This window comes from Tachypleus tridentatus, chromosome 9, assembly GCF_004210375.1.
Source record: "Tachypleus tridentatus isolate NWPU-2018 chromosome 9, ASM421037v1, whole genome shotgun sequence".
NCBI lineage: Eukaryota > Metazoa > Arthropoda > Merostomata > Xiphosura > Limulidae > Tachypleus > Tachypleus tridentatus.
This window is the reverse complement of record NC_134833.1, coordinates 10,114,698-10,236,593: the sequence shown is the minus strand read 5'-3', so window position 1 is coordinate 10,236,593 and position 121,896 is coordinate 10,114,698. Positions and strand designations below refer to the sequence as shown.

General features: G+C 34.0%; 1 protein-coding gene across 1 annotated transcript; it reads right to left on the bottom strand.

Moving 5' to 3' along the window:
* Window positions 1–7,231: 7,231 nt before the first annotated feature.
* LOC143226990 (uncharacterized) lies at window positions 7,232–58,096 on the bottom strand. Its single transcript, XM_076458538.1, has 3 exons — window positions 57,690–58,096; window positions 20,250–20,770; window positions 7,232–8,221 (listed from the first exon to the last, which is right to left on the bottom strand). Exons 2-3 carry the CDS (start codon window positions 20,694–20,696, stop codon window positions 7,232–7,234), a joined length of 1,437 nt encoding a protein of 478 aa, XP_076314653.1. The 5' UTR covers window positions 20,697–20,770; window positions 57,690–58,096.
* Window positions 58,097–121,896: the final 63,800 nt, after the last annotated feature.

Here is a 121,896-nt window from a genome sequence, read left to right as displayed (position 1 = left end):
TGTACTAATAACTACTACTGCTGAAACACAGTTACTAGGTGTACTAATAACTACTACTGCTAAAACACAGTTACTAGGTGTACTAATAACTACTACTGCTGAAACACAGTTAGTAGGTGTACTAATAACTACTACTGCTGAAACACAGTTAGTAGGTGTACTAATAACTACTACTGCTGAAACACAGTTACTAGGTGTACTAATAACTACTACTGCTGAAACACAGTTACTAGGTGTACTAATAACTACTACTGCTGAAACACAGTTAGTAAGTGTACTAATAACTACTACTGCTGAAACACAGTTACTAGGTGTACTAATAACTACTACTGCTGAAACACAGTTAGTAGGTGTACTAATAACTACTACTGCTGAAACACAGTTAGTAGGTGTACTAATAACTACTACTGCTGAAACACAGTTACTAGGTGTACTAATAACTACTACTGCTGAAACACAGTTACTAGGTGTACTAATAACTACTACTGCTGAAACACAGTTACTGGGTGTACTAATAACTACTACTGCTGAAACACAGTTACTGGGTGTACTAATAACTACTACTGCTGAAACACAGTTACTAGGTGTACTAATAACTACTACTGCTGAAACACAGTTACTAGGTGTACTAATAACTACTACTGCTGAAACACAGTTACAAGGTGTACTAATAACTACTACTGCTGAAACACAGTTACTAGGTGTACTAATAACTACTACTGCTGAAACACAGTTACTAGGTGTACTAATAACTACTACTGCTGAAACACAGTTACTAGGTGTACTAATAACTACTACTGCTGAAACCCAGTTACTAGGTGTACTAATAACTACTACTGCTGAAACACAGTTACTAGGTGTACTAATAACTACTACTGCTGAAACACAGTTACTAGGTGTACTAATAACTGCTACTGCTGAAACACAGTTACTAGGTGTACTAATAACTACTACTGCTAAAACACAGTTACTAGGTGTACTAATAACTACTACTGCTGAAACACAGTTAGTAGGTGTACTAATAACTACTACTGCTGAAACACAGTTAGTAGGTGTACTAATAACTACTACTGCTGAAACACAGTTACTAGGTGTACTAATAACTACTACTGCTGAAACACAGTTAGTAAGTGTACTAATAACTACTACTGCTGAAACACAGTTACTAGGTGTACTAATAACTACTCTTGCTGAAACACAGTTACTAGGTGTACTAATAACTACTACTGCTGAAACACAGTTACTAGGTGTACTAATAACTACTACTGCTGAAACACAGTTACTAGGTGTACTAATAACTACTACTGCTGAAACACAGTTAGTAGGTGTACTAATAACTACTACTGCTGAAACACAGTTACTAGGTGTACTAATAACTACTACTGCTGAAACACAGTTACTAGGTGTACTAATAACTACTACTGCTGAAACACAGTTAGTAGGTGTACTAATAACTACTACTGCTGAAACACAGTTAGTAGGTGTACTAATAACTACTACTGCTGAAACACAGTTAGTAGGTGTACTAATAACTACTACTGCTGAAACACAGTTACTAGGTGTACTAATAACTACTACTGCTGAAACACAGTTAGTAGGTGTACTAATTGACAGTTATATTAATAACCACTACTGTGTTTGTTGGTTACACAATAAATCACTTAAGAGAAACTAGAGTTTTTAGGAACTTTATTTGAAGTGTACAATATCCACCAAACACTGACGTTTGAACAAGGAAGTAATAGTTTTATAGCTTGTACAGAATACAACATATTGTTAGGAAGTAAAATAGATCTCGTTGAAGGTTTCAGAAAGCGAGAATCATACGATCAAAACACATATATATATACACTTCTCTACCATCTCTTTTATACGTTATATACCAAGCTTTAAAAGTAGTGTGGATAAGAAATGTGATATTTGCATGTGTTACATAAAAATTCTTGAAACAGTTGACCTAAAATCAAGTCTGAAATAAAGATCGTTTTTGCGTTTTACGTGACAATATAACACTACGAGTGTAATAAGTACACACATGACACTTGTACCATGTGATTCCTGTTCTGTCGCCACCTTTTGGAGAATTTCAGCGACACACTTTACTTAGGCACATTACGCTGACACACAGAAATATATCTATTGTTTGGTTTTGAATTTTGCACAAAGCTACTCGAGGGCTATCTGGGCTAGCCGTCCCTAATTTAGCAGTGTAAGACTATAGGGAAGGCAGCTAGTCATCACCACCCACCGCCAACTCTTGGGCTACTCTTTTACCAACGAAAAGTGGGATTGACCGTCACATTATAACGCCCCCCACGGCTGGGAGGGCGAGCATGTTTAGCGCGACGCGGGCGCGAACCCGCGACCCTCGGATTACGAGTCGCGCGCCTTACGCGCTTGGCCATGCGAAATATATCTTTTATAAAGTGAAATGTTCAGTTCCTTACGTACCTGAGTTAACGTTACAAGTACAACATCATACAGAAAACGTGGACCGAAACAAACAAGCAAAAAAATGCATGTTATAAATATTGTCGTTTTACGTATACATAATCTGGTTATTATATGGTCGTCGTTTTACGCATTTACATACGATGGTTTTTATATGGGCTGTTGTTTTAAGAATATATAGCATGATAATTATATGGACTCGTATATAAGCTGGTTACTATATGGAATTCTGTTTTATGCATATATATAACCTAGTTACTATACGGTCCATCATTGTTCTAATATATAATATGGTTATTATTTGTACTATTTTTTAGAAATATAATATTGTTACTATTTATACTGATTGACAATTTATCCATTTAAACTGGTTGTTATAAACATGGTATTGAAAGAAACGTTTTAAACAATGAATTATAATATCAGGATACAGGTAGACAAAATGAAGGTATAACTGTAGTTACCTTCCAAGTAATATCACCCTCAGATATCAATAACCTTCCATATAATATCACTCTTAGATATAATAACCTTCCATATAATAACACTCTAAGATATCAATTACTTTCCAAGTAATATCACTCTCAGAAATACGAAGAACAACTCCATAAAGTGAGCCGCCATGTTGAGAAAGATGGAACTGTAGAAGAAACCTAAATTGCTTCTGTGTTACTTTAATATGCGCTTCTATCTTTTTACACATACATATCTGTGTTTTGATAACAATTAACGCCGTTATTTACAATAGAACACGGTATAAATATTAAAACATTGACTTGACAAATAGCATTACAAGCGTAACATTGTTGCTGCGTGGATGGATAGTTAAAATCACAAAGACTGTAACACATTCTTACATTTTTAATGAAAATTTCCTTCTGATGATAGAGCTACCTACAACACGTTATGTTAAACTATAACATTAGGTTTGGACGGTTTTTATATTGGTATAAATAAAACATCGTTGTTAAAATAATCGTTTACAGCATCTGATTCTAGATAATACCAACACCATCGTGGTAACAAAAGAATCTGATTCTAGATAATACCAACAACATCGTGGTAACAAAAGTTAAAGAACAGCTTTTTTTTCTCAATATCCATTATTGTGTAAACAGTTTACTAATGTCACAAAACAAATTCTTATTCCGAACAACACTATTTATTTCTTTGTTAGTAGAGTATTCTGATAGATATTTAAAGATGGTTTCGTTGTTCAACAACTAATTTAACGAATCCTGCTAAGTATTATTTCATTGTTTTTTTCTAAACTTTGTTAAAATATTGTTGTTTTTTAACCCTTTGTTCAAATGTTGCCAGCTTTTTTCCAGCGAAAGGAATTGGGGTGTTCAGCTTCAGAGAAATGTTATTATGCTCACTAGGACTAAACGACCTCTACAGTTCAGGTGTAACTGTTCCTTATTTTGTGCTACCAATCAGAGGGAAGGCAAATAGCCAGCTACCACTTAGCTCTATGAACCACACACAAACATTAACTACCATTTGAAATGTATATCTATTCAGTAGCATAACGTTTTAGGCTTCGGACCTAATACGCTAACCACTTGACCACACCAGTCTCTCGTCAAGAGGAACAGTTTCTGATGACGAAAGAGTCATCTTCAAGTGAGACTCGAACACTCTGGCACCTGAGACCTTCACTGTTTACAGTTTCAACATGTCTCGCCCTGTTCTAGCGTTATATAACAAAACATGCCAGTCTGTTACAAAACTCTTTAGAATGTCAAATTAGGAGGTTTGTGGTTTTGTTATTGTTCATCTTCATTTTTTTTGGCGCAAAGATAAACAATGGAACATCTATGTTCTATCAATCGCGGAGAATCAAGCCCTGAATTTTAGCATCGTAAATCTTACCACCGACCCACAGGGGGAACCTTCGGCTTTCCTTAGTAGTATGCTATTAAATAAAAACAAAACAAAACAAACAAATAAATAAACTAAGTACTATAAGTCTTTAGTTAATGAAATTTAATAAAAGTGAATACGTGAATAAAACTAGTGTTACTATGCTCTAGATGGAAAATATATTTGCAATACAAATTTAAGGTAATCAATCAGTGTTCAATCCAAGAAGTCTCAAGGGCAAGACATTAATGTTTTTATTTTGAGCAGGTATTAATAAGTCTGAAAGACAGCAACGATGGGTCTTATCTTAGGGTTAATATCACGACATCTGGACGGTAAAATTTTAAGGCCCGATTTTAGAATCGCTATTTTCACACAGATATCACAAAATCTGGATGAATAGGTTTTAACATTTAATTTTAAATCAGATATACAAAGTCTGGACGGAAAAAATGTAAGATATTCAAGTCAAAATCTACACATTTTGGTCTTGAATTTTATAACAAATATATGAAATATTTTTCAACACTTAGATATAAGCACTGTTCATACACTTGTATATAACGGTCGAATTGATTATTAATCTTTATAACAACGCCCAAATATATCACCAACAAACTGTATATATGTATACGTTAATTACTACAGGTGATTCTGTTCATAGTACACGTTGTTAATTACTACAGGCGACTCTGTTCATAGTACATGTTGTTAATTACTACAGGTGACTTTGTTGATAGTACACGTTGTTAATTACTACAGGTGACTTTGTTGATAGTACACGTTGTTAATTACTACAGGTGACTCTGTTCATAGTACACGTTGTTAATTACTACAGGCGACTCTGTTCATAGTACATGTTGTTAATTACTACAGGTGACTTTGTTGATAGTACACGTTGTTAATTACTACAGGTGACTCTGTTCATAGAACACGTTGTTAATTATTACAGGTGATTCTGTTCATAGTACACGTTGTTAATTACTACAGGTGACTCTGTTCATAGTACACGTTGTTAATTACTACAGGCGATTCTGTTCATAGTACACGTTGTTAATTACTACAGGTGACTCTGTTCATAGTACACGTTGTTAATTACTACAGGTGACTCTGTTCATAGTACACGTTGTTAATTACTACAGGTGACTGTGTTCATAGCACACGTTGTTAGTTACTACAGGTGATTCTGTTCATAGTACACGTTGTTAATTACTACAGGTGACTCTGTTCATAGTACACGTTGTTAATTACTACAGGTGACTGTGTTCATAGTACACGTTGTTAATTACTACAGGTGATTCTGTTCATAGTACACGTTGTTAATTACTACAGGTGACTGTTCATAGTACACGTTGTTAATTACTACAGGTGATTCTGTTCATAGTACACGTTGTTAATTACTACAGGTGATTCTGTTCATAGTACACGTTGTTAATTACTACAGGTGATTCTGTTCATAGTACATGTTGTTAATTACTACAGGTGACTGTTCAAAGTACACGTTGTTAATTACTACAGGTGACTCTGTTCATAGTACACGTTGTTAATTACTACAGGTGACTCTGTTCATAGTACACGTTGTTAATTACTACAGGTGACTGTTCATAGTACACGTTGTTAATTACTACAGGTGATTCTGTTCATAGTACACGTTGTTAATTACTACAGGTGACTGTTCATAGTACACGTTGTTAATTACTACAGGTGATTCTGTTCATAGTACACGTTGTTAGTTACTACAGGTGACTGTGTTCATAGTACACGTTGTTAACAACAAAAGCTGCAATTGTGATGTCAAATTTTTTGTAGTGACAGTCAGAACCATAAGATGGGAGTTAGAAACGTAATAATCCGGTGGGGGCAGTAGTTAAGTGTGAAATGTCAAAGGTTTAGCCATGACCTTTTTTAACTTCGTAGAACACTTCGAAATTCTAACGTATTGAGTATATAGAGTCATTTATAATGGACAGAAAGAACAACGGAAAGTCACTGTGAGTTAAGCCGTTGAAGAGGCTTAAACATCTGCAGTGAGATTTCTCTAAATCAGCCAATAATGAGTTAAAAAACACCAACACCATTACCACATACTTATACATATACTTAAGTATTCTACGTTACCGTCTCGAAAATGTGAGTTCATATACTTTCAAAGTACAGTGTCAAATTACGTGCCGACTTCACACTTTAAATTTATTAAAAGAAAGAAGTAATAGTTAGTTCTGATCTTCGCGTAAAGCTACACGGGGGCTACTGCGCTGGCCGTCTCTAATTTAGCAGAAAAAGACTGGAGGGAAGGCATCTAGTTCTCACCACCCACCGCCAACTCTTGTACCAACGAATTGTGGGATTAATCTTTAATTATAACGCCCCACGGCTGAAAAGACGAACTTATTTGGTGATACGGGCATTCGAACCCGCGACCCTCTGTTTAAGATTCACGAAAGGAACCATAAAGAGGTCACAGTTGTTTAATTATAAACCAACAGTTCATTGGGGAGTAGCATTTACCTGAAGTGATATGTCAGAAAGATATATTTGTCTCTATAGCTTTAATGTGTGTGAATTCTTGAAGGGTTTTTGAATCCCACTACATAAGTTACGGATTTCTAACTTTACGCACATTATGAGCCCCAAGGGTCTCAACGGCCAGGTAAGAGGCTCCTAATGTTCAGGCATAGCCATTTTTAGAAAACGACACCTATCGGTTAGTTTAAATCGAATAGTGGTCCAAACTTGCCACAGTTAAACGCACTCGTAGCTGAAAGAGTGGAGTGTGTTTAGTGACATATCGCTGTTCGAACCTTTGACCTTGAGATTCTCTGCTGAGTACAAGTTCGTTGTTCAAGACAAACTTTGCTCAGTCAGATAAAAAAAACGTACATAGAATGTTCTAGAATAGCCTCAATAGAATACGTTAAAAAACACAACTGGTATCATAGTCATTGAAACTCTCGAAGTCGAGGGCAGCTGCTTCTATAGCAGCTTTACATTCAGCCCACGGTTGATTACTCGTTTCTGGTGCTGCCATCTGCGGGTCAAAATTGGCACACCTGGGACTTGCTGGTAGACACAACCCAGGTGAGTATAGGATATTCGAGGCTTCACCGAGATGGTTTGAATTGGACGAAGAAAAGTTGAACAGAGAGGGCTTTGTGTGTAGATCGTTCTGACCTTGCTGGAAGCTTGACCAACAATCAGAAGAGAAGAGACTCGTAACCTGGTCAGTAAACTGAAAAGCATCTGCTGTGGAAGCAGGTAAGAGATCTAAATCACAAGGAAAAGGGGAATCGTTCGTGTCAGAAGTGAAGTAATCGTCGTTTAAGATCAGAGGCTGAGGAAACAGATGAGATTTGCAGTCGCTCACTGGGTTTGCAGACGAGTGGAACATCTCTAACTCAGTGTGTGAATAACTTAACAGAACGTTCAGGTCATGTTGTATACTATCGTCTATGTCACTCATTCCTTCTTTGTTCTGATTAGGTGAGCAAGTTACCATTGTTTCAGCTGCAACTTGGCCGCTAGGAGTCACTTTGTTACAGTCGATAGTCTCCACGTTCATTATCGGGGAAAGGCCACGTGGAGACGCTGTTGTTAAACTCCTCACAGTGTGGGCCAGATGATCAGTTTCTCCACTTGATCCTGGTGGCCAGTCCTGGACGACATCTGGTACGCGTTGTTTCCATTTCTCAGTTAAATGCCTAGTACGTTTATCTCTCCGGGATTTCTTAATAAACCCAATATTTACCTGTCTCTGTATAGGACGACGCTTCTTGAAGACGCCATCTACCAGCGATTTTGCGTAGTTAGGGTCCAATTTCCAGAAACCCCCTTTACCGGGTTCGTCCTTACTGCGAGGGACTTTGACGAAACTTTTGTTCAAAGACAGGTTATGTCTGATGGAATTCTAAAGAAGAAAAACAGAACACAAAACTAAGAAATGTTTAGATTTTCCCAAAGATAAAGGGAAAACAAATTAAATAACAGACAATAAGACTTGACTTACAATGTTTTTAATAAATCAGTTTCTAATCCTAAATATATCCTTATAGACCTAATAGTAACTACATTAAAATCCTATAATATTCATGCAAAGTTTGAATTACAAGAATTAGCAAAGTGTTTTTTTAGAAATTTCATGTGAAACTTTATTTTTCTGCGTTCATGAAAATCATATTGAGTATATTCAGGGTACTTCTCAATACATGATTATTAGGGGTTATTAAAAATATTTTATTAATATTATCAATAGTTTTGTAGTACTTGATTTCTTATATGTTATTGATTTAAGTGAGTATATTACGTACATGTTATTGATTTAAATGAGTATATTACGTACATGTTATTGACTTACTTGAGTATATTACGTACATGTTATTGATTTAACTGAGTATATTACAACATGTCATTGATTTAACTGAGTATATTACTACATGTTATTGATTTAACTGAGTATATTACAACATGTTATTGATTTAACTGAGTATATTACAACATGTTATTGATTTAACTGAGTATATTATGTACATGTTATTGATTTAACTGAGTATATTACATACATGTTATTGATTTATTTGAGTATATTACTACATGTTATTGATTTAACTGAGTATATTACGTACATGTTATTGATTTAACTGAGTATATTATGTACATGTTATTGATTTAACTGAGTATATTACTACATGTTATTGATTTATTTGAGTATATTACTACATGTTATTGATTTAACTCAGTATATTACGTACATGTTATTGATTTATTTGAGTATATTACTACATGTTATTGATTTATTTGAGTATATTACTACATGTTATTGATTTAACTCAGTATATTACTACATGTTATTGATTTAACTGAGTATATTATGTACATGTTATTGATTTAACTGAGTATATTATGTACATGTTATTGAGTTAACTGAGTATATTACATACATGTTATTGATTTAACTAAGTATATTACTACATGTTATTGATTTAACTGAGTATATTACAACATGTTATTGATTTAACTGAGTATATTACTACATGTTATTGATTTATTTGAGTATATTACTACATGTTATTGATTTAACTGAGTATATTACTACATGTTATTGATTTAACTGAGTATATTACTAGATGTTATTGATTTACTTGAGTGTATTACTACATGTTATTGATTTAATTCAGTGTATTACTACAGGTTATTGATTTACTTGAGTATATTACTACATATTATTGATTTAACTGAGTATATTACATACATGTTATTGATTTAACTAAGTATATTACTACATGTTATTGATTTACTTGAGTATATTACGTACATTTATTAAGGTTTCTACAATTATAAATTAAACAACTTTCAAAATACATTAAGAACGCTATTATAATAACCTTCAAAATACATTAACATTGCTATAAAAATAACCTTCGAAATACATTAAAACTACTATAATAATAATACATTGTGCTAGTATTATGTATCTAAACACCCACCAATAGTGCTAGTATTATGTATCTAAACACCCACCAATAGTGCTAGTATTATGTATCTAAACACCCACCAATAGTGCTAGTATTATGTATCTAAACACCCACCAATAGTGCTAGTATTATATATCTAAACACCCACCAAGAGTGATAGTATTATATATCTAAACACCCACCAAGAGTGATAGTATTATATATCTAAACACCCACCAAGAGTGCAAGCATTATATATCTAAACACCCACCAAGAGTGATAGTATTATATATCTAAACACCCACCAAGAGTGATAGTATTATATATCTAAACACCCACCAAGAGTGATAGTATTATATATCTAAACACCCACCAAGAGTGCAAGCATTATATATCTAAACACCCACCAAGAGTGATAGTATTATATATCTAAACACCGACCAAGAGTGCCAGTGTTATATATCTAAACACCTTTGGAAATTTCATTTCGATTAACGTTTCTTACAAAGTTTAGTTTTACCTTGATCCAAGATGGCGTGGAGACACAAATCGTTAAATGTTAAAATTACAGATATTAATTATAAAACATTTTGATAATTCTGTTTTACATTCTATCGGTTTTAGTGTGTTTTACTACTCATGAAGGAACACAGACAATTACCCAACATGTAAAGTTCCACGATTTAATAAAGTTTCACTAAAGATTTCCAGGTTTGGTTGACCAGACTGTGTTTGTATTTATGTAAAGCCATCGAAAATTATCTGTGGTTCCTGCTTATAATTTTCAACTGAGTAGATCAGTACTTTCCAAGATTTTTTTGTTTTGATGGTGACACACTATGTATGTATACTAACAATACTTCGACATGTAGAGACGAATATAAACTGGTATCAACTTTACCTGCAATTAGACAAGGCTTTGTTTGTGAACCTTTGTCTTAAAACGTGCCCCATAAATAAAGAAAAGAAAACAAAAAATGTCCATAATTTTTTTACGTGCCACAATGGCGAGCAAAGTAAAAATACTTTAGATTACTGAATTTTATAAATTAAAATACAAACTTGACGAGAGATTTGGTGTAATTCCCGAAAACTTGAGGGCTCACCTTCGCACACGACGCAGCACTCTAAGATGTCGCGACAGCTACTTTGGAAAGCACTGTGATAGACTATTCAACAACATTTACCATCAATTCTTGAGCTACTCTAATCCAACAATGGGATCTGACGTTACTCTTATAACGCACCTAAAAGTTTCAGCCGTATTTTTATTCCGTTTGCTACTGGTAGGTTTGATATAATGCTGAGTCACTTGTATGATTTTGTTACAACGTTCGAAACTTTTTAAGAACATTGGTAACTAGAAGGAGCCATTGTAATATTGACATTCAGACATGTACGAGTCTCAGGAGTTTTTAAGAGGTCCAATAAGCAGTTAAGTCTCATACTTGCAATCAGTTTGGTGCGTATTAAAATGTCTTTAAAAAATCCTCTTGTGTAGTTTTCCTTTTTTCCACCTGTTCAAAACAATACAGTATGTTGTGAACGAAGACGTGAACTACAGAACAGTTTTTTGAGTTGTTTGTTAATTTGTTTGCTTGTTGTTAAGCGAAAAAACTACAAGAGGGACTACCTGTGCTGTACCCACGATGGATATGAAAACCCGATTTAAAGCCTTTAGACGTATCACTGAGCCACTAGGGGAGGTATTGTTTGTAATGAAAATGGCAATAACTCATCAAGCGCAAGTGAAATCATTTGGGCCACCTTAGTTATAACTGTATTTTACATAAATAAATGTTTTTTAGCGCAAGGCTACACACGTTCATTGCGGGTAATCGAACTCTCAAATTTTATCGTTGTTATTCGGTAAACTTACTGTTGGCTCACCAGGGTTGGGGGACTGCATATATGATAAAAAAGTCGATGGATAATTTTTTCTTATGTCAATAATCTTAATGATTTTGAGAACAAAATAATTAGTGAAATATATTTTTTCTCCGAAAGAGGGCCATAGTGTGTTGTCTGTCAGTCAGTTACTAGATTCGAAAATGACGTCATATAAGAGACGCTTAAAGTTGCAATTTGTACTGTCGTGACGAGATAAAACGTTCGCATGCCATGAGCCACGAGAATAATCACGAGCTCTGTAGTGTACAACATAGCGTGATAAGTGGGCCATAATGTGTTGTTTGTCAGTCAGTCAGGAGATTCGAAAATGACGTCACGTAAAGAACGCTTAACATTATAGTTTGTACTGTCGTGACGTCAGTAAAACGTTCGCATGCCGTGAGCCACGAGAAGAATAATAGAACAGAGCAGCGTGACACTTGAACTTGAAAAGGAAGAAATACAAATATTTATTAATCTTAACATTGATTTTATTTTCTCTTGAAATGGAACACTTTTAGGAACCCTACGGAGGCACAACTAGTGTATTCCGAACGTAATGTGTTTCACATAACTACAATTGCACACTTGATTTTAAACGTCAAATATCAACGTAGAGTTTATGTGATTACGTACTTATGGTTAATTTGTTGCATACGGTCATTAATGAATATGATAATTTTATTTAATTTACGTTTTGATGTATTAGCTATTTTCCTTTTTACTTGTATTTATTTATGATCGCCTGAAAGTACGACTTGAAGGAACAAGCAGTTAATTTGAATTTTCCAAACAAACAAACCTACGTTGTCTTGAAAGAAACCAAATCAATTTATTTTATCAAAAAACAAACAAAGTGGGTAAAAATATGATGTCACCATGTCCAGTAAAATCAACTGAACGAATCGACAACTTCAAAGGATTTGCCCCTTGTATCCTACGCGATGCAACATTAGAAACCGGGTTTTGATACCCTTGGTGGGCAGAGTACAGACACAACATTGTGCAGTTTTGTGCTTAATTGCAAACAAAGGATTGAACCTACGATTCATGTACTGCGCTAAGAATGCATTTTTTGTTATCCTGTTCAGTTTCTACATGTCCATCAAGTGCAGTGTGAACATCTATAAACTTTCGTTACAGTCACTGATTTTTAACTTAAAACACAGTTAACAAAACTACGATTTGAACAACTCTAGGCTGTTGAAAAGTTCCACAATCTCTATTACAGTGTATGGATGTGGTAGTGAGGTGAAACAGATTGTGCGTCTCTACATATAATTAAAAGCAGGCAAGAGAAATGTTTAACCCGTATGGAGTGTGTTTATTTCAATGACTCTTTTCATGCAGATTTCTAGGTCGTAAAGGCTTGAATAAATATCATTTAGGAACAATGCTAGTTCAAAAAAACACACAACAGGACAGGAATATTATCTTGATGGATGTTGGATAGCACGTGCTGAAACTAATAGTAAAATATAGAACAGAGGACACACTGATGCACTGGAAGTACAGTAGTAGACCGAGCGTGAAACCAAATGTAAATTAAACTGAACTGAGAATTAATATTGAAAGAAACCTTGACTTGGTGGAAGGAATACTACACAGAAAAGAAACTGTATCAACCTCTTCAAGCTTCTAATAGTAGCAAAAGTTATAACATCTTATCCACACTAAGTACATCGTGTTTAGGTTAAAGAGACAAAACGGTTGCTGCCGGCCTGTCGGAAATCGGACTATGCAATGCCACATGGGTTTCGCACTGACAAGTGTGTCACAACGAGTCTTTATAGTTGGAGAGAAGAGGTTTCGTGCTTCATGGGTTCGGGTCCTCCATCGCGTAAATAAACAAAATAACACAAACAAGAGAAGGCCAGAAAGCAAAACATATTATACAAAGGAGTATAAAACAGGAGAAATGGAAGAGTTATTTTAGGAGAGGAATGGAGTTCCAGTTAGGCGAAAAATTGGACCACTTAAAAAACAATTGATAACAAACTAACACCAGGAGCACGAACCTTGTAGTTCTTGTTCGTTCGAACAATTCTTAGAATTTCCAGCTGTTCAGTATTTTTCAAATGTTATACAAGAAACGTATAAAATATCAAATTTTCTCAAAATGAACGAAACATATCTCCCGACATCTATTCCACATCAATCCATTATCTGTAACACACACTAGGAGCAGCTCTGCTGTCAGATTCGCTTTCATAATTGACGTTCATAAATGATTCCGTCTTCACCATATCATTCTGTTCCAACTTCGAAATACCAGTTAAACGTCTAGACATTCATTATGAAACTGGTAATAATCAGAGAGGTAAGCCTCGTAATTTATCTTTCTTAATGATTCTACAGAAAATTGATGGTATCGAACTAGGTAACTGCACGTGATATCTTACAAGATGAACAAGTGGAATTTTGTTTTCGATTAGAACGTATTTGTGAAATAATCGCTGTTCTTATTAATTTGGTATTTATAAAATAAAGTAAATGTAACAGAGAAGAACAACCAGGGATATGGAATAGGTCCCTTTAGTAATGACGTCTCAAGGAATACTCACGTGCTCTGAGCTTGTTAAATATCTAAGTTTCCTTGGGTATATACATTTTTATATGTAATTTAGAAAGCACATATTAGTTCTACAAAATATTATCTTCTCCTATAACATTTCTTTTAAAGTATATTCATGGTTTTTAAATGTTTGTTTGGTAGTAAGCGCAAATTTAACAATGGATTATCAACACTGTCCCCACCAAGGTTATCGAAACCTGGATTTTCCCGTTATAAGCCAACAGAATTAGAACTGGGCCATTGTAGTCCATTTCATTACACATCACAAGTGGAAATGAAAAATCTAGTTTCTCAGACTTTTCTGTGTTTACCTTATCTCTGTTTTTAAAATCACAAACTCTTCAGAAGCACTTCTATAATTACTATATGATTAAAAAAAAAACACGACCTTTTCAGAATCACTTCTGTATTTACTCTATCCATGTTTTAAAACACATGAGCTCTTTAGAAGCACTGTTATGTTTACTTAAATCGTTCCTAATTTAAACTGATGGACGAGACGGAAGGTAGTTAGCTCGTAAATAACACTCATGGGTTATTCTTTTTTAACTGATTAGCGGGTTTTGACTGTTACTTTTGTGAATTTTGTTACTCTTTCTTTTGTTGTTCTGTAAATTCTATGTGCTGTATATATTTATGGATACACAGATAAACAAATAAGTGTACAGCTAGCTTAATAAGTAAACACATAAACATACGTACTAATAAACAAACAAATATATCTACAGACAGGCAGATAATTAAGTAAGTAGACGTATAGATACACGGGTATGTAGATATGCAGAAAAATAAAAAAGATAGTTAAACAATAGAAACATGGACAGACAGGTAGATAGGCGGATACCTTGTGGTCTAAGAAAGGAAAAACACCCAAAAAAAAAACTACTGTCAGGTCTCAGAAAATGTCTGAAAAACAAGGTTTCGAATTTATGTGCGTCATTAACAAAAACAAAACAACTCAGTAATTTATAAATACATGGAACGTGAGCCCGACAAGACGGCGCTTGTGAGTACTTTAGTTTGAGATGAACGAAGGTGCCGACAGCAAACATATAAATATTGATCGACGATTCTGCTACTTGTAAAAACTTCTATTGCTGGAAAATTAAAAAGTTGGGTTTAACATAGATATTTGTCTTCTAATTTTATCTTCTTCCAAACAGCTAATGTGGGATAAAAATATTGCTGTATAAATTAATGTCTTGCGTTTGCAAGATCTCTAAGCCGTAACGTGGAAACAAAACAAAATATAACCAAATTATGAAAAGTAATTCAATAACGGGTCTTTACGTTACACTAGGATCGAACGTTTCAAGACGAATCCAATATACAATAATTTATTAGACAAAAGTACAGAATAATAAAGAATATATAAATGAAATTGTAGTAGTTATGACAGAGGTGTTAGTGTTAGAAAATATACACTAAAATTACAGCTATTGTCTCGCTATTAGGCTATTTAGAATTATACAGATAATAAGTGTATAGTTAAGGCAAAGCTTTTAGGCTTAACACTAACACACTATAACGAAGAAAACGTAAAAACAAATGGTCTCTAAACCTTTCGTCATGTGATAATCTAGCAAGGGCGTAGATCCTGGGGGGTATGGAGGATACATCCCCCCTTCATTTTAGGTGGATGGTGCATAAAATCATCCCCCCCCCCACAGTTTGGTCTATTGAATTGTTTTATCCATCACAGGGTTACAAATTGTGTGTTTGTTCTTGTGATTCTCGTGTTCTTACCAATCGAATTACATAATTAGGCCTAGATGTAGGCTTTTTCAGTAGCCGAAATGTACATCTTTGATATAGGCGTGCTTCTAAGCTTTTCGATCTAAGCGACAGTTCGTAAGTATCAGTCAGTAGGCCTAAGTATACGTGCAAGTATCGTGGCAACAAGATTACTCTGTGGCTGCATGTTTACAGCTTTCAGGTTCACGTAATCAGAAATTACCAATGTGCAAATTGAACAGTCCACATAAGATGTTGCAAAAATCATCCCCCTCCCATCGGGTGTACAAAAATTAACGCCCCTGTAAATCTAGCAATATATTCTAAGAAGACTGACACTGAATCGTGAGTTTAAATTAAACAGCAGAACAACTGATCGTTCTTTTGAAAGATTGATTATTTTAATAATGAAACGCACAGCAAATCTCTTCAGCTCTATATGCCGCAATACATAAACCATTCAACATACACTTTGTCGGCAGTTGGTTTTCGCTCATTGTTACAACGAAGCTATAGATACGGGCTGTCGTTGTATTGTTAGCGGATGTTTGTTTGGAATTTCGCGCAAAGTTACACGAGGCCTATCTGCGCTAGCGGATGAAATTGTACCGAATTCACATTAACTCAAACTTCTTACCTAGTTTTAATATGAATAAGATTATTGGCATAAGTTTAGGAACTATACAAGAAGTTTCGTCGGAGCTTATTGACAGAAACGATACTACAGCGAAACCATGACCACAAAGTGAAACTTAAGCAGAAATAATTTCATTACAAGCTATGTTTCACATCGATAGTGTTGTAACAATCTATTTCAAACAGGTCCTGTTACAACTGCTATTAATGCTATTCTTATATGGCGTTTATTTGATCGTATATTAACAATTATTGTTAACAATAGTACTAGGGATTTTCACTGATTCTCCATGACTGATAGCTCGACATGTGCGTTCAGATAATAATGGACGGAATGTATCTCAGAACAGCTAGTATGGGTACTAATACTTTTATTCATAAGCAGAGAAAAACGTTTCGACCTTTCTAAGCCATCTTCAGGTTTCTCGTCATCAAGTAATGGACAAAATGTCCCCAGTGCTCGTGGGAGCTATGACCGGTGGCAATTTACTTTATGACTTACGCTAATGATAAAGACAACCAATGGACAATTTTTGTTTCTTAAAGTTTCACTTTAACGTTTAGACTTATATATATATGTGTGTGTGTGTGTTCAAATACCTTTAGAAGAAGCTGTTTATTTGTTTCAGTGGAGTAATACACATTAGTTATCTGTGCTCTGTCCGCTGCAGGAGTACAACTTCCGAATTTCAACATTTTAGGTCTAAAATCTATCTTTGAGCCACCTAACTACTGACAAGGATAGAAAAGATAGAATATACGTATATACGAGGTCTGTTCAAAAAATACGCGCACTGTTTGAATTGCGCGGCTCCAGTTGGTTCCAAGGGAATCCGTTTGGTGTCGCTAGGTTCGCACAGATCAGCTGATTACGACGCCATTTCCCGATTGCAGATATCTTCATTTGTGTATTAGCTACGCGGTTTTAAGTGAAGTGCGATTTTTTCGTTTGGCGGATTTCAGAATGAATGACCTGAAGGAGCAACGATTTGTTGTGAAATTTTGTGTCAAACTTGGAAAATCTGCGACTGAAACTTTTGCTATGCTTAACACGGCTTACGGTGATGTTGCTATGAATCGTAAGGCATGTTTCAAGTGGCATGAACGTTTTAAGGATGGTCGACAGTCCATTGAAGATGATGAGCGTTCTGGACGTTCTTCCACGTCAACTGACGACCCACACGTCGACAAAATCAACGCCCTGGTGCGGGCAAATCAACGTCTGACTGTCAGGGAGCTTGCTGAAGAGTGTGGGATATCAGTTGGATCTTGTTACGAGATTTTGACCGAAAAATTGAAGATGCATCGCGTTGCTGCGAAATTTGTGCCTCAGAACTCGTGAGTTTTTGGCCAAACACTCGATCACTGTTCTTCCCCACCCACTCTACTCACCTGACCTTGCTCCTTGCGATTTTTTCTTGTTCCCCAAACTCAAAAGACCCTTGAAAGGAAAAAGATTTGAGACGATTCCCGAGATTAAGGCAAATGCGACGAAGGAGCTGGAGGACATTACAAAAGAAGCGTACCAGGACTGTTTCAACAAGTGGAAACACCGTTGGGATAAGTGTGTGCGTTGGGGAGGAGAGTACTTTGAAGGGGTCCCACACCTGTAACTTCTAAATAAAGTACATTTTGTTTTATGACGTCAGTCCGCGTATTTTTTGAGCAGACCTCGTAGTTTATTTGTTACTTTTGATAGATATCCCTGACTTTGTTCTAAGTTCTATATGACAATTAGACATGTTTCGTCTAATGTAATTTATATTACATTGATTTGTGTAATGCAATGTTACGTAATAGTTTGGTGAGAAGTTGAGAAATTTTATAATATTATGTGATGTTTATTTTTCAAAAAATATCTTTGGAATCATATTGCCATACGTTTATATATTTACATTATTCGTGAACCAATGTTTAACTACATTTGTTACGTATATTTTGGAATCTTAAAGAAGACACCCCGTAAATTGAATAAAAAATATTTCTATTATTTGTTGATTCGGCCCGGCATGGCCAAGCGCGTAAGGCGTGCGACTCGTAATCCGAGGGTCGCGGGTTCGCGCCCGCGTCGCACTAAACATGCTCGCCCTCCCAGCCGTGAGGGCGTATAATGTGACGGTCAATCCCACTATTCGTTGGTAAAAGAGTAGCCCAAGAGTTGGCGGTGGGTGGTGATGACTAGCTGCCTTCCCTCTAGTCTTACACTGCTAAATTATGGACGACTAGCACAGATAGCCCTCGAGTAGCTTTGTGCGAAATTCCAAAACAAACAAACAAAAAAGTAATTCACAGTCCATTTTGTATAATATTATTATAACACATAAAATGAAGAAACCGAGGAAGTGACTAGCCAATACAAAATGTATTATTACCTCAGCTTACGTGAGTGGAATAGTGACATTAGCTCGAAGATATCATAGGAACTGTTTTGAAATACCAATCCTCTTAAAATACGAAATAATGCGTTTTGATAAGAAAGTTAATTTTTGACACATGATCCTGCGAAGAAACCCTTAATGAAAACACATCACCATTTACGCCCTAGGTTCACTCACTCTTAGAACAACAATCAAATGTATCTAGCTAACTTTTAATTGGAAAAAATCTTATACATCACTAAGAATTGAAGCAATACATGTGAGCTTGGTTGTGTTTCTAAGAGCACGAGACCAACGAAACACACGTGCGGCAGCTGCTGGTTCACACATTCATAACAAATAGAACTCACTCCTCACTCATCAAAAAAGCACGCATACGCACAAATACTCGGCGCACCAGTTCAAATACACTCATGTATTAAAGTACATATAAAACTACATACTTGTTTTACAAATTTAGCATAAAATTACCGATTGTAACAGAGAAATGGTTATTTAAACTTCGCTGAAGGTTTAGTGTGATGGAGAGCAGGATTCATACTCACGGGCTAATATTTCTGTACTTCCCCTAACCCTACATGTGAACATGTACGTATTTATTTTATAACATGTTTGTTCAAATCTTACAGTAGCTTATAAAAATTATACATTTAAACAAATCAACAGAAATACAATATTATACAAAGCAAAACCAGAAATTAACTAAGAGTGCGGAAGAGCTCCGCCATGGCTGAGTTGTTAGGGCGATAGACTCGTAATCTTAGGGTCGCGGGTTCTAATTTTCATCCCGCAAAATTTGACTACTCTTTCAGCCGTGGTGGCATTATAATGCGACGTTTAATCGCACTGTTCGTTGGGAAAAAGAGTAGCCCGAGAGCTGGCGGTGGATGTTGTCAACTAGCTGCATTCTCAATAGTATTATACTCCCTAATTAGGGAAAGCTATCGCAGATAGCCCTTGTACATCTCTGCGCGAAATTCAAAACAAATCACGTCCTAAGGTAGCTTGGGGTCATTAAGATTTAAAAACAACTCTTGTTACGCCTATGTTTTATTAAAATTCGATGACTAAAGAATAGATTTGCATAACCGAAGGTAATTAGGTTTCATCAAAATTACAATAAAAAAAACACTTCTTAAAATGAAAAGAACAATGAGTATTTTTTACGTATAAACATTTTTCATCTCACCTCTGGCACTGACTTAACTAACAAATTAAACAAAACACGTTTGGTGTTTGGAAGGAATACCAAATATGGCCTTATCATTTTACCTGCCAGCTGGGGTCAGCCTTTTTGTAATACAAGAAATTTTCCCTTATCCATTTGTAAATCGAAGACAGCGTCATTTTGTTGTTATTAGCCTTCATTGCCATGCATATAAGAGTTGCATAGGAGAAAGGAGGTTTACAAGATCCATTTGTTTTGTAATCGATGTCCTCGCCAGGTCCGTCAGATTTCACACATTTTTTTTCATAATCGTATTTATCACCGTCCTGGAAGAAAAACTGAGACAGAGGACTAGCAGGAGGTGTAGGGGGAGTAGGCCCCCCTAGCTTGGTCATGATATTAATATTCTGTAACCAATTTAAGTTGGTCAGTCCATCATCCACGTAAAAACTTCCTTCGGTTACAGTGTCATCCGGGTTCTTAGCTCTCCAGTTTTCTTGGATTCGTGTGGCAACTTCGTCCTTGGACAACGTCGTTGTAGTTGGATCCATTGTGGTTAGTGAGCAGGCATTAAAACGTGGCAATTAGACGGACGGATGAAGTCATTTCAGGAACATATAGTGCACTGTAAGACATAAAATAACTAACGTTGTAAGGTTGATCATAAGAACCTGAACAGATGAAAATAAAAGGAATGACTTATCCGGTACAAAAATGTCGTTTGTTTTTATAAACATTTAAAGGTTTCACATATTTAAATAAATACTTGTACAAACTGTGCAAACCTGAGGATAAAAAATAAACATTTAGGGGGTATCTTTTCTCAGAATAAAAAAAAAGACAGATTTCTTTATCAACAGAGTGTGAAGGTTGTACATGTTGTCACTGGTATATCAACGTAGAGTGTGAAGGTTGTACATGTTGTCAGTGGTATATCAACGTAGAGTTTGAACGTTGTACATGTTGTCAGTGGTATATCAACGTAGAGTTTGAACGTTGTACATGTTGTCAGTGGTATATCAACGTAGAGTTTGAACGTTGTACATGTTTTCAGTGGTATATCAATGTAAAGTTTGAACGTTGTACATGTTTTCAGTGGTATATCAATGTAGAGTTTGAACGTTGTACATGTTTTCAGTGGTATATCAATGTAGAGTTTGAACGTTGTACATGTTGTCAGTGGTATATCAACGTAGAGTTTGAACGTTGTACATGTTTTCAGTGGTATATCAACGTAGAGTTTGAACGTTGTACATGTTGTCAGTGGTATATCAATGTAGAGTTTGAACGTTGTACATGTTTTCAGTGGTATATCAACGTAGAGTTTGAACGTTGTACATAATGCCAGTGGTATATCAACACACTAGCAGGAAAGAGCATTCAAGACACATGATCTGTTCAACATGGGCGGCGTACAAATTGACCAAATAGATACTTCTTTAGAGTTAAGATATAATCGTTCGTAATTGTGACGTATTGATCGAAGAAAAGGAAATAGGTTAACTGCATGAGCTGTTTGTCCGGATTTAAACCGAACATGAAATTAAACTTTCATTCTTATAGTGCAGTCATAATTGAAAGTGTTAAACGTGCTTGCCAAAATCGCAGGACAAACCTTCAACCTTGCGATACGCAGCCCGTCACATTAACCATTAGGCTACGAAGTGTTTGATCTCTAGAGGATTTAATAAATGAAAGTTTATAAAATTTACAAAAATTGTTGCTATTATTGAAATGATACCGAAACTAAGTAATAAAACAGGTCAGATGAAACACCAAGATGGCAATGACAAGGAGATCAAATGAGATATCAAGATGGAGATGGCAAGGAGGCTAGATGAGACACCAAGATGGCGATGACAAGGAGGTCAAATGAGATATCAAGATGGAGATGGCAAGGAGGTTAGATAAGACACCAAGATGGCGATGACAAGGAGGTCAAATGAGATATCAAGATGGAGATGGCAAGGAGGCTAGATGAGACACCAAGATGGCGATGACAAGGAGTTCAAATGCGATACCAAGATGACGATGACAAGGAGGTCAGATGAGACACCAAGATGGCGATGACAAGAAGGTTAGATGTGACACTAAGATGGCACGACAAGGAGGTCAAATGAGAGACCAAGATGGAGATGGCAAGGAGGCTAGATGAGACACCAAGATGGCGATGACAAGGAGTTCAAATGCGATACCAAGATGACGATGACAAGGAGGTCAGATCAAGATGGCGATGACAAGAAGGTTAGATGTGACACTAAGATGGCACGACAAGGAGGTCAGATGAGACACCAAGATGGCGATGACAAGGAGGTCAGATGAGACACCAAGATGGCGATGACAAGAAGGTTAGATGTGACACTAAGATGGCACGACAAGGAGGTCAAATGAGACACCAAGATGGCGATGACAAGGAGTTCAAATGCGATACCAAGATGACGATGACAAGGAGGTCAGATGAGACACCAAGATGGCGATGACAAGAAGGTTAGATGTGACACTAAGATGGCACGACAAGGAGGTCAAATGAGAGACCAAGATGGAGATGGCAAGGAGGCTAGATGAGACACCAAGATGGCGATGACAAGGAGTTCAAATGCGATACCAAGATGACGATGACAAGGAGGTCAGATGAGACACCAAGATGGCGATGACAAGAAGGTTAGATGTGACACTAAGATGGCACGACAAGGAGGTCAAATGAGAGACCAAGATGGAGATGACAAGGAGGTCAAATGAGATACCAATATGGCGATGACAAGGCGGTCAGATGAGATACCAAGATGGCGATGACAAGAAATGGCGAATGAGGAGAAGAGGACGAAGGGAATTCAGCAGAGGAAAAAAACTCCGAAGAAACAAATGCAATTGAACCAGGAAAACAGTTCTGACTTCAAAAGAATATCGATGTACAATAATCTGTTAAAATAAAATACGGCAGTGATTTCAATAATTAACATAAAATTAGCATGTTAAGAAATTTATATAGTTGTTGTACAGTTGTATTAAACAAGCAACAGTCTTAGTAAAACCAATAGGATCTAGATTCTGTAGTTTCTGTGACCTTTGATTTCGAGGATTTTTGACTGGCTACCCATTGCTTCAAAAAGCTACACATTTCTCATTAGAAATGTGATAATCTGTCACTGTTATTTAATTTGATAATAACAGCCCAAGAGTTGGCGGTAGGTGATATTTACTACTTGTCTTTTCTCTTATCTATACGTTCAAAATTAAAGACTGCGTTGGGTAAATAGCCATTTCTGAGCTTTGAGAGAAATTTCAAACTAACAAACAATAACTTGGATGTATCTATTATATATATATATGTGATATTTGTGAAACAGAACAATTTTGAACAGTCCGTTAAAAGATTAAGGTTTCTTTAACGGTATTTATTCGAAAATATTTTTGTCAAACCTACGAAAGTAAATAGTCATTCCATTAACTCTACGTTCGTGCAGACATTAGGCCTATGTTATTTGACTGAAATTTCGTTTGGGTCAGGGTAACGAGAGAAAATACTGTATACGCATGCGTGGACAGAATCGGAACAAACGCACTCAGAGACATAAGTGAACGTAACTCGAGGTCCGACATGGCCAGGTAGTTGAGTCACTCGACTCGTAATCCGAGGGTCGCGGGTTTGAATCCCCGTCACACCAAACATGCTCATCATTTCAGCCGTAGGGGCGTTATAATCCCACTATTCGTTGGTTAAAAAAAGCAACCTAAGAGTTATCGGTGAATGGTAATGATTAGCTGCCTTCCTTCTTGTCTTACATTTCTAAATTAGGGATGGCTAGCGCAGATAGCCCTCGCGTAGCTTTAGCGAAATTAAAACCAACCAAGAGTGAGTCGAAAATTTCGAGACACCGAAAGTTATTTGAAACAGATATGTTAAAAAGCTATATCTTGAGATTCAGTTTCTGTTAAGAGATATACATATCATTATACACATATCTTTAACTAAAACATGCACACAATATGAATACAAAATATAAATAAGGACAAAACATCCGATATGATTTTTTCTAACAAACCAAGGAAGTAGTTAATCTTAAGCTTAGTGCGCATGCACGTTCAGATTTCACACACACATCATCTCCGTCGCGCCAAACATGCTCGCCCTTTCGGCCGTGGGGGCGTTATAATGTGACGGACAATCCCACTATTCGTTGGTAAAAGAGTAGCTCAAGAGTTGGCGGTGGGTGGTGATGACTAGCTACCTTCCCTCTAATCTTACACTGCTAAATTAGGGACGGCTAGCACAGATAGCCCTCGAGTAGCTTTGTGCGAAATTCAAAAACAAACAAACAAGTCACACACACACACACATGTTGAGAGAAGTTTTATTAATTAACTGATGCTAGTGATTAATATACTTAATTTGTACAGTCACTACTTAAGATTTTTGTTCTCCGATAAGAATTGAAATAAATAAAAGTAGAGACAGAGTTCAAGTTTTTCGAGTACTAATTGCATTTTTTACACACCACATACTTAACTCTACTTACGTCACTACATATCTAACTCTGCTTACGTCACCACATATTTAACTCAACTTACGTCACCACATACTTTACTGTACATTTCTCACCAGATACTTAACTCTACTTACGTCACCACATACTTAACTTAACTTATGTCACCATATACTTACCTCTACTTACGTCACCACATACTTAACTCTACTTACGTCACCACACTTAACTCAACTTATGTCACCATATACTTACCTCTACTTACGTCTACAGATACTTATCTTTACTTAAGTCATCACATACTTTACTTACGTCACCAGATACTTATCTTTACTTAAGTCATCACATACTTTACTTACGTCACCAGATACTTATCTTTACTTAAGTCATCCCGTACTCTACTTACGTCACCAGATACTTATCTTTACTTAAGTCATCACATACTTTACTTACGTCACCAGATACTTATCTTTACTTACGTCACCAGATCCTTATCTTTACTTAAGTCATCACATACTTTACTTACGTCACCACGTACTTTACTTACGTCACCAGATACTTATCTTTACTTAAGTCATCACATACTTTACTTACGTCACCAGATACTTATCTTTACTTAAGTCATCACGTACTTTACTTACGTCACCAGATACTTATCTTTACTTGCGTCATCACATACTTAACTTACGTCACCACGTACTTTTCTTACGCCACCAGATACTTATCTTTACTTAAGTCACCACGTACTTATCTTTACTTACGTCACCACGTACTTAGGTTACTTGATTACAGGAAGTTTAAATGAGTTACCGACAGGTGTCTCTAAGTACCAATAGCAAATTATTAATCTTTTACAAAGAAAGTGTTGAAATGTATCTGAGAATGACTGGTATTAACATTCTTATTTGTTAACCTGAAGATGACCTAGGAAGGTCAAAATGTTCTCTCCTTATCAATATAAGTGTTAAAACTCATACCAGCCGTTCTGAGATACGTTTTTATTTCAAGTGGGTTTCTCGTCACCAATTATTTGTACAGATGTTCGAACACTAGGACAGAGATGATCGTAATCAACAGCCCAAGTATGGTTTATTTACGTTTCGTGCAAAAACCACTCAAGGGCTATCTACGTCAGCTGTTTCGAATTTGGCAGTGTTAGCCAACACCACCCACCGCCAACTCGTGGGCTATTCTTTCATCAACGAATAGTAGAACTGACAGTGTCAGAAGTATAGTCACTGTGTCTCTCTTGATCGTAACAGAAGTCTAGTCAATGTGTATGTCTTATGATTCTGTCACAAGTCTGATCAATGTGTGCCTCTACTCTAGACCGTGTCAGAAGTCTTGTCATTAGGTGTCTCATAATCATGTCAGAAGTGTTGTCACTAGGTGTCTCTTGACCGAGTGGCCCGGCATTGCTAAGTGGGTTAAGGCGTTCGACTCTTAATCTGAGGATCGCGGGTTCGAATCCAGGTCGCCCCAAACATGCTCGCCCTTTCAGCCGTATGGGAGTTATAACGTTACGGACAATCCCACTATTCGTTGGTAAAAGAGTAGCCCAAGAGTTGGCGGTGGGTGGTGATAACGAGCTGCCTTCTCTCTAGTCTTACACTGCAAAATTAGGGACGGCTAGGGCAGATAGCCCTCAGGTAGCTTTGCGCGAAATTCAAAAAACAAACTCTTGACTGTGTCAGAAGTATTGTCAATAGGTATCTTCTGACCGTGTCAGAAGTCTTGTCAGTAGGTGTTTCTTGACCTTGTCAGACGTTTTGTCACTAGGTGTCTCTTGACCACGTCAGTAGTCTTGTCAGTAAGTTTTCTTGACCGTGTCAGAAGTATTGTCACTAGGTGTTTCTTGACCATGTCAGAAGTATTGTCACTAGGTATCTCTTGGCTGTGCCAGAAGTCTTGTCAGTAAGTTTTCTTGACCGTGTCAGAAGTATTGTCACCAGGTGTTTCTTGACCGTGTCAGAAGTATTGTCACTAGGTGTTTCTTGACCATGTCAGAAGTATTGTCCCCAGGTGTCTCTTGGCTGTGCCAGAAGTCTTGTCAGTAGGTGTTTCTTGACCGTGTCAGAAGTATTGTCACCAGGTGTTTCTTGACCATGTCAGACGTTTTGTCACTAGGTGTCTCTTGACCACGTCAGTAGTCTTGTCAGTAAGTTTTCTTGACCGTGTCAGAAGTATTGTCACCAGGTGTTTCTTGACCGTGTCAGAAGTATTGTCACTAGGTGTTTCTTGACCATGTCAGAAGTATTGTCCCCAGGTGTCTCTTGGCTGTGCCAGAAGTCTTGTCAGTAGGTGTTTCTTGACCATGTCAGAAGTATTGTCACCAGGTGTCTCTTGGCTGTGCCAGAAGTCTTGTCAGTAGGTGTTTCTTGACCGTGTCAGAAGTATTGTCACCAGGTGTTTCTTGACCATGTCAGACGATTTGTCACTAGGTGTCTCTTGACCACGTCAGTAGTCTTGTCAGTAAGTTTTCTTGACCGTGTCAGAAGTATTGTCACTAGGTGTTTCTTGACCATGTCAGAAGTATTGTCACCAGGTATCTCTTGGCTGTGCCAGAAGTCTTGTCAGTAGGTGTTTCTTGACCACGTCAGAAGTATTGTCACTAGGTGTTTCTTGACCATGTCAGACGTTTTGTCACTAGGTGTCTCTTAACCACGTCAGTAGTCTTGTCAGTAAGTTTTCTTGACCGTGTCAGAAGTATTGTCACTAGGTGTTTCTTGACCACGTCAGAAGTATTGTCACCAGGTGTCTCTTGGCTGTGCCAGAAGTCTTGTCAGTAGGTGTTTCTTGACCACGTCAGAAGTATTGTCACTAGGTGTTTCTTGACCATGTCAGACGTTTTGTCACTAGGTGTTTCTTGACCACGTCAGAAGTATTGTCAACAGGTGTCTCTTGGCTGTGCCAGAAGTCTTGTCAGTAGGTGTTTCTTGACCACGTCAGAAGTATTGTCACCAGGTGTTTCTTGACCGCGTCAGAAGTATTGTCACTAGGTGTCTCTTGACCATGTCAGAAGTATTGTCACCAGGTATCTCTTGGCTGTGCCAGAAGTCTTGTCAGTAGGTGTTTCTTGACCGCGTCAGAAGTATTGTCACCAGGTATCTCTTGACCACGTCAGAAGTCTTGTCAGTAGGTGTTTTTAGGCCGTCTCAGAAATATTGCCAGTAGCTGTTTCTTGACCATGTCAGAAGTATTGTCACTAGGGGTCTCTTGACCACGTCATCAGTCTTGTGAATAGGTTTTCTTGACCGTCTCAGAAATATTGTCAGTAGGTGTGTCTTGACCGTGTCAGACGTTTTGTCACTAGGTGTCTCTTGACCACGTTAGAAGTTTTATCACTAGGTGTTTCTTGACCGCGTCAGAAGTATTGTCACCAGGTATCTCTTGGCTGTGCCAGAAGTCTTGTCGATAGGTGTTTCTTGACCACGTCAGAAGTATTGTCACCAGGTGTCTCTTGGCTGTGCCAGAAGTATTGTCACTAGGTGTTTCTTGACCGCGTCAGAAGTATTGTCACTAGGTGTTTCTTGACCACGTCAGAAGTATTGTCAACAGGTGTCTCTTGGCTGTGCCAGAAGTCTTGTCAGTAGGTGTTTCTTGACCACGTCAGAAGTATTGTCACCAGGTGTTTCTTGACCGCGTCAGAAGTATTGTCACTAGGTGTCTCTTGACCATGTCAGAAGTATTGTCACCAGGTATCTCTTGGCTGTGCCAGAAGTCTTGTCAGTAGGTGTTTCTTGACCGCGTCAGAAGTATTGTCACCAGGTATCTCTTGACCACGTCAGAAGTCTTGTCAGTAGGTGTTTTTAGGCCGTCTCAGAAATATTGCCAGTAGCTGTTTCTTGACCATGTCAGAAGTATTGTCACTAGGGGTCTCTTGACCACGTCATCAGTCTTGTGAATAGGTTTTCTTGACCGTCTCAGAAATATTGTCAGTAGGTGTGTCTTGACCGTGTCAGACGTTTTGTCACTAGGTGTCTCTTGACCACGTTAGAAGTTTTATCACTAGGTGTCTCTTGACCGTGTTAGAAGCCTTGTCACTAGATTTATCTCTAGTTTCTTAACCTATAACATGAATACTCTTATAAGTTTCTATCTTTGTCAGGAAATTGCAATATAAAAACTCGCTAGTTATGTATTTATCATTCTGTGTCTACAAATCCCCTATGCAAGGTCAGTATTATGCAGTAGGGTTTTACCTATCACCTAAATCTGAGGACACATTATTTTGTAAATGTGCGTGCGTGTGCATTTCACTGTTACTGACGTAAAGAAATGGCGAATGTTAATATATTTTTGTAGACATTTTGTGCAGCAGCATATTGAAAGCTTATGAAGTTTAAAAACAAAACAAAAACATCTAACGTTGAATAATATTATAATTTTCTTTACTGATAATACGAAGTACGATAAATGTTTAGTCCTAACTAAGCTAAAGCAAAAATAACATACCAGTTATGATGTTATCTTATGTCTTTATCAAACACGAGCCGTATTTAATAATCGCTTAGCTCAGCGTGGGCGGGTGGTTAAGGCACTCGACTCGTAATCTGAGGATCGCCGGTTCGAATCCCCATCATACTAAACATGCTTGTCCTTTTCAGCGGTGGGGACTTTATAATGTGACGGTTCAGTCCAACTATTTGTTGATAAAAGAGTAACTCGAGAATTGACGATGGGTGGTGGTGACTAGCTGCCTTCCATCTAGACTTACACTGCTAAATTAGGGATGGCTAGCGCAGATAGCCGTCCTGCAGTTTTGCGCGAAATTGAAAACAAACCAAACTAATAAGGTATGTGGAGTGGAAGATGTCCATGATCAGAATGATTTTGCATTTATTCTGGAAACTTTATATTTAAAGAAGTACTATTGTAATAAAGATATTAATTTGACCGCTTTAATAATAGAAATGCAGTTATTTCCTTTAAGTGACACATTATTACGTTCTTTGGTTTTTTCAACCACTGTAGTTCATTCGTTAAGATAAAAGATAATATAAATAGTTTGTTTGTTTCTCTGTTGTCTTACTTGATCGTCTCGAATTTAGAAGCAATAGACGAGAGAGAAAGGAGTTAGTGAGCATCACTCGCCGCCGGTTCTGGAGCTACTCTTTACTAACGAAAAGTGAGATTGAAAGTAGCTTTATAATATTCAACTGGCTGAAAGGATGAACATGTTCGGTGATGGGATACGAACAAGCAACCTGCAGATAAATGTTCCGTAAATACTCTTAAAAACAACAACCAACAAATCTGTTGACCAATAAGTCATTAAGTACTGATTGTTGATCGATGATACATTAAGTATTGATTGTGTTTATCTGGATATGAAAAATCTATAGAGGAGTTGACCATCTATAAAGGATTTACTAAGTTATAGGATGGGGGGTCCACAAAAAAAAAACTTCAAGTCAAAATGGTAAAGTTTTAGATTGGAATATAGAGAAAAAGCAGGTAATCCAAAGCACCCACCGCCAGTTCTTGAACTAATCCGATCTGACCGAATAGTGAGACCTGAGGTCACACTTACACCGTATTCACGGCCCTAAAGTGTAGAATTCGTTTTTCATAGCAAAGAAATATCTGCATTTGTAGCCCGTGAACACTAATTACTGGGCCACAGCTGATCCTTGCAGACAAATACGTGATGGTGAAGAAGATGCTGGAATGATACTACTACAAGATTATCACATCGAAATGTAGTTTGTAAGGAGTTAAACCGTGGAGTGAATATCTTAATGATTGTACTTAGATATTAAAATACTAGTTACTAGGGCAACAATTCGATTTCTGAGAAAAAACCCAACAAAAACCCCCAACAAAAACAGGTGAAGTGACAGTAAGAGATGAAAGGTTACGTGATTAGAGACTCTAATTTGATGAGCTGTTTCTGAAGCTATAGTTCATACAAAACTAAACACATATGAACATTTTCACACGGTTTGTGTGCTCTCTCTCTGTTTCACACGGAGGATGTCACGCGCTGAGTCCAAAGCTTTAACACGCAGTCTTTGTTTGTAAGGACCGTAGGACTCTCCGCATTCTAATAATATATATTGTAATTGAAAATAAATTAATAACAAATGATTGTAAAAAAAAAAAAATAGTTGGAAAACCACGTGAATAGTGTTGTGGTGTGAGAGACTTGTTAAACACGTGTTGTCAAATTAGTGTATTTGTTATAACACTACTTACTTAAACACATGATTTATATGGTTCCTTATGATGTGGTATGATTTGAAATATCAGGTCTCAAAACTTTTACATGACTGATGGCACTTTACACGTGTCTGTATTCACACAGTTTTACTATATCCAGACAGGTTACATTAACCAAAAGAAACGTTCAGACAAAGATACTTTAATCACAATTTTAGTGTTTTGAGATATATACGAATACTTAAGCAATACCTGTGTTGTTAAATTATCATTTTTACAGAAAATAAAATATTACAAGCTTACAATAGTTTAAACGATGTTGGAAGGTTTTCAGAAATATTGTCATTTATAAACGTGAGTCTTACTTTACGTACTGTAAGTCACGTTTACTGCTATAGTCCGAGAAGGTCACGCTGTTATATATATATTCATGGTTATTTATAGGCGTTAATAAAGCACACTTCTACCTTACTGAGTAGAACTTACAAGGGTGACCTTTTTTTTTAAACTGTGTATAAGAAAGCTAACTTTTAGTAAGTATACCTTATACAAGCTTATGAGACATGGTTCAGTTCTTTATGTTTAAGAATATCATGACAGCTCTTGTATATCTTTCAAATATTTGACATTGTAAGTTTATTGTATTGATGCAGTCATTAAGCTATTAATAATATTAGTATTACTTTATATGCAAAAACGGCTCGTTTGGGTTGAGAAAATATTTTACATAGAAGAGCGAACAATGTTTCGACCTTCTTCGGTCATCGTCAGGTTCACAAAGAAAGAGGTAACGACCGGAAGCTGACCACATGTTTGAAAGGGGTTGTGTAACTGAGTGTCGGAATGTAGAGGGCGGTGTTAGATGTTTGAATATATAATTTTATTTATTTTATTATATTAATATAGGTATAAAGGCGTTTCTTTGTATTGGTTTATTTTGGGTTTAAGTTGTTGTATAAGTAAGGCTTCTTTAATTTTGCGTTTGTTTATGTTTGTTTCTTTATTTAGTATTTGAGTGTTTTCTATGGTTATGTTGTGTTTATTTGATTTGCAGTGTTCGAAAACGTGTGAAGGTGACTTTTTATGTTCTTTGAATATGGTTTCCATTTTTCTAGTTGTTTCTCCAATATAGAAGTCGTGGCAGTTATCACATTGTATTTCATAAATAATGTTGGTGTGGTGTTTGTCAGTATAGTTTTTACATAGTATAGACCTCAGTTTTGTGCATGGTTTTTCAATAAATTTGGTATTAACTGGAATGTCATAATGTCATCAACTGGCATGCTGCATTAAACCAGATATTTACTGACTTATACAATGAAACATAAACCAAATCAACACCAGGAATGACAGAGACAAAAAGACCTTCCACAACAAAAAACTAGAAAAACTAAAATGCAAACAACCGAAAAGACACCAACAAGACAAACCGTTGACTAACCTCATAATTAACAGATCCGACCGACAATTAAACACAGACGAGATACATCCACTTAACAAAGGACTCAACTTCGCAATAGCACCTAGGTACATTCCAACCATAGAAATCAAAACATGTTTAGAAGACCCAGCCAGGAGACTTGTAATACTTTCTACAAAAAACAAAAACAAGGAAACAACCAAAAACAACCAACAGAAAGAAAACAACTTAGATAATTTTATTGACATCCAACAGCCAAACTTCCCAGGTAAAATTACAAATTTATATTTTCCAGAAACACCTAAAAACAACATCTTAAACGATTTTTCAAAGAATTTTCTCACAAAACCATCAACATAATTTCACAAAACAGAAAGTTAAAAAATAATCTTACAAAAAGAGACATTAATTCCATTAAAAACCTAAAACAAGACAAAAACATAAAAATTCTGAAAGCAGATAAAGGTAACGCTATAGTCATAATGAACACGAATGAATACATCCAAAAAATGAATAACATCCTATCAGACACGAACAAATTTAAACAAATAAACCCAAATCCAACAAAGACACACGAGACACAACTGAACAAATTACTACTACAAATTAAAAAAGCCAACACAATTTCACAAACACTTTATTTCTACCTACGTAAAACCGACTCACGCACACCACAAATATACGGCATCCTCAAACCTCATAAATCAGATTGTCCATTACGACCAATAATGTCCACATATGAATCGTTTAATTACAATCTTGGTAAATACATAGCATGGCCATTCTCCAAATATGTAACATCAGCCAGCTCATTCATCAAAGACTCTTTTAATTTCAAGTCTAATCTAAATCAACTTAATCATAAAGCCTTAATGGCCAGTTTCGATGTTATATTTCTCTTTACAGAAGTTCCAACCACTGAAGCCTGCAACATAGCCTTAGAACTCTATATCCGAGACCCTAACCCAACCATAGAAATTCCCAGTAACCAGTTAGCAACCCTAATAGAATTCACCACGATAAAGACAAACTTCATGTTCAACAACCACAACTATATACAAACAAATGGCCTAAGCATGGGCAACCCAGTATCACCAGTTCTAGCCAATATGTTTATGACACAAGTTGAAACACAAGCAATTAACACAGCATTACATCCACCACTATACTGGTACAGATATGTAGATGACACAGTTGCGGGATTCAAATCTACAGAACACATACTTAATTTTTTCAATCACATTAACTCTATACATCCCAACATTAACTTCACATGTGAACAGGAAGAAAGCAATCAAATATCATTTCTTAACCTCAAAATTACAAGAACCGACACACAATTCAAAACAGAAATCCACCGAAAAATCACCCATACTGGACAATACATTCCTTGGGACTCAGCACATGAAACAAAACAAAAAACTCAACATACTAAGAAACCAAATAAACACAGCCATAAAACTATGCTCACCAGATAAAATTAACGATGAATTAGACAAAATAAAACAATACTTCACCAACATCAATAAGTTTCCCCCCACAAACCGTAGAAAACATTATACGCACACACCTAGACAGAAAGCAAAATCAACCAACAAAAGTAAATATATCTCACGAATCAAAAAATCACGAAACCATATACTGCTGTATACCATATATTCCTGACATCAGCAAACAAATAACCAACATTTGGCAAAAACTAGTAATAAAAAATGACATTCCAGTTAATACCAAATTTATTCAAAAACCAGACACAAAACTGAATACTATGTAAAAACTACACTGACAAACACCACACCAACATTATTTATAAAATACAATGTGATAACTGCCACGACTTCTATTTTGGAGAAACAAGTAGAAAAATGGAAACCAGATTCAAAGAACATAAAAAGTCACCTTCACACGTTTTCGAACACTGCAAGTCAAATAAACACAACATAACCATAGAAAACACTCAAACACTAAATAAAGAAACAAACATAAACAAACGCAAAATTAAAGAAACCTTACTTATACAACAACTTACACCCAAAATAAACCAATATAAAGGAACACCTTTATACCTATATTAATATATATATATAAAAATAATAAATAAAATTATATATTCAAACATCTAATACCGCCCTCTACATTCCGACACTCAGTTACACAACCCCTTTCAAACATGTGGTCAGCTTCCGGTCAGTTACCTCTTTCTTTGTGAACCTGACGATGACCGAAGAAGGTCGAAACGTTGTTCGCTCTTCTATGTAAAATATTTTCTCAACCCAAATGAGCCGTTTTAACATATATATTTCTCAACAAGTGGGTTTCTCGACATCACTGAGTATTAACTTTACTACCGCAGGTTCATTGTTTTACTTATGTGAATAGAACTAATCATTGTGTTGAGAAAAGAGCACTTCAGTGAAGGACAAGGAACTAACAATTGAGTACAGAACGGGGGAAGAGCACTTGACTAAAGGATGAGGGAATAACACTTTACTAAAGAACGAGGAAATAACACTTTACCAAAGGACGAGGAAAGAACACTTTACTAAAGGACGAGGAAAGAACACTTTACTAAAGGACGAGGAAAGAACACTTGACTACAGGATGAGGGAAGAGCACTTGACTAAAGGACGAGGAAAGAACACTTTACTAAAGGACGAGGGAAGAGCACTTGACTAAAGGGTGAGGGAAGAACACTTTACTAAAGGACGAGGAAAGAACACTTTACTAAAGGACGAGGAAAGAACACTTGACTAAAGGATGAGGAAAGAACACTTTACTAAAGGACGAGGAAAGAACACTTTACTAAAGGACGAGAAAAGAACACTTGACTAAAGGATGAGGGAAGAACAGTTTACTAAAGGACGAGGAAAGAACACTTGACTAAAGGACGAGGGAAGAACACTTTAGTAAAGGACGAGGAAAGAACACTTGACTAAAGGATGAGGGAAGAGCACTTGACTAAAGGATGAAGGAAGAGCACTTGACTAAAGGATGAGGGAAGAGCATTTGACTAAAGGATGAAGGAAGAGCACTTGACTAAAGGATGAGGGAAGAACACTTTACTAAAGACGAGGAAAGAACACTTGACTAAAGGACGAGGGAAGAACACTTGACTAAAGGACGAGAAAAGAACACTTTACTAAAGGACGAGGAAAGAACACTTTACTAAAGGACGGGGAAAGAACACTTTACTAAAAGACGAGGAAAGAACTCTTTACTAAGGATGGGGAAAGAACACTTTACTAAAGGACGAGGGAAAAAACAGGGAAGACCAAAGGACGAGGAAAGAACACTTTACTACAGAATGAGGGAAGAGCACTTGACTAAAGGACGAGGAAAGAACACTTTACTAAAGGACAAGGGAAGAGCACTTGACTAAAGGATGAGGGAAGAACACTTGACTAAAGGACGAGGAAAGAACACTTTACTAAAGGACGAGGGAAGAGCACTTGACTAAAGGATGAGGGAAGAACACTTTACTAAAGGACAAGGAAAGAACACTTTACTAAAGGACGAGGAACACTAAAGAACACTTGACTAAAGGATGAGGAAAGAACACATTACTAAAGAACGAGGAAAGAACACTTGACTAAAGGATGAGGGAAGAACACTTGACTAAAGGATGAGGGAAGAGCACTTGACTAAAGGATGAAGGAAGAGCACTTGACTAAAGGATGAGGGAAGAACACTTGACTAAAGGACTGAAGGAAGAACACTTGACTAAAGGATGAGGGAAGAACACTTTATTAAAGAACGAGGAAAGAACACTTGACTAAAGGAAGGGAAGAACACTTGACTAAAGGACGAGAAAAGAACACTTTACTAAAGGACGAGGAAAGAACACTTTACTAAAGGACGGGGAAAGAACACTTTACTAAAAGACGAGGAAAGAACTCTTTACTAAATGACGGGGAAAGAACACTTTACTAAAGGACGAGGAAAAAACACTTTACCAAAGGACGAGGAAAGAACACTTTACTACAGGGAATGAGGGAAGAGCACTTGACTAAAGGACGAGGAAAGAACACTTTACTAAAGGACAAGGGAAGAGCACTTGACTAAAGGATGAGGGAAGAACACTTGACTAAAGGACGAGGAAAGAACACTTTACTAAAGGACGAGGGAAGAGCACTTGACTAAAGGATGAGGGAAGAACACTTTACTAAAGGACAAGGAAAGAACACTTTACTAAAGGACGAGGAAAGAACACTTGACTAAAGGATGAGGAAAGAACACATTACTAAAGAACGAGGAAAGAACACTTGACTAAAGGATGAGGGAAGAACACTTGACTAAAGGATGAGGGAAGAGCACTTGACTAAAGGATGAAGGAAGAGCACTTGACTAAAGGATGAGAGAAGAACACTTTATTAAAGGACTAGGAAAGAACACTTGACTAAAGGATGAGGGAAGAGCACTTGACTAAAGGATGAGGGAAGAGCATTTGACTAAAGGATGAAGGAAGAGCACTTGACTAAAGCATGAGGGAAAAACACTTTATTAAAGGACGAGGAAAGAACACTTGACTAAAGGACGAGGAAAGAACACTTTACTAAAGGACGAGGGAAGAGCACTTTACTAAAGGACGAGGAAAGAACTCTTTACTAAATGACGGGGAAAGAACACTTTACTAAAGGACGAGGAAAAAACACTTTACCAAAATGACGAGGAAAGAACATTTTACTAAAGGACGAGGAAAGAACACTTGACTAAAGGATGAGGGAAGAACACTTGACTAAAGGATGAGGGAAGAGCACTTGACTAAAGGATGAGGGAAGAGCACTTGACTAAAGGATGAGGGAAGAGTACAACAGTGACTCAGTGGAGGATGAGTACAACAGTAACTCAGTGGATGTGTTTGAGAACATTTGATTACCCTTCATATTTAGTACAACAGTAACTCAGTGGATGTGTTTGAGTTACAACATTTGATTACCCTTCATACTTAGTACAACAGTAACTCAGTGGATGTGTTTGAGTTAGAACATTTGATTACCCTTCATACTTAGTACAACAGTAACTCAGTGGATGAGTTTGAGTTACAACATTTGATTACCCTTCCTACTTAGTACAACAGTAACTTAGTGGATGTGTTTGAGTTACAACATTTGATTACTCTTCATACTTAGTACAACAGTAACTCAGTGGATCTGTTTGAGTTAGAACATTTGATTACCCTTCATACTTAGTACAACAGTAACTCAGTGGATGTGTTTGAGTTACAACATTTGATTACTCTTCATGCTTAGTATAACAGTATCTCAGTGGATGTGTTTGAGTTACAACAGTTGATTACCCTTCATACTTAGTACAACAGTAACTCAGTGGATGAGTTTGAGTTACAACATTTGATTACCCTTCATACTTAGTACAACAGTAACTCAGTGAATGTGTTTGAGTTACAACATTTGATTACCCTTCATACTTAGTACAACAGTAACTCAGTGGATGTGTTTGAGTTACAACATTTGATTACTCTTCATACTTAGTACAACAGTAACTCAGTGGATGTGTTTGAATCACAACATTTGATTACTCTTCATACTTAGTACAACAGTAACTCAGTGGATGTGTTTGAGTCACAACATTTGATTACTCTTCATACTTAGTACAACAGTAACTCAGTGGATGTGTTTGAGTCACAACATTTGATTACTCTTCATACTTAGTACAACAGTAACTCAGTGGATGTGTTTGAGTTACAACATTTGATTACCCTTCATACTTAGTACAACAGTAACTCAGTGGATGTGTTTGAGTCACAACATTTGATTACTCTTCATGCTTAGTACAACAGTAACTCAGTGGATGTGTTTGAGTCACAACATTTGATTACTCTTCATACTTAGTATAACAGTAACTCAGTGGATCTGTTTGAGTTACAACTTTTGATTACTTTTCATACTTAGTACAACAGTAACTCAGTGGATGTGTTTGAGTTACAACAGTTGATTACCCTTCATACTTAGTACAACAGTAACTCAGTGGATGTGTTTGAGTTCAGTAAACAGTTAATATATTGTGTCCTACTTTTGTTTTAATAATTGCAAACACTGCCTCTCTCACGCTTCATGGCAGGGTCTATGCATTGAGGTAAGTATCTTTCACCTTTCTTCCGTCGAACGTACAACCCGCGTTTTGGACCAAATATTTCAAACTTGGACTTATCCGTTCATAACATTCTTTTCCAATTATCAACAGTCCAGTTTTTATTACATTTTAACAAATTTCAGACCTTGGAGATCAAAGTAAAGTTTTTAACAGCTACATGACGAAATATTTCATTATCATTGAGTCTTCTTAATACTGTAGATGTGGACACTTTTCTATCATTTGGTACATGGTTGTTTATTTCATGTTTGAGATCAGAGACAGTCTTCCTTCTGTTCTGAAGTCTGTGTATACAAAGATACTTAACATCAGTATCGCTGAGTTCAGATGTTCCGTCTCTTCCTTTCTTATTTTCAAATTTATATCTCTCAGTCTCACGATCTGTTGTGAAGTTAACAATGGAGCATTTCAAGTCTGCAGCAATAGTCCAACTAGCATTACGTAAGTCTTTTATGTGAACTCTCTGCTCCACTGACAGCTCTCCACTCTTTATGGGTTGTGACATGACAACAACACTTCACATATACAGTGTTAAACACTGTCTTTGTCAGGGTTTATTCGTGGATTATTAATAAATTTATTTCTTTTATCATATACCCGGTACCATATGCTAGCTCCTTGCTAGCTTCCTTCTATATAATTAAGACAGTGCATAGTGTACCATGACAGTTATTTCAGACCCTAAATTTGATCAGTATGTTCATTCAACCAGAACCCTTATTACACGTCATTAGTATAAGGGAATTATAAAGAATGATAAGTGTTCTCACTCTGGTTCATTCAGTTGTTAACAGTGAAGCATTTCCATAGTGGTGAAACTTACATTCTGTAATAGAATGGAAATAATGACACATTATTGTCTTGTCCTAACACTGTACAGTACTGTAATTAAATATACTTGATAATTTATAACCTGATATATTCAGTAGGATATACCATGATATACTAAGTGCACTGTACCTTGATATATGCAAGAGGATATATTTTGATGTAGTCGGTAGGTTATAACTTCATATAATAATTGGATTCGTTTTCTGCTACAGGGGAAACATCTTTAGAATTCTTTTTATGTAATATATGCAAAACATATGCTTTACTGAACGCATATGCCTATGTGTCATAGGCCACTATTCGGTTTTTCACATTACATAGCCAAACACTAGAAAATATACTCTTCAAAAAAAGAAACGCAAAAGGCAAAATATGAGACAAATTGTTAACAAGTTTATTCCGAGTAGTTCTGTATCACATGTGTGCAACTTTGCACATTCACTGCTGAACATCCAAATACTGCAAAGGCGAAGTCCACGCTCACTAGGTGAAGTTTTACGTCACTCAACGTCAATAACGAGTATGCCCCCCGTGAGCATCAATAACTGCTTGGCATCTCCTGCCCATGGAAGCGATGAGATGACGAATCACATCCTGTGGAATGGCTGTCCTGCAAAGCTGCTGCAAGCTGAGGTAGAGTCTGCGGTTGAGGTTGTCGCCGTCGCAGACGTCGGTCCAACTCGTCCCAAAGATGTTCGATGGGGTTTAAATCTGGTGATCTGGAGGGCCAGAGAAAAACGTTGATGTTGTGGTGCCTCAAGAAGACAGTGGTGAGTCGGGCTGTGTGAGGACGGGCGTTGTCATGTTGAAAAATGTCGTTGATGTTCACCATGATGGGTTGCACATGGGGCCTAAGAATCTCGTAGACGGTTGCGTACGGTCTGATCGGAAATCTTACGCAGTCTTGGTATGGTTGAGGCAGTAGACGTTGTAGTGGTAGTCCTATCCCGAAGGTGACGTAACCGGATGTGCGGGCGTAATCACACGAGGTCTGCCAGATCGTGGACGGTCACGAGTTGATCCATGTTGTTGGTGACGATTCCATAGCCTTGTGATGGTGCTTGGGTGGACATTCATAGCTCTGGCAACATCTGATCGAGATTCGCCTGCTTCCAAACGACCAATGGCGTTGTTGCGTTGTGCTTCAGTCAGTCTTGGCGTAACTGTATTGCGTGTCGGTGGCTTAACACTGAGCTATGGAAACCGAGAACTCGTCACTTTTATAGGGATTTTGCACATGTTGCACTTGCAGAACATGCAGATCTCTCAAACAAATTTATTGGACACGAATGCGTTTTTGCGAAAAATCCAATGTTTACCTCCGTTTTCAAAGTGCACAACTTTTTTGTCATTTTGGTCTGACAATCAGTGCCTTAACACGTATAACATCACATACTCTGAGCTTGTCACGTTATTACATATATTTCTCTTTAAAATGACATAAAACATCCCTTTCGCGTTTCTTTTTTTGAAGAGTATATAATAAATATATTTAGTATTCCGAGAAATATTTAATATCGAAGTCTAAGTTTAAGGGAGATCTAGTTCAGGCTACACTTTGTTAAAATTGTGTTATTGGATAATTCCAATACTCATCAGTAACTCAAGTTAAGAAATAAGCTGAACTATATCACAATGAAAATCATCAAATGTATTGTTGGTGTGAAAGTGCTTTGTAGTCACTTTGTGGGTAAACCTATACACTGGATAGGTGAAAAATTCCTGATGAAAAGTAGAATAATCGGAAACTGGTATATCCTAATAACACACGTGGTCAAAGAGCAGATTGAATTTGACCTCACTTGAACTTGGACTTCGAAATTAAACAATTTCCGGAATACGAAGTTTATTTGTTATGATGTCGTTGTTTTTTTTTTTTTTGAATTAAGCCCAAAGCTACATAATGGGCTATCTGTGCTCTGCCCACCTCGGGTATCGAAACTCGGATTTTAGCGTTGTAAGTCCGCAGACATACCACTCAGCCACTGGGGGGGGGCATTATAATGTCATCGCAAGACTGTGTAGGCTATTTCCAAAAGGTCAAAACGATTTTCTGAATACAGCCTTGTGAGCAATAAAACTTGTAGTTTTTCTTTGAATAGGCCGACACCATCAGGTGGCTAGGGCACTCAAATCCAAATATGCGGGTCACGGGTTCGAATCCTTGTCACTAAAGATGTTCGTACTTTCAGATGTGAGGGTGTTATAATGTTAAGTAAGTCCCACTATTCGTTGATAAAGAAGTAGACCAATGGTTGACTGGTAATGATTGGCTATATTCTCTTCAGTCTATCACCGCTAAATTAGAGAGGACTTGGACAAATAGTCCCCGTGTAGCTTTGCGCGGAATTCAAAACAAACAAAACCATACGTACACCTGCCAACGTTTAAAGAGAAAATTCATCTTTTTATAAACAGGTTTTTACATATTTAATTCTATGCTGAATGATGACTGGCATTTTTATCATTATTTTTTAATCGTTGTATAAATGAGAGATCTTATCGACTAGTAAAATAGATTAACTTCAGCCCAAAACTATAAAAAACAAACCATGAACTAGACACAGTTAATTTGTTTCTCATCGAAGAGGGTTCCATTCAAAAGGTAAAAACGTATCAAGAACTAATACATCTCTCCATCTCCTGTCACTGGGTTTAAAGAGTCGATGTTCAGAGAGCTCTAGTATTTTTTTTCCAAAAGAGTAAAGTTAAAGCCAAGTGTCTGAAATATTCAGAGTTAACAGAGGAATTTCCTTTTCAGTTGAAACAAAATAGTTCATCCATCTATCTGTCTATCTGTGGAACCACCAATCCATCTAACTATATATCTGTTTTTGCAAAAACTTGATAATAAAAAGCGAAACTATCACATTTTACTTTTGACACCACGCTGTAGCACGTGCTAGAGAAGAACCAATAACATTGTTGCTATGTTTTGGACTATTTATTAGTTTCTCAACCCTATGTTTTCGAAACCTTTTGTGCATTCTACTAACAATAAAATCTTTACTTAATAATAAAAATAGTACATAAATAAACGTTTATTTGAATGGAGAAAATAAAACTGATTTTATAGTTTTTGTGGTTTTTCTTTTGTTTGTTTTGAATTTCGGGTAAAGCTACACGAAGGCTATCTGCGCTAGTCGTCCCTAATTTAGCAGTGTAAGACTAGAGGGAAGGTAGCTAGTCATCACCACCCACCGCCAACTCTTGGGCTAGTCTATTACCGACGAATAGTGGGATTGATCGTCTCATTATAACGCTCTCAGGACTGAAAGGGCATGTTTGGTGTGACGGGAATTCGAACCCGCAAGTCTCAGATTACGAGTCGAGTACCTTGACCACCTGGTCATGCCCGGGCTCTTTTGTTATGAAACCCAACTTCGTTCATTCTACGAATGTTTCTGTTTTCAGAATGTTTTTGAACACTTGTTTAATAAGTGTGTGTGTTTGCTTATAGCAAAGCCACCTCGGGCTATCTGCTGAGCCCACCAAGGAGAATCGAACACCTGATTTTAGCGTTGTAAATCCGGAGACATACCGCTTGTATGGCTTGTGTTTAATAAGTCATGAAGAACTAAAATACACAGATTCTCTCTGATATTCACTAACCTGTACAATGCCCTCGTTCGACGAAGTTAATAATGCGAGATGCAAGGCTCGTATTCTGCGCGTTCTCTGAGAGCGTCATTTCTAAGTGGCGAGCCGCGCGTGCCCATCCACGAGGTAGAAGTGCGTGAGTCAAAGAAATGTATCCCCCAACTGATCGTTAAAACTTGTGAGGTAATTTTAAATGCAGAGTTCAATATTTCGCTTATTTATATTTAACGTTAACACACCGCGTGTTACAGAGAGCGCCTGAGGTCTAAGTCCGAGTAACATGGGGTTTTGGTGAAGGGGGTGGTGGAAACACATCAAATATTCGAATGATTAAGCGTGTAATATGAAAATAATAAGCCTGGAAACACGGAACAGATAGCTCTGTGTTACTTATAATCTCTTGGCAATAAACTGTGGACGACGAGAGAGTTATGAAGCATCACTGACAAACAGATTCAGCTGAACGCTGGTAGAACGCATGATGAAACACTGGATAATTAAAATACGAAACTTGATTGATAAAATGACTGCTATATAGGAATCGCCTAATAATTTACTGCGTAAGGCCTAAACAACGTTACACATACAAGCACAAAGGTCGTTACAGTTAGTAAAAACGAAACAAGAGCTAACAGTTATAAAGTATAGAAAATAGTCCAAGCTATAATGAAGCTTAATTGTTATAACTGTATTTGTCACAACTGTATATTTTACATATATATAAAGAGTTAGGTTTCAGTTATTCATGTAATTAAAATATTCAAATGAATGTGTATTGAAAGTGTACACAAATATGATTTTTAATAACTTTACCACAAATTAACAGCTCACCAAACGTAGGGTTTCCACTCGTGTTTCAAACGATGAAAAGGTTCCTTTTATGGTTTGAACACGAGGACACAAAACGCATTTAAAATTTCATCTTTTCATCATGGCCAGGCGGTTAAGGCACTCGACTCGTAATTTGAGGGTCGTAGGTTCAAATCCCCGTCACACCAAACATACTCGCCCTTTCAGCCGTGGGGAAATGATAAAGAGCTGGTCAATCCCACTATTCGTTGGTAAAAAAGTAACCCAAAAGTTGGTGGTGGGCGGTGATGAGACTTACACTGCTAAGCCCCTGTGTAGCTTGGCGCGAAATTCTAAACAAACAAAATATTCTCTTTCCTGAGACTGTGTTCGAAAGTATGAACATCTGAACGTGAAATGGAGCTCATATTAAAATGGTTGTCTTTTACACCAACCTGGCGACTGTTTTACGTATCGATTTTCTAAACTTTCAGCAGTCTAGAGTTTCTCTTCTCGTGATATTTTGTTCATTTGCAATTTTTCTAACTTCAATAAGCCAGTGATATAACTTGTAATTTATTTGTCCAACTTTCTACAGCACTGGATCTAAAAGCAACTTCAAACAAACGCAACGAGTTTATTTCAGAACGTTTAGTTGGCCATTGACTTTAGTGAACACCTTAATATGATACAGTTGCTGTCTCTAAGTGACTGAGAGTAAGGTATATTAAATATTTAGGAATGATTGGTCACAACAGTTGTCGTTTCTAAGTAACTGAAAGTAAAATATATCAAACATATAGCAATGACTGGTCACAATAGTTATCTCTAAGTGACTGAAAGTAGAATATATTAAATATATAAGAATGATTGGTCACAATAGTTGTCGTCTCTAAGTGAATGAAGGTAGAATATTAAATATCTCATGTTACAATTCGAGTGTCCTAGCTACCTGGTCAAGCTGGGTCAGGTATCAGGACATGAGAGGCTGCTCTAAGTGTTTATACGTTTCGTATCTCGAACGTCTATAAGCTACTTTGATCTCTAGTTATACAGGCCTTAAAAACACAACTGGTATATACTTAATGAAGGAATACATACTTACTGGTATATACTTAATGAAGGAATACATACTTACTGGTATATACTTACTGAAGTACTACATACTTACTGGTATATACTTACTGAAGTACTACATACTTACTGGTATATACTTAATGAAGGAATATATACTTACTGGTATATACTTACTGAAGTACTACATACTTACTGGTATATACTTAATGAAGGAATATATACTTACTGGTATATACTTACTGAAGTACTACATACTTACTGGTATATACTTATTGAAGTACTATATACTTACTGGTATATACTTATTGAAGTACCACATACTTACTGGTATATACTTAATGAAGTACTACATACTTACTGGTATATACTTACTGAAGTACTACATACTTACTGGTATATACTTAATGAAGTACTACATACTTACTGGTATATACTTATTGAAGTACTACATACCTTACTGGTATATACTTATTGAAGCACCACATATGCTTACTGGTATATACTTAATGAAGCACTACATACTTACTGGTATATGCTTACTGAAGTACTACATACTTACTGGTATATACTTAATGAAGTACTACATACTTACTGGTATATACTTATTGAAGTACTACATATACTTACTGGTATATACTTAATGAAGTACTACATACTTACTGGTATATACTTACTGAAGTACTACATACTTACTGGTATATACTTAATGAAGTACTACATACTTACTGGTATATACTTAATGAAGTACTACATACTTACTGGTATATACTTAATGAAGTAATACATACTTACTGGTATATACTTACTGAAGTACTACATACCCTTACTGGTATATGCTTAATGAAGTGCTATATACTTACTGGTATATACTTAATGAAGCACTACATACTTACTGGTATATACCTTAATGAAGGAATACATACTTACTGGTATATACCTTAATGAAGGATATATACTTACTGGTATATACTTAATGAAGTACTACATACTTACTGGTATATACTTACTGAAGTACTACATACTTACTGGTATATACTTAATGAAGTACTATATACTTACTGGTATATACTTACTGAAGTACTACATACTTACTGGTATATACTTACTGAAGTACTACATACTTACTGGTATATACTTACTGAAGTACTACATACTTACTGGTATATACTTAATGAAGTACTACATACTTACTGGTATATACTTAATGAAGTACTACATACTTACTGGTATATACCTTACTGAAGTACTACATACCTTACTGGTATATACTTACTGAAGTACTACATACTTACTGGTATATACCCTTACTGAAGTGCTATATGCTTACTGGTATATGCTTAATGAAGCACTACATATACTTACTGGTATATGCTTAATGAAGTACTATATACTTACTGGTATATACTTACTGAAGTACTACATACTTACTGGTATATACTTACTGAAGTACTACATACTTACTGGTATATACTTAATGAAGTACTACATACTTACTGGTATATACTTAATGAAGGAATACATACTTACTGGTATATACTTAATGAAGGAATACATACTTACTGGTATATACCTTAATGAAGCTACATGCTTACTACTGGTATATACTTAATGAAGTACTACATACTTACTGGTATATATACTTACTGAAGCACTACATACCCTTACTGGTATATACTTACTGAAGCACTACATGCTTACTGGTATATACTTACTGAAGTTCTACATACTTACTGGTATATACTTAATGAAGTTCTACATACTTACTGGTATATACTTAATGAAGAGCTACATACTTACTGGTATATACTTACTGAAGTACTACATACTTACTGGTATATACTTAATGAAGTACTACATACTTACTGGTATATACTTACTGAAGTACTATATACTTACTGGTATATACTTACTGAAGTACTACATTCTAACTGGTATATACTTACTGAAGTACTATATACTTACTGGTATATACTTACTGAAGTACTACATACTTACTGGTATATACTTACTGAAGTACTATATACTTACTGGTATATACTTAATGAAGTTCTACATACTTACTGGTATATACTTAATGAAGAACTACATACTTACTGGTATATACTTACTGAAGTACTACATACTTACTGAAGTACTACATACTTACTGGTATATACTTAATGAAGTACTACATACTTACTGGTATATACTTACTGAAGTGCTATATGCTTACTGGTATATGTAATGAAGGAACTACATACTTACTGGTATATACTTACTGAAGTACTACATACTTACTGGTATATACTTACTGAAGTACTACATACTTACTGGTATATACTTACTGAAGTACTATATACTTACTGGTATATACTTAATGAAGTACTACATGCTTACTGAAGTTCTATATACTTACTGGTATATACTTACTGAAGTACTACATACTTACTGGTATATACTTAATGAAGTACTACATACTTACTGGTATATACTTACTGAAGTACTACATACTTACTGGTATAAACTTACTGAAGTACTACATACTTACTGGTATATACTTACTGAAGTACTACATACTTACTGGTATATACTTACTGAAGTTCTACATACTTACTGGTATATACTTAATGAAGTACTACATACTTACTGGTATATACTAACTGAAGTACTACATACTTACTGGTATATACTTACTGAAGTTCTACATACTTACTGGTATATACTTAATGAAGGAATACATACTTACTGGTATATACTTAATGAAGGAATACATACTTACTGGTATATACTTAATGAAGTACTACATACTTACTGGTATATACTTAATGAAGGAATACATACTTACTGGTATATATTTACTGAAGTACTACATACTTACTGGTATATACTTAATGAAGTACTATATACTTACTGGTATATACTTACTGAAGTTCTACATACTTACTGGTATTTACTTAATGAAGGAATACATACTTACTGGTATATACTTAGTGAAGGAATACATACTTACTGGTATATACTTAATGAAGGAATACATACTTACTGGTATATACTTAATGAAGGAATACATACTTACTGGTATATATTTACTGAAGTACTACATACTTACTGGTATATACTTAATGAAGTACTATATACTTACTGGTATATACTTACTGAAGTTCTACATACTTACTGGTATATACTTAATGAAGTACTACATACTTACTGGTATATACTTAATGAAGTACTATATACTTACTGGTATATACTTACTGAAGTTCTACATACTTACTGGTATATACTTAATGAAGTACTATATACTTACTGGTATATACTTAATGAAATACTATATACTTACTGGTATATACTTACTGAAGCTCTACATACTTACTGGTATATATTTACTGAAGTACTACATACTTACTGGTATATACTTACTGAAGTACTATATACTTACTGGTATATACTTAATGAAGTACTACATACTTACTGGTATATACTTACTGAAGTTCTACATACTTACTGGTATATATTTACTGAAGTACTACATACTTACTGGTATATACTTACTGAAGTACTATATACTTACTGAAGCACTATACACTTACTGGTATTTACTTATATACTTACTGGTATATACTTACTGAAGTTCTACATACTTACTGGTATATACTTACTGAAGTACCGTATACTTACTAACCGAATGATTCTTTATCGTAGTTAAACATTTAGTACCATGACTGAAACATAACAGCACTCCACCAGGGATACCAGAGTTACATCTGTATCACCATTCTATCAGAGATACAAGAGATATCTTTATAACAAAACCATATCTGTGTCAATATTTCACTAGAGATATAAGAAATATCTTGATAATACAATCTACCAGAGATACGAGGTATATTGTAAGAACAGCGCTCTACCAGTATTATAAGATTTATCTCTACAACAGTACCTGATAGGAGAATTGATAAACACGAATAGACGTAGCGAATTATACAATAAGACGTGAAGAAGCTCTAATTCAGTTGGTATGTTACGTACTGAACCTATGTAGTTCTCGATATTAATTATTACTACACGATGCTAATAAAATACATCATTAATGTAATGAACAAATACCCGTTCAACAAATTAGTTCGTGTAGGTTTATATATTCAAACGACATTCAATTTATGTGGTAATTGTGTATCTTAATACGTTATATCTTTGTATATAATACTAACTACTCAGTTGCGTGTAGAAGTTTACGATGACGTATGTAGCAACATCCTTTGTCCATCTATAAATGTACCTTTCTCTTTTTGTGTTGTGCTATTTCTTGTTTTAGTACGTAGTTCGATACTAGCTTTTATCCTTTTATATCTATTTTAATATTATTCCATTTATGAAATAAATGTTAAGCATATATCTCAGGACTGCTGGTATGGGTTTTAACACTTTTACTAAAGTACATCTTTTTAACCTGAAGATGACCTAGAAAGGTCTAAACATTGTTCTCTGCTTATCAGTAAAAGTGTTAATACCCATACCAGCCGTTCTGCTAGTAAAAGTGTTAATACCCATACCAGCCGTTCTGCTTATCAGTAAAAGTGTTAATACCCACACCAGCCGTTCTGTGATACATTTTTGCAGTGTTAATACCCATACCAGCAGTTCTGTGATACATTTTTGCTTCAAATAGGTTTCTCGTCATCATGAAAAATTAACATTTTTATCAGATGACGTATTTTCATATTTCACGTGTTTTTCATTCATTTTTTAGCTGCGACACAATGACTCACAGAACAACTCTGGGTGATTTAACTACAAACTTTCACAGAACGACTGTGAGTGGTTTAACTACAAACTTTCACAGAACGATTCTGAGTGGTTTAACTACAAACTTTTACCCATAGCTCCGTTGTCTTTTGACCGATTTTAGATCTAATTAGATTTTTGACTAGGAAGTCAAACTCTTCTGATTGATGTATTTGACCACGCCTAAGTTCAAGTAGGCTACCTTACTCTTATCCTGTCTAAAATAATTTCAATTTGACGGCAGGTTGTTAGAGATCCTGATAAATAATCAAACTGAATAAGGTATACATGTATCCCACATTTGATGTTCCTGAAACACAAACGTATAACTAATAAAACGAAATGAAAAAACCTCATAGATAAATTTACTGTAATCCTGTCTCCAGTTATTTCAAATTTCACGGCTACTGAAGATTTCCTGATGTTAAGTTTTCTGATAATTTTATTTGCCATTTTCTTCAGAGTTTCCTGAATGTGTAAAATTCTTATCATCCGCCACCTTCCACCAAGTTATCTCTTGGTGCTCTGACCACCCATTTTACTACTGAAACAATATATCAATGAATCACTTCAGTTTCCAGTTCCCTTATTCAACAACGTATCATCATGATACTTGTGTACAAAATTCAGTTCTTTAACAAAGGTTGTGACCGATCAGTTCTCGGTGTGATCGTTTAACAACTTATTAACAGTTTGGCTGTGTACTGAACTCAGTTTTTTATAAACATTTCTATATCATTGTCTGTTATTCTCAGTCGATCCTTGTCCAGTTTCAACTCAGATAATGCATTTTAAAAACTAAGTTATTTACATTTGAAATCTAAAAGTAAAGCGGGTTATAAAGAATTCTTTCTTTTAAAATTATATGGAGTGACGAGAAAGATTTGAATGAAATGTAAACTTCTTACAAGACTTACCTTTTTCTCTCACTGGTAAATTTACTAATGTTCTAAAATTCACTGTAGTTGTAGTAAATCAAACGTACAGACAATTATATTAAAGATTTTTTTTCATTGTAGCAAAGTTAACATTGAAAATCTAAACCGTGAGAAGTTTACCTTTGACGAGATGAAAATAAACCTGCGATTCAATCACTAAACAGTTCGCCCATTATATAACAGGGAATGATACATTAGGCATAATGCCACAAGGTTATCCACACACAAACACACAGACTGAAATTAGTTTAACTTACTGTACGGTGACGTAAAAGGGACTAGAAAATCATTGAAAGGTTTTAGACTGTTTAGGATGTCTGATATAAACACAATGTAAAGTACAAAACTCTGGATTATACAGTGTGGGCATGTAACATGTTATTATATAGATAGTCTCAATAAAAACGTTCCATTGTTGTCATGGAACGAGCGACTGTTTTCTAAAAACAGACTCGTACGGACGTAAAAATGTGTTTTCAAGACGGCTGGTATGGGTATTAAAACTTTAATAAGATACAGAACAACGTTTCGACCTTCATCTTCAGGTTAACAAAGGTCGTCTTCAAGTTAACCTAAAGATGACCTGAGAAGGTCAAAACGTTGTTTTCTGCTTTATTTTAATAAAAAGTGTTAATACCCATACAAGCCGTCTTGAAAATACATTTTTACTTCAAGTGGGTTTCTCGTCATCACGAAAGACTTGCACAGACATTTTGTTCTTTCTAAGCTTTATGATTGTCTAAAATTATACAGTACTATTAATATTGAGTTTAGTCTACACAACGTATACTTTCCAGACGCAACGTTAATAGAATGTTAAAATGAATAATTTGATATGGAACGTTTAGTAAATAGCAACACGTCTTATACAGATAGATAATACAGACCATTAACTACAGTAGAAGCTAAATCACCAGACCACCAACACAGTTACTGATGTCACAGAAATGTATATCAGTTATAACACTTAATCGTATTCTGAGTTTAATTATTACGTTTTAGTGAAGTATTATATCAAAAGAGAAGAACAGGTAAGTAGACAGAAGGATGAATGGAAGACAAAAATAACTGGTAGTCACGTGTAAAGTGTAAATCAGATAACTGGATGGATGAAAACATAATGATTCACGTGTAATTACAGTAGATGTCGCTTTTAAACTAACACAAGTTAACAATAACAGAGCTACAGTCAAATCGTCCAGAATATTGTTAGAATATATGTTAATTGAGTAAAAAGAAATCCACTGTTTACAGAAACTTTTATGTTGTCATTTGTTTTGATGATGCACTCGTATTTGGATTATATATCGGGAAGGCAATTCATTCAGAAATGTTCTTATTAAATGACGTATGACTGTCAACTCTAAACTAATAAACGTAGTTGTTATGACATGGGTAAATGAATACTATACGTTAAAATCGCGCCTGTTTAGAGTTTCTCCAGTGCCTAAAGAGATGTTATAGATCAAACAAACCGTTTAATTAGCGTTGACTGTCATTCTACGTTCAGGGCCCTGGTTTAGATAATAAACATGGAACCCAAGCTGTCCTGATTGGTGGAGCAGACGTATGAGACACTAAACAATATACACTACACGCATCACACCGACTAGAAATGTAGTTGCTCGCTGCGGGGTTTACTTACTCACAAAATAATAGTGAAAACAGCGATAAGTGTTTGCGTGACACTGCCCCATACCCAACACTTATACTTCCATTACGGCCATTCTCAATGGGTGTAAAAATATTCGACCTTGGATTCGGAGCGCGAAACCAAGGGAAGTCATTCCTGTATACAAAAATATATTAAGTTCCACGTGGTCCACCACAATGAAATGGTTAAAGAGACTCGTGCGTCTTCTGAAATATTTTTGTTCCGAGAACATAATACAAAAATTAGAATCAAGTACGAACAAAGTCTATAAATACATATGAACAATTATCAATAATTATTATCATGTGACTACAGTTATAGTTCTGATGATGTGACTACTAGAGATAATTATCATCATGTGACTACAGCGATAATTGTCAACATGTGACTACAGTAATAGTTATTATCATGTGACTACAGTGATAATAATGATGATGTAACAACTAGAGATAATTATCATCATGTGACTACAGCGATAGTTGTCATCATGTGACTACAGTAATAGTTATTATCATGTGACTCCAGTGATAGTTATCATCCAGTGACTACAGTAATAATTATCATCATGTGACTACAGTGATAGTTATCATCATGTGACTACTAGTGAGAGTTATCATTCTGTGACTCCAGTGATAGTTATCATCATGTGACTACAGTAATAATTATCATCATGTGACTACAGTGATAGTTATCATCATGTGACTACTAGTGAGAGTTATCATTCTGTGACTACAATTATAGTTATTATTATGTGACTACTAGTGAGAGTTATCATCATGTGACTACTATGATAGTTATTATTATGTGATTACTAGTGAGAGTTATAATGATGTGACTACAGTGATAGTTATTATCATGTGACTACTAGTGAGAGTTATCATTCTGTGACTACAATGATAGTTATCATCATGTGACTACAGTGATAGTTATTATTATGTGACTACAGTGAGGGTTATGATGATGTGACTACAGTGATAGTTATTATCATGTGACTACTAGTGAGAGTTATGATGATGTGACTACAGTGAGAGTTATTATTATGTGACTACAGTGAGAGTTATTATTATGTGACTACAGTGAGAGTTATTATCATGTGACTACTAGTGAGAGTTATGATGATGTGACTACAGTGAGAGTTACTATCATGTGACTACTATGATAGTTATTATTATGTGACTACTAGTGAGAGTTATCATCATGTGATTACTATGATAGTTATTATCATGTGACTACTAGTGAGAGTTATCATCATGTGACTACTATGATAGTTATTATTATGTGACTACTAGTGAGAGTTATCATCATGTGACTACTATGATAGTTATTATTATGTGACTACTAGTGAGAGTTATCATCATGTGATTACTATGATAGTTATTATTATGTGACTATTAGTGAGAGTTATCATCATGTGATTACTATGATAGTTATTATCATGTGACTACTAGTGAGAGTTATCATCATGTGACTACTATGATAGTTATTATTATGTGACTACTAGTGAGAGTTATCATCATGTGACTACTATGATAGTTATTATTATGTGACTACTAGTGAGAGTTATCATCATGTGACTACTATGAAAGTTATTATTATGTGACTACTAGTGAGAGTTATCATCATGTGACTACTATGATAGTTATTATTATGTGACTACTAGTGAGAGTTATCATCATGTGACTACTATGATAGTTATTATTATGTGACTACTAGTGAGAATTATCATCATGTGACTACTATGATAGTTATTATTATGTGACTACTAGTGAGAGTTATCATCATGTGACTACTATGATAGTTATTATTATGTGACTACTAGTGAGAGTTATCATCATGTGACTACTATGATAGTTATTATTATGTGACTACTAGTGAGAGTTATCATCATGTGACTACTATGTAATGAGGGTCGCGGGTTCGCATCCCAGTACATGCTTATTATGTGACTACTAGTGAAGGCGTGTTAAGGCGTGCGACTCGTAATCTGAGGGTCGCGGGTTCGCATCCCAGTCGCGCCAAACATGCTCGCTGAAAGTTATTTCAGCCGTGGGGGCGTTATAATGTGACAGTCAATCCCACTATTCGTTGGTAAAAGAGTAGCCCAAGAGTTGGCGGTGGGTGGTGATGACTAGCTGCCTTCCAGGCTGACAGCCATTTTTCAACGTTATTATAGATTATGAATACTGCTCTGTGAAATTCATTCTTGCCGCTAACTTTTTAAAAGGAAGTTATAAAACTTTTCCTGATTATTCTTCAAGTTTCGCATTTCTTAGTTTCTGGAACACACTTGAACATAACCAACAAGTTGAACTACTCAAAATACAGTAGAACGTTTGTCATTAACTAACAAGTTGAGGTTCTAGAAACTAGAACTTAGCAAGAATTTCAGATCCTCATAAGGTGGTGATAATAATTTCAAAAAGAGAATACAAAATTTTTTGAGTTACAAGCCGAAACTCTCAGTGATTTTCAAACATCGAACTATTTATGTCTAAACAACCGTACCCAGTTTTGCCTAAAACCTTTTATTTAATTCTGTGTAACGGTATAAAAAATTCTACATATGAAAAATATACCAGTAATATTTCTCTGAAAATTTTATAACTTAGGCAAAAAAGGTCAACATGTGGTACTTTTAAAAATGCACTCGTTACTCCACAAACCAGTAAATTTTATTCAAAGAAAAGAATGGAAGTCGTGAATAAGAAGACAAGTTACAACATGAGAAAAGTTTAGTTTTGGTAACATGTAAAAGTTTTTACTAAGATTGGATCGTGAACTAAAGTTTATATATTTGTTCAGAACAGAAGATCGTTCCTAGTGTGTGTGTGTCTTTTATAGCAAAGCCACATCGGGCTAACTGCTGTGTCCACCGAGGGCAATTGAACCCCTGATTTTAGCGTTGCAAATCCGTTGACTTACCGCTGTACCAGCGGGGGACCGTTTCTAGTGAAAAAGAGAAAACAAACTATTTAGTTAGTGTATGATGATTATTATATTTATTTACCAACTTCCCGGCATGTTCGAATGGCTAGGGCGCTCGACTCGCAATATGATAATTTCGGGTTCGAATTCCTGTCACACCAAAAATGCTCGCTGTTTCAGTCGTGGGGGCGTTATGATATTATGGCCAATCCCACTATTTGTTGGTTAAAGAATAGCCCAAGAGTTGGCGGTGGGTGGTGATGACTAAATGTCTTCCCCCCAAAATTAATCTGCTGAATGAAGGACGGCTAACGCAGATAACCCTCGTGTAGCTTTGCGTAAAATTCAAGACAAACAAACAATTTACTAACTGATTTTGTAGATGTAATTCATAAGTTAATTTTTCTTTGAGGAAACGTGTAATTTTCAAAAAGATTATAACAAAAATGTGTTGTTTGAAACGCATAAAAATGCTTGAAACTATGTAACAAAGACTCATTAAAGAGATTAATAGTGAGACAGACATCTATTAAAACACGACTTTCTTTTTACTGTCCCTGAGATGTTGAAGTAAGATAAAACGTTTGATGTCGAATAAAAGACAATAATGCAGTTGCTCGTTCAGAAATAGTTTCAAAATGCTTTTAAATATACTTTGTATTACATGAAAATACAACAATTACACTGCTTTAACGAAGGTTTTAAGCTTATGATCTTAACGTTTCTTTAACGCAGTAATAGAAATCAAAAGATATGAAACTGAGTGAAGTATTGTAATATACTAAAAGCGGTATATAAACTGTATTTGGAATCCACGACTATTTACAACAAGTTTCCTATAGACTGAAGAACAACTTGCCAATGAAAGTTAAATCCGATAGCTGATGAAAACTTTGTAAAATGGTTCCGTAACTCCTGGTTCTGAACGTTTCACATCAGTTTGAAGAAGTGAAGCGTACAGCGCTGTTATGTAGCGCGACATTCACAACGAAACCAGATAATCAGAAATGTTTTTATCGAAATAGGCGCAACGTTGTTTAGGGCCTTCTGCTTTGATTTTAGTTTGTTACGTTTAGGCTTACCCGTCGTTAGTATTGATTATTGTGAAGGACAGCGGGTACTTTGGATAAGCACTTGCTACACAATGGTGGTATAATTATGGGTTGTTATTCCGAATTATGCCTATAGTAATCTAATTCTCATTAATAAGATACGTTTACTAGCTTATTTTGTGTGATTTTAGTGTAGACAAGAAGAAACCAAAAGTGGTATACTAAACAGCAGAGAAAGGTTTGAGATCACCACTTAACAGGCTTAGGGTGTTATAGCAATATTAGAAGATTAGTGATGTAAAACATTTAATACATTATCATTAGCACTAAAATAGCTGCTTTGTTCAAGATGATTTTACAAAGCATAGGATATTACTTCATGAAGCACGCTCCACTGAACACGACTTCACAAAATATGGGATTTTCCGCTCAACATGACTTCACGAAAGATGAAATTAGCTGCTCAATATAATTTACTAAGGTTTTTAAAGCGTTATTACATGAGTAGTAATGTTCTGTTCAGTAGTAACTCCCTAGAACATAGCCTCTTTTGCTGTGATTCTGTCATTTAATAAAATGTCTGTTTGTCCGTGACTTCCTTTCGAGTCTGAAATAAACACATTAGTTAATTATTATTCGTATATTGTGTTAGCCATTGTAAAGGCATCAATAACATATTCTCTCCTTTTGTAAAAATATAATTTGTTATTTTAACTCAAAACAAGCCGAAACAAAAACAAGTTAAACAGTAAACATTGCATCAACCTCAAATATCCTAGAGTACAAGCTACAATGTGGGAATATATGGATGGTGGTTGGGAGCTATACTGGTTTGAACAGCTGGATGGGACACCTCATGCTGGTATAGTTTGTTTGCTGTGATGTCAATTAGTGTCTGTCTACCATATTGGTGACTGGAATGCTAACATCAGGAGGTGAGCTTTTATTTTATTGACCTCTAAATTGTTAGTACCTTATTTCTTCATTTTTATTTCAGTAAATTCTTTACTTGGAAAAGCAATCATCTTTTCACAACAGTCTGCAGGCGTAAAGGGTGATATAGGTGTGAGACGTTGCAGACTTGAGCACTCACATCTCGCTCTCCTAATTTCTATTTCTATATCTATTTCTAGTCTTTATTTCTTATGTAAGACTGGCAAATGGAGGTTAAGACTGATAGACGGTGTTTCTCCAGCCGCAATATGGGTCCTACTTTAGCAGTCACCTCCAGAACCTAGGGTACATTTTATATTCCCACATTGTAGTTTCTACCTTGGGATCTTTTCGGTTGATGCATCGCTTTTTGTTTAATTTGTTTTTGAGGTAAAATAACAAATTATATTATTAGTTTGGCTGTTTTTAACGCAGTCCTTCCTTATGGTTTTACTTATTTTACTTTATTACAATGTATATATATAGTTAGTTTGTGTTACTAACATATAATATTACAATGAAGATTTACAAATACTATCAAAACAGACTCGTAACCTCAGTTTTAAAGGAGTCCGTCATTGAGTCATGACAGGGCAGGTTTGTTTTCAACTACAGTATTATAAAGTATCCACATTTAGTGACATTAACTCAGGAACGGTCATACTTAGAAACATTAGATACTGACATTAACTTCGAAACGTCCATAATTAATCAATTATGCACTGACATTTTCTCAAGGAATACTGTATTCAGTTGGACATCAATATTAACTTCATATTTAGCGAAGTTACATTTTTGACTTACCTTCGTTTCAGTCACTATAGACTCACATACGTCGGTCTTCTTAACACTGGTTTATAATTAAGTTTCTAGTATAAGTTAAGATTACATTCCCTGTGTTAAGTATTTCATTTCACTTCCAATCTGAGTTACGCTATTATGATATTAAGTTCCACTCGTTAAACGTTTGAAAAGGCACGGCTTAGTCATAGGAGCTGTACCCGACGGCACGAATGTGTCGTCACGGCTGGTAGGCAGGTGGACCACCCATTCCTTTTCAACCACACCACAGCGATCGCGCAGCTTGTTCGGAAGTTTGGTATATACTGCAGAGAAGCCAGCACAGCAGGGATAGGGTAGCTACGTACAGCGTGGGATTTTATGATAGGCTGCATAAAGCAGTAGCGAACTGGTCCATGACGCTATATATCGACCTGAAACGTTCTACCTGGCAGCTCTGAATGCTTTATATTCCACTGGCGATGTTGTATTCTTGGCTATGAGTATACGCTTCTCTTACTGAAGCCAATCAAATTGGAGACTGGCTGGTGAATTGTGTGTTTCTGTATTTTTCTTATAGCAAAGCCACATCTGGCTATCTGCTGAGTCCACCGAGGGAAATCGAAAACCTGATTTTAGGAATGTAAATCCATAGACTTACTGCTGTTACAGGGAAGAATGGCTGGTGAGCTCCCTTTAGTGAAAAGTGGTTTTTGAAATAATAAAATTATTTTATTTTACAGTTAAATTTAATAAAAATCAAACCGTGTCTGTGATTTCAAGTTCCATTAATAAGTTCATTGGTAATACTGAATTAATTTGTCACTCAATTCAAATATAAAATTAAATAATTTTTATGTTTGTAATATTGTGACATTTAATTCCATCGTTTCTTTAAAGAAGTATAGATTATATTCGAGTTTGTCGAAGCAAAAACACTATGCACAAGTTCATTATTATAATTAATTATTTTTCGAAGTATTAACCTATGAATGTTTGTTTGTTTGTTTTTGAATTTCGCACAAAGCTACTCGAGGGCTATCTGTGCTAGACGTCCCTAACTTAGCAGTGTAAGATTAGAGGGTAGGCAGCTAGTCATCACCACCCACTGCCAATTCTTGGGCTACTCTTTTACCAACGAATAGTGGAATTGACCATCACATTATAACGCCCCCACGGCTGAAAGGGCGAGCATGTTTGGCGCGACGGGACCTATGAAAGACTTGTTAGGTAATTAAATGTACACTTTATCTTATAAATATTAGTTGTCCTCGCTGGCACAGCGGTAAGTCTGCCGATTTACAACGCTAAAATCAGGGATGCGATCCCTCTCGATGGACTCAGTAGATAGCCCGATGTGTCTTTGTTATAAGAAAACACACACATAAATATGAGTTAACTCCATTTTGCTACAAATACTTTATAATCACTACATCATTGAAGTAAAACAATACTGATAACCCGAAGAAAAAATTCAAACGTCTATGATGCTCATTTTCTATTAAAACAAATAGTAAACGCGCATGTGCAGTAATGGTCTACAATAAAAAGCTCCAATCAACGGTGCAAACATGTTTTTTTTTTTTTATAAATATTATACACGTTTCTGTTTACCACATTAGTTTACTGATGACAGGTTTTAAACTGGACAAGTTCACTATGTTCTGCTTTGGAAAAGAAACACAAAAATTTGGTATTTTATAAAAATGTATCACAATTAAATTATGTTTTTATTAAACAAAATATTTCTTATTTTACTTAATATTAGTGAGTTGGTGAAACGTCAAGCTATTGGGTTAAGTTTCAAATACTTTCGTGTTTTATTAAAATAGAAATATATTTATATTACGTGAAGAAGGGGATGGGAGAAAAGCCTTAGAAATTACAATTATTATATGGTTTTTGCCATTTTAATGTCACAAGTAGGCGTATCGAACTTCAAATACAAAACTCAAATAGCGCAGCTAAGTTAGGCGATGAAAACAAACAAACACGCCATGATGTGTCTGTAGAGCCGACTAGGAAAGCCTACTACAAGTAGCTAACATTCACCAACGTAAAGTTTAGATTGTTTGACATTTAAAATAAAAAAACAAAACAAAACAGTTAACTTACGTCTAAGTGACGTACATAAAATTATCAATCGACTTATAATATTACATTGAAGTAAAGAGAAGTGTATAATAATATGAAAAACACACTATATCTACTATCAAAGGTACCGAAGAGGTCTAACGTCTGATATTAGGGTTAGAATACGACAGCCACAATAACGGTAGAAACATTATCAATATTTCTAGTTTGCATGACAACAACTGTTAAGGTTTACGCTGAACTAATTGGATGAATTTTTTTTTTTTCAGAATTAGGGTATGGATGTTCGAAAGTTTATTATATGACAGATGAAATGCCGAAAGTTGTATAAACAACTGACGTACAAAAATTGCCTTAATCTTTATAAAACACCTGCTACTATCAGTCTGGTGAAGGATTTGAATAAACTTACAGCTTAAAGAGTCAAACCAAAGATCGACTGAAAACCTTCATGTAAACCAAGAATTTAATTAAAACTTTAAATTAAAATGTTAGGTCTTACTTTTACTGTAAACCTTCATCTTAAAACGCTAGGCCTAAAGTTTGCTTGAAACCCTCGTCTTGAAAAGTTAAGCCTAATGTCTGCTTGAAACCTTCATCTTAAAAGGTTACGGCTAAAATTTGCTTAAAAATTTAGGCCTAAAGTTTGTTTAAAACCTTCATCTTAAAACTTTAATCTAAAGTTTGCTTCATTCCACCTTCAGTTGAAAATTTGTCAAAATATTTTCCTATACAAAACAAATACTTCTGAAAAATAGAGCTATCCTTTTACCACCATTTTGTTTTAAAACTGTACTGTCGTTTACCGTTTTGAGTAAGACGACAGTAGCTTAGACAACTTGATTATATTTTCTTTTGTTGAGAGTGAGTAATGAGTGTTTTGCAACATAAAAACAGATAAAAATTCTGAAAATGTGATAGTCAGTTATAATTATTTTCATTTCATACACGAACAAGTTAAATTCATTAAAAGAAAACTAAATCACACATACACAGTAATATTAAAATAAAGCTATAAGTAAGAACGTAGGATAGGTATGAGGCTCTTTGTTTGTTTGTTACCTGATGAATATAATTATAAGTCTCTCTAAAGCTTGGTTTACACTACGTTTGTGGAACAGAGATTTCTTTTTACTATTTACATCTAACAATTATCCCTCATTCGCTACAGGATATGCTTATAATGTATGTTGTTAAGGCCTTCCAAGAAAAAACGGCATCAGTTCGAAATTACATGCTAAATCGTCACGTTTATGTTATGTAAGAAACTCCAGTGTGTAAATCACGTTTGTTTAATTATACAGATTGTGAGTTTGTTGAAAATTAAAGCAGCAATTATCTGGTAGTAAAAGATAAAATCGTTCAATAGGCTGTGAATTTATTGGAAAGTCGAGCAACAATATTCCAATAACGAAGATCAAAATTGCTTAATCTAACCAAGTTTAAATTATCGTAAGTTTATTTTATTGCTACTATTTCGCGCCTTCAAAAAAGTCTGTATCCCGTGAAAGCACAACAATATACATCGGTGCGTATTTGTTAATATTATTAACAGTAATGTGCATTTTTATGTACTGGCGTGTTTTTATGGTGCACATGAAATGAGTTCTATAATATTCGTAATTTTCTAGTTCCTGTAATAACTAGTTAAGAGAAATTTAGAAACATACGTATAAATCTGACCTGGGTTACTTTTTTATTTTACGAAATAGAGAAGTGAAATAGTTATCTTGTTAAAAGATAGTTTCTCAAAACGTATATCAGGACACAGACATCCTTTCTTTAAATTATATCTACAGAACGATTTTGATGATATAAATATCTATTTTAGAAACAAATCAACCAAAAGGTCTAAACATACAAAACACAACTTAATTGTTATCTCATATTTGGTGAAACTATTTCGACAAAACGGAAGATTTTAATAGAAAAATAACGTTACCCAGCACTATCTTTTCCGGCGGTACGTTGTTGCAAGGCTGGTAAAACAGTTTTACAGGGGACAGCTTTTGGTATTTACTTAAAGGTCCTTTTACACTTGCTACGTGTTCACGAAACACTTCAACAAATAATAATGGTTTTAAAAGTAAGATAGTAACGATTATTTGAAGAATTTAATATCAAGGATTTCCATACAACTTATCTAGATGTAATAGTATACACCTGAGGCTATAATATGGACTAACATCGATTCCTCCATGAAAAGAACGATTTGGTTTGTTTTGAATTTCGCGCAAAGCTACATGAGAGCTATCTGCGCTAGACCTCCCTAATTTAGCAGTGTAAGACTAGAGAGAAAGAAACAAGTCATTACCACCTACCGCCAACTCTTGGGCTACTCTTTTACCAACTAATAGTGGGATTGATCGTTACATTATGACTCACCCACGGCTGAAAGGGCGAGAAAAAAACGGAGCTGTATTATATGAGGGAAGTTGGTTTAATATTACATAAGCATATTTATTTAAAAATTTATACAACTTCCAGTTTCAAACGAACATTTTTGAGACTTGATATAAAGCTTTCTATTGATTTCACGTAAAAACCCGAAAAAAACCCCAACAAAACAGACGCTTGAATTAGAAGTAAAACGGAAAAAAACGCACACCTGCTGTAGAAGTAAAACGGAAAAAAAACACACTTGCTTTAAAAGTAAAAGGAAAAAGACACACCTGCTTTACAAGTGGAAAGGAAACAAAATACGAAATTGGAGACAAACGTTTTAAGTTTCAAAATGTGAAAACTTGTGACAAGTTTATGTTTATAAGATGACTTAGTTTCTTTTTTATATATAGAATAAAGTTTAAGTAATTGTTTCAGTGAAATAACATGTCATTTATATGATAAATTTGCACGCCTACATATTTTATGGTTTCCTCAGTCGAAGACCACGAACTCTAAATAACGATTCTTAGTACGACGTGTAATTACTTAAAACACGTTCGTAAAGCTTTCAATAGTATAGGAAAGAAAAATAAAACAATTGCATAACCTGAAGCAACAAACTTAAGAGAAAAAAATCTTTATATCAACCGTTCGTTCTCTTCAGTATAAATTATATTTAAGTAGAAAACTTTGGACCATTAATCAAATTTCCAAGATTTCCTGGGGCTAAGATCAATAATATTTAAGACCCCGTGATGAAAGTCACGTATTCTCAATAAGAACAAAAATAATAAAAAAAAAGGATTAAAGTGCGTTCTGCGGAAATTACGTTAGATACATGAATAATATCTGTATTTAAAGATATTAATGTGAAACGAACGTGTTCTTTTATGCAAATGAATAAACTAATAATCCCCATAAATAGTGATATAAGAAAGAACTGTATACAATAAATGTGCTTGAATTTCATGATTAAAATTACAGGTAAGATTGTTTGTTTGTTTTGGAATTTCGCACAAAGCTACAGTAGGGCTATCTGCGCTAGTCGTTCCTAATTTAGCAGTGTAAGTCTAGAGTGAAGGCAGCTAGTCATCACCATTCACCGCCAAATTTTGGGCCACTCTTTTACCAACGAATAGTGGGATTAACCGTCACACTATAACACCCTCACGACTGGAAGGGCGAGCATGTTCGGTGGAGATTCAAACCCGCGACCCTCAGATTACGAGTCGAGTGCCTTAACCAGCTGGCCATGACGGGCTTACAGGTAAGATAATTATTATAGTAAGAATGTTTAATTGGTGTTTGTTGACTTTATTAGTTTACAATGAGAATAAAGATCATTTTCATATTCTGTAATTAATTGTGAATATTTCAGTGATGATAGCTATTTTAGATACTTCATACAATTTAATTTTCAAAACTAATGGAGAGATAAAATCGCATTAATGTATGTATTGGCTAAGAGAAACTGATTTGGTAATAATATATTAAAACCAGCAGATGCGCAATGAAACACGTGGAGAACGTAATTCTCTCACGATTGGATGCAGGTAAACCCTTTGCCGATAAAAACGCTAATAACGAACTCGACATTCTTGGATCAAAGGAGAAGCGGTCTTATTGAACCGTTAAACAAAATAAGAACAAACAGCAAAGGAATAGCGCTGTTTAAAACGTTCAACAATCTTCTTTTTTCTTATGACGGTCATAAAGTTTTCTTTCGGATACATATAAATGATCCGAAACTGGGAGTTTTTGTGAGTATTGTTGTAACTTGAAGATTAACGTTTAGATAAATGGTTTCTATCGACTTGTCTGGAAGTATGGAATTGATATATAAGCAAATTTATTTATATTTAATCTATTTTATTTATAAAAGACACAAAATTGCCAAACAAATTAAGCTTTAATATCCATTAAGTAAATAAATGTCCCTGAGTACAACAATAGTTCGATGATAGCCGGTGAGACGCAACTTTCATAGCAACTTAGTTATAAACTATGTTTAATTTACTAAAGTAAACGTTTTGTGAATACGTCTTAAAGGTGAAATACATAAACCAGGCTTAACCACTAAACGTTCTACAATGTGGTATTTTCTGCTACGAGAAAAATGATTGATGTTTTATGACGTTTGCATGTTTAGCTGATTAAGGTCTGCGTGTAGATCAAATCGTGGCGTGGACACAAAAACATTGTTCCCTTCTTGCCGTCTCCGCTGTCCAAGAGGTCCATTACGATGTCCATTTAGTACGGACAGTTCTACATTCAGAAATGTGTAATATCATCTATAAAGCAGACCCGGTTACCAGTGGCTGTATACATACAGCAGACACGGCTGTTAGTGGCTGTACCCATACAGAGGTACGGTCATCAGTGGCAAATTTATTTATATTTAATCTATTTTATTTATAAAAGACACAAAATTGCCAAGCAAATTAAGCTTTAATATCCATTAAGTAAATAAATGTCCCTGAGTACAATAATAGCTCGATGATAGCCGGTGAGACGCAACTTTCACATGATTTATGTAGCAGACCCGATCACTAGCGGTTGGTGTCAAACTCAGTTGTTGCATGTACGATGTTTAAGTTGTCATTCCTTTACCCCAGTGTATCTATATAAGCACAGTTACTGCATTGTACTTCCTTCACATCTGATAAATAGTACAATTATCAGTGACCGGTTTAATCTGGTGAGGGCTGAATAACATAGCGGGTTTCATGATTAATAATTTCACCTTTTTTCAGAGATGGTCGATAAAAATATTAACATAAACAGTTTCTTCACTGCAACCTTATAAGAACAATCTAATAGTGTTTGTGCTACAATTTTTTTTCCAGTACATACATGAATAGAAGCTTTTGGTGCCTAATGTCGACTTCAATACTACACTTATATACCATCACTATAAGAGATCAAATTTCAATTTTTTTCGATTTCCTTTGTTCAGGGTTACTGATGAAATACAATAATTCCTCGAAACCAGTAACTCAGTAAAAACTGTGGTGAATGAAAAAGCTGGTTTTTATTTTACTTTTTCGATGAAACCTACAACTTTGGTAATGAAATGAGAAATTCCAGAACCGATCGCTATTGGTCGAAATGAAAGACTTCTTTTTCATGCGGACTGTTTGTGGCGTAATGAGTCGTTTGCCCTAACTGTGAATCAAAAAACAAGCGTCAGGCACTTGGGACTTTAGGTGTGCTATAAGAGGAGTGACTGTCAAATCCCAATATTTAGTCCTAAAAAAAAGAAATTTAAGAGTTGGCGGATTGTGCTTTTCTGGTCAATTAGTAGAAAATTAGGAACGGCTGTGCAAACACAGTCAGCTTGTGTTACTGGCCCGACATGGCCAAGCGTGTTAAGGCTTGCGACTCGTAATCCGAGGGTCGCGGGTTCGCATCCCAGTCGCGCCAAACATGCTCGCCCTTTCCGCCGTGGGGGCGTTATAATGTTACAGTCAATCCCACTATTCGTTGGTAAAAGAGTAGCCCATGAGTTGGCGGTGGATGGTGATGACTAGCTGCCTTCCCTCTAGTCTTACACTGCTAAATTAAGGACGACTAGCGCAGATAGCCCTCGAGTAGCTTTGTGCGAAATTCCAAAACAAACAAAAACAAACCTTGTGTAACTTTGTGCAAACAATTCTGATACAAACGACTCAGTTTAATGCACTGTTTAAAACCGGTTAAGATTTTATTAATCCATAAATGCCCGTTGTTACTTTTATTTTATTATTTTCTTCGTGAAAGTAGACAATGAATCAAAGGTCACGAACACGTTACTAATTATGTTCAAAGTTCTGTGGGACAGCAACATGATTATTTTGTTCGTTGATTAATAATCTGTAACACGTTAGTTTTTGTTTTCCTCTAAAGGCTTACTGTTACCATATTTTGTGATTACCCCAGATTTGCCACAAACAGTCGCCACCTACCAGGTTAGAGAATAACTTAATCTCCGGGTAGTTAATGAATGATGCTTCTGTCATAGCGGACTTTAGCCTCGTGCCGTTCAGTATTCGTGTACCAAATTTATTAGTAGAATCTTTAATGTGGTGACTAATTTGTGGCTTTACTAAACAGTAGATGTACTTAATAACATATGTTTGTGAAAAGTTATTAGTAAAACATCAATAGCTAGAGAAAACTCAATATAACAGCTGATTTCTGGTTAGATTATAATGTTAACACGTGTTTTGTGTTGATACAAATACGTGCTCAATTTTATAATATTAATTAAGTTGTTTTGATTTACATTAAAGACACGGTTTGTTTACTTGTTTTAACGCAAAACTACACAGTGAGATCTCTACGCTCTGTTCTCAGGTGGGATTCGAGTTTCGGATTTCAGCGTTTGTCCAAAGCGACGATATATATTAATTTCTCACACCTGAAGTTGATATATGGTTTATCCAATGTAAAGAAATAATGTAATTTATCACAACTGGTATATGGTATGTACAATGTAAAGATATAATATAATTTATTACAACTGATATATGGTTTGTACAATGTGAAGATATAATATAATTTATCACAACTGGTATATGGTTTGTACAATGTAAAGATATAATATAATTTATTACAACTGATATATGGTTTGTACAATGTGAAGATATAATATAATTTATCACAACTGGTATATAGTTTGTACAATGTGAAGATATAATATAATTTATTACAACTGATATATGATTGTTGCTGTTGTTTTGAATTAAGCACAAAGTTACACAATGGGCTATCTGTGTTTTGCCCACCACGGGTATCAAAACCCGGTTTGTAGCGTTATAAGTCCGCAGACATACCGCTGAACTACTTGGGGCTTGATATATGATTTATCCAATGTGAAGGTATAATATAATTTATCGCAACTGGTATATGGTTTGTTCAATATAAAAATATAATTAATTACAGCTAGTATATGGTTTGTCCAATGTGAAGATATAATGTAATTTATTGTTTGTACGATCCAACAAGGCCAAAGGCAATAATAAGCTAGGTAATTAACACATGTTATTCCCCTATCATTAGCTTGTATCATTATTCAGGTAATGGGTTATTAGTGAAATATTTAATGTGGCGAAACTTATTAATTTTGTAAATTATTCAGATCATTAATCCAACATATCTATGTGAATGTATAGAATTTATTCTAAGAAAATTAATATTTTGGAATGAAAACATAATAGTTGGTTGTACCATATTGCGTACATAATAAATAACGTAACTGTGCGTAATGAATGTAATCATTTTGTAAATTATTTGCATAATTTTATAAAATGCACTTTGTTATAATAGTTTTTGTAAAAGCTGAAATTCCTTTAGCCAATAAGAAATTGTATTGCTTTTAACTTTAACTGCAATAGATCGCTGTGTTTTTCCATTAATTGTAGTAAGAAGCTGTTACACTTTTTCCGATACCTTCAGTGTGCCACTTGTAGCCGGTCGTGGAATAGTCCATTGTATATCCCTGTAACAACTTTTTCTCTTGCTTCACCGGCACAAACCCTAAATGTTTGTACCTTAAATGCCATGTTAATCACTTAACAGGATAGCTTTGTACCAGAAACATACAGAGTATAACTTCTAAAAGGAACCAGTCTTAGGAGCTATTTCATTTGATTTGAAAGGAAAATATAACAGCTGTTACCATTCATGTTCACATACTATAGAGACATGCAGGTTGTTAAAACAAATGATGAAAAACTCTATTGGTAAGCCTGACTGGGTACAAGTCTCGCCTTAGAAGCTCTGTTCTGCATATAGCAGAAAACAGACTAGTTTTCTCTGTAGAACAGACCGCCTATGAAAACTAAGTTTAAAAGGAATTTTACAAGGTATTTCTGCAATTTATTTAAGCACGTGGGTAAATTAAAGCCACATATTATCCTTGTTTTAAGTAACTTCACGAATGAGATGTTATTTATTGTTATAAGACAAGCAGATGCCTCTTCAAGACATAACAAGTGAAACAGTTTCTTGTGATGACGCGAAGTTCACTTGAAGTAAGAATGTATTCAAAAGACGGCTGTTTATATGAGTATTAAAACTTTATGTGTTTGTCTATGACTTTTCACTTCTGCGCATCTTGAGTACGCATGAAATATAAAAATAGAAGACCTATCCTATAGATTCAAAACGAGCTTTCGCCTTTCTCTCTGGGGAAATAACAGAAAGTTTACGGACTTGAAAAGCTAAAATTTAGGATTTCTATTCCCGTGGTTGTCACAGCAAATATCCCAATGTGGTTTTACCCTAAAACAAACATACGACATTAAGTTAGTTAGGAATGATTATTAGTTAGTGTTAACTCAGAATTGTGATTAACAAGTCGTCTTCGGCAGAACAATGTCATTCTCCAGTCTATACAGTGAAATATTTCCAGAATATGAAACGTCCCATCATCAGCTTTACCATTTAGAGTAGCCTCGTGCAATTCACGAGTTACGAGATATAAGATAGCGTGAGAGTAGCTGAGATGAAGATCGTGTTGGAATAAGATAAGGCAGGTGAATTCAGAGTGCCACATTTTTCTACTGAAGCAGCAAACTGGATGAGATGTAATATTCTCGGAAAGATAAGTCACCTGGAGCATATATAAAAGAACAACAGTTACACAAGAGATACTTATATCAGACTATATATACATTTCTACAGTGTCTTGTTCCACAAAGAAAAGCCATGCAAAAGTGTTTTCACTATGTGAGATCTAAGTTTTCCTCGCCATCTGTATCTCGTACGTCAACAATAAAATTGTTTAGTAAAAGCATATAGTCTAACGAATTCAGTTGTTACTGTCAACTGATGGCATCTATTACACACTAGCGGGTATTATCTTAAGAGAAGGCCGACGTTTAGCTGTTTCTTAAACAAAAACAATCAAAATATCACATTTAATGTGTGGCAAGAATATTATATAAACAGATCCTTACCCAGCCAGACCTCTGTAGCAGGAATATTTTTATAAGCACAACTTTTTTTCAGATAAACCACTGTGTCAGAAATGTTAATAAGAATAGAACCTTATCCAGGCAGACCCATATAGCAGAAATATAGGGTATTCGGAAAATCACTGTGCAATTTTGTAATCATATTTTATTCAGTTTATTTCAAGCCAGCAACTGATAGCGGTGTTTGGAAACAAAGTAAGAAGGATTCAGGCCTGCATTGATGCCAACAGGAGTCACTTTCAACATTGTTTATAATCGTCATTCATATTTACCTCCTGTATTCTATATTGAAACATGTCTGTTAATAAATATATAAGTGCACAGTGACTTTCCGAATATTATATAAACAGAACCTTATCCAGCCAGACCTTTGTAGCACGAATATTATATAAAGAGAAACCTATTCAGTCAGACCTCTGTAGTAGAAATGTTATATAAACAGAACCTTATCCAGCCAGACCTTTGTAGCAGGAATATTATATAAAGAGAAACCTATTCAGTCAGACCTCTGTAGTAGAAATGTTATATAAACAGAACCTTATCCAGCTAGACCTTTGTAGCAGGAATATTATATAAAGAGAAACCTATTCAGGCAGACCTCTGTAGTAGAAATGTTATATAAACAGAACCTTATCCAGCCAGACCTTTGTAGCAGGAATATTATATAAACAGAACCTTATCCAGGCAGACTTCTGTAGTAGAAATGTTATATAAACAGAACCTTATCCAGGCAGACCTAAGTAACAGAAATATTTGTACCTTAAACTGTTTATCAATACAAATAATAGAGCATAACAGATGAATAGTTTTACGACCTACTCACCTGGACAATAAAATGTGTCTGTGTATTTGAATGATGGTAAGAAACACCTTGGGTTACAAAATATTCATCCTAAGTTCTATCATATTATTTGTGCGTGTTGTACTCCTCATATTTGTATTAGTTTACTACATTATGTCTTTCTATTACCCCACATTTTGTTTTATTTGTTTCTCACCCTAAATATACTCAAGTTTGTTCTTCATTACATTAATATGCCATTCCACTGTATTGATCGCTCTTTATATCTACCACATCGATTTACACGGTCTTTGCCTGAATAACTAAAGCACTGACATTTTGTGTTAGCTAAATGGATTACAAAGCTCAGATTCGTACCTCTACCTAGAGACAGAAAAACTTGAAACATCTAAACACTTTGCATTTCTTAAACACGTAATTATATGAGGAATATATGACGTAAACTTACAAAAATTAACACAATAAAAAACGCTAGCTACACTGGACATGTTTACTGATGATAACTACACCAGTCATGTTTACTGATGATAACTACACCAGTCATGTTTACTGATGATAACTACACCAGTCATGTTTACTGATAATAACTACACCAGTCTTGTTTACTGATGATAACTACATTAGTCATGTTTACTGATGATAACTACACCAGTCATGTTTACTGTTGATAACTACACCAGTCATGTTACTGATGATAACTACACCAGTCATGTTTACTGATGATAACTACACCAGTCATGCTTACTGATGATAACTACACCAGTCATGTTTACTGATGATAACTACACCAGTCATGTTTACTGATAATAACTACACCAGTCTTGTTTACTGATGATAACTACATTAGTCATGTTTACTGATGATAACTACACCAGTCATGTTTACTGATGATAACTACACCAGTCATGTTTATTGATGATAACTACACCAGTCATGTTACTGATGATAACTACACCAGTCATGTTTATTGATGATAACTACACCAGTCATGTTACTGATGATAACTACACCAGGTGTGTTTACTGATGATAACTACACCAGTCATGTTTACTGATGATAACTACACCAGTCATGTTTACTGATGATAACTACACCAGTCATGTTTACTGATAATAACTACACCAGTCTTGTTTACTGATGATAACTACATTAGTCATGTTTACTGATGATAACTACACTAGTCGTGTTTATTGATGATAACTACTCCAGTCATGTTTACTGATGATAACTACACCAGTCATGTTTACTGATGATAACTACACCAGTCATGTTTACTGATAATAACTACACCAGTCTTGTTTACTGATGATAACTACATTAGTCATGATTACTGATAATAACAACACTAGTCATGTTTATTGATGATAACTACACCAGTCATGTTACTGATGATAACTACACCAGGTGTGTTTACTGATGATAACTACATCAGTCATGTTACTGATGATAACTACACCAGTCATGTTTACTGATGATAACTACACCAGTCATGTTTACTGATAATAACTACACCAGTCTTGTTTACTGATGATAACTACACCAGTCATGCTTACTGATGATAACTACACCAGTCATGTTTACTGATGATAACTACACTAGTCGTGTTTATTGATGATAACTACTCCAGTCATGTTTACTGATGATAACTACACCAGTCTTGTTTACTGATGATAACTACACCAGTCATGTTTACTGATGATAACTACACTAGTCGTGTTTATTGATGATAACTACTCCAGTCATGTTTACTGATGATAACTACACCAGTCATGTTTACTGATAATAACTACACCAGTCATGTTACTGATGATAAGTACACCAGTCATGTTTACTGATAATAACTACACCAGTCTTGTTACTGATGATAACTACACCAGTCATGTTTACTGATAATAACTACACCACTCTTGTTTACTGATGATAACTACATTAGTCATGTTTACTGATGATAACTACACTAGTCGTGTTTATTGATGATAACTACTCCAGTCATGTTTACTGATGATAACTACACCAGTCATGTTTACTGATGATAACTACACCAGTCATGTTTACTGATGATAACTACACCAGTGATGTTTACTGATGATAACTACAACAGTCATTTTCACTGATGATAACTACACCAGTCATGTTTACTGATGATAACTACAACAGTCAGGCTCACTGATGATAACTACACAAGTCATGTTTACTGATGATAACTACACCAGGTGTGTTTACTGATGATAACTACAGCAGTCATGTTTACTGATAATAATTACACCAGCCTTGTTTACTGATGATAACTACATTAGTCATGTTTACTGATGATAACTACACCAGTCTTGTTTACTGTTGATAACTACACCAGTCATGTTCACTGATGATAACTACACTAGTCGTGTTTACTGATGATAACTACACTAGTCGTGTTTATTGATGATAACTACACCAGTCATGTTACTGATGATAACTACACCAGTTATGTTTACTGATAATAACTACACCAGTCATGTTTACTGATGATAACTACACCAGTTATGTTTACTGATAATAACTACACCAGTCTTGTTTACTGATGATAACTACGTTAGTCATGTTTACTGATGATAACTACACTAGTCGTGTTTATTGATGATAACTACTCCAGTCATGTTTACTGATGATAACTACACCAGTCATGTTTACTGATGATAACTACACCAGTCATGTTTACTGATAATAACTACACCAGTCTTGTTTACTGATGATAACTACATTAATCATGTTTACTGATGATAACTACACTAGTCGTGTTTATTGATGATAACTACACCAGTCATGTTTACTGATGATAACTACACCAGTTATGTTTACTGATAATAACTACACCAGTCTTGTTTACTGATGATAATTACACCAGTCATGTTAACTGATGATAACTACACCAGTCATGCTTACTGATGATAACTACACCAGTCATGTTTACTGATGATAACTACACTAGTCGTGTTTATTGATGATAACTACTCCAGTCATGTTACTGATGATAACTACAGCAGTCATGTTTACTGATGATAACTACACCAGTCTTGTTTACTGTTGATAACTACACCAGTGATGTTTATTGATGATAACTACACCAGTCTTGTTTACTGATGATAACTACAACAGTCAGGCTCACTGATGATAACTACACCAGTCATGTTTACTGATGATAACTACACCAGGTGTGTTTACTGATGATAACTACAGCAGTCATGTTTACTGATAATAATTACACCAGCCTTGTTTACTGATGATAACTACATTAGTCATGTTTACTGATGATAACTACACCAGTCTTGTTTAGTGTTGATAACTACACTAGTCGTGTTTATTGATGATAACTTCACCAGTCATGTTACTGATGATAACTACACCAGTCATGTTTACTGATGATAACTACACCAGTCATGTTTACTGATGATAACTACACCAGTTATGTTTACTGATAATAACTACACCAGTCTTGTTTACTGATGATAACTACATTAATCATGTTTACTGATGATAACTACACTAGTCGTGTTTATTGATGATAACTACACCAGTCATGTTTACTGATGATAACTACACCAGTTATGTTTACTGATAATAACTACACCAGTCTTGTTTACTGATGATAATTACACCAGTCATGTTTACTGATGATAACTACACCAGTCATGTTTACTGATGATAACTACACCAGTCATGTTTACTGATGATAACTACACTAGTCGTGTTTATTGATGATAACTACACCAGTCATGTTTACTGATGATAACTACAACAGTCATGTTTACTGATGATAACTACACCAGTCTTGTTTACTGTTGATAACTACACCAGTGATGTTTATTGATGATAACTACACCAGTCTTGTTTACTGATGATAACTACAACAGTCAGGCTCACTGATGATAACTACACCAGTCATGTTTACTGATGATAACTACACCAGGTGTGCTTACTGATGATAACTGCAGCAGTCATGTTTACTGATAATAATTACACCAGCCTTGTTTACTGATGATAACTACATTAGTCATGTTTACTGATGATAACTACACCAGTCTTGTTTAGTGTTGATAACTACACTAGTCGTGTTTATTGATGATAACTACACCAGTCATGTTACTGATGATAACTACACCAGTTATGTTTACTGATAATAACTACACCAGTCATGTTTACTGATGATAACTACACCAGTTATGTTTACTGATAATAACTACACCAGTCTTGTTTACTGATGATAACTACGTTAGTCATGTTTACTGATGATAACTACACTAGTCGTGTTTATTGATGATAACTACACCAGTTATGTTTACTGATAATAACTACACCAGTCTTGTTTACTGATGATAACTACGTTAGTCATGTTTACTGATGATAACTACACCAGTCATGTTTACTGATGATAACTACACCAGTCTTGTTTACTGTTGATAACTACACCAGTCATGTTACTGATGATAACTACACCAGGTGTGTTTACTGATGATAACTACATTAGTCATGTTTACTGATGATAACTACACCAGTCATGTTTACTGATGATAACTACACCAGTCATGTTTACTGATGATAGCTACACCAGTCATGTTTACTGATGATAACTACACCAGTCATGTTTACTGATAATAACTACACCAGTCTTATTTACTGATGATAACTACATTAGTCATGTTTACTGATGATAACTACACTAGTCGTGTTTATTGATGATAACTACACCAGTCATGTTTACTGATGATAACTACACCAGTCTTGTTCACTGATGATAACTACATCAGTCATGTTACTGATGATAACTACACCAGTCATGTTTACTGATGATAACTACACCAGTCATGCTTACTGATGATAACTACACCAGTGATGTTTACTGATGATAACTACAACAGTCATTTTCACTGATGATAACTACACCAGTCATGTTTACTGATGATAACTACACCAGGTGTGTTTACTGATGATAACTACAGCAGTCATGTTTACTGATAATAATTACACCAGCCTTGTTTACTGATGATAACTACATTAATCATGTTTACTGATGATAACTACACCAGTCATGTTTACTGATGATAACTACACCAGTTATGTTTACTGATAATAACTACACCAGTCTTGTTTACTGATGATAACTACACTAGTCGTGTTTACTGATGATAACTACAACAGTCAGGCTCACTGATGATAACTACACCAGTCATGTTTACTGATGATAACTACACCAGTCATGTTTACTGATGATAACTACACCAATCTTGTTTACTGATAATAACTACACCAATCTTGTTTACTGATGATAACTACATTAATCATGTTTACTGATGATAACTACACCAGTCATGTTTACTGATGATAACTACACCAGTTATGTTTACTGATAATAACTACACCAGTCTTGTTTACTGATGATAACTACACTAGTCGTGTTTATTGATGATAACTACACCAGTCATGTTTACTGATGATAACTACACCCGTTATGTTTACTGATGATAACTACACCAGTCTTGTTTACTGATGATAACTACATTAATCATGTTTACTGATGATAACTACACCAGTCTTGTTTACTGATGATAACTACATTAGTCATGTTTACTGATGATAACTACACTAGTCGTGTTTATTGATGATAACTACACCAGTCATGTTTACTGATGATAACTACACCAGTCATGTTTACTGATGATAACTACACCAGTCATGTTTACTGATAATAACTACACCAGTCTTGTTTACTGATGATAACTACATTAGTCATGATTACTGATGATAACTACACTAGTCATGTTTATTGATGATAACTACACCAGTCATGTTACTGATGATAACTACACAAGGTGTGTTTACTGATGATAACTACATCAGTCATGTTACTGATGATAACTACACCAGTCATGTTTACTGATGATAACTACACCAGTCATGTTTACTGATAATAACTACACCAGTCTTGTTTACTGATGATAACTACACCAGTCATGTTTACTGATAATAACTACACCAGTCTTGTTTACTGATGATAACTACACCAGGTGTGTTTACTGATGATAACTACATCAGTCATGTTTACTGATGATAACTACACCAGTCATGTTTACTGATGATAACTACACCAGTCATGTTTACTGATAATAACTACACCAGTCTTGTTTACTGATGATAACTACACCAGTCATGTTTATTGATGATAACTACACCAGTCATGTTACTGATGATAACTACACCAGGTGTGTTTACTGATGATAACTACATCAGTCATGTTACTGATGATAACTACACCAGTCATGTTTACTGATGATAACTACACCAGTCATGTTTACTGATGATAACTACACCAGTCATGTTTACTGATAATAACTACACCAGTCATGTTACTGATGATAACTACACCAGTCATGTTTACTGATAATAACTACACCAGTCATGTTACTGATGATAACTACACCAGGTGTGTTTACTGATGATAACTACACCAGTCATGTTTACTGATAATAACTACACCACTCTTGTTTACTGATGATAACTACATTAGTCATGTTTACTGATGATAACTACACTAGTCGTGTTTATTGATGATAACTACTCCAGTCATGTTTACTGATGATAGCTACACCAGTCATGTTTACAGATGATAACTACACCAGTCATGTTTACTGATAATAACTACACCAGTCTTATTTACTGATGATAACTACATTAGTCATGTTTACTGATGATAACTACACTAGTCATGTTTACTGATGATAACTACACCAGTCTTGTTTACTGTTGATAACTACACCAGTCATGTTCACTGATGATAACTACATCAGTCATGTTACTGATGATAACTACACCAGTCATGTTTACTGATGATAACTACACCAGTCATGCTTACTGATGATAACTACACCAGTGATGTTTACTGATGATAACTACAACAGTCATTTTCATTGATGATAACTACACCAGTCATGTTTACTGATGATAACTACAACAGTCAGGCTCACTGATGATAACTACACCAGTCATGTTTACTAATGATAACTACACCAGGTGTGTTTACTGATGATAACTACAGCAATCATGTTTACTGATAATAATTACACCAGCCTTGTTTACTGATGATAACTACATTAGTCATGTTTACTGATGATAACTACACCAGTCTTGTTTACTGTTGATAACTACACCAGTCATGTTCACTGATGATAAATACACTAGTCGTGTTTACTGATGATAACTACACTAGTCGTGTTTATTGATGATAACTACACCAGTCATGTTACTGATGATAACTACACTAGTCGTGTTTATTGATGATAACTACTCCAGTCATGTTTACTGATGATAACTACACCAGTCATGTTTACTGATGATAACTATACCAGTCATGTTTACTGATAATAACTACACCAGTCTTGTTTACTGATGATAACTACATTAATCATGTTTACTGATGATAACTACACTAGTCGTGTTTATTGATGATAACTACACCAGTCATGTTTACTGATGATAACTACACCAGTTATGTTTACTGATAATAACTACACCAGTCTTGTTTACTGATGATAACTACATTAATCATGTTTACTGATGATAACTACACCAGTCATGTTTACTGATGATAACTACACCAGTTATGTTTACTGATAATAACTACACCAGTCTTGTTTACTGATGATAACTACACTAGTCGTGTTTATTGATGATAACTACACCAGTCATGTTTACTGATGATAACTACACCCGTTATGTTTACTGATAATAACTACACCAGTCTTGTTTACTGATGATAACTACATTAATCATGTTTATTGATGATAACTACACCAGTCATGTTTACTGATGATAACTACACCAGTTATGTTTACTGATAATAACTACACCAGTCTTGTTTACTGATGATAACTACATTAATCATGTTTACTGATGATAACTACACTAGACGTGTTTATTGATGATAACTACACCAGTCATGTTTACTGATGATAACTACACCAGTTATGTTTACTGATAATAACTACACCAGTCTTGTTTACTGATGATAACTGCGTTAGTCATGTTTACTGATGATAACTACACTAGTCGTGTTTATTGATGATAACTACTCCAGTCATGTTTACTGATGATAACTACACCAGTCATGTTTACTGATGATAACTACACCAGTCATGTTTACTGATAATAACTACACCAGTCTTGTTTACTGATGATAACTACATTAATCATGTTTACTGATGATAACTACACTAGTCGTGTTTATTGATGATAACTACACCAGTCATGTTTACTGATGATAACTACACCAGTCTTGTTTATTGATGATAACTACACTAGTCGTGTTTACTGATGATAACTACACCAGTCATGTTACTGATGATAACTACACAAGTCATGTTACTGATGATAACTACACCAGTCATGTTTACTGATGATAACTACACCAGTCATGTTTACTGATGATAACTACACCAGTCATGTTTACTGATGATAACTACATTAGTCATGTTTACTGATGATAACTACACCAGGTGTGTTTACTGATGATAACTACATTAGTCATGTTTACTGATGATAACTACACCAGTCATGTTTATTGTAGATAATTACATGTTATTTCTTTTACCGAGTTTTTATTAGCTCTTGATCAAGCTGACCTTTACTGGAAATATTATAAAAATCAAAACAGCCTTTAATGTTTTTTATTCTGTTTACTAAGAAGTATTGTAGTTAAGAACTGAAATCACCTTAGCTGCTTTTAACAGCCTGATTACTGTCCAAAAAATATAGCACATGAATTAAAGTGATACATCACATTTTAGCTGCCATATCTGAAAATAGCGGACTTTCCAGTAACAGACGTTACATTAAAAGAAAGCTTGATTTCGTACATGAAATCCTTTCCTGTAAGTAAAAAGTGGTCAGTAGAAGTTACAATATATTCTAAAGACGGCTGGTATGGTATTTTACCAAAATAAAGTACAGAACAATGTTTCGACCTTCTTCAGGTTAGTCTTTGTTCTACAGGTTTTTATTACTCATTAGTCAAGTAGACGTCTACAGGAGTTATTCTAGCAAGCCTTTCATGCAGATGAAAATTGTTCAGTAGGCGTTACATGTATCCATGTAACTTCCATAAACTAGTACTTATATTTTATTTTGATATTAGGCTTAACTTCCTGAAGTTAGACCTAAATAAATAAGTGATTTGAACCTTAGTTAGATAAATTAGATAAATTTAGATACCTAAAGATGTGTCGTCAAGGTTCATTAAAGATATTTAAACATGTATCGTCAAGGTTCAGTAAAGATACCTAAAGATGTATCGTCAAGGTTCAGTAAAGATACCTAGAGATGTGTCGTCAAGGTTCAGTAAAGATACCTAAAGATGTATCGTCAAGGTTCAGTAAAGATACCTAAAGATGTGTCGTCAAGGTTCAGTAAAGATATTTAAAGATGTATCGTCAAGGTTCAGTAAAGATACCGAAAGATGTATCGTCAAGGTTCAGTAAAGATACCTAAAGATGTGTCGTCAAGGTTCAGTAAAGATATTTAAAGATGTATCGTCAAGGTTCAGTAAAGATACCTAAAGATGTATCGTCAAGGTTCAGTAAAGATATTTAAACATGTATCGTCAAGATTCAGTAAAGATATTTAAACATGTATCGTCAAGGTTCAGTAAAATATTCTCGATAGCACAGAATTAAAGCTGTTTTAATTCAGTTTGTCTTTTACTTGGGTTCTTTGAATAAAACTGTTTCATGATGTCTGATGCACGAAAAACATTAGCACAACGTATGTTGCTTGTCCTGTCATCTAGCGACAATATATGAAATAATTATAAAGTTACTGTTAGTGAATGTATGAAGCGATAGAAATAGAGTAAGATAGATTTCCATACACACTGATCATCACACACGTCATATAAAAGGGTATTATACACAAACAAAGTAGAGCCCGTATAGTAATATACACAAACAAAGTAGAGCCCGTATAGTAATATACACAAACAAAGTAGAGCCCGTATAATATTATACACAAATAAAGTAGTGCCCGTATAGTATTATACACAAACAAAGTAGTGCCCGTATAGTATTACACACAAACAAAGTAGTGCCCGTATAGTATTACACACAAACAAAGTAGAACCCGTATAGTATTATACACAAATAAAGTAGTGCCCGTATAATATTACACACAAACAAAGTAGAGCCCGTATAGTATTATACACAAACAAAGTAGAGCCCGTACAGTATTATACACAAACAAAGTAGAGCCCGTATAGTATTATACACAAATAAAGTAGTGCCCGTATAGTATTATACACAAACATAGTAGAGCCCGTATAGTGTTATACACAAACAAAGTAGAGCCCGTATAGTATATACACAAACAAAGTAGAGCCCGTTTAGTATTATACACAAACAAAGTAGAGCCCGTATAGTATTATACACAAACAAAGTAGAGCACGTATAGTATTATACACAAAGAAAGTAGAGCCCGTATAGTATTATACACAAACAAAGTAGAGCCCGTATAATATTACACACAAACAAAGTAGAGCTCGTATAGTATTATACACAAACAAAGTAGAGCCCGTACAGTATTATACACAAACAAAGTAGAGCCCGTATAGTATTATACACAAATAAAGTAGTGCCCGTATAGTATATAAACAAACAAAGTAGAGCCCGTATAGTATTATACACAAACAAAGTAGAGCCCGTATAGTATTATACACAAACAAAGTAGAGCCCGTATAGTATTATACACAAAGAAAGTAGAGCCCGTATAGTATTATACACAAACAAAGTAGAGCCCGTATAGTATTATACACAAACAAAGTAGAGCCCGTATAGTATTATACACAAAGAAAGTAGAGCCCGTATAGTATTATACACAAACAAAGTAGAGCCCGTATAGTATTATACACAAACAAAGTAGAGCCCGTATAGTATTATACACAAACAAAGTAGAGCCCGTATAGTATTATACACAAACAAAGTAGAGCCCGTATAGTATTATACACAAAGAAAGTAGAGCCCGTATAGTATTATACACAAACAAAGTAGTGCCAAATAAATATTACCCTTAAAGATAAAGAAACAATCAAAGACATATCTGCTTTTGTGTATGACACTGTAATATATATATATATTACCTACAAGGATTATCTCTGTGAAATCGAAGAAACACAAGAACGAAAGAAATCGAACTATCAAGTGACTATTTATGATTAATTAGTCTTCAGGACTAATTTATTTTTAATAATTAAGTATCTCTGTGTATTTAAATATATATTTAGTTATTAAGATGTGCTATTAATAACATAATTATTAAGTTATTTAAATATATATCGTGATTGAACCCACTCGTGGCACAGCGGAATGTCTGCGTCCTTCCAACACATGGATGGAGCACAGACTGTCTGTCGTGTGAGTTTGTGCCTAATTTAAAACAACAAGAAGAACACATTATATAGTGATTGGTATATTCTCGTTAAAGCATATTAATAATATATACAACATTATAATATATAGAACATTACAACATATACAACATTATAACATATACAACATTACAATATATACAACATTACAACATATACAACATTACAACATTTTCAACATTACAATATATACAACATTACAACATATACAACATTACAACATTTTCAACATTACAATATATACAATATTACAACATATACAACATTATAACATATACAACATTACAATATATACAACATTACAACATTTTCAACATTACAGCATATACAACATTAACGAAAACAATTCCTCATGGGTGTATTGTTTGTTGTTGAATTTCGCACAAAGCTACTCGAGGACTATCTGCGCTAGTCGTCCCTACTTTAGCAGTTTAAGACTAGAGGGAAGGCAGCTAGTCATCACCACTCACCGCCAACTCTTGGGCTACTCTTTTACCAACGAATAGTGGGATTAACCGTTACATTATAACGCCCCCACGAGTCGCACGCCTTAACACGCTTGGCCATGCCGAGCTATAAGGGATGTATATTCACAGGCTTAAAAATTTTCATTGTAACAGATCAAACCCACATCGGGCTCTGAAAAGTTTCATACATTCTTTTTTTAATACTGTTATGGAAACGTTCTAGACTCGGTGATTGCAGATCAACAAACAAACACGTGAGCAGAGAAGCACGAATGATTGATTACAGAACGTTTACCCCTTCCCCTATTCTCATTGGTTTTATCAAACGTTTTTCTTGTTTTCTTTAAACTTAGAAGTTTGGAGTTTTGCCAGCAACTATAAAGAGCTTTTGTATATCATTACCATGTTCTTGGTTTTCTACTGTACCGTCCTCTGGTGGAACAGAGGTAAGTCATCAGATTTACAATGTTAAAATGAGGGATCGATTTCCCTCGTTGGACCCAGCAGATAACTCATTTTGGCTTTACTATAAGGAAAACAACGACACACACTCGTGCTGTGATATCTCAGACTGTTCCGAGCAGGACTAACATTAGTTACAAGAATATAACTTCTATTAATAGTAAAGGAACAACAAAAGACCACAGTGTTATGGTGGCCATTTTAAACCCCAAGGTAACCACTAGTCACTGACCACGATAATGTGGTAGCTGTGTTACAGAAATTAGTCGGTTGAAATTGCTGATAAATATTTTAGTTTTCAATGCACTAAGAAACACCATTAATTCTTGATACAGTTTCACGATGAAATCATAATAATACCTCTAGCTATGATCAGGGGCGAATTTAACGTAATAATACCTCTAGCTATGTTCAGGGGCGAATTTAACGGTCATCTACAATTGACCCGGGTTTTATTTGCTTTCGCGTGATATATAATATTGGTATGAACAGAGCTCGCCAGGCCCCTCTCCCAATTTTTTTTTTTTTAGTTGACCAGACATTTAGGCTTAAATCCGTCTCTGGCTATGTTATTATTACTTAAGATTCTAGATGTTTAAATTGCACTACGAATTATAACGAAACAGGAACACAGGAACCTTAAAATATCAATACGATAACAATTTAAAAAGTCCTAAAGAATATTAAGAATGGCTATTCAGTTTCTAAGGCCCCGCCATGGACAGTTGGTTAAGGTACTCAACTTGTAATTTGAGGGTTGCGGGCTCAAATCCCTGTCACACCAAACATCTTCGCCCTTTCAGGCATGGGGGCGTTGTAATGTGTCGACCAATCCCAACATTAGTTGATAAAAGAATAGTCCAAGAGTTGGTGGTAGGTGGTGATGACTAGGTGCCTTCACTCTAGTCTTGCACTGCTAAATTAGGGACGGCTAGAACAGATAGCCCTCGTCTAGCTTTGGGCAAATTTAAAAGAAACAAATTCGTTTAAAAGACCTGTTTATGTATAAAATAAACCGTGTTTTCTTCATTGACGTTTCTTCATTAATGTATTTATTTCAATTTCTTTAAAAATTGAAAGTCTTCTTATTTAGTCTTTAAATTATGCATACATAAGTTGCGTACCGTCAGTTGGACGAAATATGCTTTTTGTTAACAAGAATGATATAAATTGTGGGCAATCTATAATATGGTAAGTTATAGTTCTAAACTAATTCAACAGATGGCAGCATAAAACAAAAAGTCGATTTCGAAGAAAACAGCATTTCTAGTTTGAAATATTTTATTTATGAAATATACGCCTTTAATCTTTAAAACACCTATAAATTATTAACCTTTGAACGTTTTTGTGTATTAAGATGCACTTTTGCTTTATAAAATATGTGTTATTATTCTCAGAAGTAGAGAGGAATATAAACACTTGAAAATTGTTAAACTAACTATTTATTACACTTTTCTTTCCACTGTATTCTATCGAATAGTATCATCTATTTCAGTATAACGTTTTTGTTTTAAGTTTATTATCCTTAAATTACAAAAGCGCGAGCTACGAATCCTTTTTTTTTTTCATAATTGGGCCGGACGTCATTAGCTGCCGGACTGTCCATTTTATTGTCCACAATTTCCGTTTAGTTGCTGGAAAAAAAAAAAAAAACCACCCAAAAAAAACAACAACAACAAAATAAAACCGTTCGCATTTGGGGCTATGGGTGCATCATAAGAGTAACAGTCAAATCCCATTATTCGATCAGAGAAACACGAAGACACCATCGTGACCAGTTGTCTCTCCCAGCTCCCGAACTTCAAAATTGTGTAGTTTGAATGAATATTCGAAACCAGCAAAACGTTTTATATTTCAATCTTGTTTTTGTTGTAATGACTACGTTAAAATATTAACAAGACAAACGTCGTAGACTGTGGTAGCCACCTAAATCATAAGAAGTTTTAAAATATATTTATTCTTTCATTCTTGTATATAAGTCTGTTTTAGATCAAAATTACACTGGGCTCTATGCTGTGTCCATCACGGGGAATAAATCTCAGTTTCTAGCAATATATAAGTCAGTAGACTAATCGATATCTCATCAGGGGAGAGACTAGGTAAGTTGAATTTTGTTGTATAGAATTATTCCTATAATATTTTCTCCTTTATTAGTGCAAATCTGAACAATGAACAAACTGGGAATCGAACCCCGAATTTTAAAGTTGTAAATCCATAAGCTTAGCGCTGTCCAACGAGGGCGGGGAACAAAGTAACAATACTGCTATTTGCTTCAGAACAAATACTGGCTCCATTATCTGCTGTATCCGCCGGAGAGAATCAAACTCTGGACCTATCGTTGTTCAACCGGGGAAGAAATTAATGGTTGTCATCATTATTCGCTGCTCCCAGGGGTCAACTTTTCAGGTGGAAACTACAAAGAGACCAGGAGTCAGTTGTCGTTGCTAGTTCTCTCTAATCGCTCAGCGGTAACCCTGTATGCTTACGGTGCTAGAAACCGGGTTTCGATACCCGAAATGGACAGAATATAAATAACCCACTAGGTAGCGTTGGGCTTAGCAACAACTAAACGAAACTGAATCAATTGTTATTTAACTTTGTTTCTTTTAGACTTTCGCGCAAGTCCACACGAGCAATTTGCGCATAGTTGTCTCTAATCAGCAAGCTAACAGCGCTTACTGCCAACTCTCTTGGTACACTTATTTGATCAAAAATGTCATTTAATCGTAGCTGTAATAGATGCACCAAGTTGCTCCAAATATAGAAAACAGGCTGAAAGTTAGAAGTATTCAGATTCAAGTTTCTGGTGCACTAACCCTTATGCTATAACAGGATCACCTAAACAATTAATCATTTTTATTTTTAAGAAAATCTTATCTACAATTTATAGCTTGTTTGTTTGTTTGATTTTTGGAATTTTGAGGAAAGCTGCACGAGGTCTTTCTGCGCTAGCCATCCCTAGTTTAGCAGTGTAAGACTAGAGGAAAGGCAGCTAGTTATCATTATCCACCACCAACTCTTGGGCTACTCTTTTACCAACGAATAGTGGGATTGACCGTCACATTATAACGCCCCTACGGCTGAAAGGGCAAGCATGTTTGGTGTGACGCGGATTTGAATCCGCTATCCTCAGATTGCGTTTTATAGCTTCATGACGAATTTAGGTCCCCCGGAGTAGCCTATGGACTTATAATGATAAAATTCGTGGTTCGATTCCGCGGTGAACACATTAGATTGTCTAACGCGGTTTCAATCTAAACCAAAGGTACGTGTTTAATTTTTCAAAAGTAAGAAACATTAAATATCTCGTAATTTCTCATGTTGTACGGGAATCGAGCCCTGAATTTTAGCGCTACCTTCAAGTTCATCCGTTGAGCCTTCGGGCAGCTTTTGTTTTGTATGACACAGTTCGAGGTCCCATTATGTTTCTGGTTAAATAAACGGCTGCTTTTAGCGAATAAACACCGCATATTCCATTCTTTATGATCGAGAACAGGTTCATTACGTCGACTTCATATGTAATTTAAGTGAGTGATGCACACCTGACATCTGAAAGAACGTGTTTATTATCGAAAGTTCTCAACATGTCGCACGTAATGTAAACTTCAAACTTTCCAACGAGCAATATTCAAAACCACAGATGCAAAGTCAAAAATATATTTGTTCATCTGAAGAATTAAGGTACAAGTTTGGGAATGATCAGCGTTCCTTTGAAGTTTTAATCGTTTTGAGATATTAGTGTCAATTATATCAAAAAGGGTCAAGTTGTGGAAAACAGGATTGTTGAGTAACTGATATTTATGTGTCAGACAGTGTGAACCAAGAACATTTCTTACATCCAAGAAATACACACTTTAAAAATAAATAAAACAACCACAGTTTACTACAAGTTGGTTTATTCGTTCAACGTTTCGGTTTCATTAAGACCATACAACTTTTCTGTACGCTCCTGATGAAGACGTAAGACCGAAACGTTAAGACTAAAAACAATTTGTAATATATTCTAGAATTTTCGATTGTTTTATTTATTTGTTATTGTGCGTATAGCGCTCTGCAAAATATTGTATATATTAAAAATCAACAACAAAAGTATTTGATGCAGACATAATCGTTTTTATGAACCCAAATATATTTTAGTTCTGCACAGAAAACTAAGGATAAAACGACTTTTAGTTTTCTTGCTACGTGTGTTTGTGAATCAGTTATGGTTTTTCTTTATTAAATCTCAAATATTGGTGATAACTTTTATCAACTTTAAAGTATTTGTCAACAAATTCAGTTTGTTTGTTTGTTTATTTTTTGAATTTCGCACAAAGCTACTCGAGGGCTATCTGTGCTAGCCGTCCCTAATTTAGCAATGTAAGACAAGAGGGAAGGCAGTTAGTCATCACCACCCACCGCCAACTCTTGGGCTACTCTTTTACCAACGAATATATTACGTCAACTGGACACCGTCTTGTTTTAACACTAAATATGTATTGGACTGCAGCCACTGGTGGATCGACAGCTTTCATTAAATTTGCTACTCTATGAGACACAAAATGTGTGTGGCACAGTCATCAACAAGTTCGAAATGTGAAGCCAGAGCTTTATTGTGTGTGACACAGTAATAAAAAAGCTAGAAATGTGAAGCCAGAGCTTTATTGTGTGTGGCACAGTAATCAAAAAGCTCGAAATGTGAAGCCAGAGCTTTATTGATTTGTAGCCTGTTTCACCCAAAACATGCTCTGAGAATTCGTGGCAGTATGTACTGTCAAACCTCACTACTCAGTCAGTTTGCGGCGTGTGCTGTGGACTAGTTTCCTTCTCTTTAGCCCGTAATTTCAAAGTGTCCTTGTAAAGATATACACAAACATTATAAAACAAACGAGCTGAAAAACATTGTGTTACACTCGAAAAATGTGTGTTAATAACAAACGTGTAGATTTCGGCATCACGTGCTATAAGCGAAAGATGTTTGAGTTGCTGACATGAGCCTTGAGTTTTGACGCTATGTCCTATCCAAAAAGTATTTCTAATTAATGGAAGGCCTGTTTTAGTAACTGTCTCTAAAAGTAATGGAAGGCCCGTTTTAGTAACAGTTACTGAAAGTGATGAAAGGCCTGTTTTAGTAAGAATTACTGTTTTAGTAACAGTTAGTGAAAGAAGTAATGAAAGTAATGAAAGACCTGTTTTAGTAACAGTTACTGAAAGGCCTGTTTTAGTAACATACTGAAAGGTCTGTTTTAGTAACATGAAAGGCCTGTTTTAGTTTACTGAAAGAAGGTCTGTTTTAGTAACAACTGAAAGTAATGAAAGGCCTGTTTTAGTAAGAATTACTAGAATAATGAAAGGCCTGTTTTACTAACAGTTACTGAAAGTAATGAAAGGCCTGTTTTAGTAACTGAAGATGACCTAAGACTTTGTTAATCTGAAGATGACCTAAGAAGGTCGAAACGTTGTTCTCTGCTTTATTAGTAAATGTGTTAATACCCATACTAGCCGTTCTGAGATATATTTTAGGCTATGTTTACAGATGTGTGCGGTAAGTGCCATTGTGTTATTTATGGCCAAAGAAAATAAGATAATTTCAAGGGTAAAATTAATACATAGTAAGTCCAAAGAGACTTTAGAGTGAAGTTATAATATTATAGATATTAATATTATCGGTTTATAAAAACACTCTTTAAAAAAGAACTAGATACAAGTTCTGTGTTCTTTCCCTCTTACTACACAAAGTCTCGATAACTGAACTCTGAAACTCGAAGGTAAATATTTACTGTAAACACAAAGAAACTGGTTCACGTGTAGTTTTGTGTTGAAACCAAAGAAATAATTTCTGTCATAATGAATTTCTTATGTGTTCATCATTACAGAAGGTAAACATTAGGTACGTTTAATTCTAACATATTTGAAAAATTCTATACAATAAAATAGAGATCCAAATATTTAATCTCTTTTAATAATATACTTTAATTTAAAGAAGGTTTAATTAATTAAATCCTTGAGAAAATCTGCTAAAATTTTTGTTTGAGGTTTTAAGTAATGTACTTATATTATTATTCTAGCCGTTTAACGGGGTCAACCTGTTTGTGTAAGTATATCTACATAATCTCTCACTTGAAAAATTAAAACCTGAAAAGTTCGCCAAGAAGGGATACACGTAACCAAGATGTCGTTTTTGTTCCACTTGCTCATATTCCTTGGTGTTAGATGTTTTCGTTTATTGGTGTTAGATGTTCATGATTTTGTTCATTGGAGTTAGATGTTCAATGTGATTACATTTTGTATTAAGTATACTCAATGTTTTGACAGTTTCTGTTAAGTGTACTCAATATGACGACATTTTGTATTAAGTATACTCAATGTTTTGACAGTTTCTGTTAGGTGTATTCAATGTTACCTTGGCCTGTCATGGAGAGGTAGTTGAGGCACTCGACCCGTAAATTGAGTGTCTCGGGTTCTATTCTGTGCCGCATCAAACATGCTCGCCAGTTCAGCCTTGTGGACTTTTTTATATTACGGGGAATATCATTGTTCGTTTTTAAAAGATTAGCCTACGAGTTGGCGGTAAGTGGTGATGACTAGCTGCCTTCCCTCTAGTCTTACACTGCTAAATTAGAGACGGCTACGTAGATAGCGCTCATGTAACTTTGCGCGAAGTTCAAAAACAAACAAACTATTTAAGCTTTTAAATTGTGTTTACTCAGACGAGAATTCGCCAAACAAATGACCCATCAAGTAACAGAAAGAAATGCCATTAACATTCCTTAAATGGTTAATTATGTGAAGTCTAGATAATGGGTGATTTTTTAAATTTTAACAGAGTCCTCTCAACGATGTTACAGATAGAACACATCACTGTAAGAGTTACAACGTATTAAAACATATTAAACAACTACACTCACATAACATAATCTAATGTAACCTAACCTGATGAGACTTATTTCAAACATTGATGGGGTCAATGACTCTCTGTCAAGGGATTTATATAGCTGGGTGTTGTTTAACCACTGACTTTCTATTGAGTGATATATATGTATCTGGATATAGTTTAAACACTGACTTTTTCGAGTTGTTTATATATTTGATTATTGTTTAAAAATAATTACTGTCCAGTGGTATTACAGGGCTGGTTACTGTATAAACAATGACTCACTATCCAGTGGTATTGCATGTCTAGGTATTGTTTAAACTATGAGTCACTGGATAGAGGTGATCAACCTATTTTCTAGCTAAATAAATGTTACAGTGTCTTAAAGCACGTGAATCAATAGTTTTTATTAAAATTAAGATAATATACTTTTGTTTCTGATGAAACAGTAAGAGCTAAAGATCTTTAAGTTCAGGCCTATTCACTTAATACAGATCGTTAAGTTCAGGCCTATTCACGTAATACAGATCGTTAAGTTCAGGCCTATTAACTTAATACAGATCGTTAAGTTCAGGCCTATTAACTTAATACAGATCGTTAAGTTCAGGCCTATTCACGTAATACAGATAGTTAAGTTCAGGCCTATTAACTTAATACAGATCGTTAAGTTCAGGCCTATTAACTTAATACAGATCTTTAAGTCTAGGCCTATTAACTTAATACAGATCGTTAAGTTCAGGCCTATAAACTTAATACAGATTTTTAACCTCAGGCCTATTAACTTAATACATATCGTTAAGTTCAGGCCTATTAACTTAATACAGATCGTTAAGTTCAGGCCTATTAAATTAATACAGATCGTTAAGTTCAGGCCTATTAAATTAATACAGATCGTTAGGTTCAGGCCTATTAACTTAATACATATCGTTAACTTTAGGCCAGTTAACCTAATACATATCGTTAAGTTCAGGTCTATTAACGTAATACAGATAATTAAGTTCAGGTCTATTAACGTAATACAGATCGTTAAGTTCAGGTCTATTAACTTAATACAGATTCGTTAAGTTCAGGTCTATTAACGTAATACAGATTCGTTAAGTTCAGGCCTATTAACTTAATACAGATTCGTTAAGTTCAGGTCTATTAACTTAATACAGATCGTTAAGTTCAGGTCTATTAACGTAATACAGATTAGTTAAGTTCAGGTCTATTAACGTAATACAGATTCGTTAAGTTCAGGTCTATTAACTTAATACAGATCGTTAAGTTCAAGCCTATTAACTTAATACAGATTCGTTAAGTTCAGGTCTATTAACTTAATACAGATCGTTAAGTTCAGGCCTATTAACTTAATACAGATTCGTTAAATTCAGGTCTATTAAAATAATACAGATCGCTAAGTTCAGGCCTATTAACTTAGTACAGATTCGTTAAGTTCAGGTCTATTAACTTAATACAGATCGTTAGGTTCAGGCCTATTAACTTAATACATATCGTTAAGTTCAGGCCTGTTAAATTAATACAGATCGTTAAGTTTAGGCCTATTAACCTAATACATATCGTTAAGTTCAGGTCTATTAACTTAATACAGATTCGTTAAGTTCAGGTCTATTAACGTAATACAGATTCGTTAAGTTCAGGCCTATTAACTTAATACAGATTCGTTAAGTTCAGGTCTATTAACTTAATACAGATTCGTTAAGTTCAGGTCTATTAACGTAATACAGATTCGTTAAGTTCAGGCCTATTAACTTAATACAGATTCGTTAAGTTCAGGTCTATTAACGTAATACAGATTCGTTAAGTTCAGGCCTATTAACTTAATACAGATTCGTTAAGTTCAGGTCTATTAACTTAATACAGATCGTTAAGTTCAGGTCTATTAACGTAATACAGATTCGTTAAGTTCAGGTCTATTAACTTAATACAGATTCGTTAAGTTCAGGCCTATTAACGTAATACAGATTCGTTATGTTCAGGCCTATTAACTTAATACAGATCGTTAAGTTCAGGGCTATTAACTTAATACAGATCGTTAAGTTCAGGCCTATTAAATTAATATAGATCGTTAGGTTCAGGCCTATTAACTTAATACATATCGTTAAGTTCAGGCCTGTTAAATTAATACAGATCGTTAAGTTTACGCCTATTAACCTAATACATATCGTTAAGTTCAGGTCTATTAACGTAATACAGATCGTTAAGTTCAGGTCTATTAACGTAATACAGATCGTTAAGTTCAGGCCTATTAACTTAATACAGATTCGTTAAGTTCAGGCCTATTAACGTAATACAGATTCGTTAAGTTCAGGCCTATTAACTTAATACAGATCGTTAAGTTCAGGTCTATTAACGTAATACAGATTCGTTAAGTTCAGGTCTATTAACTTAATACAGATTCGTTAAGTTCAGGTCTATTAACTTAATACAGATCGTTAAGTTCAGGTCTATTAACTTAATACATATTCGTTAAGTTCAGGTCTATTAACTTAATACAGATTCGTTAAGTTCAGGCCTATTAACTTAGTACAGATTCGTTAAGTTCAAGTCTATTAACTTAATACAGATCGTTTAGTTCATGGCCTATTAACTTAATACATATTCGTTAAGTTCAGGCCTATTAACGTAATACAGATTCGTTAAGTTCAGGCCTATTAACTTAATACAGATCGTTAAGTTCAGGCCTATTAACTTAATACAGATTCGTTAAGTTCAGGTCTATTAACTTAATACAGATTCGTTAAGTTCAGGCCTATTAACGTAATACAGATTCGTTAAGTTCAGGCCTATTAACTTAATTCAGATTCGTTAAGTTCAGGTCTATTAACTTAATACAAATCGATAAGTTCAGGTCTATTAACTTAATACAGATTCGTTAAGTTCAGGTCTATTAACTTAATACAGATCGTTAAGTTCAGGCCTATTAACTTAATACAGATTCGTTAAGTTCAGGTCTATTAACTTAATACAAATCGCTAAGTTCAGGCCTATTAACTTAGTACAGATTCGTTAAGTTCAGGTCTATTAACTTAATACAGATCGTTTAGTTCATGGCCTATTAACTTAATACAGATTCGTTAAGTTCAGGCCTATTAACGTAATTCAGATTCGTTAAGTTCAGGCCTATTAACTTAATACAGATCGTTAAGTTCAGGCCTATTAATTTAATACAGATTCGTTAAGTTCAGGTCTATTAACTTAATACATATCGTTAAGTTCAGGCCTGTTAAATTAATACAGATCGTTAAGTTTACGCCTATTAACCTAATACATATCGTTAAGTTCAGGTCTATTAACGTAATACAGATCGTTAAGTTCAGGTCTATTAACTTAATACAGATTCGTTAAGTTCAGGCCAATTAACGTAATACAGATTCGTTAAGTTCAGGGCTTATTAACTTAATTCAGATTCGTTAAGTACAGGTCTATTAACTTAATACAAATCGTTACGTTCAGGTCTATTAACTTAATACAGATTCGTTAAGTTCAGGCCTATTAACGTAATACAGATTCGTTAAGTTCAGGCCTATTAACTTAATTCAGATTCGTTAAGTTCAGGTCTATTAACTTAATACAAATCGATACGTTCAGGTCTATTAACTTAATACAGATTCGTTAAGTTCAGGTCTATTAACTTAATACAGATCGTTAAGTTCAGGCCTATTAACTTAATACAGATTCGTTAAGTTCAGGTCTATTAAAATAATACAAATCGTTAAGTTCAGGCCTATTAACTTAGTACAGATTCGTTAAGTTCAGGTCTATTAACTTAATACAGATCGTTTAGTTCATGGCCTATTAACTTAATACAGATTCGTTAAGTTCAGGCCTATTAACGTAATTCAGATTCGTTAAGTTCAGGCCTATTAACTTAATACAGATCGTTAAGTTCAGGCCTATTAATTTAATACAGATTCGTTAAGTTCAGGTCTATTAACTTAATACATATCGTTAAGTTCAGGCCTGTTAAATTAATACAGATCGTTAAGTTTACGCCTATTAACCTAATACATATCGTTAAGTTCAGGTCTATTAACGTAATACAGATCGTTAAGTTCAGGTCTATTAACTTAATACAGATTCGTTAAGTTCAGGCCAATTAACGTAATACAGATTCGTTAAGTTCAGGCCTATTAACTTAATTCAGATTCGTTAAGTACAGGTCTATTAACTTAATACAAATCGATACGTTCAGGTCTATTAACTTAATACAGATTCGTTAAGTTCAGGCCTATTAACGTAATACAGATTCGTTAAGTTCAGGCCTATTAACTTAATTCAGATTCGTTAAGTACAGGTCTATTAACTTAATACAAATCGATACGTTCAGGTCTATTAACTTAATACAGATTCGTTAAGTTCAGGTCTATTAACTTAATACAGATCGTTAAGTTCAGGCCTATTAACTTAATACAGATTCGTTAAGTTCAGGTCTATTAAAATAATACAAATCGCTAAGTTCAGGCCTATTAACTTAGTACAGATTCGTTAAGTTCAGGTCTATTAACTTAATACAGATCGTTTAGTTCATGGCCTATTAACTTAATACAGATCGTTAAGTTCAGGCCTATTAATTTAATACAGATTCGTTAAGTTCAGGTCTATTAACTTAATACAGATTCGTTAAGTACAGGTCTAATAACGTAATACAGATTCGTTAAGTTCAGGTCTATTAACGTAATACACATTCGTTAAGTTCAAGTCTATTAACTTAATACAGATCGTTTAGTTCATGGCCTATTAACTTAATACATATTCGATAAGTTCAGGCCTATTAACGTAATACAGATTCGTTAAGTTCAGGCCTATTAACTTAATACAGATCGTTAAGTTCAGGCCTATTAATTTAATACAGATTCGTTAAGTTCAGGTCTATTAACTTAATACAGATTCGTTAAGTTCAGGCCAATTAACGTAATACAGATTCGTTAAGTTCAGGCCTATTAACTTAATTCAGATTCGTTAAGTACAGGTCTATTAACTTAATACAAATCGATACGTTCAGGTCTATTAACTTAATACAGATTCGTTAAGTTCAGGTCTATTAACTTAATACAGATCGTTAAGTTCAGGCCTATTAACTTAATACAGATTCGTTAAGTACAGGTCTATTAACTTAATACAAATCGTTAAGTTCAGGCCTATTAACTTAGTACAGATTCGTTAAGTTCAGGTCTATTAACTTAATACAGATCGTTTAGTTCATGGCCTATTAACTTAATACAGATTCGTTAAGTTCAGGCCTATTAACGTAATTCAGATTCGTTAAGTTCAGGCCTATTAACTTAATACAGATCGTTAAGTTCAGGCCTATTAATTTAATACAGATTCGTTAAGTTCAGGTCTATTAACTTAATACATATCGTTAAGTTCAGGCCTGTTAAATTAATACAGATCGTTAAGTTTACGCCTATTAACCTAATACATATCGTTAAGTTCAGGTCTATTAACGTAATACAGATCGTTAAGTTCAGGTCTATTAACTTAATACAGATTCGTTAAGTTCAGGCCAATTAACGTAATACAGATTCGTTAAGTTCAGGCCTATTAACTTAATTCAGATTCGTTAAGTACAGGTCTATTAACTTAATACAAATCGATACGTTCAGGTCTATTAACTTAATACAGATTCGTTAAGTTCAGGCCAATTAACGTAATACAGATTCGTTAAGTTCAGGCCTATTAACTTAATTCAGATTCGTTAAGTACAGGTCTATTAACTTAATACAAATCGATACGTTCAGGTCTATTAACTTAATACAGATTCGTTAAGTTCAGGTCTATTAACTTAATACAGATCGTTAAGTTCAGGCCTATTAACTTAATACAGATTCGTTAAGTTCAGGTCTATTAAAATAATACAAATCGTTAAGTTCAGGCCTATTAACTTAGTACAGATTCGTTAAGTTCAGGTCTATTAACTTAATACAGATCGTTTAGTTCATGGCCTATTAACTTAATACAGATTCGTTAAGTTCAGGCCTATTAACGTAATTCAGATTCGTTAAGTTCAGGCCTATTAACTTAATACAGATCGTTAAGTTCAGGCCTATTAATTTAATACAGATTCGTTAAGTTCAGGTCTATTAACTTAATACATATCGTTAAGTTCAGGCCTGTTAAATTAATACAGATCGTTAAGTTTACGCCTTTTAACCTAATACATATCGTTAAGTTCAGGTCTATTAACTTAATACAGATTCGTTAAGTTCAGGCCAATTAACGTAATACAGATTCGTTAAGTTCAGGCCTATTAACTTAATTCAGATTCGTTAAGTACAGGTCTATTAACTTAATACAAATCGATACGTTCAGGTCTATTAACTTAATACAGATTCGTTAAGTTCAGGCCAATTAACGTAATACAGATTCGTTAAGTTCAGGCCTATTAACTTAATTCAGATTCGTTAAGTACAGGTCTATTAACTTAATACAAATCGATACGTTCAGGTCTATTAACTTAATACAGATCGTTAAGTTCAGGCCTATTAACTTAATACAGATTCGTTAAGTTCAGGTCTATTAAAATAATACAAATCGCTAAGTTCAGGCCCATTAACTTAGTACAGATTCGTTAAGTTCAGGTCTATTAACTTAATACAGATCGTTTAGTTCATGGCCTATTAACTTAATACAGATCGTTAAGTTCAGGCCTATTAATTTAATACAGATTCGTTAAGTTCAGGTCTATTAACTTAATACAGATTCGTTAAGTACAGGTCTATTAACGTAATACAGATTCGTTAAGTTCAGGTCTATTAACGTAATACACATTCGTTAAGTTCAGGTCTATTAACTTAATACAGATCGTTAAGTTCAGGTCTATTAACTTAATACATATTCGTTAAGTTCAGGTCTATTAACTTAATACAGATTCGTTAAGTTCAGGCCTATTAACTTAGTACAGATTCGTTAAGTTCAAGTCTATTAACTTAATACAGATCGTTTAGTTCATGGCCTATTAACTTAATACATATTCGATAAGTTCAGGCCTATTAACGTAATACAGATTCGTTAAGTTCAGGCCTATTAACTTAATACAGATCGTTAAGTTCAGGCCTATTAATTTAATACAGATTCGTTAAGTTCAGGTCTATTAACTTAATACAGATTCGTTAAGTTCAGGCCAATTAACGTAATACAGATTCGTTAAGTTCAGGCCTATTAACTTAATTCAGATTCGTTAAGTACAGGTCTATTAACTTAATACAAATCGATACGTTCAGGCCTATTAACTTAGTACAGATTCGTTAAGTTCAGGTCTATTAACTTAATACAGATCGTTTAGTTCATGGCCTATTAACTTAATACAGATCGTTAAGTTCAGGCCTATTAATTTAATACAGATTCGTTAAGTTCAGGTCTATTAACTTAATACAGATCGTTAAGTTCAGGCCTATTAACTTAATACAGATTCGTTAAGTACAGGTCTATTAACTTAATACAAATCGCTAAGTTCAGGCCTATTAACTTAGTACAGATTCGTTAAGTTCAGGTCTATTAACTTAATACAGATCGTTTAGTTCATGGCCTATTAACTTAATACAGATTCGTTAAGTTCAGGCCTATTAACGTAATTCAGATTCGTTAAGTTCAGGCCTATTAACTTAATACAGATCGTTAAGTTCAGGCCTATTAATTTAATACAGATTCGTTAAGTTCAGGTCTATTAACTTAATACATATCGTTAAGTTCAGGCCTGTTAAATTAATACAGATCGTTAAGTTTACGCCTATTAACCTAATACATATCGTTAAGTTCAGGTCTATTAACGTAATACAGATCGTTAAGTTCAGGTCTATTAACTTAATACAGATTCGTTAAGTTCAGGCCAATTAACGTAATACAGATTCGTTAAGTTCAGGCCTATTAACTTAATTCAGATTCGTTAAGTACAGGTCTATTAACTTAATACAAATCGATACGTTCAGGTCTATTAACTTAATACAGATTCGTTAAGTTCAGGCCAATTAACGTAATACAGATTCGTTAAGTTCAGGCCTATTAACTTAATTCAGATTCGTTAAGTACAGGTCTATTAACTTAATACAAATCGATACGTTCAGGTCTATTAACTTAATACAGATTCGTTAAGTTCAGGTCTATTAACTTAATACAGATCGTTAAGTTCAGGCCTATTAACTTAATACAGATTCGTTAAGTTCAGGTCTATTAAAATAATACAAATCTTAAGTTCAGGCCTATTAACTTAGTACAGATTCGTTAAGTTCAGGTCTATTAACTTAATACAGATCGTTTAGTTCATGGCCTATTAACTTAATACAGATTCGTTAAGTTCAGGCCTATTAACGTAATTCAGATTCGTTAAGTTCAGGCCTATTAACTTAATACAGATCGTTAAGTTCAGGCCTATTAATTTAATACAGATTCGTTAAGTTCAGGTCTATTAACTTAATACATATCGTTAAGTTCAGGCCTGTTAAATTAATACAGATCGTTAAGTTTACGCCTTTTACCTAATACATATCGTTAAGTTCAGGTCTATTAACGTAATACAGATCGTTAAGTTCAGGTCTATTAACTTAATACAGATTCGTTAAGTTCAGGCCAATTAACGTAATACAGATTCGTTAAGTTCAGGCCTATTAACTTAATTCAGATTCGTTAAGTACAGGTCTATTAACTTAATACAAATCGATACGTTCAGGTCTATTAACTTAATACAGATTCGTTAAGTTCAGGCCAATTAACGTAATACAGATTCGTTAAGTTCAGGCCTATTAACTTAATTCAGATTCGTTAAGTACAGGTCTATTAACTTAATACAAATCGATACGTTCAGGTCTATTAACTTAATACAGATTCGTTAAGTTCAGGTCTATTAACTTAATACAGATCGTTAAGTTCAGGCCTATTAACTTAATACAGATTCGTTAAGTTCAGGTCTATTAAAATAATACAAATCGCTAAGTTCAGGCCTATTAACTTAGTACAGATTCGTTAAGTTCAGGTCTATTAACTTAATACAGATCGTTTAGTTCATGGCCTATTAACTTAATACAGATCGTTAAGTTCAGGCCTATTAATTTAATACAGATTCGTTAAGTTCAGGTCTATTAACTTAATACAGATTCGTTAAGTACAGGTCTATTAACGTAATACAGATTCGTTAAGTTCAGGTCTATTAACGTAATACACATTCGTTAAGTTCAGGTCTATTAACTTAATACAGATCGTTAAGTTGAGGTCTATTAACTTAATACATATTCGTTAAGTTCAGGTCTATTAACTTAATACAGATTCGTTAAGTTCAGGCCTATTAACTTAGTACAGATTCGTTAAGTTCAAGTCTATTAACTTAATACAGATCGTTTAGTTCATGGCCTATTAACTTAATACATATTCGATAAGTTCAGGCCTATTAACGTAATACAGATTCGTTAAGTTCAGGCCTATTAACTTAATACAGATCGTTAAGTTCAGGCCTATTAATTTAATACAGATTCGTTAAGTTCAGGTCTATTAACTTAATACAGATTCGTTAAGTTCAGGCCAATTAACGTAATACAGATTCGTTAAGTTCAGGCCTATTAACTTAATTCAGATTCGTTAAGTACAGGTCTATTAACTTAATACAAATCGATACGTTCAGGTCTATTAACTTAATACAGATTCGTTAAGTTCAGGTCTATTAACTTAATACAGATCGTTAAGTTCAGGCCTATTAACTTAATACAGATTCGTTAAGTACAGGTCTATTAACTTAATACAAATCGCTAAGTTCAGGCCTATTAACTTAGTACAGATTCGTTAAGTTCAGGTCTATTAACTTAATACAGATCGTTTAGTTCATGGCCTATTAACTTAATACAGATTCGTTAAGTTCAGGCCTATTAACGTAATTCAGATTCGTTAAGTTCAGGCCTATTAACTTAATACAGATCGTTAAGTTCAGGCCTATTAATTTAATACAGATTCGTTAAGTTCAGGCCTATTAACGTAATTCAGATTCGTTAAGTTCAGGCCTATTAACTTAATACAGATCGTTAAGTTCAGGCCTATTAATTTAATACAGATTCGTTAAGTTCAGGTCTATTAACTTAATACATATCGTTAAGTTCAGGCCTGTTAAATTAATACAGATCGTTAAGTTTACGCCTATTAACCTAATACATATCGTTAAGTTCAGGTCTATTAACGTAATACAGATCGTTAAGTTCAGGTCTATTAACTTAATACAGATTCGTTAAGTTCAGGCCAATTAACGTAATACAGATTCGTTAAGTTCAGGCCTATTAACTTAATTCAGATTCGTTAAGTACAGGTCTATTAACTTAATACAAATCGATACGTTCAGGTCTATTAACTTAATACAGATTCGTTAAGTTCAGGCCAATTAACGTAATACAGATTCGTTAAGTTCAGGCCTATTAACTTAATTCAGATTCGTTAAGTACAGGTCTATTAACTTAATACAAATCGATACGTTCAGGTCTATTAACTTAATACAGATTCGTTAAGTTCAGGTCTATTAACTTAATACAGATCGTTAAGTTCAGGCCTATTAACTTAATACAGATTCGTTAAGTTCAGGTCTATTAAAATAATACAAATCGCTAAGTTCAGGCCTATTATCTTAGTACAGATTCGTTAAGTTCAGGTCTATTAACTTAATACAGATCGTTTAGTTCATGGCCTATTAACTTAATACAGATTCGTTAAGTTCAGGCCTATTAACGTAATTCAGATTCGTTAAGTTCAGGCCTATTAACTTAATACAGATCGTTAAGTTCAGGCCTATTAATTTAATACAGATTCGTTAAGTTCAGGTCTATTAACTTAATACATATCGTTAAGTTCAGGCCTGTTAAATTAATACAGATCGTTAAGTTTACGCCTTTTAACCTAATACATATCGTTAAGTTCAGGTCTATTAACGTAATACAGATCGTTAAGTTCAGGTCTATTAACTTAATACAGATTCGTTAAGTTCAGGCCAATTAACGTAATACAGATTCGTTAAGTTCAGGCCTATTAACTTAATTCAGATTCGTTAAGTACAGGTCTATTAACTTAATACAAATCGATACGTTCAGGTCTATTAACTTAATACAGATTCGTTAAGTTCAGGCCAATTAACGTAATACAGATTCGTTAAGTTCAGGCCTATTAACTTAATTCAGATTCGTTAAGTACAGGTCTATTAACTTAATACAAATCGATACGTTCAGGTCTATTAACTTAATACAGATTCGTTAAGTTCAGGTCTATTAACTTAATACAGATCGTTAAGTTCAGGCCTATTAACTTAATACAGATTCGTTAAGTTCAGGTCTATTAAAATAATACAAATCGTTAAGTTCAGGCCTATTAACTTAGTACAGATTCGTTAAGTTCAGGTCTATTAACTTAATACAGATCGTTTAGTTCAGGCCTATTAACTTAATACAGATCGTTAAGTTCAGGCCTATTAATTTAATACAGATTCGTTAAGTTCAGGTCTATTAACTTAATACAGATTCGTTAAGTTCAGGTCTATTAACGTAATACAGATTCGTTAAGTTCAGGTCTATTAACGTAATACACATTCGTTAAGTTCAGGTCTATTAACTTAATACAGATCGTTAAGTTCAGGTCTATTAACTTAATACATATTCGTTAAGTTCAGGTCTATTAACTTAATACAGATTCGTTAAGTTCAGGCCTATTAACTTAGTACAGATTCGTTAAGTTCAAGTCTATTAACTTAATACAGATCGTTTAGTTCATGGCCTATTAACTTAATACATATTCGATAAGTTCAGGCCTATTAACGTAATACAGATTCGTTAAGTTCAGGCCTATTAACTTAATACAGATCGTTAAGTTCAGGCCTATTAATTTAATACAGATTCGTTAAGTTCAGGTCTATTAACTTAATACAGATTCGTTAAGTTCAGGCCAATTAACGTAATACAGATTCGTTAAGTTCAGGCCTATTAACTTAATTCAGATTCGTTAAGTACAGGTCTATTAACTTAATACAAATCGATACGTTCAGGTCTATTAACTTAATACAGATTCGTTAAGTTCAGGTCTATTAACTTAATACAGATCGTTAAGTTCAGGCCTATTAACTTAATACAGATTCGTTAAGTACAGGTCTATTAACTTAATACAAATCGTTAAGTTCAGGCCTATTAACTTAGTACAGATTCGTTAAGTTCAGGTCTATTAACTTAATACAGATCGTTTAGTTCATGGCCTATTAACTTAATACAGATTCGTTAAGTTCAGGCCTATTAACGTAATTCAGATTCGTTAAGTTCAGGCCTATTAACTTAATACAGATCGTTAAGTTCAGGCCTATTAATTTAATACAGATTCGTTAAGTTCAGGTCTATTAACTTAATACATATCGTTAAGTTCAGGCCTGTTAAATTAATACAGATCGTTAAGTTTACGCCTATTAACCTAATACATATCGTTAAGTTCAGGTCTATTAACGTAATACAGATCGTTAAGTTCAGGTCTATTAACTTAATACAGATTCGTTAAGTTCAGGCCAATTAACGTAATACAGATTCGTTAAGTTCAGGCCTATTAACTTAATTCAGATTCGTTAAGTACAGGTCTATTAACTTAATACAAATCGATACGTTCAGGTCTATTAACTTAATACAGATTCGTTAAGTTCAGGCCAATTAACGTAATACAGATTCGTTAAGTTCAGGCCTATTAACTTAATTCAGATTCGTTAAGTACAGGTCTATTAACTTAATACAAATCGATACGTTCAGGTCTATTAACTTAATACAGATTCGTTAAGTTCAGGTCTATTAACTTAATACAGATCGTTAAGTTCAGGCCTATTAACTTAATACAGATTCGTTAAGTTCAGGTCTATTAAAATAATACAAATCGCTAAGTTCAGGCCTATTAACTTAGTACAGATTCGTTAAGTTCAGGTCTATTAACTTAATACAGATCGTTTAGTTCATGGCCTATTAACTTAATACAGATTCGTTAAGTTCAGGCCTATTAACGTAATTCAGATTCGTTAAGTTCAGGCCTATTAACTTAATACAGATCGTTAAGTTCAGGCCTATTAATTTAATACAGATTCGTTAAGTTCAGGTCTATTAACTTAATACATATCGTTAAGTTCAGGCCTGTTAAATTAATACAGATCGTTAAGTTTACGCCTTTTAACCTAATACATATCGTTAAGTTCAGGTCTATTAACGTAATACAGATCGTTAAGTTCAGGTCTATTAACTTAATACAGATTCGTTAAGTTCAGGCCAATTAACGTAATACAGATTCGTTAAGTTCAGGCCTATTAACTTAATTCAGATTCGTTAAGTACAGGTCTATTAACTTAATACAAATCGATACGTTCAGGTCTATTAACTTAATACAGATTCGTTAAGTTCAGGCCAATTAACGTAATACAGATTCGTTAAGTTCAGGCCTATTAACTTAATTCAGATTCGTTAAGTACAGGTCTATTAACTTAATACAAATCGATACGTTCAGGTCTATTAACTTAATACAGATTCGTTAAGTTCAGGTCTATTAACTTAATACAGATCGTTAAGTTCAGGCCTATTAACTTAATACAGATTCGTTAAGTTCAGGTCTATTAAAATAATACAAATCGCTAAGTTCAGGCCTATTAACTTAGTACAGATTCGTTAAGTTCAGGTCTATTAACTTAATACAGATCGTTTAGTTCATGGCCTATTAACTTAATACAGATCGTTAAGTTCAGGCCTATTAATTTAATACAGATTCGTTAAGTTCAGGTCTATTAACTTAATACAGATTCGTTAAGTTCAGGCCTATTAACGTAATTCAGATTCGTTAAGTTCAGGCCTATTAACTTAATACAGATCGTTAAGTTCAGGCCTATTAATTTAATACAGATTCGTTAAGTTCAGGTCTATTAACTTAATACAGATTCGTTAAGTTCAGGCCAATTAACGTAATACAGATTCGTTAAGTTCAGGCCTATTAACTTAATTCAGATTCGTTAAGTACAGGTCTATTAACTTAATACAAATCGATACGTTCAGGTCTATTAACTTAATACAGATTCGTTAAGTTCAGGTCTATTAACTTAATACAGATCGTTAAGTTAAGGCTTATTAACTTAATACAGATCGTTATGTTCAGGCCTATTGATTTAATACAAATTCGTTAAGTTCAGGCATATTAACTTTATACAGATTCGTTAAGTTCAGGCCTATTAACTTAATACATATCGTTAAGTTCAGGCCTATTAACTTTATACAAATCTTTAAATCATTTTTGTCTTACCACCAGTTTTAGTGTCGTAATCAAAATCCTAAAAAAATGGTAGAAAAACAGTTTTATTTTGGGCGTTATGATGTTGGATGTACAGCTATCTTGCACATTCTTTGAATTCTATATTATTAACAAAACTGTCTTGAATATATTACACATATATATATCTGTTATAATACGAACTATCAATTTCCTGACAGGCCCTAATATATCGGTTTAATAATCCGATGTTTTCTGAGAAATATTTAATTTAAGACAGAATATTTTTAATCAAAACAAATTCAATTTGTTTTAAAATAGAAAATTGGGGAAAATTTTTATTATAAAAACAATATTTTCCAAGTGATATAAACATTTTGACCTTTCTAGGGTTTAGTAGACCTTATTATATCTTTAAATAACCGAAATTTTAAGGTAAGAGTGCTTATCCAATTGCATAGCCACCTCTGGCCTTTTTCTGGTGAGTTTCCGGAGGGAATCGAGCCCCTGTTTCAAGGTCATAAATCCGTGGACTCACCGCTGTACCAGCAGGGGCCTTAAGGTTAGCACTTAGTAGTAATATTTTAAAAGAAGTCTATAAGAAAGGACTGCTGAGTTGTTAAGAGTTAAGAGAACTTGATTAGTTTTGGAATTTCGCACAAAACTACTCGAGGGCTATTTGTACTAGCCGTCCCTAATTTAGCAGTGTAAGACTAGAGGAAAGGCAACTAGTCATCATCACCCACCACCAACTCTTGGGCGACTCATTTACCAACGAATAGTGGGAATGACCGTAAAATTATAAGGCTTCCACGGCTGAAAGAACAAGCATGTTTGGTGTGACGTGGATTTGAAGTACTCACTAGAGGGGAAGACAGCCAGCAGCACGCGCCGCCACAAGAGTAATGTGTGATTCTTTGAACTGAATGAGTCGGTTAGATGTTAGTTGTATGACGCGATCACAGCTAAAAAATGCGAATCTAGTTAAAAAGATTTAGTCTCGAACCTTATTAAAACACAAGTTTATTGCACTGTATTTGCTTAAACTATAAATCTATTGATTATTTGTTATAGGAATGTGTGCCAGGTCACACGGTACTTACCAGTTTGTGAATTAACATCTCGTTTTATAACTGTTTTGTCCAAAATGTTTCGTGGCAGTCATAATGTTAAGGATAGCTTAGTTTTATCAATGCCCTCTGGTGTTGGAAAGTAAAATAATGTAAATTTATCATTGAGCATGATTTTGTACACATACTGTGTATTTTTACTTATATTTTATGAGAATTAAAATCGTCTGCGTTCCAGTCACATTCGTTCACGAAAACGAATTTTCTTACTGATGAAAAACAAAGAATGTACATTATCTTCACAAAAAAATGTTTTAGGCCTAACAACGTATTGTAACAACATTTTATTAGACAATTATCCATGTTTCTATGAGTTGCAATTGTTTTAACTCGCGGAAATTCAGTGTTTAGACAAAAAAAAATTCAAATACTTTACCGGATGGAAGCGAAAGTGCATTTCCGGTAAAAGTAGATTTCACTAAAAACCTTTCCTCTCACTATTCTATCACTTCTCTTAAAACATGTCAAGAATGTATTGTCAAAGGGATAACCGAAGAACGTAATGTAATAAGATTCAGAGATCTATACATCATAATAAACGTCAGTTTGATACTTCGGAAGGCTAGTCTGTTGGAGGCTCGACATTTCCATGTCTAGAGTTTCAATATCACATATTTTTCTCTAATAACTAGTCTTCATATACGACAAAATATCCTATCTATATCACTTAACTTGGAAGTAATAAAAAACCATCTTTGTTAGAGGTGACGGTTTTAGCAATACGTACATATAAATATCCATCACAAAAAATATTTGGAAGAGTATGATAACATTTGATGAGAAGTATTTGGAAGAGTATGATAACATTTGATAAAGAATACTTGGAAGAGTATGATTATATTTGATGAGAAGTATTTGGAAGAGTATGATATCATTTGATGAGAAGTATTTGGAAGAGTATGATAACATTTGATAAAGAATACTTGGAAGAGTATGATAACATTTGATAAAGAATACTTGGAAGAGTATGATAACATTTGATAAAGAATACTTGGAAGAGTATGATTACATTTGATAAAGAATACTTGGAAGAGTATGATAACATTTGATAAAGAATACTTGGAAGAGTATGATTACATTTGATAAAGAATACTTGGAAGAGTATGATAACATTTGATAAAGAATACTTGGAAGAGTATGATTATATTTGATGAGAAGTATTTGGAAGAGTATGATATCATTTGATGAGAAGTATTTGGAAGAGTATGATAACATTTGATAAAGAATACTTGGAAGAGTATGATAACATTTGATAAAGAATACTTGGAAGAGTATGATAACATTTGATAAAGAATACTTGGAAGAGTATGATTACATTTGATAAAGAATACTTGGAAGAGTATGATAACATTTGATAAAGAATACTTGGAAGAGTATGATTACATTTGATGAGAAGTATTTGGAAGAGTATGATAACATTTGATGAGAAGTATTTGGGAAAAGTATGATAACATTTGATGAGAAGTATTTGGAAGAGTATGATATCATTTGATAAGAAGTATTTGGAAAAGTATGATAACATTTGATAAAGAATACTTGGAAGAGTATGATAACATTTTATAAAGAATACTTGGAAGAGTATGATAACATTTGATGAGAAGTATTTGGGTAAAGTATGATAACATTTGATGAGAAGTATTTGGAAAAGTATGATAACATTTGATAAAGAATATTTGGAAGAGTATGATAACATTTGATAAAGAATACTTGGAAGAGTATGATAACATTTGATGAGAAGTATTTGGGAAACGTATGATAACATTTGATAAAGAATATTTGGAAAAGTATGATAACATTTGATAAAGAATACTTGGAAGAGTATGATAACATTTGATGAGAAGTATTTGGAAAAGTATGATAACATTTGATAAAGAATATTTGGAAAAGTATGATAACATTTGATAAAGAATACTTGGAAGAGTATGATAACATTTGATGAGAAGTATTTGGAAGAGTATGATAACATTTGATGAGAAGTATTTGGAAAAGTATGATAACATTTGATAAAGAATATTTGGAAAAGTATGATAACATTTGATAAAGAATACTTGGAAGAGTATGATAACATTTGATGAGAAGTATTTGGAAGAGTATGATAACATTTGATGAGAAGTATTTGGAAGAGTATGATAACATTTGATAAAGAATATTTGGAAAAGTATGATAACATTTGATAAAGAATACTTGGAAGAGTATGATTACATTTGATGAGAAGTATTTGGAAGAGTATGATAACATTTGATGAGAAGTATTTGGGAAAAGTATGATAACATTTGATAAAGAATACTTGGAAGAGTATGATAACATTTTATAAAGAATACTTGGAAGAGTATGATAACATTTGATGAGAAGTATTTGGGAAAAGTATGATAACATTTGATGAGAAGTATTTGGGAAAAGTATGATAACATTTGATGAGAAGTATTTGGAAAAGTATGATAACATTTGATAAAGAATATTTGGAAGAGTATGATAACATTTGATAAAGAATACTTGGAAGAGTATGATAACATTTGATGAGAAGTATTTGGGAAAAGTATGATAACATTTGATAAAGAATATTTGGAAAAGTATGATAACATTTGATAAAGAATACTTGGAAGAGTATGATAACATTTGAGGAGAAGTATTTGGAAAAGTATGATAACATTTGATAAAGAATATTTGGAAAAGTATGATAACATTTGATAAAGAATACTTGGAAGAGTATGATAACATTTGATGAGAAGTATTTGGAAAAGTATGATAACATTTGATGAGAAGTATTGGAAGAGTATGATAACATTTGATGAGAAGTATTTGGAAGAGTATGATAACATTTGATGAGAAGTATTTGGAAGAGTATGATAACATTTGATGAGAAGTATTTGGGAAGAGTATGATAACATTTGATGAGAAGTATTTGGAAGAGTATGATATCATTTGATAAGAAATACTTGGAAGAGTATGATATCATTTGATGAGAAGTATTTGGAAGAGTATGATAACATTTGATGAGAAGTATTTGGGAAAAGTATGATAACATTTGATGAGAAGTATTTGGAAAAGTATGATAACATTTGATAAAGAATATTTGGAAGAGTATGATAACATTTGATAAAGAATACTTGGAAGAGTATGATAACATTTGATGAGAAGTATTTGGGAAAAGTATGATAACATTTGATAAAGAATATTTGGAAAAGTATGATAACATTTGATAAAGAATACTTGGAAGAGTATGATAACATTTGATGAGAAGTATTTGGAAAATATGATAACATTTGATAAAGAATATTTGGAAAAGTATGATAACATTTGATAAAGAATACTTGGAAGAGTATGATAACATTTGATGAGAAGTATTTGGAAAAAGTATGATAACATTTGATGAGAAGTATTTGGAAGAGTATGATAACATTTGATGAGAAGTATTTGGAAGAGTATGATAACATTTGATGAGAAGTATTTGGAAGAGTATGATAACATTTGATGAGAAGTATTTGGGAAGAGTATGATAACATTTGATGAGAAGTATTTGGAAGAGTATGATATCATTTGATAAGAAATACTTGGAAGAGTATGATATCATTTGATGAGAAGTATTTGGAAGAGTATGATAACATTTGATGAAAAGATTTTGGGAAAAGTATGATAACATTTGATGAGAAGTATTTGGAAGAGTATGATAATATTTGATAAGAAATACTTGGAAGAGTATGATATCATTTGATGAGAAGTATTTGGAAGAGTATGATAACATTTGATGAGAAGTATTTGGAAGAGTATGATAACATTTGATAAAGAATATTTGGAAAAGTATGATAACATTTGATAAAGAATACTTGGAAGAGTATGATAACATTTGATAAAGAATACTTGGAAGAGTATGATAACATTTGATGAGAAGTATTTGGAAGAGTATGATAACATTTGATGAGAAGTATTTGGAAGAGTATGATAACATTTGATGAGAAGTATTGGAAAAAATATGATAACATTTGATAAGAAATACTTGGAAGAGTATGATAACATTTGATGAAAAGATTTTGGAAAAGTATGATAACATTTGATAAAGAATATTTGGAAAAGTATGATAACATTTGATAAAGAATACTTGAAAGAGTATGATAACATTTGATAAAGAATACTTGGAAGAGTATGATAACATTTGATGAGAAGTATTTGGAAGAGTATGATAACATTTGATAAGAAATACTTGGAAAAGTATGATAACATTTGATAAAGAATACTTGAAAGAGTATGATAACATTTGATAAAGAATACTTGGAAGAGTATGATAACATTTGATGAGAAGTATTTGGAAGAGTATGATAACATTTGATGAGAAGTATTTGGAAGAGTATGATAACATTTGATGAGAAGTATTTGGAAAAGTATGATAACATTTGATAAGAAATACTTGGAAGAGTATGATAACATTTGATGAAAAGATTTTGGAAAAGTATGATAACATTTGATAAAGAATATTTGGAAAAGTATGATAACATTTGATAAAGAATACTTGAAAGAGTATGATAACATTTGATAAAGAATACTTGGAAGAGTATGATAACATTTGATGAGAAGTATTTGGAAGAGTATGATAACATTTGATGAGAAGTATTTGGGAAAAGTATGATAACATTTGATGAGAAATACTTGGAAGAGTATGATAACATTTGATGAGAAGTATTTGGAAAAGTATGATAACATTTGATGAAAAGATTTTGGAAAAGTATGATAACATTTGATAAAGAATATTTGGAAAAGTATGATAACATTTGATAAAGAATACTTGAAAGAGTATGATAACATTTGATAAAGAATACTTGGAAGAGTATGATAACATTTGATGAGAAGTATTTGGAAGAGTATGATATCATTTGATAAAGAATATTTGGAAAAGTATGATAACATTTGATAAAGAATACTTGGAAGAGTATGATAACATTTGATAAAGAATACTTGGAAGAGTATGATAACATTTGATGAGAAGTATTTGGGAAAAGTATGATAACATTTGATGAGAAGTATTTGGAAGAGTATGATATCATTTGATAAAGAATACTTGGAAGAGTATGATAACATTTGATGAAAAGATTTTGGAAAAGTATGATAACATTTGATAAGAAATACTTGGAAGAGTATGATAACATTTGATGAGAAGTATTTGGAAGAGTATGATAACATTTGATAAAGAATATTTGGAAAAGTATGATAACATTTGATGAGAAGTATTTGGGAAGAGTATGATAACATTTGATGAGAAGTATTTGGAAGAGTATGATATCATTTGATAAGAAATACTTGGAAGAGTATGATATCATTTGATGAGAAGTATTTGGAAGAGTATGATAACATTTGATGAGAAGTATTTGGGAAAAGTATGATAACATTTGATGAGAAGTATTTGGAAAAGTATGATAACATTTGATAAAGAATATTTGGAAGAGTATGATAACATTTGATAAAGAATACTTGGAAGAGTATGATAACATTTGATGAGAAGTATTTGGGAAAAGTATGATAACATTTGATAAAGAATATTTGGAAAAGTATGATAACATTTGATAAAGAATACTTGGAAGAGTATGATAACATTTGATGAGAAGTATTTGGAAAAGTATGATAACATTTGATAAAGAATATTTGGAAAAGTATGATAACATTTGATAAAGAATACTTGGAAGAGTATGATAACATTTGATGAGAAGTATTTGGAAAAAGTATGATAACATTTGATGAGAAGTATTTGGAAGAGTATGATAACATTTGATGAGAAGTATTTGGAAGAGTATGATAACATTTGATGAGAAGTATTTGGAAGAGTATGATAACATTTGATGAGAAGTATTTGGGAAGAGTATGATAACATTTGATGAGAAGTATTTGGAAGAGTATGATATCATTTGATAAGAAATACTTGGAAGAGTATGATATCATTTGATGAGAAGTATTTGGAAGAGTATGATAACATTTGATGAAAAGATTTTGGGAAAAGTATGATAACATTTGATGAGAAGTATTTGGAAGAGTATGATAATATTTGATAAGAAATACTTGGAAGAGTATGATATCATTTGATGAGAAGTATTTGGAAGAGTATGATAACATTTGATGAGAAGTATTTGGAAGAGTATGATAACATTTGATAAAGAATATTTGGAAAAGTATGATAACATTTGATAAAGAATACTTGGAAGAGTATGATAACATTTGATAAAGAATACTTGGAAGAGTATGATAACATTTGATGAGAAGTATTTGGAAGAGTATGATAACATTTGATGAGAAGTATTTGGAAGAGTATGATAACATTTGATGAGAAGTATTTGGAAAAGTATGATAACATTTGATAAGAAATACTTGGAAGAGTATGATAACATTTGATGAAAAGATTTTGGAAAAGTATGATAACATTTGATAAAGAATATTTGGAAAAGTATGATAACATTTGATAAAGAATACTTGAAAGAGTATGATAACATTTGATAAAGAATACTTGGAAGAGTATGATAACATTTGATGAGAAGTATTTGGAAGAGTATGATAACATTTGATGAGAAGTATTTGGGAAAAGTATGATAACATTTGATGAGAAATACTTGGAAGAGTATGATAACATTTGATGAGAAGTATTTGGAAAAGTATGATAACATTTGATGAGAAGTATTTGGAAGAGTATGATAACATTTGATAAGAAATACTTGGAAGAGTATGATAACATTTGATGAAAAGATTTTGGAAAAGTATGATAACATTTGATAAAGAATATTTGGAAAAGTATGATAACATTTGATAAAGAATACTTGAAAGAGTATGATAACATTTGATAAAGAATACTTGGAAGAGTATGATAACATTTGATGAGAAGTATTTGGAAGAGTATGATATCATTTGATAAAGAATATTTGGAAAAGTATGATAACATTTGATAAAGAATACTTGGAAGAGTATGATAACATTTGATAAAGAATACTTGGAAGAGTATGATAACATTTGATGAGAAGTATTTGGGAAAAGTATGATAACATTTGATGAGAAGTATTTGGAAGAGTATGATATCATTTGATAAAGAATACTTGGAAGAGTATGATAACATTTGATGAAAAGATTTTGGAAAAGTATGATAACATTTGATAAGAAATACTTGGAAGAGTATGATAACATTTGATGAGAAGTATTTGGAAGAGTATGATAACATTTGATAAAGAATATTTGGAAAAGTATGATAACATTTGATGAGAAGTATTTGGAAGAGTATGATAACATTTGATAAAGAATATTTGGAAGAGTATGATAACATTTGATGAAAAGTATTTGGAAGAGTATGATAACATTTGATGAGAAATACTTGGAAGAGTATGATAACATTTGATGAGAAGTATTTGGAAAAGTATGATAACATTTGATGAGAAGTATTTGGAAGAGTATGATAATATTTGATGAGAAGTATTTGGGAAGAGTATGATAACATTTGATGAGAAGTATTTGGGAAGAGTATGATAACATTTGATAAAGAATATTTGGAAGAGTATGATAACATTTGATGAAAAGTATTTGGAAGAGTATGATAACATTTGATAAAGAATACTTGGAAGAGTATGATAACATTTGATGAGAAGTATTTGGGAAAAGTATGATAACATTTGATGAGAAGTATTTGGAAGAGTATGATATCATTTGATAAAGAATACTTGGAAGAGTATGATAACATTTGATGAAAAGATTTTGGAAAAGTATGATAACATTTGATAAGAAATACTTGGAAGAGTATGATAACATTTGATGAGAAGTATTTGGAAGAGTATGATAACATTTGATAAAGAATATTTGGAAAAGTATGATAACATTTGATGAGAAGTATTTGGAAGAGTATGATAACATTTGTTAAAGAATATTTGGAAGAGTATGATAACATTTGATGAAAAGTATTTGGAAGAGTATGATAACATTTGATGAGAAATACTTGGAAGAGTATGATAACATTTGATGAGAAGTATTTGGAAAAGTATGATAACATTTGATGAGAAGTATTTGGAAGAGTATGATAATATTTGATGAGAAGTATTTGGGAAGAGTATGATAACATTTGATGAGAAGTATTTGGGAAGAGTATGATAACATTTGATAAAGAATATTTGGAAGAATATGATAACATTTGATGAAAAGTATTTGGAAGAGTATGATAACATTTGATAAAGAATACTTGGAAGAGTATGATAACATTTGATGAGAAGTATTTGAAAACTATGATAAAACAATACGATTTAATTATACGTAATATAATATATATTCCAAAAAAATTTTGTTTGAAATCCAGGATACGGTTGGAAAATACAAAATAAAATTGCGGTCCAGTAAAATAGTATATTGGGTCTATCGCGTTGAGATGACAAACATGAGCTAAGTTACTTGGGATATGGTGTTTTGTAAGTGAAAACATTTTGATAACATATGTTGGACTTCTGACAAGGACAATATTTTTCTGCGGTAATGAGATCATTTGGTTGTGTAAGGATTGGAAGGTAGCATCCAAATAGTAATTAGGCTTAATTATATTTCATTTGGTTGTGTAATGATTGGAAGCTGGCACTCAAGTAGTAATTAGGCTTTATTATATTTCATTTGGTTGTGTAAGGATTGAAGCTAGCACTCAAATAGAAATTAGGCTTAATTATATTTCATTTGGTTGTGTAAGGATTTGAAGGTAGCATTCAAATAGTAATTAGGCTTAATTATATTTTGTTTGGTTGTGTAAGGATTGGAAGGTAGCATTCAAATAGTAATTAGGCTTAATTAAAAAACCCAGCAAAATATCATCAAAATATTTAATAACTCAGTAAGGTATGTTAAGTAAATGTTCACTCCATCCCCTCTAATTTATCCTTAAACTAATAATGAAAAGGTCTCATTTTTGTTAAAATGTTGCAGTGAGATGTAAAACAGGATATCTGTTGTCATAACGGACAACTTACTTGTTGAGGTGACATAAAGGTCAGTTTATTACAATACTTGTTGTCATACTGTACAATTTTTCTAAGAATCTACGAGTCTCGTTGGTCAAAGAAGTAACAGAATACAAGGAGTGTTGGTTTAAATTACTTGTTTAGTTGTATAAGAGAGTTGTGTAATTTTCAAGTAAAAGTGTATTATGTTTCTAAATTATAGATCATAGAATTTATCGAATATTATGTGTTTTCAAGAAGAGACAAGGGATAGTTAGAAACGACAACAACAAGTGTTCTACACATAAATAATTACTGTATTTTTGTTTTTATTAATTTTTGAAACGAGTGCTTTTATTTTTATGCTCTGTAATTATTTATTCACTTTTATTTCAGTATTGTTAATATTTAAGTATAATTGATAATGTTTATTCACTGTTTATTTCTTTTATTATTTATTTTACCCTATTTTGTAATCACTTTCAATTCTCTTGCTGTTGTAGGAACGCCCTCTATAGAAACATTATTCTGGTTCTTTTCCAATTCTTTATTAATTCTATCTTTGCTTTCACATTTTTTTCTCTATTTCTCATAGTCCTGTATTCCGGAAATCAGTCAGTCTCACATGCAGTAATCCTACTTAAAACCAATGTAAACATTCCTGGTGTTGCTATGGGAGCTGTTGTAGACTCTTGACGTCATGTTACATTTTCAATCCATCTCTGCAGAAGGGGGAATCTGTGTTTTAGAAATGTTAGGGTTAACAGATGTTAGGGTTACCAGTTTATGTATATTGTTGACTGTTTTCTTTTTCCCATGCATCGTTTTGTGACGGTAAAAGAAATATAAACAACAGTTAGAAGTAGAAGAAACTAATACGTACAGTTTAATTATTTATTTCTAATACTTGGGTTTCTATGGATACATACATTTTATATAGCATTTCATACTAGATTTAAAACCGCAATGCGATCAAACTTTTGTGACGGTGATGAAGTCTTTATTTTCTTTCAAACAAAACAGAGAGGTGACTTTACTCTTGTATTAACCTTAACGTAGTTAGTAACATAAATTAAATGATACTGTGTAACGTATATGTCAACAAACATCAACTCCTCATCACAAATATAATTTAAATTCTGTAGCAAAATCAAGAAAACTGACTTTAAGATTCATCCTCTGTATGCCTCCATTTTGGATGAATTAAAAATTGTTTTTTTATCGGTATATAAGAAGTTATTTAGTACTTTGAACTTAGTCTCTCGCTAGTAAAGCGGCGAGTTTACGGATTTATAACGCTAAAGTGAGAGATTCGATTCCCCTTTGTGGACTCAGCAGATAGCCTGATGTTGCTTTGCTATAGGAAAACATAAACACACTTTAAACTAAACATAATCAGAACAAATGATAACATCTACATGAATCTTCTTGTCTAATTCAGAAGAATTATGGGAGTACCGAACGAAATAAAGATAAACATATTGAAACTGTACCTTGAAGCATACTATACATTTTCTTGATATCTGCGAACTATACCACAGGTCTAGTTTGTAATACATCCAGGAGATAATTTGTGATATATTACCATAAACTATATATACTGTGTAAATTGTGATATACAGTTGGGCCAAATATATATGCAAAAACGGCTCGTTTGGGTTGAGAACATATTTTACGTAGAAGAGCGAACAACATTTCGACCTTCTTCGGTCATCGTCAGGTTCACAAAGAAAGAAAGAGGTAACTGACCGGAAGCTGACCACATGTTTGAAAGGGGTTGTGTAACTGAGTGTCGGAATGTAGAGGGCTGTGTTCGCTCTTCTACGTAAAATATTTTCTCAACCCAAACGAGCCGTTTTTGCATATATATTTCTCTACAAGTGGGTTTTCTCGACATCACTGAGTTGGGCGAAATGTTTGTGTTTTTTACAACAAATAATATCATTATTATTAAGACATAATACAAATGCACTCAGGGGTATCCAACTGAGAAATGTGTGTTATGTTAAACATCTTTGTGTGTAATTTGTATAGTGAGACAGGTTATACGGATATCGTGAATGACATACCACAATAGCAGTTAATTCTGAGTTACACCTATCACAACAAACCTTTACCAAAATAAATATAATGACAAAAAATAACGTCAAATTACGAATAGCGTCTGTAACCTTCTACAGTTTATATTTAACATTTGGTCTTGGCTGGGTATCCTTACATTCTAATAATTACCTTCACAAGATGGCGTGGCACACTGTTGATGTGGTTAATTTAATACACCATTATTTTATCTAATTACCTACACAAGATGGCGAGGCATACTGTTGATGTGGTTAATTTAATACACCATTATTTTATCTAATTACCTTCACAAGATGGCGTGGCGTACTGTTGATGTAGTTAATGTAATACACCATTATTTTATCTCATTTTTTTCACTAAAGGGCACTGCAACTCAGCTACAACAGCTGTTTTAGGTCCGAGGTTACCAATTTTACGACTTATCCTCCTCTCGATATAATCCTGTACAATATATACATTGTAGACAGTGACATTGTCATTCTGGAACATAAAGTTATTGCTAATCATTACCGTAGTGTATGGCAGAAATACTGTCTCCATGCCATGCCTGTAGAAGGTGCCATTGGCATTTTCTTGAATAAAATGAAGAGCAGTTTTCCACCAAAATTAGTAGCTGCCCAAACATGTACTGCACCATCCCGTGTGTTACCTGTGGAAATAGCCTTCTTTTATCTATTCTTCAAGCAAAGAACGAACATGTATCCCAGCATCAGCTTTAACAAGTCGAAAACAGAACTTACCCGAAGAGATGACATGTCGCCAGTGTGAGTTGTCATGATGTCTTGCCCAAGAAACATGGGCGTCTAAAATTCTGGTTAATATTGGTTTAAAGATACCTTACAGATGGCGCATTTTGTAAAATAACCTTCTATGGTTATTCTCCTCTTCACTGTTGTTTTGGATAGCTACGCTGGAATAAATGTGTTTGTACCATCTCTGCCCTAAAGTGTTGCACGACTTCATTTGAGCTTCACCTGCTAACTTTAAACAAAACACGGTCATCTCGGGCAATAATTATTCAGCGTCTACCAGTAGATTTTCCTGGAACAAAGTTTCTTGTGTTTCAATGACGTTTCAGGTTTCTGGACACAGTACACTAGGAGTATGCTACTGTTCTGATAATGTACACTGAGCATTATACCATTTTTGGACAGTGAAACAGTTTGACTTCCTACTACCTCTGGCACGTGATGAAACGTGACTCTAGATCACATACAATGAAACTGTCTGAACAAAACGCTGATATGTTACACCAAAAGCACAATATTTTACAAAATTAGGTGTTAATATGTGTCTTGACAAACAACTTATGCAGGATAGAATAACATCTGGTACATGTTTGTCCAGCTTTGCACTACTCAAACTCTTATTTAGTCAATAACAACTCTTTGCATGTAGAGAACAACAACAATATAGAACAGTACTGACAATATTGTATAACAATACACTATATGTCTGACGTTTTAATCGTTATGTGTAACCAAAAATCACACATATAAAATATAAACCGTGAAATATAACCATAATTCCAAGGTGTAAAGTGTAAACTGGGAACCACAAATGACGTGTAAACTGTGAGTTGTAACCATAAGTAACCTGTACAAAGGAACGGTGATTGTAACTATAAGCCACGTGTTTAAAAGTAAACTGTGAGCTGTAACTAAAAGTAACCTGTATAAAGGAACTGTGATTGTAACTATAAACCACGTGTTTAAAAGTGAATTGTGAGCTGTAACTATAAGTAACCTGTATAAAGGAACTGTGATTGTAACTATAAGCCCCGTGTCTAAAAGTAAACTGTGAGCTGTAACTATAAGTAACCTGTATAAAGAAACTGTGATTGTAACTATAACCCACGTGTCTAAAAGTAAACTGTGAGCTGTAACTATAAGTAACCTGTATAAAGGAACTGTGATTGTAACTATAACCTACGTGTCTAAAAGTAAACTGTGAGCTGTAACTAAAAGTAACCTTTATAAAGGAACTGTGATTGTAACTATAAGTAACCTGTATAAAGGAACTGTGATTGTAACTATAAGTAACCTGTATAAAGGAACTGTGATTGTAACTATAAGTAACCTGTATAAAGGAACTGTGATTGTAACTATAAGTAACCTGTATAAAGGAACTGTGATTGTAACTATAAGCCACGTGTCTAAAAGTGAGTTGTGAGCTGTAACTATAAGTAACCTTTATAAAGGAACTGTGATTGTAACTATAACCCACGTGTCTAAAAGTAAACTGTGAGCTGTAACTAAAAGTAACCTTTATAAAGGAACTGTGATTGTAACTATAAGCCACGTGTCTAAAAGTGAATTGTGAGCTGTAACTATAAGTAACCTGTATAAAGTAACTGTGATTGTAACCATAGGTAACCTGTATAAAGGAACTGTGATTGTAACTAGAAGCCACGTGTCTAAAAGTAAATTGTGAGCTGTAACTATAAGTAACCTGTATAAAGGAACTGTGATTGTAACCATAGGTAACCTGTATAAAGGAACTGTGATTGTAACCATAGGTAACCTGTATAAAGGAACTGTGATTGTAACTAGAAGCCACGTGTCTAAAAGTGAATTGTGAGCTGTAACTAAAAGTAACCTTTATAAAGGAACTGTGATTGTAACTAGAAGCCACGTGTCTAAAAGTGAATTGTGAGCTGTAACTAGAAGCCACGTGTCTAAAAGTGAATTGTGAGCTGTAACTATAAGTAACCTGTATAAAGGAACTGTGATTGTAACTATAAGTAACCTGTATAAAGTAACTGTGATTGTAACTATAAGTAACCTGTATAAAGGAACTGTGATTGTAACTATAAGTAACCTGTATAAAGGAACAGTGATTGTAACTATAAGTAACCTGTATAAAGGAACTGTGATTGTAACTATAAGTAACCTGTATAAAGGAACTGTGATTGTAACTATAAGTAACCTGTATAAAGGAACTGTGATTGTAACTATAAGTAACCTGTATAAAGGAACTGTGATTGTAACTATAAGTAACCTGTATAAAGTAACTGTGATTGTAACTATAAGTAACCTGTATAAAGGAACTGTGATTGTAACCATAAGTAACCTGTATAAAGGAACTGTGATTGTAACTATAAGTAACCTGTATAAAGGAACTGTGATTGTAACTATAAGTAACCTGTATAAAGGAACTGTGATTGTAACTATAAGTAACCTGTATAAAGGAACTGTGATTGTAACTAGAAGCCACGTGTCTAAAAGTGAATTGTGAGCTGTAACTATAAGTAACCTGTATAAAGGAACTGTGATTGTAACTATAAGTAACCTGTATAAAGTAACTGTGATTGTAACCATAGGTAACCTGTATAAAGGAACTGTGATTGTAACTAGAAGCCACGTGTCTAAAAAGTAAATTGTGAGCTGTAACTATAAGTAACCTGTATAAAGGAACTGTGATTGTAACTATAAGTAACCTGTATAAAGAACTGTGATTGTAACTATAAGTAACCTGTATAAAGGAACTGTGATTGTAACTATAAGTAACCTGTATAAAGGAACTGTGATTGTAACTATAAGTAACCTGTATAAAGGAACTGTGATTGTAACTATAAGTAACCTGTATAAAGTAACTGTGATTGTAACTATAAGTAACCTGTATAAAGGAACTGTGATTGTAACTATAAGTAACCTGTATAAAGGAACTGTGATTGTAACTATAAGTAACCTGTATAAAGGAACTGTGATTGTAACTATAAGTAACCTGTATAAAGGAACTGTGATTGTAACTAGAAGCCACGTGTCTAAAAGTGAATTGTGAGCTGTAACTATAAGTAACCTGTATAAAGGAACTGTGATTGTAACTATAAGTAACCTGTATAAAGTAACTGTGATTGTAACCATAAGTAACCTGTATAAAGGAACTGTGATTGTAACTAGAAGCCACGTGTCTAAAAGTAAATTGTGAGCTGTAACTATAAGTAACCTGTATAAAGGAACTGTGATTGTAACTATAAGTAACCTGTATAAAGAACTGTGATTGTAACTATAAGTAATCTGTATAAAGGAACTGTGATTGTAACTATAAGTAACCTGTATAAAGGAACTGTGATTGTAACTATAAGTAACCTGTATAAAGTAACTGTGATTGTAACTATAAGTAACCTGTATAAAGGAACTGTGATTGTAACTATAAGTAACCTGTATAAAGGAACTGTGATTGTAACTATAAGTAACCTGTATAAAGGAACTGTGATTGTAACTATAAGTAACCTGTATAAAGGAACTGTGATTGTAACTATAAGTAACCTGTATAAAGGAACTGTGATTGTAACCATAGGTAACCTGTATAAAGGAACTGTGATTGTAACCATAGGTAACCTGTATAAAGGAACTGTGATTGTAACTAGAAGCCACGTGTCTAAAAGTGAATTGTGAGCTGTAACTAAAAGTAACCTTTATAAAGGAACTGTGATTGTAACTAGAAGCCACGTGTCTAAAAGTGAATTGTGAGCTGTAACTATAAGTAACCTGTATAAAGGAACTGTGATTGTAACTATAAGTAACCTGTATAAAGTAACTGTGATTGTAACTATAAGTAACCTGTATAAAGTAACTGTGATTGTAACTATAAGTAACCTGTATAAAGGAACTGTGATTGTAACTATAAGTAACCTGTATAAAGGAACTGTGATTGTAACTATAAGTAACCTGTATAAAGGAACTGTGATTGTAACTATAAGTAACCTGTATAAAGGAACTGTGATTGTAACTATAAGTAACCTGTATAAAGGAACTGTGATTGTAACTATAAGTAACCTGTATAAAGGAACTGTGATTGTAACTATAAGTAACCTGTATAAAGTAACTGTGATTGTAACTATAAGTAACCTGTAGAAAGGAACTGTGATTGTAACTATAAGTAACCTGTATAAAGGAACTGTGATTGTAACTAGAAGCCACGTGTCTAAAAGTGAATTGTGAGCTGTAACTATAAGTAACCTTTATAAAGGAACTGTGATTGTAACTATAACCCACGTGTCTAAAAGTAAACTGTGAGCTGTAACTAAAAGTAACCTTTATAAAGGAACTGTGATTGTAACTATAAGCCACGTGTCTAAAAGTGAATTGTGAGCTGTAACTATAAGTAACCTGTATAAAGGAACTGTGATTGTAACTATAAGTAACCTGTATAAAGTAACTGTGATTGTAACCATAGGTAACCTGTATAAAGGAACTGTGATTGTAACTAGAAGCCACGTGTCTAAAAGTAAATTGTGAGCTGTAACTATAAGTAACCTGTATAAAGGAACTGTGATTGTAACTATAAGTAACCTGTATAAAGAACTGTGATTGTAACTATAAGTAACCTGTATAAAGGAACTGTGATTGTAACTATAAGTAACCTGTATAAAGGAACTGTGATTGTAACTATAAGTAACCTGTATAAAGTAACTGTGATTGTAACTATAAGTAACCTGTATAAAGTAACTGTGATTGTAACTATAAGTAACCTGTATAAAGGAACTGTGATTGTAACTATAAGTAACCTGTATAAAGGAACTGTGATTGTAACTATAAGTAACCTGTATAAAGGAACTGTGATTGTAACTATAAGTAACCTGTATAAAGGAACTGTGATTGTAACTATAAGTAACCTGCATAAAGGAACTGTGATTGTAACTAGAAGCCACGTGTCTAAAAGTGAATTGTGAGCTGTAACTATAAGTAACCTGTATAAAGGAACTGTGATTGTAACTATAAGTAACCTGTATAAAGTAACTGTGATTGTAACTATAAGTAACCTGTATAAAGGAACTGTGATTGTAACTATAAGTAACCTGTATAAAGGAACTGTGATTGTAACTATAAGTAACCTGTATAAAGGAACTGTGATTGTAACTATAAGTAACCTGTATAAAGGAACTGTGATTGTAACTAGAAGCCACGTGTCTAAAAGTGAATTGTGAGCTGTAACTATAAGTAACCTGTATAAAGGAACTGTGATTGTAACTATAAGTAACCTGTATAAAGTAACTGTGATTGTAACCATAAGTAACCTGTATAAAGGAACTGTGATTGTAACTAGAAGCCACGTGTCTAAAAGTAAATTGTGAGCTGTAACTATAAGTAACCTGTATAAAGGAACTGTGATTGTAACTATAAGTAACCTGTATAAAGGAACTGTGATTGTAACTATAAGTAACCTGTATAAAGGAACTGTGATTGTAACTATAAGTAACCTGTATAAAGGAACTGTGATTGTAACTATAAGTAACCTGTATAAAGGAACTGTGATTGTAACTAGAAGCCACGTGTCTAAAAGTGAATTGTGAGCTGTAACTATAAGTAACCTTTATAAAGGAACTGTGATTGTAACTATAACCCACGTGTCTAAAGTAAACTGTGAGCTGTAACTAAAAGTAACCTTTA

Excerpts from the sequence above, each read along its gene's own strand:
- LOC143226990 (XM_076458538.1), bottom strand. The coding sequence starts at position 20,696 with ATGGATCCAACTACAACGACGTTGTCCAAGGACGAAGTTGCCACACGA. Across the intron at positions 8,222-20,249 it reads AGGCTGACCCCAGCTGGCAG|AATTCCATCAGACATAACCT; the intron begins GTAAAATGATAA and ends TTTCTTCTTTAG.